This window comes from Myotis yumanensis, unplaced genomic scaffold (assembly GCF_028538775.1).
Source record: "Myotis yumanensis isolate MYYU_CA2020_CCGP unplaced genomic scaffold, mMyoYum1.0.hap1 SCAF_23, whole genome shotgun sequence".
In the NCBI taxonomy this organism is placed as follows: Eukaryota; Metazoa; Chordata; class Mammalia; order Chiroptera; family Vespertilionidae; genus Myotis; species Myotis yumanensis.
The window spans coordinates 5,694,183-5,838,361 of NW_027223774.1; the positions used below are offsets into that span (position 1 = coordinate 5,694,183).

The window sequence follows — 144,179 nt, forward strand, 5'->3', positions numbered from 1 at the left end:
GCCCAGTTTATATTCAGTTAAAGTTTCTACTCACACATGATTTTGGGGGGGGACTGTATGGTCAGCCGATGTGACTCAGAGGCTGAGCATCCACCTATGAACCAGGAGGTGGCTGTTCAATTCCTGGTCAAGGCATATGCCTGGGTTGCGGGCTCTATCACAGGTGGGAGTCATGCAAGGGGAAGGCGGTCAATATTCTCTCTCATCAGTGATGTGTCCATTCTTCTCTCTCTCTCTCTCCCCCTGAGGATAAAAATATATATATTTTAAAAAATAATTTGTGCCCTAGACTGTTTTTGCTTAGTGGATAGAGTGTCGATCCTTGGACCAAAGGTTCCGGGGTTGAATTCTGGTTAAGTACATATACCTTGGTTTCAGATTCCCTGGACCTGGTTTCTCTCTTTCTCTCCCTCTCCCTTACTCTCTGAAAAATCAATGGAAAAATATTCTAGGGTGAGGATTAACAATAACAACAAAAAAAATAATTTGTGGGGAGATAACTGTTCTTTTTTTTTAATATATTTTATTGATTTTTTACAGAGAGGAAGGGAGAGAGATAGAGAGTTAGAAACATCGATGAGAAAGAAACATCGATCAGCTGCCTCCTGCACATCCCCTACTGGGGATGTGCCCGCAACCCAGGTACATGCCCTTGACCGGAATCGAACCTGGGACCCTTCAGTCCGCAGGCTGATGCTCTATCCGCTGAGCCAAACCGGTCTCGGCCAACTGTTCTTTTTTAAAAGCTATTTTCGCTGATTTCAGAGAGGGAAGGAGGCGAGAGAGAAACATCAGAGAGAATCATACAGATAGAAACATCAATGACCTGCTGCCTCCTGCAAGCCCCACACTGGGGATCAAGCCTGCAACCTGGACCTGGAATGGAACTGTGAACTCCTGGTTCATAGGTCCGATGCTCGACCACTGACTGACCCAGACTGGGTGAGACAACTGTTTTTTGTTTTTTTGTTTTTTAAATATATTTTTTATTGATTTTTTACAGAGAGGAAGGGAGAGAGACAGAGAGTTAGAAACATCGATGAGAGAGAAACATCGATCAGCTGCCTCTTGCACATCTCCCACCGGGGATGTGCCCGCAACCCAGACACATGCCCCTGATCGGAATCGAACCTGGGATCTTTCAGTCCGCAGGCTGACGCTCCATCCACTGAGCCAAACCGGTTTCGGCAAGAGACAACTGTTTTCTACAATTTTTTATGATCGCCTTTCAATGGCTCATTCCTGTCAGTGACAAAAAAAACTCTGATTAGTAATTTTAGCACAACCAGTCACTTCCCAATTCAACATACAACTGGTTTTTATTTTTCTGGGCTGGGAAATATAGAATCATTTCAAGCAGTGCTCTCCAATATAACTCCCTGGCATAATGCAAATTATGAGATTTCTCTGAGTAGCCATATTGTTAGCTACAAAGTTTTGTTCATTGTGCTGTCCGATGAGGTCGCTACTAGTCACACATATATGGCTACTGAGCACTTGAAACGTGCTTTACGGCACCCTTGCAACAGCTTTTATTTGTTTTGTAAAGATGAAAAATTTAGTCACCAATGGGAACCAATGGAAGACCAGGAGGTGAGAGGGCAACAGAAGCTAGAGGGTCCAAGGAGGTGGGAGCACCCAGGAGAGCACTATCCTGGCGGAGGGGGATCCTTGTGTCAATGCATATATTCCAATGCATATTGGAAGATGCCAGAGCCAGCCTGGATCCTGAGATGTTGACAGTGGCAACTGACTCATCCACCAGCCTCCTAAGTGACAGCCAACTCTCCTTGCAGATTGGGGCTCAGTTTAAGCTGCTTCCCATGAATGAGCAGATCTGGGAGCTGCAGACCATCATCCGGACAAAACAGCCAGTAGAAGGGACCTCATGTTTTCTGCAAATCATTTGATCAGATTTGTTGTGGAAGAGAGATTGGATGAACTGCCCTAGAAAGAAGGCATGGCATATATGCATAATCCATGGACACAGACAATGGGGAGGTAAGGGCCTGGGGCAGTGGGCGGGGGCTGGCTGGAGGGGATCCATGGGGGGAAAATAGGACATATGTAATAATTTCAACAATAAAGAATTATTTCTTTCTTTAAAAAAATATTTTTATTGATTTCAGAGAGGAAGGGAAAAGGAGAGAGAGAAACAAACATCAATGATGAGAATCATGGTTTGGTTGCCTCCTGCACGCCCCCTACTGGGGATCAAGCCCGAAACCCAGGCATGTGTCCTTAACTGGTATCGAACCTGGGACCCTTTAGTCCCCAGGCCGATGCTCTATCCACTGAGCTAAACCAGCTAGGGCAAGAATTATTTCTTCTTTTTCTAAAAATATTTTTATTGATCTCAGAGAGGAAGGGAAGGAAATGTCAATGATGAGACTGAATTATTGATCAGCTGCCTCCTGCATGCCCCACACTGCAGATCGAGCCCACAACCCGGGCATGTACCCAGATCTGGAATTGAACCCTGACCTCCTGGTTCAGAGGTCAATCACTGAGCAACACCAGTCGGGTTTGCAAAATATTTTCATAATATTCTTATGCCAATTGCAGATCCCTCAGTACATTGAAACTGTTTCCTAATTGGTAAACTTTCTCTTACAGCCACAAATAAACCCAAATGGGAGTAAGTTTTTTGATCCTCTCTAGTTCGCATTTTGTTTAGTTTGCTTACAGTTCATGAGGGCTCCAATTACAGTGGACATACAGCATTATATTAGTTTTAGGTGTACAACATTGTGATAGGCATGAATATAATTTACAAAATGAGTTCTATTTAAATAAATTCCTGCTTCTATAAGCCACCCAGGCTATGGTATTGTCTTACCGCAATGAGAACAAACTAAGACCAGGCCCGTTTCCCGGGTGTAGACACTGACATACTCTTACACAATTAGCTGGTGTGTACAGGTGCCACTTAGAGATAAGATCACATGACTACCTGAATGCTGTCTCTGGGACACCATGACCTTCTTCTCTTTTCATCACTACTGCCTCTTCAGCTCCTGGAACAGAACCAGGTACAAAGGAAGTACTTGACAGAAACTCAGTATAAATAAATGAATAGACCCAATATAAGGCTTCTGTTTCATAGGACCCTCTGCATAACATAAACTTCTTAAAGAGTTTAGGTAGACACGCCCATTTTCAATTAACCATTCACACTGGTCTGGGGAAACTGAATTGATAAATGTATGCATATATACCACTAATCCAGTATTAGCTCTTTAGTGCTTTTCGCTCATACCAACATTTCAGATGCAATTACGTTCATGTTTTCAAAATTCACTTATTACCTCCAAATAGCTCCTTTTATTTCTTCAACTGACACAACTGACCAATTGATGTACGTGTTTGGGTTAAGATCACAGTATGCCTTCATATCAGTGCATATATGTAATAGCAGGAGACTCTCATAACTTCCCAGTTTCAGCATGTAGACAATTTCTCTCAGGATATACTTTTCAACAATAACCTGAACTAGAATTTTTTGATGAAATCTTTGCACACAGGATGACACCTATTGGTTTCCTATGACATAAAGTAACACATACCTGACTCCTATTGGTTTCCTATGACATAAAGTAACACATAATTGGTCACTGACGGTGAGACCACACTCACTGCATTCAGAAGGTTTCCGTCCTGTGTACCTCTGGCCTCAGGCTTACCCACGGTGACTACATTCCTGTTTGCTAGAGGCCCACTCATGTTTAATACTGTCTGAGGGACCACAGAAGGCCCCGGCATAGTCACCGTATTAACAAGATTTATCTCCTGCAGGACAACACTGGTCTGTGATGAGCTGGGACTCTCTGAGCGAGGAAGTATCGCCTTGACTGGGCCACCATGAGTTGCTCTTGGGTGTATTTTTTTATGTGTCACAAGGGTAGACATGTAGGCAAAAGCTTGCCCACACGTGTTGCAGGTATAGGGTCTCTCTGTCGTGTGAATTCTTTGATGTTTAATGAGACTTAACTTCCGGGAGAAGAATTTTCCACACTCGCTGCACACAAAGGGTGTCTTTCCTGTGTGAAATCTCTGATGCGCTATGAGATCGCCCTTCTGGATGAAGCCTTTCCCACATTCGTTGCATACATAAGGCTTCTCCCCCGTGTGAATTCGCCTGTGTACAGTGAGATTGCTCATCCGGATGAAGCCTTTCCCACATTCCTTGCATATACAAGGTTTCTCCCCCGTGTGAATTCGCCTGTGTACAACGAGGTCCCCGTTCCGGGTGAAGGCTTTCCCACACTCAGTGCATGTGAAGGGCTTCTCTCCTGTGTGTGTTCTCTGATGTATGTTGAGTAAGGATTTTTTGAGAAATGCTTTGCCACATTCAGAGCATTTATAAGGTTTCTCCCCTGTGTGCATGAAGTTTCTGGAGAAAGCTTTCCCGCCCTCCCTGCATTGATGTGGCTTCTCACCTCTATGAATGACCTGATGACCAGTGAGGCAAGACTTCTTCTTGAAGGCTTTCCCACAGTCACTGCATACGTGAGCCTTCTCTCTTTTCTGAGGTTTTTGAGGTTTGACGAGTTGGGACTCAGTGTTGAGGAGTTTTCGGCTTTCCTGAAATTTCATTTCAGCCTGAAATTGTTCACCGTTAGCATGGAGAAAGGATCGTCCAGCTTTAGAATACTCAGTGGGCGTCTTGATTTCATAGTTTCTCCTCCGGTTAAGTAAAGAAAAATCTGATTTCATATTTTTTCCATGTGAGTCAAACATATGTTTCTGTCCTAACAGAGAATGGTTTGTGCTCTCATGGGCGGTATTTTCACAGGTGTCACGTTGATGCCCTTGTTCTAGGCTTTCATTTTGTAAGTGTTCTGGCAGATTATCATCATGTTTACAGACTTCTAGGAAAGAACAGAACAATGAACTCATCCAACATCTTGAACTGGAAGAAAGGTAATAAAAAATTATCCTGATACATTCAGCCCAGCTGGCTTGGCTCAGTGGTTGAGCGTCGACCTATATGAACCGGGAGGTTATGGTTCGATTCCCAGTCAGGGTACATGCCCGGGTTGCAGGCTCAATCCCTAGTAGGGGGCATGCAGGAGGCAGCCAATCAGTGATTCTTTCTCATCATTGATATTTCTCTCTCTCTCTCTCTCTCTGCTTTCCTCTCTGAAATCAATAAAATTGTATCTGTTACAAATTCCATGTTCAGTGTTCTTTGGAAAACACAGTAATAAAAAGAAAGGGAAGGTAAAAGTTGAATATAAAAACAGGCTCTATGATGAAATATATATTTGTCTACTTCCTTAAGGATATGACACACATGCAGACTGTAAAATATAGGCAATTTATGGTATCAGCAGACACAGGAAAGGGCAACCTTAACCAAATTGGAGAGGGACAGACACTCCTTCCATATTCCTCACTGCTGACTACTGTGTACCAACACGGTCCTAGGTTGGGGACACACAGACACAGTCCTCACCTACAAGGGGCCTACACTGCAGTTTGATGAAGCCACTTAAGGGACAAAGACCTGCACAAAACGGCAACCGGTTGTGAAAACGGGTGGGAAGGCACAGTGGAGATCAGGGGTCCTCAAACTTTTTAAACAGGGGGCCAGTTCACTGTCCCTCAGACCGTTGGAGGGCCGGACTATAGTTTAAAAAAAAACTATGAACAAATTCCTATGCACACTGCACAGATCTTATTTTTAAAAAAATATATTTTATTGATTTTTTACAGAGAGGAAGGGAGAGGTATAGAGAGTTAGAAACATCGATGAGAGAGAAACATCAATCAGCTGCCTCCTGCACACCTCCTACTGGGGATGTGCCCGCAACCAAGGTACATGCCCTTGACAGGAATCGAACCTGGGACCTTTCAGTCGGCAGGCCGACGCTCTATCCACTGAGCCAAACCAGTTAGGGCCACATATCTTATTTTGAAGTAAAAAAACAAATCAGGAAGAAATACAATATTTGTATTTGCATGTGGCCCGCGGGCCATAGTTTGAGGACCCCTGGTGGAGATGGAGAGAGGTGGAGGAAAACAAGTTACATTTTAGAAGCCAGGGCCCTGTGGGCTCATTAGTGAGGTGGGCATGGCGGGAGTAAGGTGATAACACAACAGGGAGCTCCTAGCACCTGTGGCTTAACAACCTCCAGGAAAGAACCCCTGATTTTGCAACCCAAATCCTTCTGCACATCTCATCTCCATTAACGTAAATGAGAACTCCACTCTTCCCTGTAACCAGAAAAAAACTTCTCAGTATCACCCTTCATCTGGTACTCTCGCTCACACACAGCATCTACCTCAATGATAAATCCCACCTGTCTTCCCTATGAATAGGCCCAGAATTGGACTAGAACCCCTTCCACATGTGGAAGCAAGTCCCTCTTTCAGACTACAGCAGTAGCCTTCTGCCTGCTTTTCCTGTTCCTCCCGGCCAGCGACTGTCTGTTATTTCTGGAATGTTCCCCACAGCCCACGCTGCTCCATCCACACCAGCTCCTGAATGTTTCTCAAACACATTCCTGCCTTTTCTACTCGCTGGCCTCTCTACATGGAATCTTCTAACCCAGCAGCCTAACGTCCCTCATCTCTTGGCTCAAAAGCATCTTATCAGAGAAGAGATCCCTTCCTTAAAGAGCAGCCCGAGCCCCAGCACCTACTGCTCCGTTCTTCAGAATGAATTTTTATCTCAGCAGGTTTCACCTCATCGATATATAATTTATTTGTGTGTTTTGATTCATTTTCTTACGCCTTCTCTTAAAATGAAAGCTCTTGGTATATTTGTATGCTTTGTCTCACTGCTGTTATGCCCAGCATACACTACATTATCTAAAAATAATCTGTAGAGGATGAAACAAGGAAGCAAGAACAGGTATGGAAAACATTGGGCAGCATTTTTGAAAAAAGATAAAAAATCTATCTCTTGCTGAAACCGGTTTGGCTCAGTGGATAGAGCGTCAGCCTGCGGACTGAAGGGTCCCGGGTTCGATTCTGGTCAAGGGCATGTACCTGGGTTGCGGACACATCCCCAGTGGGAGATGTGCAGGGGGTGGCTGATCGATGTTTCTCTCTCATCGATGTTTCTAACTCTCTATCTCTCTCCCTACCTCTCTGTGAAAAATCAATAAAATATATTTTTTAAAAAATCTATCTCTTTATGAACAACATATCATATCATGCAAATAACAGGAAGAAAAAAAATTTTTTTTTTTTAGGAAGACAAAATGTTTTATTTTAAAACACTGGAAAAACATTAAAAGACAAATGTCCATTATATAACCAAGAATATTAAATAGTTGGAAACTGTAAATCTTCTAAAATGTGGTAGGCACTTTCAGAGAAATATTGCAAATTATCCTACCATATTTCTTTTCTAATACCAACAATATTTGACATGATGAAAAATACCAAGAAGACTCAACTAATTATTCAGTCAAAGGCACCATGTCAGGGTTCAATTTAGGGTTCAAAACACAAGAGTTTTGTCCAAGATGTTCCTGACACATGAAGCTTCCAGTTGAATTTCAGAAATTTTAACAAAAGTATCTTCCTTTTTTGCCTTTGAATGTTTGAGTATTGCTGTACTGTTGGCTTATATCCACTACAGACACTGGTTCTAGGCCAGCCCAAGGGTCTTCAAGCATTGAAGGTTTGAAATAACTTTCCAACTCATTAGACATTCTTTTTTCTCTACCACGCCCTGATCCAAAGGGTGTAGATGTCCTTGGAGAACCCTGGGGGTGGGCCTGCTGCCCCGGGGAGTAGCCGAATTGCTGCTGGGACCCCTCGGGGGACCTGGAGTAGGAGCCAGGGTGGCCGCCCTGGGACGGAGACCCGAACCGGCCCCCGGGGAAGCCACCGCTGTGTCGCGGAGAGTGGCTGCTCCCATAGGGCCTACACGGGGGCCCGAACGACGGGCGTGTGATGCGGGCTCCCGTACCCGTCCCGAGGGGAGGGAGGGCGAGGCCTGCCTCCGCCCGGGGTACCCCAGTAGCTGCTCCCGCTGCTCCAACCTCCTACCCCCCGGCCGGGGTAAGGAGGAGTCCAGGAAGAAAATTTTTTATCATCATTTGATGGGTATTAGAGTTAACCAGGACTGAATGTTCTCATTCTATGGTGGGGAGAAAATGAAAGTTCGAGGGAAGTGAATGCTACAATGGTAACATCTACAATAAACAAGAACAAAGTTCAAAATTAGAAAATACACAAAGGAATTCATTTGAAGTCGGCAAGAGTATTATTTAGGCTGGAATGTACCTAGTTCAATGTTCTAGTTAAATCACATTATGAACAACAGATTCCTTTAGAGAGCGCTGTGGGTAGGGAACTGATATGATGGCTGGATGGCCGGGGGGCAGGTGCACAGGAATGAAGGAGAACCTAAACTTACAGGGGTTCTCTAGGAGGGACGATAATTCTAGTTCCTTGCCGTGACTGGGAGCTCAAGGGGAGTTGCCATCAAGATGAGTAAATTCCACAGAATAGCGTCTGTGGTGGATACCATTGGGGAGGTCGCACTATGGGAGTCTTGTGAAGGGAACAAAAGCTTAGCTGACTAGAATGAAGAAAACTTTGAAGGGTTAGTGGTTCAGATGAGAAAATGGAAACCAGGATCTAGGAAGAACCTCAGAGAGAAAAAAAAGAGAAGAGAAAAAGGAAAGGAAAGCACAGTGAGTAGTTTTACTTGGGGACACAGCATCCAAGATGGGGTGGATGTTAGGAAGGCAATCAACATCAGCGGGGGCAGAAAGGAGCAGTGCTCAGAAGACAGTGAGCATTTTGTCACTGAAGGGCGGCCTTGGCCAGTGCAGTCTCATAGCAGGGGAGGTGGAAGAGTATGCAGAAGGGAAAGATTTGAGTATCCTGAAAAAAAAAAAAGAACCATGTCCGGGTGGCATGGCTCAGTGGTTGAGCGACAACCTGTGAACCAGGTCACAGTTCGATTCCTGGTCAGGGCACATGCCTGGGTTGCAGGCTCAATAGCTAGTATGGGGCGTGCAGAGAGCAGCCGATCGATGATTCTCTGTCTACAAAGTGATTCTATCTCTCTATTCCTCTCCCTTACTCTCTCTCTAAAAATAAATAAAATAAAATAAAAACCATACAACCAAAACTCAAGGTGCAGATAAAGAGGGATCAAATCCCAGAAGAGATTAAGGGGCCTATTTTTCTCTAAACTCCTACATACAGAAAGGGGTCTACCCTCTCTCACTGGGAAGGACATACACTGAGGCACTGCTCAGCTATCCTCAAATCCCTTCACCTCTGAGCCCCTTCTCTGAGCGACTAGAATGTGATTTCCACAGCCCCCTGTGCTGGTTCTCACTCACCTGAACGGGTTCCACAGTGGATTTCACCTGCCACTGTCCATGGTGCTTCTCCGTGATCCAACTTGGAAAGTAAGTCTGGTTTGCTGACCTCATAACCTGTTCATGGAGAATGACGGAAGCCTTAGACCAGCCGTGGGCAAACTATGGCCCGTTTGAAATGAATAAAACTAAAAAAAAAAAAGACCGTACCCTTTTATGTAATGATGTTTACTTTGAATTTATATTAGTTCACACAAACACTCCATCCATGCTTTTGTTCCGGCCCTCCGGTCCAGTTTAAGAACCCATTGTGGCCCTCGAGTCAAAAAGTTTGCCCACCCCTGCCTTGGACACACTGAATAGGACTTGGGGTCTGTGAAGACCATAGAATATAATACTTAAAGACTAAACAATTTTCACACTTAGACAGTAAAGGCTATTTTCTCTGGAGAAGGGAGAATATTCCTCTCTGGGGCCAGGGCGAAAACTAAGATTCACCTACGACTTCAGAAAACCAGACATGCCAGAGCTTTCAGAAGCTGAGAATGGAAAGGACACTGACTGAGGACCATCTAACTGACATGGGGGAGCTGTCCTCACCCACTGACACCAGGTGGCTGTAGGTCTCCATCATCACGTCCCTGTACAGGTCCTTCTGCTCGGGGCCCAGGAGCTGCCACTCCTCCCAGGTGAAGTCCACGGCCACATCGTGAACTGTCAGGGCTTCCTGTACCAACTCCATGCTGTGTAATGGCGTGATGTCCTTTAGATGATAGGGAAGAAATGTTAGTTTTTCTGCTCATTTTCACTTTATAGACTACACATATAGCGAGTGGGGTTTTAATATAGTATACAGTTGAATAATCGCATGCCTATGGTGGAGAAAAGTAGTTTTACAGTTGTTCCTATGGAAAATAATACAACAATTAATAAACCATACAGCAATCAACTCTGTTTCACATACAACTGTAAAGCTACTCTTGGCCCACTTTGCATCTTATAACTGAGCATTCTATCATCCATGTGTTCATCCAATTAAGTGTTTCTAAAATATGAAGAAGTTAGCCCTAACCAGTTTGGCTCAATGGATACAGCATCGGCCTGCGGACTGAAAGGTCCCAGGTTCGATTCCGGTCAAGGGCATGTACCTTCGTTGCGGGCAACATCCCCAGTGGGGGGTGTGCAGGAGGCAGCTGATCGATGTTTCTCTCTCATCAATGTTTCTGACTATCCCTCTCCCTTCCTCTCTGTAAAAAAATCAATAAAAAATATATATTTTTTTAAATAAATAAATAAATATGAAGAAGTTAAATGTTCTTGTTTCCTAGAAATACCACATTCATGTATTTGAGACACAATACAGGGTGTCCCCAAACAATGTATACACACTTTCAATAATTATTAATTCCAGTAGGCTACATCTGAAAGAAAGAAACATCAATTGAGCTATCAGTCTTAAAGTGTGTATACAATTTTTTTTCGACACCCTAGATATATGTATACTTCTCAGATGAACAATGGTGGTGTTTATAGGCCTTTAGACATCCATTCATGAAGACAGAAAATGATACAACAAACCCATAGTCACCTGAGCTTGGAGCATTTTCTTCTGTTCTCTGAAAAGAGCTGGCGCCCTATCCAGTTTGGCTCAGTGGATAGAGCAGTGGCCTGGGGACTGCAGAGTCCCGGGTTTGATTCTGTACAAGGGCACACGGCTGGGTTACGGGCTCCATCCCCAGTAGGGTGTGTGCAGTAGGCAGTTGATCAGTGATTCTCTCTCATCATTGATGTTTCTAACTCTCCTCCCTTCTTCTCTGAAATCAATAAATTTTTTTTATTTTTTTTTTAAAGAGCTGACAATGGGGAGGCTCTGACTTGGTATTTTTGGGTTTGCTTTAAATTTCTGATACCCGATTCTTCAACTTCTCCCGATTCTTCAAATTCCTCCTGTTTCATATGATTCTATTGCTTCTGATGAGTCAGAACCTGTGCATTAAGGAGAAAATTCAATGAGTGACATATTTGGTCTGGGACCCAGTGCCAACGTCCTCCTGTTCACACAATGCCCCTCATGTCCCTCCCTTCATTTGATCTCCTAAAAGTATTCACTCTTCAGGTCCATAAAGCCTATATTATAAATGTGGTGGAGGCCCTAGCTGATTTGGCTCAGTGGATAGAGCATCGGCCTGCGGACTGAAAGGTCCCAGGTTCGATTCCGGCCAAGGGCATGTACCTTGGTTGTGGGCACATCCCCAGTTTGGGGTGTGCAGGAAGCAGCTGATCGATGTTTCTAACTCTCTATCCCTCTCCCTTCCTCTCTGTAAAAAATCAATAAAATATATTTAAAAAACAAACAAACAAACAAACAAAAAAACAACAGAAGGATTGCCCTAGCCGGTTTGCTCAATGGGTAAAGCATCAGCCTGTGGACTGAAGGGTCCCAGGTTCGATTCCAGTCAAGGGCACCTGCCTGGATTGCTGGCTTGATCTCCAATAGGGGGCATGCGGGAGGCAGCCAATCAATGATTCTCTTTCGTCATTGATGTTTCTCTCTCTCTCTCCCTTTTTCTCTGAAATCAATAAAAATATATTGGAAGAAAAAAACAAAACAAAACAGGAGGACTGGAAATAGTATTCTGGGCCCCAAGGCCTTTGGTCCCAACAGCAGACATGATCTTAACAATTTAAAAAACATCAGAACTTCACTCTTACAAGCTCCTGGGGACCAGAGACACTGATCCCACATTCTTCTTTTTTAATTTGAAATGGAACTTGCTTCTAAGTGACGAAGACATGCATTTGTTTTGAAATCCTAAATTAATGAGCTTGATAAACTGTTACTGCTGGCACTGACTCTCTACTCTTAAATCCTCTAACCCCTACCCTTCCCTTCCCATTGACTTGGGACAGCCCTTGTAGACCTGCCAATCACAGTGGGCCTGCCAATCACAGTGGGAAGGGGGAGATCACAGTGCATGGGGTTCAAGCTCACATTGGGAGGAGCAAAGGGGAGCACCGTTTAAGTGAATCAGGTGTTTCCCTCTGCTCAAGACCAGTTGTTCCCCATGGCAGGAGGTGGTGACGGTGGCTTTCTTTCTTGCCCGCATAGTTTTTTTTTTTTTACAGAGAGGAAGGGAGAAGGATAGAGAGCCAGAAACATCGATGAGAGAGAAACATTGATCAGCTGCAGCTGCTTCCTGCACACCCCCTATTGGGGATGTGCCCGCAACCATGCCCTTGGCCAGAATCGAACCCGGGACCCTTGAGTCCGCAGGCCGAGGCTCTATCCCCTGAGCCAAACCGGTTAGGGCTCTTGCCCGCATTTACCTGCGCTGTTTGAAGCCTTGTGACCCATCAGGACCCAAAGGCTGCCTGCGGTCTTCGGGTTGGGAGAGCCTGGCTGGCCTGCTGAGGATGGGTTTCTCTCGTTCCTCCTGGGGCCGGCGCTGCGCAGGACCGACTTCTGGGCTGTGCGCACTCTGCCTCCCGCTGAGCTGGGGACCTGACGGGAAGGGCCGGCCAGCTGGCGGAGTGGGGGCTGCTCACCTCACCGTTGCTGGTTGGGCCTCTTGAGGATGCGGATCTGGGGGAGGGGAGCAGGGGGGGAGGGGGAGGGAGGGGACGGTGGGCAGGCTCAGGTCCGGCATCACAATGGGCACTTTGGGAGATTTGCATTTCCTGCCCGCTGTCTGCCGCCGCCTCCCAGCTGTCAGCGACCTCCTTCCCCTCCTCCCCACAATTCCCTCTTAACCAGAAACCCGGGCCAGACACTAGCGTGTGCTGACCTCCCTCGCCGACCTCAACATCACTGACCCGCCTATCAAACCCCAACCTGAACCTGACACCGCCATCTCCCTAAATGCCTCCTGCATTTCTCACAAGCGGGGTGACCTGCAGCACCCCAGAGCCTGACAGTCAGGACAAGGGCGTTCTCTCTACAGACTCTTCATCTGGGCACCGACCCGAGGGCACCCCGACCACCGACAGATGCCTCTGCTTCCCTTCAAACACCTCACCTCCCGTTCCTACGGGGCTCTCCTCGGCTACCCTCCCCCGACCCGCAGACCCAGTGATGATTCCATGCTCCGCACGTCACCTGTGAGAACCCAAACTCCTCTGTGACGCAAACACTTGCGAGAACAAAACCACACACTCACCTGAGTTTTCCCTCAAACCCACCAGGATAGCACACACTGCGGGGGTTTTCGCAAAAACGCTTCAGCTTCTGCACCATCACGGCTCCCTCTACGGCGGCCGAGGGGGATCTGCGGTGTTTGAAGAAACGCAGCAAACCCTTTTCAGGGGCATTATGTCCGCGCCCACCCCAGCGACGGCTCTCGGGGGCCGCCATGTCGGGACACCTGCTCACCGTACAGATGTTACAGCTGCAACCTCGAGGCAAGTACTAGCCAGGGAGGGCGGACAGGTGAGAAGCTACTGAAATGATCTCCTTTACGGGCACTGGGGCTCTTAAAAGACGCATTCGATTTGAGAGCTCCGTGATGCCAACACGGTGCGAGCTCAGTTGCTTTCAGCGGGCTGGGCAGAGAATCAATTCTCCACTTTACATAGAATTAAACACAAAAAACGTTTACAAAGGGTCCATGAGGACTTCAGGTGGCAGTAGAGCAGCCCAGGAGGCGCTCCTAGAAAGGGACAGCATTACACACCTGTTCAAGGGACACCCAGCGATAGCTCTAGCCAGGAAATAGTTTTTTAATAACAGAAAGAATTTCGCCCGGCTGGCGTGGCTCAGTGGTTGAGCATTAATCTATGAACCAAGAGGTCATGGGTTTGATTCCCGGTCAGGGCACATGCCCAGGTTGCGGGTTTGATCCCCAGTAGGGGGGTGTGCAGGAGGCAGCCAATCAATGACTCTCTCCCTCTCACTTCCTCTCTGTAATCAATAAAAGTAAAATTTAAAAATAACGCCCTAACCCGTTTGGCTCAGCAGATAGAGCGTCGGCCTGCGGACTCAAGGGTCCCAGGTTCGATTCCGGTCAAGGGCATGTACCTTGCTTGCGGGCACATCTCCTGTGGGGAGTGTGCAGGAGGCAGCTGATCGATGATTGATGTTTCTGGCTCTCTATCCCTCTCCCTTCCTCTCTGTAAAAAATCAATAAAATATATTAAAAAAAAATAACAAAGACTTTCAGAAGCTAGTACAGTGTGAGGCTGGACATCACCAACTGGGAAAGAGGAACTCTGGGAGAAGGTTACTAGTAAGTTGTGTGTGTGTGGTGGGGGGCGCGAATAGGCCACGAAAGTGAGGGCAGTAAAAGTCTGGAGTCAATGGCAAAGGCAAACGGGAATCCATCCCATTACGAGGTCTGCTGTGAGGGTGGTGACGGGGCTGTAATTCAGGATTTAGGGCAAAGAATGTCAGACTGAGGTGTGCACGAGGCCGCTGTTAAAATGCCCTAGTCCCCAGGTTGAGCACCACCTGGGAAGTCAAACTCCTCAAGCCAAGTAGCTAAAGCTGTTTTATCACAACGAAGGCCCAGTTTGTTCCATGAGTATGTTGTATAATAATTATTATTTTTTTGTTAACCCTCACCCAAGGATATTTTTCCGTTGATTTTTCTTAGGGAGAATGTAGGAGAGAGGGAAAGACGAAGAGAAACACTGATGTGAGAGTATGTATTTATTTCTTCAGTTAAAGCCTTCAGAGATACATAATAAATTTGGACCAGGGGATTTGTAATTACTTAAAAAAAAAAGAGAGAAAAAAACATGTTTATTCATAACACTTAATATCATTTCACACTTTCAAAATTCTATGTTTTATTTAAAAGTATAAATACTACATAGTTATGCTTTAAGTTGCTACACACTGTACAAATAAAAGTTATGTTTTTAGGTATCCAAATGCATTTGAAACTTCTCAAAAAAAATTCTCCCCATGTTTTTAAAACCCTTCTTGTCTAGTCAAACAGATAGAATACAATTTATCCTTCTCTATTATTCTTGCCAAAATGAAAAAAAAACCTTTATTTTTGCTGATTATAAGTTATACATGCTTCTAAAAAATTAAACAGTACATGAGAAAGGTTATCTGTTATCTAACCTCTAGGAAATTTAGGAATTAACAGTTTAGAGTGTATTTCTCAAAACTTTTTTGGCGGCATCTATAAGCATATGCAATTTCCCTTTAACTTCTATTAAAACATCTTTTACCACACAGAAGTTACACTTTGTGTAATATTTCTGGTTTTGCGTCACACTTAGAAAGGCCTTCCCTAACAAAAGAATACAGAAAATCCTGTCCTGACTGGTTTGGCTCAGTGGATGGAGCGTTGGCCTGCGGACTGAAGGGTCCCGGGTTCGATTCCAGTCAAGGGCATGTACCTGGGTTGCAGGCACATCCCCAGTGGGGGGTGTGCAGGAAGCAGCTGATCGATGTTTCTCTCATCGATGTTTCTAACTCTCTATCCCTCTCCCTTCCTCTCTGTAAAAAACCAATAAAATATAAAAAAAAAAAAAGAAAATCCTTCTATTAAATTTTTGCTTTTCCCCCCAGTTAATTAGAATTTTTATATTTTAAAAAAATCAATAGTCCTGGATCCCAGATCAGTACTGGAGTTTCTGGTTTAGGGGGTGTGAGATGTGCCTGGGAAATTTGCACTCATTTAAGTTTCTGAGGCAGGAAGCCTGTCAATCATTAGAAGTAGCCCTGTGCTGGACTTACTGGGGATCATTTTGTAAGTTATACACATGCCTAATCACTGCTGTACACGTGAAACTAATATAATGCTGTATGTCAACTGTAATTGGAAACTTTTAAAAAATTAAGTATTGAAGAAAAAAACTGCCCTGGAATGTTCTCTTGATACAAACATTATGATGGGTGACTCCCCTCAGTCCCTCAGTCGTGGTTCAAAATATATCCAGAAAAGCCAAACAGGGCAGGGCAAGAATACCCCTCTCCCCACCACCCATTACAACTATACATTATTATACATCACTATCTATTACTGTGCATATTCTTCCTCATAGGATTTATCACCTGCTGAGATTGCACAATCCATTTACTGTCTCCCTCCCTTCATTGTAAGGTCCATAAAAGCTGTTCCTTTGCCTGCTTTGCTCACTGATGTCACTTTAGTGGGTAATAGAGTGCCTGGCACAATGTTTGGTCCCTGAAAAATATACCTGAAGGAGTAAATTACCCCAAACCCAGCATTTGAGATTGAATCCTGAAAGAGCCACCACATGGCAGAGTGAATTTCCATTTCTTTCCCAAAAGCCAAACTGTTTATGACTTTATGACTTGGATATGTGGACCTGTCATAAATGGGACAGTTATGAGATTAAGGGAGAGTGCCCTGGAGAGCGAGAGAACCAGAGCCCCTCTCCCAAGAGAGAGGGAAAATGAAGAGAAAGCACATGTCTCAATTCAGCAGGAAACAGTAGAGCTGGAAGCTTTGAAATGGTGGCAGCTCTTAAGAATGATTGCAAAGGCTTTGCTTGACAACATCTCTTAGAGATCTCACACCCCATCTCCCACATTCTCCATTCTGAGACTAAGATTCCTGTCACCCTTTTTACTCTATTTATTCTGAACACCTTTTTCTTTCCTGCTCTGCCCAGTTTATATTCATTAAAGTTTCTACTCACACATGACTGTGGGGGACTGCCCAGCCAGCCTATGTGGCTTAGCGGTTGAGCACAGACCTATGAACCCAGTCAGGGCATATGCCTGGATTGAGGTGGGAGGCCTGCAGGGGGGCAGCCAATCAATTATTCTCTCTCATCAGTGATGTTTCCATCCTTCTCTCCCTTTCCCTGAGGATAAGATATAATTTGTAGGGAGACAACTGTTCTTTATTTTTATTTATTTCAGAGAGGAAGGGATAGGGAGAGAGAAACATCAATGATGAGTGAGAATCATACACATAGAAACATCAATGCTCTGCTGCCTCCTGCATGGCCCTACTGGGGATCAAGCCTGCAACTGAACCCGGAATCAAACTGTGACCTCCTGGTTCATAGGTTGATGCTCAACCACTGAGCCACCCAGCCTGGGTGAGACAACTGTTTTTTACAGTTCTTTACAATCACCTTCCAATAGCTCATTCCTATGACAAAAAACTGATTAGTAATTTTAGCACAACCAGTCACTTTCCAAATCAACATACAACTGGTTTTCACTTTTCTGTGCTGGGAAATATAGAATCATTTCAAGCAGTGCTCTCTAGTATAACTTTCTGGCATAATGCAAATTAGGACAGATTTCTCTGAGTAGCCATATTGTCAGCTACAAAGTTTTGTTCATTGTGCTGTCACACAGATAAGGCTACTGAGCACTTGCAATGTGGTTTAGGCAGGGTCGGTGACCAGAGGTCAGAAAGGTCCGCAACCGTTGGTTTAGGTCACCCTTGAAACAGTGTTTATTTGTTTTGTAAAGATGCAAAATTTAGTCGCCAATGGGAACCAATGGAAGATCGGGGGTGGGTGGGTGAGGGCAACCAAGGCTAGAGGCTCCAAGGAGGTGGGAGCAACCAGGAGAGCAACATACTGGCGGAGGGGCATCCTCAGGCCTGAGGCAGCGCTAGCACCAGCCTGGATCCTGAGATGTTGACAGTGGCAACTATGACTCATCCACCTTCGACCCCCTCCTAAGTGACAGCCAACTCTTCTTTCATATGGGGGGCTCAGCTTAAGCTGCTTCCCGTGAGTGAGCAGATCTAGAAGCTGCAGACCATTATCCGGACAAGACAGCCAGCAGAGGGACCTTTGTGTGTTCTGCAAATCATTTGACCAGACTTGGCGTGGAAGAGACTGGATCAGCTGCCCTATGAAGAAGGCATGGTGACCACTCCTTCAGGATACAAGGATGGAGTGAGATTTGAGAAGGGAAATTGTGGCCTCAGCATGAGCATCAATTCATATATTTAACAGCAGGGGACTCTCACAACTTCCCAGTTTCAGCATTTATACAATTTCTCTCAGGATATACTCTTCAACAATAATCTGAACTGGAATTTTCTGATCAAATCTTTGCACACAGAAAGTTTCCTATTTGTTTCCTGTGACATAAAGTAACACGTAATTGATCGCTGACGGCGAGACCACACTCACTGCATTCAGAAGGTTGCTGTCCTGTGCAAGTCCTCCTGAGGGCGCACCTCTGGCCACAGGCTGGGCCACGATGACTACACTCCTGTTTGCTAGAGGCCCACTCATGTTTAATACTGTCTGAGGGACCACAGTAGGCACCTGCATAGTCACTGTACTAATAAGGTTTATCTCCTGCAGGACAACACTGGTCTGTGATGAGCTGGGACTCTCTGAGCCAGGACATGTCGCCTTGACTGAACTACCATGTTTTCTTCTTAGGTGTTTTTTCTCATGTCTCACAAGGGTGGGCATGTAGGCAAAAGCTTGCCCACACGTGCCGCAGGAATAGGGTCTCTCTCCGGTGTGAATTCTTTGATGTTTAATGAGACCAAAGGGCCGGGAGAAGAATTTTCCACACTCGCTGCACACAAAGGGTGTCTTTCCTGTGTGAAATCTCTGATGTGCTATGAGATCGCCCTTCTGGATGAAGCCTTTTCCACATTCGTTGCATACATAAGGCTTCTCCCCCGTGTGAATTCGCCTGTGTACAGTGAGATTGCTCTTATTCACGAAGCCTTTTCCACATTCGTTGCATATACATGGTTTTGGCCCCCTGTGAATTCGCCTGTGTACAATGAGGTCTCGATTCTGGAGGAAGCCTTTTCCACAGTTACTGCATACGAAGAAGGGTTTCTCTCTTGTGTGTGTTCTCTGCTGTTCAGTGAGCATGAAGACTGTGAACGCTTTCCCGTATTCACTACACTGACGTGGCTTCTCACCTGTATGAGTGATGTGATGATCAGTGAGACAAATCCTCTTTTTGAAGGCGTTCCCACAGTCACCCATTACGTGAGCCTTCTCTCTTTTCTCAGGTTTGATGAGTTGGGACTTAGTGCTGATGAGTTTTTGGCTTTCCTGAAATTTCACTTCAGCCTGAAACTTTTCACTGTTGGCTTGGAGAAAGGATTTTCCAACTTCAGAAAGCTCAGTAGGCAAGGTGATTTCATAGTTTCTTCTCTGGTTGAGTAAAGATAAATCTGATTTCATACTTTTTTTAAATACGTTAAACAAATGGTTTTGTGGTAACAGAGCATGGTTTATGCTCTGATGGACAGTATTTTCACATGTGTTAAATTTATGCCATTGTTCTAGGCTTTCATTTTGTAAGTGTTCTGGCAGATGATCATTATGTTTCCAAATTTCTAGGAAAGAACAGAACAATGAACTCATCCAACATTTGAACTGGAAGAAAGGTAATGAAAAATTATCCTGATACATTCAGCCCAGCTGGCTTGGCTCAGTGGTTGAACTTTGACCTTTGAACCAGGAGGTTATGATTTGATTCCCAATGAGGGCTCAATCCCCAGTAGGGGGCGTGTTGGAGGCAGCCGATGAGTGATTCTCTCTCATCATTGATGTTTATATCTCTCTCTCCCTCTGCTTTCCTCTCTGAAATCAATAAAAATATATTTTGTTACAAAATTCCATGTTTAATGTTCTTTAGAAAACACAGTAATATAAAGAAAGAAAAGGTTAAAGTTGAGTGTAAAAATAGGTTCCATAATTCACCATGATGAAATACAGATTTGTCTACTTCCTAAGGTCATGATAAACATGCAGACTGTAAAATATAGGCAATTTATGGTATAAGCAGACTCACAGAAACCAAATTTGAGAGGGACAGACTCACTCCTTCCCCATTCCTCACTGCTGACTACTGTGTACCAACACGGTCCTAGGCTGGGGACACACAGACACAGTCCTCATGTACAGGGGCCTACACTACACTTTGGTGAAGCCACTTAAAGGGCAAAGAAACGTGCAAAAAACAGATACAGGTTGTGAAAACGGGTGGGAAGGCACAGTGGAGATGGAGAGAGGAGGAGGAAAACAAGTTTACATTTTAGAAGAAGCCAGGACTGGCTGTGGGTCCATTAGTGAGGTGGGCATGGCGGGAGTAAGGTGATAACACAACAGAAAGCTCCTAGCACCTCTGACTAACAACCTCCAGAACAGAGCCCAAATCCTTCTCCACATCTCATCTCCATTAATGTAAATGAGAACTCCACTCTTCCCTGTAACCAGAACACAACTTCTCAGCATCACCTTCATCTGGTACTCTCGCTCACACAGCATCCACCTCTGTGATAATCTGCATGTCCTCCCATATGACTGTGCCCAGAATTGGACTAACACCCCTTCTACACATTGAAACAAGTCCCTTTCAGACTACAGCAGTAGCCTTCTGCCTGCTTTTCCTGTTCCTCCCCTACCAACAACCATCTGTTTTCCATCCAGCAGCCAAAGTGATCTTTCCACATAAATTATATCACAACTAGAGGCCCAGTGCATGAAATTTGTAAACATATAGGGTCCCTAGACCTGGCCGGCGATCAGGGCCGATTGGGGCCTTCTGGCTGCTGGCCGGGGCCTCTCTTCCCCGGCTGCTGGCCAGGGCATTCCTTTGTTCCGCACCGCCCCCTGGTGCAGATAAAGAGGGATCAAATCCCAGAAAAGAGTAAGGGATCTATTTTTCTCTAAACTCCTACAAACAGAAAGGGGTCTCTCTCTCACTGGGAAGGACATACACTGAGGCACTGCTCACCTATCCTCAAATCCCTTCACCTCTGATCCTCTTCTCTGAGCGACTAGAATGTGATTTCCACAGCCCCCCTGTGCTGGTTCTCACTCACCTGAACGGGTCCCACAGAGGAGTTCACCTGCCACTGTCCATGGTGCTTCTCCGTGATCCAACTTGGAGAGTACGTCAGGTTTGCTGGCCTCACAACCTGTTCATGGGGAATGATGGAAGCCTTAGACACACTGAATAGGACTTGGGGTCTGTGAAGACCACAGAATATAATAAAGACAAAACCATTTTCACACTTAGACAGTAAAGGTATTCTCTCAGGAGAAGGGAGAATATTCCTCTCTGGGGCCAGACAGAACACTAAGATTCATCTACCACTTCAGAAAGCCAGACATGCCAGAGCTTTCAGAAGCTGAGAATGAAAAGGCCACTGACTGAGGACCATCTGAGTGACACACGGGAGCTGTCCTCACCCACTGACACCAGGTGGCTGTAGGTCTCCATCATCACGTCCCTGTACAGGGCCTTCTGCTCGGGGCCCAGGAGCTGCCACTCCTCCCAGGTGAAGTCCACGGCCACATCGTGAACTGTCAGGGGTTCCTGTACCAACTCCATGCTGTGTAATGGTGTGATGTCCTTTAGATGACATGGGAGAAATGTTAGTTTTTCTGCTCATTTTCACTTTCGAAGGTGCAACTATATAGCGAGTGGGATTTTAATTTCGTATACAATTCAGTGATCACATGCCTAGTAAAATGCAAGGTGGGACAAAAGTAGGTTTACAGAAATAAGACAATAATTAATAAACAATGCCAGAATTAACTCTGTATCAGGTATACACAACTATAAATCTACTTTTGCCCCATCCTGTATTTTGAAATTGAGCATTCAGTCATCCATGCTTCCATCCAGTCAGAAGTTTCTATAATGTGACCAAGCAGAATGGTTCTCGTTACACTAGAAACACCACATTCATATATTTGAAAGACAAAAGATATATATGGCCCTGACCGGTTTGGCTCAGTGGATAGAGCGTCGGACTGCGGACTGAAGGGTCCCAGATTCGATTCCAGTGAAGGGCATGTACCTTGGTTGCGGGCACATCCCCAGTAGGGAGTGTGCAGGAGGCAGCTGATGGATGTTTCTCTCTCATCGATGTTTCTAACTCTCTATCCCTCTCCCTTCCTCTCTGTAAAAAAAATCAATAAAATATATTTTAAAAAAAAGATATATATGTATGTTTATATATAGATGTACATGCATACATATACACATATATATATTTTTCAGATTAACAGAGGTGGGTGTTTATTTTGTTTTTTTAAATATATTGTGATTTTTTACAGAGAGGAAGGAAGAGGGATAGCGAGTTAGAAACATCAATGAGAGAGAGACATCGATCAGCTGCCTCCTGCACACTCCCTACTGGGGATGTGCCCGCAACCAAGGTACATGCCCTTGACTGGAATCGAACCTGAGACCCTTCAGTCCGCAGGCCAACGCTCTATCCACTGAGCCAAACCAGCTAGGCAACAGAGGTGTGTGTTTTTTGTTTTTTTAATATATTTTATTGATTTTTCACAGAGCGGAAGGGAGAGGGATAGAGATTTAGAAACATCAATGAGAGAGGAACATCGATCAACTACCTCCTGCACACTCCCTACTGGGGATGTGCCCGCAACCAAGGTATATGCCCTTGGCCGGAATCAAACGTGGGACCTTTCAGTCCACAGGCCGATGCTCTACCCACTGAGCCAAACCGGTTAGGGCAACAGAGGTGGTTTTTATAGGCCTCTAGACATCCATGAATGAAGACAAGAAAGGATAAAACAAACGCAATCACCTGAGCCTGGAGCATTTCCTTCTGTTCTCTGAAAAGAGCTGGCAAGGGCGAGGCCCTGCCTTGGTGTGTTCGGGGTCTGCTCTGTATTTCTGTAGAGAAATCCGTCTGCAGCCCGGGGTGTCACGGAAATGCTGATATCTACCCTGGAGCTTCCTCCTGCTTCACATGGTTCTATTGCTCCTGGGGAGTCAGGCCTGTGGACGGAGGAGAGAATCCCACGGGTGGTACATTTCCTCTGGGCCCGGATGCTACACTGCTCTGAGCCCTCACCTCACACAAGGCCATAGGATCGCTAGTGTCCCTTCAAATGGTGTCGGGAAGTACGTATTCTTCTGGCCAGGAGAGCCTCAGGTCCCACCTGTGTGGCGGCACTCCTTTATCCTGTGGAGGGTAAGTAGGGTGAGTGGCACAGGAGACCAGGGAGATGACATCCATCCCCACACCAGGCCTCAGCAGCAGTGAAAATCACTAACACAGAGCAGAGCATGTGGACGGAGAGGGTCTGGGCACTGTTTCCCTTCAAAGCTTGTGTGCTCAGGTGCCTCTTCAAACGTTTCTGCACACATTCCAGGTGGAAACCCAGTGCACTGGGCAAGCCCTCAGCTCTGTCTCATAAGCAAAAATGTTAATATCTTAGGAGGTTTTAAATATATAGAAAAGTTCACAAGATTGCCGAGTCAGTGTGGCTCAGGGGTTGAGTGTTGACCTAGTAGGGGCCATGCAGGAGGTGGCCTATCAGTGGTTCTCTCTCATCATTGATGTTTCTATCTCTCTCTCTCTCCTTTCCTCTCCGAAATCAATAAATATATATATATATATATATATATATATATATATATATATAGCCGAAACCGGTTTGGCTCAGTGGATAGAGCGTTGGCCTGCAGAATGAAGGGTCCCAGGTTCGATTCCGGTCAAGGGCATGTACCTTGGTTGCGGGCACATCCCCAGTGGGGGATGTGCAGGAGGCGGCTGATCGATGTTTCTCTCTCATTGATGTTTCTAACTCTCTATCTCTCTCCCGTCCTCTCTGTAAAAAATCAATAAAGTATATTAAAAAAAAAAAGAATATATATATATTTCTTTTTATTTTTTATTATTTTAAATATATATTTATGTATCTTATATAAATATATTTTTATTGACTTCAGAGAAGGCAGAGATAGAAATATCAATGATGACAGAGAATCATCATTGATGAGAGAACCACTCTGATCAGCTGCCTCCTGCACGCCCCTCAACTGGAGACCCAGCCTGCAACCCGGGCATGTGCCCTTGTCTGGAATCGAACCCGCGACCCTTCAGCCCGCAGGCGGACACTCTATCCACTGAGCCAAACTGTCTAGGGAAAGAATATATATATATATTTTAAAGTATACAAGATTGTAAATAAATTGGAAGGTGGTAAATGAAGTTGAGTACTTTAAGATCCCCGTATTGTTGGAAAAGAGTGTAAAAGTACTATGTAGTCTCTAGTGTCAGAATGAAAACTAACAGTTGTGTTAAAATACATAATTCTATGCTTATGGATGGGGAAGTATAATTTGAAAACATCACCCGAGCTCTGGCAGGGATGTTCAGTTGGTTAGAGCATCATCCCAATAAACCAGGGTTGCGGATTCAATCTCCTGTCAGGGCACATACCAGAATCAAGCAACGAATGCATAAATAAGGGGAACAACAAACTGGCCCTGGCCAGTGGAGCATCATCTCAAAAGGTGGTGGGGTCTATTCCCAATCAGGACACAAACCCAAGTGGCAGGTAAGGTCAAGTGCAGGAGGCAGCCGATCAATGTCTGTCTGTCTGTCTCTCTCTCATCAACAAACAAAAACACCAAACTGATGTCTTCTCTTTCTCTCATTCCCTTCCCCCCCTCTAAAAATCAATACATATTTTTTAAAAACCATCCCAAATAAGGCAAAAAAATAAAAATAAACAATATACAGAAAAGAGAACAATGTGTCAAGTAAAATGCATGTAGATGATTGGTTTAAACGAAGCCTAGGCCCTGGCTGGTGTGGCTCCATTGGATGAGTGTCGTCCCATGTGCCAAAGGATTGCAGGTTCGATTCCTAGTTAGGACACATGCCCGGGTTCCCGGCCTGATCCCCAGTGGTGGGCATGCAGGAGGCAGCAGATCAGTGATTCTCTTTCATCACTGATGTTTCCATCTCCATCCCCCTACCCCTTCCTCTCTCTGAAATAAATAAAAATATATTTTAAAAAATCATTTTGGCCGAAACCGGTTTGGCTCAGTGGATACAGCGTCGGCCTGCGGACTGAAGGGTCCCAGGTTCGATTCCGGTCAAGGGCATGTACCTGGGTTGCAGGCACCTCCCCAGTAGGAGATGTGCAGGAGGCAGCTGATCGATGTTTCTCTCTCATCGATATTTCTAACTCTCTATCTCTCTCCCCTCCTCTCTGTAAAAAATCAATAAAATATATTTTAAAAAAAAATCATTTTGGAGGACAATTATCAATCTCAATGGGAGAGGGACATCAATAAAACTTGAAGATACAGGAAAATTTCTCAACAAGTTATGGAAAAATATTTTAAACAGGCCACATAAAGTGCACCATAGAGCTAATTACAGTCCCTGGAGGAAATGTAAAGGGCACTCTTCTCTGAGCGACTACAAGAAACTTTGGAAAACATTTTTGCATTATCTATTTAGACTGAAGTTACACACACCCTAAGACATAGCATATTCATTCTGAGGTATTCATCTTATCTCTATATTTTCTCCCCCCGCCAAAAAAAAATAAGGGCACTTTTGCACCAGAAAACATGTCCATGAATTTTCATGGCAGCAGCATTCCTAACAATCCAGACTGCACACAATACAAGTTCAATTAACAGTAGGAAAATCTTCCATACATTCAAACTATGGCATGCTATGGGGAAAATACCACCTTGGCCCAGCTTGCAAACTAAAAATGCTTATAATGTTTCAGGTTATAAGAGAATGTGTTTTTTAAAAATATATATTTTTATTGATTTCAGAGAGGAAGGGAGAGGGAGAGAGAGAGAAACATCAATGATGAGAGAATCACCAATTGGCTGCCTCCTGCACACCCCCACGGGGTTATCAAGCCCACAACCCAGGCATGTGGCCTTGACCAGACTCAAATCCGAGACTGGTCAGTCTGCAGGCTGACACTCTATCCATTGTGCCAAACCGGCTAGGGCAGCGGTTCTCAACCTGTGGGTCGCGACCCCTTTGGGGGTGGAACGACCCTTTCACAGGGGTCGCCTAAGACCACCGGAAAACACATATATAATTACATATTGTTTTTGTGATTAATCACTATGCTTTAATTATGTTCAATTTGTAACCATGAAAATACATCCTGCATATCAGATATTTACATGACGATTCATAACAGTAGCAAAATTACAGTGATGAAGTAGCAACGAAAATAATTTTATGGTTGGGGGTCACCACAACATGAGGAACTGTATTAAAGGGTCGCAGCATTAGGAAGGTTGAGAACCACTGGGCTAGGGCGAGAATGTTTATTTAGAAAGTTACAAAGGTAGTAGAAGTGAACCAGCTCACCTGCATAAGCTCAGGAAACAAGTCAGAGGCAAAAGAAGGAGCCCTTGGAGCTTAGGAGAGAAAGGGAAAGGGAACTGGCCAGGAGGGAAGAAGAGGGGGAAGGGAAAGGCTCAGGGGCACTCCTGAACAAAGACACATTGTGTGAATTATATGTGAGAGACCTTCGGTGGCTTGCAACTCTTTAAATATTTACTGTGTAAGCATTATAGAATAAAATTGCCCAACCCTGTTACAGAGCAAAAAAAAAACCCCAACAGCCAACCAACAAAAAGCCTATCTATATATTGAGTATAAGAAGCCTAACATCTAAAAAAAATTCATGATGTATGATTGGTTGATACAGTTGAAAATAGGCACAACTAAATAATACATAAAGATTAGGCATGGGCCCTAACCAGTGTAGCTCAGTGGATAGAGCGTCGGCCTACAGACTGAAGGGTCCCAGGTTCGATTCCGGTTAAGGGCATGTACCTTGGTTGCGGGCACATCCCCAGGAGGAGGTGTGCAGGAGGCAACTGATCGATGTTTTTCTCTCATCGATGTTTCTAACTCTCTATCCCTCTCCCTTCCTCTGTAAAAAATCAATTAAAAAAAAAAAAAAAAGATTAGGCATGGCCCTAGCACTGGCCTGTGGACCGAAGGGTCCTGGGTTCGTTTCCGGTCAAGGGCAGGTACCTTGATTGCAGGCTCCTCCCTGGCCTTGGCCCTGATCGAAGCTCGTGCAGGTTACCTATGAATGTGTTTCTCTCACATCGATATTTCTCTCTGTCTTTCCCTCTCTCTAAAATCAATGGAAAAATATCCTCGGGTGAGGATAAAGAAAAAAAAAGATTAGGTATGATTAATTATATGATAAAAGTATAAAGAATAGCATTAAAGAGCTTGGTATGCAGAGCAGGTGGTAAATACCTGGGTGTGTGAGGATGCAACAGAGTTAGAATGGGGCTCACAGAACAACACTGGGGTGCTGGCAGTGTTCTGTTTCTTGACCTGGGGCAATGACTGTTTATATACATATTCTACCATATTTCGCATATGTGTAAAGTAGGTCACCTTTTGTACATACAATATACATACACGACATATTTACATATGGTTTACATATATGTGAATACACACGTGTGTAAATATTGCTTTTATACGGATTAAGTTGTAGATCTTTTAAATTAACAAATCAATGGAAGAACTCAATAATACCAAAAGCTTGTCTTTTTTACTTTAGATTTTTAAAAATATATTTTTTATTGTTTTTAGAGAGGAAGGAGACAGAAATATCAATGATGAGAGAGAATCATTGATCGGCTGCCTCCTGCACGCCCCTGACTGGGGATTGAGCCTGTAAACCTGGCATGTGCCCTTGACCGGAATTGAATCCAGGACCCTTCAATCCACAGGCTGATGCTCTATCCACTGAGCCTAACTGGCTAGGCCTCAAAAGCTTGTCTCTTAAAAAGACCAATAAAACATATGCATTTGTATTAAGATGGACCTAAAGAAAATGGGTGCAAACAAAGTATATAAGCAATTAATGGGAGACATAAATCACATTATATAGACTTTCTGTTGTTGTTAATCCTCATCAGAGGGTATTTTTCCATTGATTTTTAGAAAGAGTGGAAGGGAAGGGGAGAGACATATAGAAACATCTATGTGAGAGAGACATCAATTGGACCAGGGCCAGGGATTGAACCTGCAACCCAGGTACATGCCCTTGACCAAGATTGAAATGGAAACCCTTCAGTCTGCGGGCCCACACTCTATCCACTGAGCCAAACCCACTAGGGCAAAAGACATTTTTTTAGTCTTAAACAATACCATAAAGTTTTTAAAATATATTTTTATTGATTTCAGAGAGGAGGGGGGGAGAGAGAGAGAAACATCAATGAGAGAATTACTGATCGGTTGCTTCCTGCACAGCCCACACTGGGGATCCAGCCTGCAACCTGGGCATGTGCCCTTGACCAGGAATCGAACCCTGACCTCATGGTTCATAGGTCTATGCTTAACCACTGAGCCATGCTCACCTGGCACTACTATAAACATTTTTATGTCATTAAATTTGAAATCCTGGATGAATCATAATTTTATTGCCCTAAAATCATAGAAACTGCTAACTCCTGTCACTGTAGCAGGTGAATTTTCTGGGTAGGCAACAGGACTGATTTCCACCAGATTTCCTATTTTTGTATTGAGGAGCCAATGCTTTGAGGACAGAATCTTTAATAATAAAAGTGTAATAAAAAAAAAGGTGTAATATACTAATTAGACCAGACATGGACAAAGCCCGCAGGCTGGGGGGGGGGGGGGGCAACCACAGGGGCAATGGTGGGGCCAAGCCCCTTGCATGAATTTCGTGCATTGGGCCTCTAGTAAATTATAGACATGAGAAAGTAGGACAGAAAATTAGGGTTACATTGAGACAGTACTTTATCCAACACGGAAAAAGTAATTCAATGAATTATTTAAATCAACCACTAGCGATGGGAATTGCAACCACCACGGGGGACTAAGATGAAGCAGGAATTAATTCATACACAGGGATACAGGCTACCTTAGCAGAGGGATGCATATTAAATAAAATGGAGATGCTGTTAGCAGAGAGAGAGAGATGTTGGCGAACATTTTCTGCAAAGCATTAGCCACTGATTTTCAGCTTTGAGGACCACAGATCTCCGTCACAGGACTCAGTTCTGCGTCTGTACCTCGAAAGCCGCCCCAAACGATGAATGAATGACCCGTGGGTGAGGCTGGGCTCGTCTCTCCACTGCACTTAGCCAACCCCTGGATAATGAGCTGAAACACAGGGCTTCTAACTACTTGCCTGGGCTCTGCTGCCTTCTCTGTGGTTCACATCTAAGCCATGTTTCCCCCCACAGTAAGGGCACATCGGAGCCGGGACACACGGACAAGAATGCCCACAGCAGCGTGTCCATAACCAGCCCAACTGTGACCGACACACGTTCATCCACAGCAAGAAAACGGCCTTATACCCAGAATATAGAGGGATAGAGAGTTAGAAACATCGATGACAGAGAAACATCGATCAGCTGTGTAAAACAGGTCACCTGTTGTAAAATATCCCTCTCCCTTCCACTCTGTAAAAAATCAATAAAATACATTTTTTAAAAAACCACCTGTTTATAGTATTGTTTAAGACTAAAAAAATGTCTTTTGCCCTAGCGCAGCGGTCCCCAACCTGTGGGTCTCGACCCCTTTGGGGGTCGAACGACCCTTTCACAGGGGTCGCCTAAGACAATTGAAAACACATATATAATTACATACTGTTTTTGTGATTAATCACTATGCTTTAATTATGTTCAGTTTGTAACAACGAAAAGACATCCTGCATAGCAGATATTTACATGACGATTCATAACAGTAGCAAAATTACAGTGATGAAGTAGCAACGAAAATAATTTTATGGTTGGGGGTCACCACAACATGAGGAGCTGTATTGAAGGGTCGCGGCATTAGGAAGGTTGAGAACCGCTGCCCTAGCCACAGGTTTGGCTCAGTGGGTGGAGTGTGGGCCCGAGGACTGAAGGGTTTCCATCTCAATTCTGGTCAAGGGCACGTACCTGGGTTGCAGGCTCAATCCCTGGCCCTGGTCCAATCGATGTCTCCCTCACATAGATGTTTCTTTTTTTTCTTTTTTTTAATATCCGTTGATTTTTTTACAGAGAGGAGGGGAGAGGGATAGTTAGAAACATCGATGAGAGAGAAACATCGATCAGCTGCCTCCTGCACAACCCCCACTGGGGATGTGCCCGCAACCCAGGTACATGCCCTTGACCGGAATCGAACCCAGGACCCTTCAGTCCGCAGGCCGACGATCTATCCACTGAGCCAAACCGGTTAGGGTTCACATAGATGTTTCTTATTAAAAAAAAACCAAACAAGCCCTAACCGGTTTGGCTCAGTGGATAGAGCGTCGGCCTGCAAACTCAAGGGTCCTGGGCTCGATTCCGGTCAAGGGCATGTACCTTGGTTGCGGGCACATCCCCTGTTAGGGGGTGTGCAGGAGGCAGCTGATCGATGTTTCTCTCTCATCGATGTTTCTAACTCTCTATCCCTCTCCCTTCCTCTCTGTAAAAAATCAATAAAATATATTTAAAAACAAAAACGGAAATACAACTTTTGAAATGGCCACGACCGCACTTGTCACTGTGTCAAGCCGGGGAATGAACCTCACCCCGCCCACCAGCCCCGGGGTCCTGGGCGACCACAGCTTCCGCCTCCCGAGACTCTGATCACAGCCCCGTTTTTCATCCCTAAACCCGGACCGGAGGCACCCGCGCGGCCCCCACCTCCCGGAGCCCCGCGGGGAACCCCGCGCCGGACCCTGACGCCGCACAGAGGGACCCGCACAGGCCACGGCGGGCGGGACTCGGCCGTCCGTCTCTCCCGACCCCGAACCGCCGGGAGACCCCAAAGGGACCGGACCGCAGGCGGGAGCGACACACCTGCTTCCTCCCAAACACCTTGGCGCCCCCGCCCCCCCACGCGACCCGCCCGCCGCCGGGAATCCCGCGGGCCCGGCCGCACCCTTTCCACCCTGGGCTGCGTCACCTGTGAGAGCAAACTTCAACCGAGACAAAACTTTTTTTTTTTCTCTCTCTAAAAACTCCAAGGGGAAAAAGAGCACACGGACCTGCTAAACCTCACACTCCCGCGAACAGATTCAGATGCTGGGATCGTCGCCCAGATATGGCGCCACTACGGTGGCCCAGGAGGATCTGAAGAAACCGAGCGATTTCCGCGGTGTCCCTCCCCCACCCCTCCCCCCGGAAACAATATGTCCGCCCCCAGGTGGCGCGCCGCCGCGGGGGCCGCCATGTCGGGGGCCCGTCTGCCGTACGGAGCGCCGAGCCCTGGGTTCCGGACCAGCAGGCGCGGGTGCTGGCAGGTGAGAGGCACCCGAGAGGGTCTCCCTGCCCCGCACGTGTTCTCTGGTGGAAAATGAGTGTATTTTCTGAGATTGGAGCTTCTCAGGGGAAATACAGAGCGAATTCAATGCTGTTTGGCGGGCTGGGCAAAAGAAGTCACGCGGCCGCTGCCTTTATTTTAGTTTGTGTAAATGAAACTTAAAAAAAAAAAAAAAAATTAGCCTGAACCGGTTTGGCTCAGTGGATGGAGCGTCGGCCTGCGGACTGAAGGGTCCCGGGTTCGATTCCGCTCGAGGGCATGTGTTTTGGTTGTGGGCACATTCCCGATGGAGGGTGTGCAGGAGGCAGCTAGTCGATGTTTCTCTCCCATCGATGTTTCTAACTCTCTATCTCTCTCCCTTTCTCTCTGTAAAAAACCGATAAAATGTATTTTTTTAAAAACTTTAAAAAATTTCTGGAAAAATTTTTTTTTATTTCAGAGCAGGAGAGGGAGAGAGAGAGAGATAGAAACATCAATGAGGCCGAAACCGGTTTGGCTCAGTGGATAGAGCGTCGGCCTGCGGACTGAAGGGTCCCAGGTTTGATTCCGGTCAAGGGCATGTGCCTGGGTTGCGGGGCATCCCCAGTAGGAGGTGTGCAGGAGGCAGCTGATCGATGTTTCTCTCTCGTCGATGTTTCTAACTCTCTATCTCTCTCCCTTCCTCTCTGTAAAAATTCAATAAAATATATTTAAAAAAAAAAAAAAAAGAAACATCAATGATGAGAGAGAATTATCGATCGGCCACCTCCTGCACGCTGCCCACTGGGGACGGAGCCCGCAACCCGGGTATGTGCTCTGACTGGGAATCTAACCATGACCTCTTGCTTGGTTCATAGGTCGCTGCTCAACCACGGAGCCTCGCCAGCTGGGGTTAAAAAACAAACAAAAACAGAAACACAACTTTTGAAATGGCCAGGAGTGTGGTTGTCACTGTAGCAGCAGAGAATAAAATCCTGCACAGAGCCCAGCAGGTGTGGCCCAGTTGATTGGTGACTTATATCAGCGGTTCTCAACCTGTGGGTCGCGACCCCTTCACAGGGGTCGCCTAAGACCATCGGAAAACACATATATAATTACATATTGTTTTTGTGATTAATCACTATGCTTTAATTATGTTCAGTTTGTAACCATGAAAATACATCCTGCATATCAGATATTTACATGACGATTCATAACAATAGCAAAATTACAGTGATGAAGTAGCAACAGAAATAATTTTATGGTTGGGAGGTCACCACAACATGAGGAACTGTACTAAAGGATCGAGGCATTAGGAAGGTTGAGAACCACTGACTTATATGGTTAGATTCCCGACCAGGGCACACACCTAAATTGTGGACTGAATCCCCAGAAGGGGGCGTGCAGGAGGCAGTTGAGCGATGTCTCTCTCCTTGATGATTCTATCCTCTCTCTCTCTCTCTCTAAAATCAATAAACATATATTTTTTAAAAGTATATAATTAACATAAAAAAAGAAATCCTGCAAAGAGAAAAGATCACATATTTGGTACCTGGTCACCAACGGGAAGCTTCTGGCAGAAAATTTCTTGCAGGAAATGATTTTTAAGAAAAGTAAGCCATAGCCGGTTTGTCCCGGTGGATAGAGCATCGGCCTGTGGACTGAAAAGGGTCCCGGGTTCGATTCTGGTCAGGGGCACATGCCCGGGTTGCGGGCTCGATCCCCAGTTGGGGGCTTGCAGGGGGCAGCCAATTAATGATTCTCTCTCATCATTGATGTTTCTCTCTCTCCTTCTCCCTTCCTCTCTGAAATCAATAAAGAAATATATTTTAAAAAAAAATTGCCCTAGCCAGTTTGGCTCAGTGGACAGAGCTTTGGCCTGGGGACTGAAGGGTCCCAGGTTCGATTCCGGTCAAGGGCATGTATCTTGGTTGCGGGCACATTCCCAGTAGGGGGTGTGCAGGAGGCAGCTGGTCATGTTTCTCTCTCATGGATGTTTCTAACTCGTTATCCCTCTCCCTTCCTCTCTGTTAAAAAAAAATCAATAAAATATATTTTTAAAAAAACAAACAAAAGCCAAAACCGGTTTGGCTCAGTGGATAGAGCGTCGGCCTGCGGACTGAAAGTTCCCAGGTTCCATTCCGGTCAAGGGCATGTACCTGGGTTGTGGGCACATCCCCAGTAGGAGATGTGCAGGAGGCAGCTGATCGATGTTTCTCTCTCATCGATGTTTCTAGCTCTCTATCTCTCTCCCTTCCTCTCTGTAAAAAATCAATAAAATATATTTTAAAACAAACAAACAAACAAAAAACCTCAGGTCAGTGTCTAGACCACAGACACCCGCATGTGATGACGGCCCGCTCTGGCTCCACTTCACCGAACCGGGTATTAAATCCACAACCTGACCCGGAGGACACCACGATCCTACGACATTCCTCCTGCGTCCCTTACCAGTATGGTGACCTGCAGGACCCCTTATCCTAACCGTCCGGACAAGGGTGTTATGTCCACCGACGCCCCGGACACCCTCCACCACAGACAGACTTTGTGGTTCCCCTCAAACACTTCAAATCCCGTTTCCACGTAGGTCCCCTTAGCTAGCACCTCCCGGGCGCCGAACCCTGATTCCTCGAACCGCGGTGGTAATTCCACGCTGCACACAACACCTGCATAGGTCACCCTGTGAGGAACGAAACTTTTTTTTTTAATAAATTCTTTTTTTTAAATCATATTGTTGTTTTTTAAAAATATATTTTATTGTTTTTTTACAGAGAGGAAGGGAGAGCCAGAAACATCGATGAGAGAGAAACATCGATCAGCTGCCTCCCACTGGGGATTTGCCCGTAACCAAGGCACATGCCCTTGACCGGATCGAACCTGGGACCCATCAGGCTGATGCTCTATCCACTGAGCCAAACCCGTCAGGGCAGGAACGAAACTTTTGTGAGGAAAAAAAACTTCCGGGGGGAACAAAACCCACACCCACCTGAGTCTTGGCCCGGACCCACGAGGAGCGCACAGCCGCTGTGCGTCCGAAATGCCTCCGCAGCGTCCGCACCTTCCCGCTCGGCCTACGGTGGCCAATAGGAGACCGAGGTTTTAGAGGCGAAGTGTGCGATTTCCGGTTGCGTTGGCAATAAGTCGGCGCCCTTCTTCCGGTGGCGGCGTGGGTGCCGCCATATTCGGACACCTGCCTGCCGTACAGAGGGCGGAGCCTGCGCTTTGGGGCCAGTAGCCAAGGGATTGTGTGAAACTCCTGAAATCACTTCATTTCCGGGCAAATGAATGGAAAGTGAGTATATTTCAGAGACTGGAGTTGCGTGAGGCAGATAACGAGGGAGCTACATTGTGTTGGGCGGGCTAGGCAATGGAGTCTTATGGCCGCAGCTTTTATTTTAAACGTTGTATCATATAGTGTTTTTTTTTTAAAAAATAGTCTTGAAACGAACGGCCAGGAGCTCATGTGATAGTGTAGCAGCAGAGAATGAAATCCTGCAAAGAGAAAACATATAAAGAACTCCCAAACCTCAACAATATCAAAAACAACCATCCAAATTCTTTATGTATAAGGTTACGAAATTTCTACTAAAACAACCCAAAAACGTTATTACCCGGACTGTGGTGATGAAGGCACAATTCTAAGCTTATTAAAAGTCAGGGTGGGCCGTAACCGGTTTGGCTCAGTGGATAGAGCGTCGGCCTGCGGACTGAACGGTCCCGGGTTCGATTCCGGTCAAGGGCATGTACCTGGGTTGCAGGCACATCTCCAGTAGGGAATGTGCAGGAGGCAGCTGATCGGTGTTTCTCTCTCATTGATGTTTCTAACTCTCTATCTCTCTCCCTTCTTCTCTGTAAAAAATCAATAAAATGTTTTTTAAAAAATAGTCAGGATAGTAAACAATAGTACATAAATGTTATATACAAATTTTGGCTGTAAAGCTGTTAAAATGAATCGCAATTATATACTACAAAACGTATAGGGTATGAATTAAAAAACAAACAAACCACCAAACACCACCAAGTACAATTGCAAGACTTAAAATAACTAAAATTAAAAGTACATGGAGAATGCAGGTTTGACTGGGCACAGACCTAGGTTGCCACCCCGAATTGACTTCACATAAACGTTTTAATAAAAATTTCATAACTTAATTTTTACAATATCCTGATATACACAATCTATACTAATAAAAGCCTAGGTGGCCCTCGCCTGTGACGTCACAAGATGGCCAAGTGCACAGTGGAGGCGGGGCCTGGTGGAGGAGGCGGGTCGCAGCAGGGAGGGCAGTTGTGGGCGATCAGGCCTGCAGGGGAGGGCAGTTGGAGGACATCGGGCCAGCAGGGAAGGGCAGTTGGGGGTGATCACACCGACAGGGGAGGGTAGCTGGGGACGATTGGGCCATCAGGGGAGAAGTTAGGTGAGATAGGGCCAGCAGGGGAGAGGTTAGGAGGCGATCGGGCTGGCAGGCAGAAGAGGTTAGGGGCAATCAGGCAGGCAGGCAGGCGAGTGGTTAGGAGCCAGCGGTCCCAGATTGTGAGAGGGATGTCCGACTGCCAGTTTAGGCCCGATCGCTGTGGGATCGGGTCTAAACCAGCCATCAGCCATCCCCCCAAGGGGTCCCAGGTTGCAGAGGGTGCAGGCCAGGCAGAAAGACACCTCCCATGTATGAATTTCGTGCACCGGGCCACTAGTTATAACGCACAACAACATTCGCTAATGACTGATTCATATTAATTGTGTTGCATTCATTTCTCTTACATGCCTTGCGCACAGCCATACCATTTCTCTCCACTAATACTAGCAGTGAATAATTTAGCAGCCAATTGCCACGTCATTAGTCTTGAACTGACTTGTTTGGTGTGCACAACAGGAAATATTTTGCTTTTGGAGAACTAGAAAAATAGGTTTGGCCCTGGTCGGTTTGGCTCAGTGGATAGGTTGGCCTGCAGACTGAAGGGTCCCAGGTTCGATTCCAGTCAGGGGCATGTACCTTGGTTGCAGGCATATCCCCAGTAGGGAGTGTGCAGGAGGCAGCTGATGGATGTTTCTCTCTCATTGATGTTTCTAACTCTCTATCCCTCTCCCTTCCTCTTTGTAAAAAATCAATAAAATATATTTTTTAAAAAGAAAATTAGGTTTGCATTATGCTCATTAATTTGTGCAGTTATTCAGTGTCTGGTAAGTTAATGTTCAAGAAAAAATATTTTTATTAAAATGTTCTGTTATTTTATGTTAATGATTACTCATTTATTCCAGCCCTTTATATTCAGCATGTCTCTATCAAAATAAATGGAGATGTCTGGGACATACAAGAAAAAAGGTACCAAGAAACAATGGATAAAGAAAATAAGAATCTGCCCTGACCGGTTTGACTCAGTGGATAGAGCGTTGGCCTGTGGCTTCTGCGGACACAAGGGTCCCAGGTTCGGTTCCGGTCAGGGGCATGTACCTTGGTTGCGGGCACATCCCCAGTGGGGAGTGTGCAGGAGGCAGCTGATCGATGTTTCTCTCTCATCGATGTTTCTAACTCTCTATCCCTCTCCCTTCCTCTCTGTAAAAAATCAATAAAATATATTAAAAAAGAAAAGAATCTGGCCCTAGCGGTTTTGGCTTCGTCAATAGAGCATCATCCTGTAGACAGAAGGGTCCTGGGTTTGATTCTGGACAGGATCACTTACCTCAGTTGCAGGACCCTAGTCCAGGCTCCTGTAGGAGGCCACCAATCGATGTTTCACTCTCACATTGCTATTTCTCTCTGTCTTTCCCTCTTTTCCACTCTCTCTACAAATCAATGGAAAAATATCCTCAGGTGAGAATCAAAAAAAAAAAACCAAAACAAAAACAAAAACATATATATATATTAATTTGAATAATGAAAGAACCAGAGGAAGGGGTCATTTCCCTGAGAGTCCCAATGATATTCGGGAATCTGGGATTTAAATCCAAAATGCCTAACTCAGGGCATGGGGAATCTGATCCCTGCCCCCCCATTTCCCTCTGCACTGGCTTTGGGACTCTAAAACACCCTGCCCACCCTGATGTCATCTGGTCCACCTGAGAGACCTGTTCTAACACAAGAACCCCCATGACAGGAGACCAAGAAAATGGAGAGCTCTACCAAGCAAGGGTGTATTGCATTACCAAATGACGAGACTTGTGAACGTGATGGAGAATGTTAGTAGTGCAGATTAAAATTAAAAGTGTCCACTGCATTGTGCGGACCAGGAGAAAAGTAAATATATCATTCCAATTCGAAAAACCTTTATTCCATCAAGCCAAAAAGGCACCAGATGAAATTTCAACTTTCATCTTGGTTGTTTCACTTTCTTTTTGTTAAAACAGCCAAAACTCACAGCAGATTAGGCAGAACATATGACCAGACATTTTTTTTTCTTGGGGGCTCGTCCGGGATATGAACCCGGGACTGACCAGACATTTTAACAGAGATATAAAGGTAGCAAAAACACACCCGAGGAAGGGCTCACCATAAATCCTTAGGAGAAAGCAATAAAACAACAGTGAGGTAGCATGACAAAGTTTTAAGAGATGTTTAAATAAATTAAAAAAAAGATTGACCAAACCAACTATTCGCTAGTGTGTGGAGGAACTGAATCCCTCATACACTGCTGGAGAAATGGAAACAGGTCAATCAGTTTTGATCACAACTTGCAAATCTCTATAAGTTAAACATTCACCTACCCTGTACTGAGTTATTGACAAGGGTAAGTGAAACATAGCCACATAAAAAATTATACAGAAAAGTTTGCAGACTTTATTTCAAACCCTTATTTTAAATAGTCAAAAACAACCATATAGAATGAAGAAACTAATTATGATATATTTGAAGATAAAAATATTTCTCCATCAAAAGTTGAGCTACTACTGTGTCATTAATAAATCTCTAAAGATTTACACAATGTAAACAAAAGCAGAAAAAATACTGTCATTCCCATCATGTAAAATTTAGAAATTACAAAGGTATCTATTAAAATGGAATGTAAATCAATGGTTACTTGGAAAGCTGTGAGGGGCAGAGAGATTCAAAAAGAACATGCAGTAAATTCAGTGACACACATGGCCAATGTTGACTATAGTGATGGATTCACTTAATTCCATATGTGAAGACTCCTCAAATATTATATTTGACATTTCATTTATTAAAAATTAAAACGTTTTAAAACTGGCTAAAGGTAAAAGAAGTTTGCATATCCAACTTTTTGGGGAAAATAGATTTGACACATTGAAAGTCAGTCCACGTTCTCATGCCCCGTGAAAGAGACCTTCCTCAGTGACAGTGAACAATGAAGGACTTTCACCCACACCAACGGGAATGCTCACAGGGTCACAAGTCACATCCTGGAATGCACAGACCTTTAGATTATTTTCAATGACAATGACTGCATCCACAGAAAACATGTTTAGAGTAACACAGATTTGTGTACACGCCACCCTGCTGTCTTTTCCTCGGAACATTTCTGGATGTAGGTTTACAAGAGGCTCATTCCATCTAGCTGGCAGCAATCTTTTCCAACACCATGTAGGCCAGTATTTCTGTAGCGATCATGGCTTTCCTAATCCCTATGGTCCTCCAACTGGGTGACCATAACCCATGAAATTTTTGACATTAGGGCAAATAACCCTTTGTAAGACCTGGGCAAGAGAAACCCCTGCAAACATGGACAACAATTCATGTTCCTTCCAGAAGGATCTGAGGCTGTCACAGCTAACCACTCTTTGGAGTGATCTCCTGAAACTCTCCTAAAACTCATACCATCAGGCTTAAGATGAGGACTGGAGAGCTCAGTCTTTCCTAGGAGAAGAGGGGAGCAATGCACATCTGGCCTAAACTGCTGAGCTAATTTCTGCACCATGTCATTCTCCCACAGGCAGAGAAAGTTTGAGCTGCCCATAAAGTTGTTCACATGCTTGTAGTATCCAAATCTGTTTACAATCTACCACAGACAGTAAATAGAACACCCAAGATTAAAGACTTAGAAAGTCGCCCTGAACGGTTTGGCTCAGTGGATAGAGCGTCGGCCTGCGAACCAGAGGGTCCCAGGTTCGATTCCGGTCAAGGGCATGTGCCTTGGTTGCAGGCACATCCCCAGTGGGGGGTGTGCAGGAGGCAGCTGATCGATGTTTCTCGCTCATTGATGTTTCTAACTCTCTATCCCTCTCCCTTCCTCTCTGTAAAAAATCAATAAAATATATTTTAAAAAAAGACTTAGAAATTCCTTCACTATTTTACAACCAAATGGATAAGAGCCTGGCAGTTCTCGAATCAGTGAAAAATTGACCAAAAAATTCATCACTGTTATTTAGAAAAAGCCTACCCCTGGGAAAAACAGTTATTCTGTAAACTGCTCGCTGAACTCGCTGTTCTCTGGGGACAACACTGAGTCAGGTCCATATGGCAACTAGTCAGAGTGAGAGGAAGTAAGACCTCCTACAAGCTCAGGCTGCTCCCGATTTTCTCAAACAAATCAGAGAACAGAGCTGGCTTTCCTGAGCACATGAGGATGGTGATTGACGCAATCTGTGGATACCGTGTAGGTGGAACAGCAACAGAAATATGTAGTGACAGCTCAGCCGAGGTAGCTCAGTGGTTGAGCTTCAACCTACGAATCCACCAAGAGGTCACGATTTGAATCTGAGTCAGGGCACATGCCCCTATTTCAGGCTGGATCTCCAGGTTGGGGCATATAGGAGGCAGACAATCAATGATTCTCTTTCTTCAATGCTGTTTTCATCTATCAGTCCTGATCCCTCTCCCTTTCTCTCTGAAATAAAAAAATAATTTTTTTAAAAAAAGGTCTACAGATGTTGTCATCCGAGTGACAGGAGATAGTTGTAAAAAAAAATTATATAGCAACATGGATTTGGGAAGACACCTGTGTAAATTACAAATTGTAACATACATGCCAGGCTGGTGTGGGTCAGTGGTTGAGCAACACCATATGAACTAGGAGGACTTAGTTCGGTTTCCGCTCAGGGTATAAGCCTAGGTCACAAGCTCAATCTCCAGTATGGGCATGCAGTAGGCAGCCGATCAGTGATTCTCATAATTGATGTTTCTCTCTCTCTCTCTCCCTCACTCATCCTCTCTAAAATCAATAAAAACATTAACAGCCGAAACCGGTTTGGCTCAGTGGATAGAGCGTCGGCCTGCGGACTGAAAGGTCCCGGGTTCGATTCCGGTCAAGGGCATGTACGTTGGTTGCGGGCACATCCCCAGTGGGAGATGTGCAGGAGGCAGCTGGTCGATGTTTCTCTCTCATCGATGTTTCTAACTCTCTATCCCTCTCCCTTCCTCTCTGTAAAAAAAAATCAATAAAATATATTAAAAAATAAAAAATAAAAATAAAATAAAAAAATAAAAACATTAACAATAAGTGCAACATACATACACATGCTTTCACAAAAGTAAAATATATTGGGAATCTTCCTACCTTTGATGATTGAATGTATGAGATTCAATTCAAACAAGTGGGGCTTTGGAGTTTACTACATTATTATTAGGAGCAAACTAAAAAACTCTGCATTTCCTGAGTATGTAAGACCTTCCTCCAATGTGAATTCTTAAGTGTGGAGTAAGGTCAGAACTTTGCCTAAAAGATTTCCCATATTAACTACACACATAAAGCCTTTCTCTAGTGTGAACTCTCTGATGAGAACGAAGACCATAGGTCGCAGCAAAAGATTTTCCACATTCACTGCACTCATAAGGCTTTTCTCCAGTGTGAACTCTCCGATGACAACGAAGGGTATAGAATCTGGTAAAAGATTTCCCACATTCACGACACTCATAAGGCCTTTCTCCAGTGTGAACTTTTTGATGATAATGGAAGCCAGTGATACTGGCAAAAGACTTCCCACATTCACCACACTCATAAGGCCTTTCTCCAGTGTGAACTCTCTGATGACAACGGAGGCCACTGCGAGAGGTGTAAGATTTCCCACATTCATTGCAAACATAAGGTTTTTCACCAGTGTGAACTCTTTGATGACGATGAAGGGTAACTTTCCAAGTAAATGATTTTCCACATTCACGACACTCATAAGGTTTTTCTCCAGTGTGAACTCTCTGATGGCAACGGAGGCCACTGTGAGAGGTATAAGATTTCCCACATTCATTGCAAACGTAAGGTCTTTCACCAGTGTGAACTCTCTGATGACGATGAAGGGTAACTTTCCAAGTAAATGATTTCCCACATTCACTGCACTCATAAGGCCTTTCTCCAGTGTGAACACTCTGATGATAATGTAAGCCAGTGCTACTGGCAAAAAACTTCCCACATTCACTGCACTCATGAGGCCTTTCCCCAGTGTGAACTTTCTGATGTTGATGAAAGCGAGAGCTAGTGATAAAAGATTTCCCACATTCACTGCACTCATAAGGCTTTTCTCCTGTGTGAAATCTCTGATGACAACGCAGGCCATTGCTATCGGTAAAAGATTTCCCACATTCATTGCACACATAAGGTCTTTCACCAGTGTGAACTCTCTGATGACGACAAAGGTTAACTTTCCAAGTAAATGATTTCCGACACTCGCTGCAATCATAAGGCCTTTCTCCAGTGTGAACTCTCTGATGACGATGAAGGTGAGTGCTAGCGATAAAAGATTTCCCACATTCACTGCACTGATAAGGCCTTTCTCCTGTGTGAACTCTCTGATGATAACGGAAACCATTGCTGGTGGTAAAAGTTTTCCCACACTCACTGCACTGATAAGGCCTATCTCCAGTGTGAATTTTCTGATGACAATGAAAGCCAGTGCTACTGGTAAAGGATTTCCCACATTCACTGCACCAGAAACAGTCTTTCCCAGTATGGACACCCTTGTGCTGAAGAAATGTGTGGTTACAGCCATTGGCTTTCTTACATTCTTTTCTGGAGCAATAAGTTTTTCTCTTTGGAAACGTCACCCCACACATTGAGATGTCATTTCGCCTGTCCCTGGTCTGAGTAGCCTCTTGCTGGGGATGTCCTGACTCAGTACGGATGTCCTGCCCCACCTCTCCACAGGTGAAAAGCTTCTGAGACACATTGAAATGGCAGCCCTTTGCCAGTGAGATGCTGTTCATACTTCTTTTCAAAGGCTTCTCTCTGCAGTGCTGCTCCTGGTGCTGGTGAAATTGTGCATGGAAATGAAATTGCTTTGTACATGCCCCACACCTCAACAGTATCTGCCTGTGTTGTAATTCCTGCTGCTCAGTCAAGTGGAAAATGTTTCTCAAGACTAGTCCACAACTCTCACAGGGGTGGTGGCTCTTCTGGGAAGACAAAGCTAACTTGGGATTCTTTGCCTGTGACACTCTTACAGCAATGTTTTCTTCAAGCTGTGCCACCACATTCCCTGCTCTACAACAGCAACCTAAAAAACAAAAAAGAAAATGCAGGTGAAGTACATGGTGATCTTAGTAGGAAGAAATACCCTCATCACACTGGCCATCTGTCACAGCCAGGCATGATTCTATGGGATGATTTTTGAGACCAGTGAGTGAGACTCTGACAAAATGATTGTTATACATTACCTGACCCCTAAGGTCAGTCAATAGTGGAGATACTATGAAGGGAGGGACCTGAGGATAGGATGGGACACAAACAAGATATATAGGGTCTACTAGGTATCCCTTTACAAACAGCTTCCTGTAGGACCTTTCATACCAATGACACAAGTCTGTGTGGACTAATTTGAATGTGTTCAAACGCATAAAAACCCATTGTATTTCAGCAAATGACGGGTAAAGTTAATGTAATGAGCACATGCCAAGGCTCTCAAGACATGAACCAAAGTTGGAGTGCAGTAAAGAGGAGCCTGTGAGTGAAGCAGTTCGGATGCAAACTTTAGAGAGGTAAAGATTATTCATGAGCTGGGAATCCAAGTAGAAATAGTAACTATTAGAACTGAGTAGTTGTGTCTTAGCTGGTGTGGCTCAGTTGGTTGGGAATGGTCCTGTGCATGGAAAGTTTGCCAAATAGAAATCCGGTCAGGACATATGACCAGGCTGCAGGTGCAACAACTGTTTGGGGTGTATACAGGAAGCAACTAACCAATGTTTGTCTGTCACATCGATGTCTCTCTCTCTCTCTTTCTTCCTCTGTATCCAAAATCAATAAAAACATATTTAAAAAGGAACTGAGTAGTTGGCTTTCAATAACAAGCAAGAACAAGTAGAATGGCCCCAAACGGTTTGGCTCCGTGGATAGAGTGTTGGCCTGCGGACTGAAGGGTCCCAGGTTTGATTCTGGTCAAGCGCATGTACCTTGGTTGTGGACACATCCCCAGTAGGGGGTGTGCGGGAGGAAGCTGTTCGATGTTGCTTTCTTATCGATGTTTCTAACTCTCTATCCCTCTCTCTTCCTCTCTGAAAAAAATCAATAGATATATATTAAAAAAAAAAATGAACAAGTAGAATGGGGTAAAGAACTAGCAACAGTAACAAACCAATGTTGAACAAAATGGGTTCCTAATTATGACCTTAACAAAGCTCTGATGTCAAACCCTATCCAATAGCCCTTCACATTGGCAAGACTGTCTCTGGGTCCACTTTGCAATGGATGGAATCATTTTTGTCCTGCGATGCACAAATAATACCTCCCCTTAAATCCCAGCTCAGCAATTACATGGGATACAGATGATAGAAATCCTAAAGGAAAACCTGAAAAGATGGATGGCCAGCATTGTGGCAGAACAAGAGAACACAAAAGGAAACACTGTAAAAAAAAAAAAAAAAAGGACAAAAGAAAAAAAAAACTATGACACCAGCAATATGGCAAAATAGAAATAGAAGAATTTATCTCCCTATCAGAACAAGTAGGCCCCTATCCACAAACAAAGAAAAAACCCACTGCAAATGGAATAAGAGCTCAATAATGACAAACGGCAATGCAGAAGAGCAAAAAGGGGAGAACTGCATAAAAAGGATGATTGGGAGGATGGGTGATCAAATATATCTGAAGATAGGTCAAATATATTAACACAAGAGTCAGAGTTTACCTCATTGACACTAGTGGCCTGTTCTGTTAAAAACACTGGAAAAATTTTGTTTTGAAAAACCACAAAGCCCATAAAACATCTGTGAACTCCTCAAAATTTGCACATCAAAGGACTCTCTAGAGCAGTGGTTCTCAACCTTCCTAATGCCGCGACCCTTTAATACAGTTCCTCATGTTGTGGTGACCCCCAATTTCATTGTTACAAATGGAACATAATTAAAGCATAGTGATGAATCACAAAAACAATATGTAATTATATATGTGTTTTCCGATGGTCTTAGGCGACCCCTGTGAAAGGGTTGTTCGACCCCCAAAGGGGTTGCGACCAGCAGGTTGAGAACCGCTGCTCTAGAGCTTGTTGGCATGAATTATAAAAGAAGTCTTTGGCCACAACCTACTCCGAAAGAGAAAAAAAACAAAAATCAGTATGTCCCCAGTAGTATTTTCCACTCTCAACTGTCATAGGAAAAAACTGCTTCCAAAGCCACTGTGGACTTATATCTAAGTAAGTAAATAAATAAATAAAATAACTTGACGATGGACTTCACAAATCTGTAAAGGAGATGTGATAATCAAGTGCATGCGCTCTCACAGGTCCCCGTACAGATTCAATGCAAACTGAACTTCACCAAGACACAGCATAATGAAAGTATCAGAAAAACAAAGGCAAACAGAATTGTGAAAGCACAAAGAAGAGAAACTCACTGCACACAGGGAAACGCCCGAATAAGGGAATTAGTAGATTTCTCCAAAGACATCTTGCAGTCTAAGAGGAAATATAATGATATATCCAAAATACTTCATGAGCCCGGCTGGTGGTGCTCATTGGTTGAGTTTCGACTCAGGAATCAAGAAATCATGGTTCGATTCCCGGTCAGGGCCCATGCTAGAGCTGCCGGCTCCATCCCAAGGGGGCATGGAGGAGACAGCCAATCAATTATGTTTCTCTCTCTTTGGTGTTTCTATCGCTATATCTCTCCCTCTTCCGCTCTCTCTAAAAATCAATGAAAACATATTTTCAAAAAATATTCTATGAAAACCATTAATACTTTATCCAGAAAACCTATTCTTTAGAAAGAATAGCTTTTCAGACAAACAAAAACCTAAGGAAGTTCATTGCCACTCAACATGACTTATTAGAATTGTCAAAAGAAGTTCTTCAAGATGAAATGAAAGAACACTAAATAGAAACAAGAATACATAGCAAGCCCTGGCCGGTTTGGCTCAGTGGATGGAGTGTCGGCCTGCGGACTGAAGGGTCCTAGGTTCGATTCTGGTCAAGGGCACGTACCTTGGTTGTGGGCACGTCCCCAGTGGGGGGTATGCTGGAGGCAGCTGATTGATGTTTCTCTCTCATCGGTGTTTGTAACTCTCTATCCCTCTCCCTTCCTCTCTATAAAAATCAATAAAATATATTTTAAAAAAAGAAAAAAGAATACATAGCAAAATGTAAATCTCCCTCATAAAGTCGAGAATGGAATAAAATTCACAATATTGTAACATGCATTGGTGGAATGTATATTATGAAACTATTATAAAGGTTAAAATTGAAAACTAGTAAAAATACCGAAGTTAATAATGTATACCTTAGAAGATGAGCAATATGAAAAGATGTGAAATGTGACATCAAAAACATGTAAAGGGGTGTGTGGTGAAGAGTCAAAAGGTAGAATTTTTACAAGAAACTGAAGGTGTTGTCAGGATAAAACAGATTTTAAAGAGTATTAGTTGTTTTATGTAAGTCTCCTGGAAACCACAAGCAAAAACCTATGTAATAGATATACAAAAGAAAAAGAGTAAACAACTATACAAAATTATCAAATCACAAAGGACAATCACAAGACAGGAAGACAAAGGAAATACAAAAGAGCCAGAAACCAGAAACCATGTTGAAGTGGCAATAGTAGGTCCTAAAACAAATTCCCAAATCACAAGAGAGTGACTGAAAGAATAAAAACAAAAGAACAACAATAACCACAAACCAGAGGCAATCAATATATGCTGCCTACAAGATACACTAAAACTTTATGGACACAAATAGGCTGAAGAGAATGGGACGCAAAAAATATTCCATGCCAATGAAACCCAAAAATGGCTGGGGTAGCTAAAGTTCTATCAGACAAGACAGACTACCTCAAAAACTGTCACAAGAGACAAATTCATTACAGAATGATAAGTTAATTCATCAAGAGGATGACAATTTTAAGTCTTATGCACCAAAGAACTCAGCAACCAAGTAGAGAAAGCAAATAATATCAGAAATGAAGACAGAAAAAGAAACCCAATGTTAGTAGAGATCATTCCACTTCAATAATAGGTAAATCATCCCATCAAAAGGCAATAGGGAATAATGGAAGTTTCACCAGACTTTAGAGCAGTGATGGCGAACCTATGACACGTGTGTCAGAGGTGACACGCGAACTCATTTTTTCGGTTGATTTTTCTTTGTTAAATGGCATTTAAACATATAAAATAATTATCAAAAATATAAGTCTTTGTTTTACTATGGTTACAAATATCAAAAAATTTCTATATGTGACACGGCACCAGAGTTAAGTTAGGGTTTTTCAAAATGCTGACACGCCGAGCTCAAAAGGTTCACCATCACTATTTTAGACCAAACAGAATGAATAAATATATGTAGAACAATCCAACCTAATGCAGAACATGCATTCTCATCAAGTGCACATGAAACATTCTCTAGGAAGATCACATATTAGGTCAAAAAATAAGTCTCAAACTTTGAGAAGAAATCATGTCAAGTATCTTATGGGATCACAATGTACAAAACAAGAAATCAACTTTAGTTTCAAGAAAGAAGGAAAATCCACAAATATGTTGAACTTAAACAACACACTCCTGAACAATAAGTGGGTGAAAGAAAAAACACAAAAATGAACTCAAACCTGGTCAGTGGGACTCAGTGGTTGAGCATCAACCTATGAACCAGGAGGTCACAGTTCGAATCTCAGAGCACATGCATGGATTGTGGGCTGGATCCCCAATGTGGGGTGTGCAGAAGGCAGCCAATCAATGATTGTCTCTTATCATTGATGTTTCCATCTCTCTCTCCTCCCTTCCTCTCTGAAATCAATAAAAATATATTTTAAAAAGAACTAGAAAAATAGAGGCAAAACAAATAGAAACAATCTATCAGAGCTTATGTATAAAATGCATAAAATGCAATTCTAAGAGGATATTTTATAGGGATAAATGCCTACATTAAGAAAAAAGATCTTAAATGAACAACCTAATCTTGCACGTCAGAAAAATAGAAACAAATTAAGAAAGTAAGCCCAAAGCTAGAAGAGAAAAAAAACAATAAATATTAGAACAAACATAAATAAAATAGACAAAAGAAAAACAAACATATGAGCCTGGCTGGTATGGCTCAGGGGTTGAGTGTTGACCTATGAACCAGGTTGAACCAGGTCATAGTTCAATTCCCAGTCAGGGCACATACCTGGGTTGAGGTTCGATCCCAGGTAGGAGGAGTGCAGGAGGCAGCCGATCAATGATTCTCTCTCATCATTGATGTTTCTATCTTTCTCCCTCTCCCTTCCTCTCTCGAATGAATAAATATACTGTAAAAAAGAAAAACATATGATAACAAAGAGCTATTAGAAAATATATATATAAAATTGGCAAACCTTTAGCTAGACAAAAACAAAAGAGACAAGATTCAAATAAATTTAAAAAGAAATGAAAGAGCCCTAGCTGGTTTGGGTCAGTGGATAGAGTGTCGGTCTGGGGACTGATGGGTCCCAGGTTCGATTCCAATCAAGGGCACATGCCTGGGTTGCTGGCTCAATCCCCAGTAAGGGGCATGCAGGAGGCAGCCAATCAATGATTCTCATCATTGATGTTTCTATGTCTCTCTCCCTTTCCCTTCCTCCCTGAAATGCATAAAGGTTATTTTTAATAATAATAAAAAAGAAATGAAAGATAAGACATCCCACCTGACACTATTAACCAAAATGCATCATCAGAAATGTTGGTCGTTAATATGACCTTACATGGAGAAAAATGTCCAGATCCCACTATAAACTTCTGAAATTAAGAATCTCTAAATACATTTCAAAAAATGTTAACACTATCTGCAGACTATCAATGCAATATCTCTGCCTAAAAAAAAAAAAAATAATTCTACAGACCTTAATTAAAAATATCTTATCACAAAAAAGAAATAATTTCTCAGTAAACACCAGTAAACAGCATCTGAGCTGCTGGAAAATGGTGACACTAGACTACCTGAATGCAGGGTTGTCCAAAACAGGGAATTTGGAAAAAACACACACCAAAAAACAAAAAATCACACAATATCTGCAAAGAATAATCAAGCCCATGGAAAAAGACATGTGCTTAAATGTATGTAAAAAGAGATTAATATAGAAAATATAGAAAATATTCAAAAGGCATTAGCCAAAAAATATGGTTAAAAAACAGGCTAAGGATGTAGAGACAATTTTCCTAAAAATATGTACAAATGACCAACAGGAATATAAAAAATGCTTTTCCGGCTAATCAAGGCGGAATCCATTAGGCTCCCTGACACACTAACCAACCAAATATACTTCCCTATGAGTTCAGTGCAGCAGGTATAGGGGCTGCACGGAGAGAAGCCGGCAGTGCAAGCAAAGGACAGCAACTACCCAGAAAACTGGAAATCACCCAGTGCCCACGGTCCACCTGTGAGGACAGAGTGCACCTGGGAGATGGGGCCTGGGGAAGTGCAAAGCTAAGTCCAGGTCACTGGTGAGAGTGAGGGTCTTACCCAGGGAGGATATAAGTTCAAAGTTCTCCAGCATCACATTCAGGTACAGCTGTCTCTGACCCTCATCAAGGAGCCTCCATTCCTTCCTGGAGAAGTACAGGGCAATGTCCTCAAAGGTCACGCCAACCTGTCAGAATGGAGACAATTGAAACCAGGGCTGTCTCTTTGAGAACCTGCCATCCTACTCCTTACACACCTTTCCCGCCCTCAACCTCCTCCTTAGTGTGGACACCAGGCCCTACTGCCAGTGCAGGCTGCTCTCTCATCACAGTCCCATTACTCACTGTGATCGCCCTCAGCAAGGGCAGATGGGTTGGGAAGGGGGACAGCAGAGAAACACCATCTAAGCTCTGGGCGATGCCTGCAGGGCCCCAGCCTTCCTGCCAGGCAACACCACTGCAGTCTCCTAGATCCTGCCTCCAAGACAAAGCCAAGCGTGGGTTTATGCTTCACCTTTAAGTCCCCACACCAGGTCCCAGGGACCATCAGCTCACACTTCCTCCAGATGTGCTCACCACTGGGTAATGTTTATCCCCTTCCCATGTTCAGACCCCAGGTTCAATCCCCAGCTCTGCCCCCTTCCTGCTCCAATGCCACTGGATCGCGCTGGACTCACCCATGAACTTGGCATATGGCGTGTAGAGAGCTTGTAGTCCAGCCGGATCCAGGCCCACCCCAGGCCCCTGATGGACCCACAGCCGGGAAAGCCCGGATTGAGATTGTGACGTCCTCCCTGCAGCCTCTGCTCTTGGCGTCATTAATCACCACCCACATCCCCATGGGAACTTCAGATGCAAGTCACCCCCGTCCTCCCTGCCCGGCACCTGCTGTGTCCTCAGAAGCCACAACACTCCTCTCTCCCCTCCGCCTTCCTCACGGTCCTCCACGCGGGACTGACAGGCGCCCACACCCGGGCTGCCCTGCTCGGTGTGAGGAGGCGCTGGCGGGGTGGGGGTCTCGCACTCACCTCAGCCCCGAGCCTCAGCGTGGACGCCGCCATCGGACTTTGTGTGCGGAGCGGGGCGGGAGCAGAGGGAGCAGAGGCCGCGGCGGGAAGGGCCGTCCTTTTCCCGGCCGAGGAGCGGGTCACCTTGGTGACGACGCCGCGCTTCACTCTCGCGTGTGTGCTGTGTGCACCACGATTATCGCCCGTTCTCTGTCGGGGCATCTCCACCGGGACCCACGGATCTGGAGAATCCGACCCGTGTCCCCGTAGCTAAGTTGATCCTGGGTGGACACCGGAAGTCCCGCCCCTGCGCCCTGTCCTTCAATGTCAACGCCTTTTCTGACCTTTCATTGGCTCAGTTGGAGGAATGCCACACAACGCCTTCTGGGTAATGTAGTTCCTGGAGCTCCAGGCCGCAGGTACGCAGGGTTTTCACCCATCACTCCAGGAGAAAAGCCTGAGGTCACCTGCAGGAGGGGAGGGGCTAAAAAATCTGTCAAAAGAAAGTTGTCATCGCCCTAGCTCAGTAGTTCTCAACCTTCTGGCCCTTTAAATACAGTTCCTCATGTTGTGACCCAACCATAAAATTATTTTCGTTGCTACTTCATAACTGTAATGTTGCTACTGTTATGAATCGTAATGTAAATATCCGATATGCAGGATGGTCTGACGCGACCCCTGTGAAAGGGTCGTTCGACCGCCAAAGGGGTCGGGACCCACAGGTTGAGAACCACTGCCGGTATGCCTCAGTGGATAGAGCTTGGGTTGGATCTGGTCAAGGGCACATGCCAGGGTTGCCAGCTCGATCCCCAGTAGGGGGCGTGTAGGAGGCACCCAATCAATGATTCTCTCTCATCATTGATGTTTCTATATCTTTCCTCTCTGAAATCAATAAAAATATTTTTTTTAAATGAAAGTTGTCATCTTTTCCTGGTGAAAATATTGGAGTCCGTGTAAATGAAAACTCATTATCTGTGAGCCCAATACAGCGACTTACTCTAGTATAGTAAAGAGGTATGCCTGCAATACGGAGTCTGGAAAATTTTGTCACACAAATGACCTACTTACACCATCATATATGTATGTGACAAATACAAGAATGTAGGACAAACTTTTGAAATAAAAAGAAGAACTAAGATGCATAATATAAACTTTATTTTTTATATTTTTTAGAGAGGGATAGAAACATCGAGAGAAATGTCCACTGGCTGCCTCCCGCAAGTCCCCTACTGGGGATTGAACCCAATATCTGGTCATGTGCCTTGATCAGGAATGGAACATGGGACCTCTTGGTCCATGGGAGGACGCTCAATCCACTGAGCAACACCAGCCGGGCACCTGACTGCCTTACAGAAGGCAGAGCCTGTGGTTTGGGGCCAGTAGCCAGGGAATTGTGTGAAGCTCCTGAAATCATGTCATTTCCAGGCAAATGTATGGAAAAAGAGTATATTTCAGAGGCTGGAGCTGAGCGAGGCAAATAAGAAGGGAACTACATTGTGTTCGGTGGGCTAGGCAATGAAGTCCTATAGTCTCAGACTTTATTTTAAACTTTGTATCATATTGTTGTTATTTTTTGTTTGTTTGTTTTAAATATATTTTATTGATTTTTTACAGAGAGGAAGGGAGAGGGATAAAGAGTTAGAAACATCGATGAGAGAGAAACATCGATCAGCTGCCTCTTGCACGCCCCCTATTGGGGATGTGCCCGCAACCAAGGTACATGACCTTGACTGGAATCGAACCTGGGACCTTTCAGTCTGCAGACCGACGCTCTATCCACTGAGCCAAACTGGTTAGGGCTCATATTGTTGTTGTTTTTTTAAATAGTCTTGAAACGGGCAGAAGCTCAGGTGTCATTGTAGCCGCAGAGAATGAAATCCTGAAAAGAGAAAACATATAGAGAACTCGCAAAACTCAACAATATCAAAACAACCATCCAAATACTTCAGGTATGAGGTCACGAATTTCCTAATACCGAGATTGCGGTGACGATGGCACAACTCTAAGCTGACTAAAAGTCAGTAAGTTGGACAATAGTACGTAAATGGTACATACAAATTATGGCGATAGAACTGTTAAAATGAATTGCTATTATATACTACAAAACATATAGGGTATGAATTTAAAAAAACACATCACCAAGTACAATGGCAAAAGTTAAAAGTAGAAGTACATGGAGCTCTAGCCAGGTGGCACAGTTGGACGGAACTTCCTTCCACACAGCGAAGACTTGGGGGTTCTATTCCCCATTCAGGGCACATGCCTAGGTTTTGGGTTCAATGTGGTTGGGATGAGTATGGGAGGCAAATAGTCGGTGTTTTTCTCTTGATCAATCTGTCTTTCCCTTTTTCTCTCTAACCATATTCTCAGGTGAGGATTAAAAAAAAATTAAATGGAGATGCCTGGGACATACAAGAAAAAAGGCACCAATAAATCATGGATTAAGAATGTAAGAATTTGAATAAGGAGAAAATAATATAAGCTGAACATAACTGAAATTTGTTTTTCAAGTATACCTCATTTATTTATTTTTAATATTTTTATTGATTTTCAGAGAGAAAGGGAGAGGAAGAGAGAGAGAGTGAAATATCAATGATGAAAGAATCGTTGATTGGCTGCGTCCTGCAGGCCCCACACTGGGGATCAAGCCAGCAACTCAGGCATGTGCCCTTGACCGGAATCGAACCCTGGACCATTCAGTCCGCAGGCCGACGCTCTAGCCACTGAGCCAAGCTGGTTAGGGCTCAAGTATACCTAATTTTAATGCATACCCTTATGTTACTTGTTACTATCCTACTAACTCACCCACTTAATATTAATTACATATAAATATACATAAACATTTTATAATATGGAAATACGTTTATGAGAAAGTAAAATAAAACTAGGTTATACCTCGCCCTAACCGGTTCGGCTCAGTGGATAGAGCATCAGCCTGCGGACTCAAGGGTTCCAGGTTGGATTTTAGTCAGGGGCATGTGCCTTGGTTGCGGGTGCATCCCCAGTGGGGAGTGTGCAGGAGGCAGCTGATCGATGTTTCTGGCTCTCTATCCCTCTCCCTTCCTCTCTGTGAAAAATCAATAAAATATATTTTAAAAAATTAGGTTATACCTGATTTTTTCTAGTTTTATTGAGATTTAATTGACAGATTAGACATATTTTTAATTTGAGGAAAATTTTATTCTACACAAAAGTCACAAGGTACTATTACAAAGAGTTCACATTTACCTTCCTTTGACTTGCTGTCATGGGAACATTTTATATATCCATGGTACATTTGTCAAATTGAGAAATTAACATTGGTTTAACATTTAACCAAATTACAAATTCTACTCAGACTTCACAAATTTTTTACTAAAATTCTTTGCCCCAGAATTCAACCCAAAATACAATATTGTATTTAGACATCATGGTTCCTTGACTTTTTTTTTCTGTTTTGTGACCATTTCTCAGTGTTTTTCTCATTTGTGAACTCAATCATTCTGAGAAGTACTAATTAGGTTTTTGTATATTAACCCACCTTTTGGGTTGGTCCAAATATCCCTTATTACAGAGGTGTTATGAATTTTGGAAAAGACACCCCCGAATTGAAATCTCCTTTTCATCACACCCTTTCTACTGTTAGAAAATATCAAAATGACTTAACATTGATCTCCTGGTAAAGGTAATATTTGTCTGGTTTCTACAAGGAAAAAAAAATGAAAAATTCAGCCTTAGCTGGTTTCGCTCAGTGGATAGAGCGTCGGCCTGCAGACTGAAGGGTCCCGGGTTTGATTCTGGTCAAGGGCACGAACCTCAATTGCAGGCTCCTCCCTGGCCTGGGCCCTGGTTCGGGCTGGTGCAGGAGGCAACCAATGAATGTGTTTCTCTCACATCCATGTTTCTCTCTGTCTTTCCCTCTCCCACTTTCTATAAAAATCAATGAAAAAAATATCCTTGGGTGAAGATGAAAACAAACAAACAAAAAAACATTGAGTTAAAAGATCCCATATAAATTAGGAGGTGGGTAAATGGAAAAAGCTATTCCAAGGGGTCTGTACAGATAGAGAAGAGTATAAAAAGTACTAATTATCACAACACTTGACAAATAAAGGCTGTATGTTATTTGTAATCTCTAGTGTCAGGAATAGAAGTAATAATTCTTAGGAACATAAATAATTTTCATACTAAAGAAAGGAAAAATATAATGTGGAACCTACTCAAATCTCCCTTTATACCTTGAAAAACAGCCATACTTAAAAAATAAGTATGTCTGGGGTCCAACAAACTTTATTATTATTATTATTATTATTTTTTAAATATATTTTATTGATTTTTTACAGAGAGGAAGGGAGAGGGATAGAGAGTTAGAAACATCGATGAGCGGGAAACATCGATCAGCTGCCCCCTGCACACCCCCCACTGGGGATGTGCCCGCAACCAAGGCACATGCCCTTGACCGGAATCGAACCCGGGACCCTTGAGTCCGCAGGCCGACGCTCTATCCACTGAGCCAAACCAGTCAGGGTATATTATTATTATTTTTAAAATATATATTTTATTGATTTTTTACAGAGTGGAAGGGAGAGGGATAGAGAGTTAGAAACATCGATGAGAGAGAAACATCGATCAGCTGCCTCCTGCACACCTCCTATTAGGGATGTGCCCGCAACCTGGGTACATGCTCTTGGCCCGGTTAGGACCCAACACACTTTACTAAGATCACCTAAATCAAGAGTCAGTAGCCCTGCCCAGGCTGGTTTGGCTCAGTGGATAGAGCGTTGGCCTGCGGACTGAAGGGTCCCAGGTTTGATTCTGGTCAAGGGCATGTACCTTGGTTGCGGGCACATCCCCAGTAGGAGGGGTGCAGGAAGCAGCTGATCGATATTTCTCTCTCATTGATGTTTCTAACTCTCTATCTCTCCCCCTTCTTCTCTGTAAAAAATCAATTAAAAAAAAAAAAAGAGTCAGTAGCCCTGGTCAGTGTGGTCAGTGATGTCAGTTGGTTGGACATTGTCCCATGCACCGAAGGGTTGCCGGTTCAATTCCTTCTCACATGAATATCTCTCTCTCTCTCTCTCTCTCTCTCTCCTTCTCCCTTCTTCTCTCTCTAAATACCAATTGGAAAAAAAAATCACCTCTGTGAAAACGTATCTCTAAATAAGGTCACATTTTTTAAAAGAGTCTGTAGAAGGTCTTCTCATCAAGACAATGGAGTAGTATGTCAATTATAATTGAAAAATAATTTTAAAAAAATTTTAAAGACTCAGTAACAAATTGTCCAGGGCCCAGGTTACCTGTTTTGGTCTGTGAATAAAATTTTATGGCAACATGGCCATTTGTTGTCTCAGTCAGGCTGTTTTCATACTACAATGGCAGAGTTGAGAAACTGGTTCTAGAAACATTACCCAATGCAATGTAGCTTGAAAAAAAAAAATCAAAGATGACTTTTGAATATAAATAAAGGCAAATTATCAGTACTTGCCTAAGATGTTTGTGTACCTCTTCGTCAGGTGGCTGGTAAGAAAACTTAAATAGAAAACTTCTGTACCACCCTACAGTACACACAAGCTAAGTGTCAGTGTTAAACAGAAGAACATTGCATTAGAATAATTTAACATTCAATTGAAAACGGACAATAAAAGCGTCACTAGTTATGTAAAAATCGATTTCTAGCCCTGGCCGGTGTGCTCAGTGGTTGGGCATTGGCCGCTGCACCAGGAGGTTGCTGGTTCAATTTCCAATAAGGTCACAAGCCATTGTTTTGGGCTCAGTCCTTGGTAGGGGGTGTGCAGGAGGCAGCTGATTGATGTTGTGGTCTCACATCAGTGTTTCTTCTCTCTCTCTCTCCCTATTCCTTCCTCTCTCTTTAAAAATAAATTTAAAAATAATTCTTATAGAAATTATTCCTGCCAGGCTGGTGTACCTCAGTGACTGAGCATGGACCCATGAACTTGAAGGTCATGGTTGGATTCTGGGTCAGGGCACACGCCCCACTGCAGGATCCATCCCCAGTAGGGGGCGTGAGGAGGCAGCTAATCAATGATTCTTTCTCATCCTCAAAGTTTCTCTCTGCCCTTCTCCCTCTCTCTCTTTGAAATCAATAAAAGCATGTTTTTTAAAAAACTATAAGTATTTCTGAAAAGAAAATATTGGCAACAATATAACTTATAACAGGTCATTTTTAGTTTCTTCATTACATTTTTCATAAGAGCATTTTGTTTAAAATCAGAGAAGATAGCATTCTATATTTAAAAATTATTGTTACTGCTAGGTCATTAATGTAAGTTTGTGGCTTTAAAAGTTAGCACGTGGCTCCTTTCGTCCACAAACCCAATATAAATCTGGTACCTGATCATTATTCCCAAATTTCAAAACACTGCATATCTAAGAAAATTCAGTAAGAAATGTCATGTGTAGAAGCGTCTGTAGATGCAAGTGGCAAACCTTCCCCACATGCCACGCGCATCTATTAAAAAAAAAATGGGCCCTAACCAGTTTGGCTCAGCGAGCGGATAGAGCGTCGGCCTGCAGACTCAAGGTCCCAGGATCGATTCTGGTCAAGGGCATGTACCTGGGTTGCGGGCACATCCCCAATAGGGGGCGTGCAAGAGGCAGCTGATCGATGTTTCTCTCTCATTGAGGTTTCTAACTCTGTATCCCTCTCCCTCTCTGTAAAAAATCAATAAAACATATATTTTTTTAAAAAAAATGGTTTCCCTAAGTGGCAGCCCTGACCAACTTTAAAATCATTTTTCGTGAGAATTTCTAGCTGAAAATATTCAAGAACACCCGAATCTGCGGCAGGATTCCAAAGCTCACCCAGGACCACCCGTCGGACCCGGACCTGTGCTAGGATCCAGTAAAGGGCCCACTGAGCCTGCCAGCTCCGCCCCCAGTGGGTGAACTTGTGTGAGTTGTCTCTTGGATCCAGGACCTTCCCTTGCTTGTGGTAGAGACTTTATTTGAGCTGTGTTTTTAAATCCTCGAGGTTAAGGGTTGACAGAACACAGGCTAAAGAGAGACAGAAAAAGTGGGTGGTTGGTTTTTAACTTTGGTTTCTTATTTTTTATTTTATTTTTCATCCTCACACCAGGATATTTTTCCCATTGATTTTTATTTTTTATTTATTTATTTATTTATTTATTTATTTATTTAAATATATTTTATTGATTTTTTTACAGAGTGGAAGGAAGAGGGATAGAGAATTAGAAACATCAAAGAGAGAGAAACCTCAATCAGCTGCCTCCTGCACACCCCCTACAGGGGATGTGCCCACAACCAAGGTATATGCCCTTGATTGGAATCCAACCTGGGACCCTTCAGTCCGCAGGCCGATGCTCTATCCACTGAGCCAAACCAGTTAGGGCCCCATTGATTTTTAGAGTGGAGAGGGAGGGAGGAGAAAGAGACAGAGACAGAGATAGAGATAGAGATAGAGATAGAGATAGAGAGATAGAGATAGAAAGAGAGAGAGAGAGAGAGAGAGAGAGAGAGAGAGAGAAATAATAGATAGACATTGATTTGAGGGAGACACAGTAATTGGTTGCCTCCAAATACCTTCAAAAGTTTGCTCAGATTCTGCAGATATATTGAAAAACAAAACCAAACCACAAAACAAACTAAAATTGACATGGGAAGTTGTACCTCCAAGGCTGGGAACTCCCAGCCCCCAGCCCCCATTAATACTAAATAGAAGCCTTTACTTGCAAGTGATTTACAGAAATGGGAAGATTTAACTAGACATGGTATCACCTTTAAATGGCCAAGAGGCAGTTGTGTTTGGCTGCTACATTACATTTTTGCATGCAGAAATTCGGAAAATGCCAGCTCTAAAATTAAACTGAATGAATGGGAACTGTATCTTGATTTGGAAATTAGAAGCTTCTAAGGAGAGGGACAGATACATTCTTAAATAAATTGATAACAAACTTAAGTAATCCTGGCTATTCTCACCTATTCCAATTAATATACCTACTGGTTTCTGGGAGCAAAAGCAACAAAATTACTAAATAAGATTCCCAAGAAAACTGTGGAGAAGTCTGCCCATTTTAAGGATTACAAGAAACTAAAATGGGATTTAGAAAAAAGAAACAAAAGCAAACGGGATTACTCCCAGGATGTTTCCCCTTCTCACTGATCATTTGGGAGAAGTTCAAATTATCATAAAAAAGGAAGCCACTGAGGTCCCTGAGGATACTGGGGCTACTTTATTTGTTCTTAACCACTCCCATCTAATTGCCTTCTCCCTCAGAGTAAAGCTTCCGTACCAGTGACAGGAATATTTAACCAATGTCTGTTTTTAAGTCAAAGCCTGTTTCCTTCCAACGAGAAATCAGTGATGCCCACAAAGGCTTTTTCCAGAAGGATACTATGTATTTAGAATGAAATGAACCAGCTACTGAACCAGAAGGGGAAAATGATGACTTTAAAGGAATATCCCAAGAGGAAACTAACCTTGAGACTGACTTCATGTTTGCTAACCCTCTTTTCTTCATTCTGAACTTCCACGAGAGCCCCCAAGACATCTTGACGCCCTACTCATAATGGCCCCAAACAGTCCAGACCTGCAGAGATGCCACTAACGCTTGGATTGCTACATGAGTCTCTCTGTAGATGGGGAAACAGTCCACAGTGCCTTGAGAGTCCCTTTTTGGGGGATATACTCACCAACTGGGAGAATTTGGACCCTGAGTCCCTCAAGAAAAAGGCCAATCTTTTGTAACACAGCCTGACCCCAATATACAGTGGGCAGTGGAGAAGATTGGCCAGTTAATGACACCATAAATTTTAATATTTTCTTGCAGCTGGTGATGCAGAATTTTTGGACTGGAACCTGGATTCTTTGTCCGCCGGAGTCGAAGAATGCATCCATGGACAGAAGGTGGTATAGCAAAGGTGGAGATTTATTAAAGAGTAAGTACAGAATCCCACGTGGGGAGGGGGAAAGGGTCCCACTGAGTTCCTTTTCCCTACAGCTTATAAAGGCTGCAGATCCTGGTGCCTTGATATCCCCTCTGATTGGCCACTACTCCCTTGGGCTGGTTACTATAGTAACTCCTGGGCTCAAAGGTCAAACCTCACATGAGACAAGTGAGGTTCTCTCCCTGCCCCCACCCCACCCCCTTTCTTATTGTTTCCCTATTTCCTTTAGGCTTTCTTCCTCTCCTCTGGATGAAGGGCTTCCTTCCCTTTATTTTGTAAATGTAGACCTTTTGCTGTTCCCAGCTCCCCTACTCTATGGAAATTTACCTTCTGCTGCTCTGCAGCCCTGTACTTCTTCCATCGTCCCCTTAATTTCTAAAATTTCCTAAAACCTGTCTTTTTCACCCCCCAAAATTCCTGTTTCACCAGGACCTGTTTTACCATTCCCAAGAAAACTGGACAGAGGTTCCATATATCTAAGAGCGTTACGGTTCTCAGAGGCAAACCTAAGCTATGTGCTGTCTGCAAACTAGAAAAATATGCCCAAATGGCAAGGAACATACCAAAAGTTGGGTAAATGGATTTGTGAGGCCTTTGTTGTGGTGTGAAAGTACCAATCTTGTTTTATATATGCAATCTTTACAGGGCCGAAGATATGGCTCCAGGTCATCTAAATTCTTTTACCTTCCCCAGACCTCCCCTGTTCATCACAAGAGGCTTATAGATAATTGGCTTTATAAAACCAAAGTCCCAGGACCTTTGAAATGCAAATATTTGGTCTTCACCAAGAACTCTTGTCTGGGCCATTTTTAAAAATACAAATTTCTGAAAGGTGATTCTTATCAAAAGGGGGGGGGGGAGAACTGAAGCAAGTAATTTTAATTATTTCCACTATTGCTTTATAAATTAGTGAATATTTTTTTCTTATTTTTTTAAATTAGTGAATTTTAATTAAAGTCATTGAATATCTACATATTTTGAAATAATGTGTAATACTGAAATACTGATTACTAAACAAGTCTTAAGTTTGTCTGCTTTTGGCTTTTTTTTTTTTTAATATATTTTTATTGATTTTTTTACAGAGAGGAAGGGAGAGGGATAGAGAGTCAGAAACATCGATTAGAGAGAAACATCGATCAGCTGCCTCCTGCACACCCCCTACCGGGGATGTGCCCGCAACCAAGGTACATGCCCTTGACTGGAATCGAACCTGGGACCCTTGAGTCCGCAGGCCGACGCTCTATCCACTGAGCCAAACCAGTTAGGGCTGCTTTTGGCTTTTTAAAAAATATATATATTTTATTGATTTGATTCGAACCTTGACCGGTTCGATTCCTGTCAAGGGCATGTACCTTGGTTGTGGGTACATCCCCCGTAGGAGATGTGCAGGAGGCAGCTGATCAATGTTTCTCTCCAATCAATGTTTATAACTATCTATTCCTCTCCCTTCCTCTCTGTAAAAAAATCAATAAAATGTATTTAAAAAAGAAAGAAACGTCATGTGGAACCATATTCCCAGATATATGATATGGTGTTGGGGAAAATAAACCATATTTTGAAAATACAAAAGGAAACTGCAAAGAATAACGTGGCTTCAAAATATAATCAGGGCCCTAACCGGTTTGGCTCAGTGGATGGAGTGTCGGCCTGCAGACTGAGGGATCCCAGGTTCGATTCCAGTCAAGGGCATGTACCTTGGTTGTGGGCACATCCCCAGTAGGGGGTGTGCAGGAGGCAGCTGATCGATGTTTCTCTCTCATCAATGTTTCTAACTCTCTATCCCTCTCCCTTCCTCTCTGTTAAAAAAAAAAAAAGATTAATAAAATATATTTAAATATATATAAATAATCAGGGCTGCAGAAAACACAAAGTGAGTGCCATTGTCTCAGACAAGAGTGAGGATATAGAGGACAGAATCAAAGGAAAGTGGGTCCCCTAAATGGAAGAGAGAGGAGCACCTGCGAAAGAAACCAGGATCCTGTAGGTCTCTAGCATCACTTCCAAATAGGGCCCCAAATTCATTTGTCCCCATGCCTGCAGGGTGAATGTCAATGCCACATTCAAACATCTCTTGGAAGAGTCAAACTGAGGCATCAGATTCATCACAGTGGATGGGATCGCAGCCTGACATCCAAATTGTGGGTGCAGGTGCAGAGACCCAGCCCAAATTACCAAGGTCTCCAGAGGGTCAAACTCCGTGCTGGGATCAAAGGGGAGGCAGACAAACAGCAGCTCACTCTGAAAGCAGGCTCCCCTGGAGAAACCACTGCAGCTGAGAAATGATGGTGTTCCCCTGAACACGGGGAGGCCAAGGGTAAGTGCTCTGACATCTTAGGAAAATCATCATAATTGCAACAATGGAAAGAGCACCTTCAGCTAAGGCTCCCTGGTCCTCACAGTGTACTCGCCCCAGGCTCTGGAGCCAGAATCCCATGTTGGAATCCAGCCTCTTACATCAGACACATGTCTGCTGAGTAAACTTGCAGAGCCTACATCATTTCTCTCATCCTTGATGTTCCAAGCAATTTGAAATTATTTTCCACTTCCCAGGTGGTTGTGAGAACTGAAAAAGAAAATGCTCCAAGAGCTAATCCTGGAATCCTCTCACCAGCAAGGACTCAGCTGGTTTTTATTGATCTTCAGAGGTTAAGGTAAGTGCCAACATCACCTTCATGTCACATGCAGCCAAATGAGATTCGGGGAAGCTCTAGGAATCACCTGCAGATTTGCAGGGAAAGAACCCACACTGAGACCTCAGGGCCCACAGCACCTGCCTCCCCGCAGGTGGGTCAGAGGGTTCTCATGAGCCTCATTTTTTTCTCAAACACACCCCAAGTCAAGGCGTTTGTCAGCATTGGGGGAGTGAGGGATGTCTGTCCTGAAATGTCTCTATACTCAGAGAGCATTTGTCCTCCTCCAACAGCTCAGGGATAGAACAGTTTGCGGAGGAGAAAACTGAGGCCAGACTAGAGAAAAGTGATCGTTTCCCCTGTGAGTCACAGTGATATTCGGCAATCTGGGATTCAAATCCAAAATGCCTGACCCGGGGTATAAGGAGTCTGATCCCTGCCCCCCATTTCCCTCTGCACTGGCTTTGGGACTCTCATACACCCTGCCCACCCTGATGCCAACTGGTCCTCCTGAGAGACCTGTTCCAACCCAAGAACCCCCATGACAGGAGACCAGGAAAATACAGAAGACAACAAAGCAAGGGCTTAGTGCAGGATCAGATGACTGGAGTTCTGAAAGCGATACAAAATGTTAACAGTGCGGGTGAAAATGAAAAGCGCCCATTGCATTGTGTATAGCAGGAGAAAAGTAAAAAACATTAGGACATATCATTCCAACCAGAAAAGCCTTTATTCCATAAAGCCTAAAAAGGCACCACATGAAATCCCAATATCCATCTTGGTTGTTTCACTCTCCTTTTGTTAAACAGCCAGAACTCACAGCAGATTAGGCAGAACCCATGCCCAAACATTTTAACAGAGATACAGAGTGAGCAAGAACACACCCTAGGAAAGGCTCACTGTAAATCCTTAGAAAGAAAGCAATAAAACAACAGTGAGGTAGCATGACAAAGTTTTAAGAAGTGTCTAAATAAAAAACAACTCACCAAACCAAGTATTCTCTAATATGAGGAGGAATTGAATCCCTCATATGCTGCTGGAAAATGCACACAGGCCAATCAGTGTCAATCACTACTTGCAAATATCTCTATGTTAAACCAGTGGTTCCCAAACTTATTTGGCCTACCGCCGCCTTTCCAGAAAAAATATTACTCAGCCCCTGAAAATTAATTTTTAAAAAATTTTAATAGCAGTTACTCATCGCCCCCAAATGCACCTGTGGCCATCACCGCCCCCCCTGGATCGCTGCAGCGCCCACCGGGGGGCGGTAGAGCTCACTTTGGGAATCACTGTGTTAAACCTTCACCTGCCTGACAACTCAAAACTATGTACGAGTTATTGACAAGGATAAATGAAACATATCCCCATAAAGAGTTATCTGATCCTGCACTAAGCCCTTGATTTGTGGTCTTCTGCATTTTCCTGGTCTCCTGTCATGGGGGTTCTTGGGCTGGAACAGGTCTCTCAGGAGGACCAGTTGGCATCAGGGTGGGCAGGGTGTTTTAGAGTCTCAAAAATGTTTGTAGCAGTTTAAATAAAGTAAAAAATTAGAAATAAGCATAGGAAATGAATAAAGCACGCTAAATTCAAAGATAAAAACATTTCTCCCCGCAAAAGGTGAGCTACTAATATAGCATTAATAAATCTCTAAACATTTATGCAATGTAAAGAGCAGAAAAATATACCCAGATTCCCATAATCTAAAGTTCAGAAATTGCAGTTATCTATTAAGATGGAATGTAAATTAGTGGTTCCTTGAAAAGCTACGAAGGGCAGAGAGATTCAAAAAGAACACGCAGTGAATGCATATGTGGACTCCTCAATTATTAATAAAACCATTTTAAAATTGGTTCAAGATAAAAGAAATGTGCACATCCCTTTTTTGTGTGTGGAAAAAACAGATTTGAAAACGTGATATTCAATCCCTGTTCTCATGCCCAGTTAAAGAGGCTTGCCTCAGTGACAGCAAACAGAGCAAACAATGAAGGGCTTTCACCCAAACCAACAGGAATGTTCCCTGATTCACAAGTCACATCCTGGCCTAGAGATACCCCTTTTTTACAAATAGATTTTTGATTCCAGAGAGGAAGGGAGAGGGAGAATAGAAACATCAATGGTGAGAATCACTAATCAATTGCCTCCTGCACGGCTCCTACTAGGGATCGAGCCCACAACCTGAGCATGTGCCCTGAGCAGGAATCGAACCTAGGACCCTCAGTCCACAGGCCGATGCTCTATCTCAGTGATTCCCAAAGTGGGCACTACCACCCCCTGGTGGGCGCTGCAGCGATCCAGGGGGGCGGTGATGGCCACAGGTGCATTTGTTTTAACTTTTTTTCTATTACCTTTCTATTCTGAGTTCAATAAATAGTTTCATAATTTCAAACTTCAATGTTTCTAATTTACACCTTTCTTTATTATATTTTACGAAAAAGGTAGAAACATTAATACATATATCTTTCTGTTTAATTGCTATTAAAATTTTTAAAAAAATTAATTTCCAGGGGGCGCTGAGTAATATTTTTTCTGGAAAGGGGGCGGTAGGCCAAATAAGTTTGGGAACCACTGCTCTATCTACTGAGCCAAACCGGCCAGGGCACCCTTTTTCTTTATCATTCTTTTTTCGTTTTTAAATATATTTTATTGATTTTTTTACAGAGAGAAAGGGAGGATAGAGAGGAACTTCAATGAGAGAGAAACATCCATCAGCTGCTTCCTACACACTCACAACAAAGGTACATGCCCTTGACCTGAATCGAACCTGGGACCTTTCAGTCCTCAGGCTGACGCTCTATCCACTGAGCCAAACCGGTTAGGGCAGCGGTTCTCAACCTGTGGGTCGCGATCCCTTTGGGAGTCGAACGACCCTTTCACAGGGGTCACCTAAGACCATTGGAAGACACATATAACTACATAATGTTTTTGTGATTAATCACTATGCTTTAATTATGTTCAATTTGTAACAATGAAACTGGGGGTCACCACAACATGAGGAACTGTATTGAAGGGTTGTGGCATTAGGAAAGTTGAGAACCACTGGGTTAGGGCTTTATCATTCTTTTTGTGCCAAGGCACCAATGGCGCTGACTTGAACATCTGAGATGCCACAGAAGATACTAGTAAACATGTGAAGATCCTCAGATCTGTGTACATGCCACCCTGCAGTGTTTTCCTCAGAACAGTTCTGAATGCACATTTCTAAGAGGATCATTATATCTAGCTGGCAGCAATCTTTTCCAACACCACGTAGGCCAGTGGTTCTGTAGCAATCATGGCTCCCCTGATCCCTATGGTCCTCCAACCAGTGATAGGCATTAGGGCGAAGAACCGTTTGTAAGACCTGGACAAGAGATCTCCCCCCAAAAAATAGAAAATAATTCATGTTCCTTCCGGAAGGATCTGAGGTTGGCACAGCTAGCCACTCTTTGGAGTGATCTCCTGAAACTCTCCTAAAACTCATAGCATCAGGCTTAATATGAGGGCTGGGAAAATAGGACAGTAATGAAAATCTGGCCTAAACTGTTGAGCTAATTTCTGCACCCTGTATTCCTCCCATAGGCAGAGAAAGTTTGAGATACCCATTAAATCGTTCGCCTCCTTTCGTGGGGAACCTGGCGCTAAACCATTTGTAGACGACCTGCTTCTGGGTCGGGGTTTCGTACGTAGTAGAGCAGCTTTTTTAAAAAAAAATAAATAAATAAAAGAAAAATAAATAAATTGTTCACCTCCTGATGCTGGTAGAACCCAAATCTGCTTATAAACTCCCAGACAGTAAATAGAACACCTAAGTTAAAGAAGACTCAGAAAGTCCTTCAATATTTTACAAACCAAAGGGACAAGAGCTTGGCAGTTCTTGCATCCGTGACTTAGCCACTCAAAAAAAATCTGTCACTGTTACCTAGAAAAAGCCTGTTCCTGGGAAAGGTAGTTGTTCTATAAGCTGCCCGCTGAACTCAGGTGGTGTTCTCTGGGGACCGCAAGTCAGGTCCATATGGCAACTAGTCAGAGTGAAAGGAGATAAGACCTCGTACAAGCTCAGGCTGTTCCCCATTTTCTCAAACCAGAGAACAGAGTTAGCTTTCTTGAGTACATGAGGATGGTGACCTATGCAATCTGTGAAAGCCATATAGGTGGATCAGGTGAAATAGCTTCATCAACCAGAATATGTAATGAGATATACGGTGTGGCTCAGCGGGTGAGATTGGACCTATAAAACAGGTCATGATTCCATTTCGGGTCAGGACACATGCCCAGGTTGTAGGCTCAATCTCTAGTTGGGGATGTGCAGGGTACAGTCAATCAATGATTCTCTCTCATCACTGATGCTCTGATCTCTCTTTCCCTCTCCCTTTCTCTCTGAAATCATTAAAAATATATTTAAAAAAAAGAAAAATATAAATATGTTTAAAGAAAAAAAGGATTGACAGTTGTTGTCAACCTGGTGATAGGACATAGGTGTAGAAGAAAAAAAAAAATGTAGTGACATAGATCTGGAAGACATCTGTGTAAATAAATTTTAACATATATGTGTGACTCAGTGGGATCCCATTCAAAGTACATGCCGAGACTGCACGTTCAACCCCCAGTAGAGGATGTGCAGGAGCAAGCTTATTGATGATTATGTGTTGTCATCAATGTTTCCATTTCTTTCTCCCTCAACCTTCCTCTCTAAAATTAATAAAAACTTTAACAAATAAGTGCAAAATACACACACATGATTTTCACAGCACTCAAATTTATTGGGAATCTCCCTACTCTTGATGTTGCAGTGTATGAGATTCAGTTCAGACAAATAGGGCTTTATGGAGTTTCTTATAGTATTATTAGGGGTGAACAACAACAACAAAAAATCTACATTTCCTGCATATCCAAGACCTTCCTCCAATGTGAACTCTTATGTGGGGAGTAGGGTTAGAATTTTGGGTAAAAGATTTCCCATATTAACTACACTCTAGTTAATGGGGGGCAGGCCTTTCTCTAGTGTGAATTTTCTGATGACAACTAAGGCAATACTTGGTGGTAAAAGACTTCCCACACTCACTGCACACATAAGGCTTTTCTCCAGTGTGAACTCTCAGATGACGACGGAAGCTACTACCACTGATAAAAGATTTTCCACATTCACTGCACTCATAAGGCCTTACTCCAGTGTGAATTTTCTGATGACGACGGACAGCACTACTACTGGTAAAAGATTTTCCACATTCATTGCACTCAAAAGGCCTTTCTCCAGTGTGAACTCCCATCTGATGGTAACGGAGGCTACTTCCACAGGTAAAGGATTTTCCACATTCACTGCACACATGAGGCTTTTCCCCAGTGTGAATTCTCTCATGCCGATGAAGGACATTTCTCCGAGTAAACGATTTCCCACATTCACTGCACTTATAAGGCTTTTCTCCAGTGTGAATTCTCTGATGACAATGAAAGGCATATTTCTGAATAAATGATTTCCCACATTCCCTGCACTCATAAGCCCAGTCTCCAGTGTGAATTCTCTGATGATAATGAAGCTGATAGATACTGTTAAAAGATTTCTCACATTCATTGCACTTATGCCTTTCTCCAATGTGCACTCTCTGATGATAGTGGAAGCCACTACTACTGACAAAAGATTGCCCACATTCATTGCACTCATAAGGCCTTTCTCCTGTGTGAAATCCCATCTGATGGTAACGGAGGGTTTTTTCATAGGCAAAAGCTTTCCCACATTCACCACACTTATAAGGCCTTTCTCCAGTGTGAACTCTCTGATGAGAACGAAGATAATAAATACTCTTAAAAGATTTCTCACATTCATTGCACTCATAAGGCCTTTCTCCAGTATGAACTTGCTGATGGCGACGAAGGGTATAGTTCTGAATAAAAGATCGTCCACATTCATTGCACTCATAAGGCCTTTCTCTAGTGTGAACTCTCTGGTGGCGATGAAGGTAAAAGATCCTGGTAAAAGATTTTCCACATTCAATACATTGATAAGGCCTTTCACCTTTGTGACATCCCTGATGAGAAAGGAGGCCAGTACTACTGGTAAAAGATTTCCCACATTCACTGTGCTCATAAAGCTTCTTTTCTGCATGAAATCTCTGATGGTAACAAAAAGTAGAAAACCGGGCAAAATATTTTCCACATTCACGGCAACAAAAATACATTTTGCCAGTAGGGACACCCTTGTCCCAAACACACGTGTAGTTATAGCCAATGGTTTTCTTACATTCTTTTGTAGTAAAATAATTATTTTTCCCTTGATTTGTCACCCCACACATCGAGATACCACTTGGCTTGTCAATGATCTGAGTGGCCTTTTGCTGGAAATGGCCTGCAGTGCTAAGAATGTCCTGCTCCACCTCTCCACAGGTAAAAAGCTTCTGAGACACACTGAAATTGCACCCCTTTTCAAGTGAGACCCTGTTTACCCCTCTTATCAAAGGCTTCTCTCTCAAGTGCTGCTGCTGGTGCTGGTGAAACTGTGCACTGAAATAAAATTGTTTTGCACATGCCCCACACCTCAACAGTATCTGCCTGTGTTGTAATGCCTGCTGATGAGTCAAGTGGAAAATGTTTCTCAAAATTAGTCCACAACTCTCACAGGGGTGGCTCTTCTGGGAAGACAAAGCTAACTTGGGATTCATTGCCTGTGACACTCTTACAGCAATGTTCTCTTCAAGCTGTGCCTCCACATTCTCTGCTCCACAGCAGCAACCTAAATAAAAGGAAATGCAGGTGAAGTACATGATGACTTTGGAAGGAAAAAAATACCCTCATCTCAACTGTCTGTCACAGCCAGGCATGATTGCATGGGATGCTGTTTAAGACCAGTGAGTTAGGCTCTGAGGAAATGGCTGTTGTACATTACTTGACTCCTAAGGTCACTCAATGGTGGAGATCTTATCAAGGGAGGGGCAGGAACACATGATGGGACACAAATAAGAGAGGCAGGGCCCACTAGTTGTTCCTTTACAAACAGTTTCCTGTAGGACCATTCCAACTGATCACGCAGTCTGTGTAGAACAATGTGAATGTGCTCGAACATATTAAAACCCATTGCATTCCAGCACATGATATGTATGGTTAATAGAATATGTGACACACCGAAGCTCTAAGGGCATGGACCGAGGTTGGACTGCAGTAAAGAAGAACCTGTATGGAGAGCAGCTGAGGTACAAAGTGTAGAGAGGGTAAGATTACCCATAAGCTAGAAACCTAAGTGATTGTAACAGTTATAATTGAGTAGTTTAGCTATAGATCGTGTGGCTCAGTTGGTTGAGCATCATCCTTCCCATGGAAAGGTTGCCAGATAGAATTCCTGTCTAGGCACCTGCCCAGGTTCCAGGTTCAACTGTCATTTGGGCTGCAAACAGGAGGCAAACAATCAATACTTCTTTCTCCTCTCTGTCTCTCTCTCTCTCTCTCTTTCTCTCTCCCGCCACTGCCCCCCCCCCAACCTTCCTCTGTGTCTAAAATAAAAATTTTTTTTTTTAAAAAGAACTGAGTAGTTTGTAAAGTGTCAATAATAAACAAGCAAAAGTAGAATGGGGTACAGAACTGGCAATGGTAGCAAAACAATATTGAACAAAAGAAGTTCTTATAACCTTAATAAAGCTCTCGTGGCAAACTCTTTGCAACTACCTTTCACCAAGGCAAGACGGCCACTGGGTCCACCCTGCCATGGATGTAGTCCACTTCCTCCTTTAATGCACAACTGATTCTTCCCCTTAAATCCCAGTTGGGCAATTCCATTGGATACAGATGACAGATATCCTAAAAAAAAAATCTGAAGCCGAAACCGGTTTGGCTCAGTGGATAGAGCGTCGGCCTGCGGACTGAAAGGTCCCAGGTTGGATTCTGGTCAAGGGCATATACCTGGGTTGCGGGCACATCCCCAGTGGGAGATGTGCAGGAAGCAGCTGATCGATGTTTCTCTCCCATCGATATTTCTAACTATCTATCTCTCTCCCTTCCTCTCTGTAAAAAAATCAATAAAATATATTTTTAAAAAAAAATCTGAAAAGATGCATGGCCAGTATTGTGGTAGAACAAGAGAGCACAGAAGAAAGCACAGAGAAAAAAAACACAGCAAAGCAGAATAAAAAATAAAAAAAAAACTATGCGAGTGACACCAGCAATATAGCAAAGTAGGAGATAGAATTTATCTCCCTGCCAGAATAAGTAGACAGGTATCAGCAAACAAACAAATTAACACCCACCAGAGATGGGAATAAGAGCTTAATAAAGACAAAGAGCAATGAAAAAGAGCACAAAAGGAGAGAACTGCATAGAAAGAATGACTGGGAAGATGGGTAATCAAATATATTTGAAGATAGTTAGGGTTAAAAACCACAGCCAGAGTAACAATACTCAATGAGTGGAATGTTCTGTGAAATACACTGCAAAGTTTTGTTTTGAAAAACTGCAAAAGCCCATATAACATCTGTGAACTCTGCACAATTTACACATCAAAGGAAGATTTAGTGTTTGTTGGCATGAATTATCAAAGAAATACTTTTGGCCACAACCTACCATAGAATAGAAACAGAAATCAGTATGTCCCCAGAAATATTTTTCACCTCCAATTGTCAATGAAAAAAATGGCTACCAAAGTCATTATGGACTCATACATTATCTATACACTATACTAATAAAAGGGTAATATGCTAATTAGACCGGACATCCTTCCGGGTATCTTTCTGGAAAAAGCCACAGTGGTGGGGGCCAAGGCAGAGGTGGTTAGGGGCGACCAGGCTGGCAGGGGTGGGCAGTAGGGGTGACCAGGCTGACAGAGGAGGGCAGTTAGGGGCAACCAGACAGGCAGATAGGTGAGTGGTTAGGAGCCAGCGGTCCCAGATTATGAGAGGGATGTCAGACAGTCGAACATCCCCTGAGGGGTCTAGGAATGAAGACAGTGTAGGCTGGGCTGAGGAACATCCCCTCCAACCTCCCATGCACAATTTTCATGCACTGGGCCTATAGATTATTATTATGACCTCAACTCATAGAGCATCAAGAAGGCAAGATTGCCAAAACCGGTTTAGCTCAGTGGATAGAGCGTTGGCCTGCGGACTGAAAGGTCCCGGGTTTGATTCCGGTCAAGGGCATGTACCTGGGTTGCGGGCACATCCCCAGTGGGAAATGTGCAGGAGGCAGCTGATCGATGTTTCTCTCTCATCGATGTTTCTAACTATCTCTCCCCCTTCCTCTCTGTAAAAAATCAATAAAATATATATTAAAAAAAGAAATAAAAAAAAAAGAAGGCAAGACTTTTGAATCTTTTCTCAAGATCAAAATAACACCCCTACCAGGCAATACCCTTTATCACTCATGCAGATAAATCTATTTCTCAAGGCCACAATTGGTCCATAAAGGTGAAAGGATTAAAGGAGTAACTAACTGCTTTATGAAATGTGAAGACACTTAATACAATAAAAGAAATATCAAAGGGAAGAGAAAATGGCAATGGAGTAAGTGGAAGGCACACTGACAAGTTCCCAAGACCAAGCTGGTAAGACAACTAAAATGCAGAACAACCATCCTGAAAAATCAACTGAGCACTAGCTGGAAAGAACCCTGGTAACACAGAACGGGAAGTGGGGATTGCATACAGACTGGTAGGCAGTGCGGAAGCACAAAAGGGATGGCTGGGTTCCCACAGACAACAGTTGAATTTTGGAAGGATATTTTGGCTGTGGGGTGTTCCCACTAAGAACTCTGGTGTCTGAACCCCAAGCTGAGATTCCAAGCCCAGAGCACGAGAACTGAGGGGGGTGCCTGCAAAACATATGGCTATGAAAAGCGGCAGGGCTGCAGTCTGCCAGAGAGACGGCTGGAAATACAGGCACCCTCTTAAATGTGCAAAATTTCGAGTGCAGCCAGTCACCATGGGCTCTGAAAGACGGAGGGCAGAGTGGACTGGAACTGTGTGAGGAGAGTCCAGGACTGGGGTCTCTGGGGTTGGAGCTCTGATGGCAGCCACCCTAGTATCCTGTGCTAAGTCATTTTCTCATGATGTGAAGGACATCTTTCTGCTGTGGACGTTTGGGGGGGGGGGGGGGGGGCAACTGTCACACCCTGTTGGAACACCTCTCACTCCACCCTGCAGTCAACAGCCTGAGGGTAATTAAGGCTGACAACAATCAGACTGCCGGCTGAGGTGGGTCCTGGAGGGTTTGCGTCTTTGCCTGATCTCCTTCTGGGCCAGGGATAGGAAAAGCAGACCTGGTGCATATCTTGGTCCTTTCCAAAGGAAGCTGCCACAGTAGAGGGACCCCCAAACTGCGGATTGCTGATAGCTCCAAACCGGGTACACAGTTCCAATCACAAGCAGTGTCTGACATTGTCTCTGCCACTCTAGAGATCAGAAGTGTAGCAGATCTACCCAAAGGTAAACAGGCAGCCAAAATGGGGAAACAAAAACGCAACACCCCCAAGAAAGAACAAGAGAATTCTCCTGAAGAACTATCATTCAAAATAGATGGTGAATAAAGAAGTTTCCATACAAAAAAAAAAAAGGCTGCCCTGACAGGTTTAGCTCAATGGATAGTGTCGATGTGCAGACTGAAGAGTACCGGGTTCGATTCCAGTCAAGAGCACATGCCCAGGTTGCGGGCTGGATCCTGAGTAGGGGGCGATCAGGATGCAGCCAATCAATGATCCTCTTTCATCATTGATGTTTCTAGCTCTCTCTTCCTTTCCCTTCCTCTCTGAAATAAATAAAAACATATATTTTTAAAAAATATTTAACCCTACCACTTGAAGAACGAGAAAGAGAGGAACAAGAAAAGCCCAAAGTAGAAGGAAGGAAATAATAAAGATTAGAGGAGATGTGCTCACTTCGGCAGCACATATACTAAATTTGGAAAGATACAGAGAAGATTAGCATGGCCCCTAAGAAGAAAAAAAAATTAGAGGAGAAATAAATCACTTAGAGGCTAAAAAAAACAATACAAAAAATATCAATGAAACCAGTATCTCGTTCTTTGAAAGGATAAACAAAATTGATGAATCATTAGCCAATCTCTTCAAGAAACAAAGAGAAAGGACCCAAATAAATAAAATAAGAAACAAAAGCAGCGAAATAACAACTGATACCACAGAAATAGAAAGGATTTTAAGAAAATACTATAAACAAATATTGATATATAACAACAAGCTGGACAATGAGGATGAAATGGACAAATTCCTAGAAAAATACAATCTCCTAAAACTGAATCAGGAAGAAGCAGAAAACCTGACTGAAATATAAGCAGTAAGAAGAAAAACTCCCCCAAAACAAAACCCTGGGTCTGGACAGCTTCACAGGGTAGTTTTACCAAACATTCAAAGAACTAACATCTCTACTCCTCAAACTATTCCAAAAAAGTCCAAGAAGGAACACTTCCAAGCTCTTTTTATGAGGCCAGCATTATCTTAATTCTAAAACCAAATAGAGACACTACAAAGAAAGAGAATTACAGGCCAATATCCTTGATGAACACACATGTTAAAATTCTCAACAAAATATTAGCAAATCGGATCTAGAAATATATTAAAAAGATCATACACTATAATCAAGTGGGATTCATTCCAGGGATGCCAGGCTGGTATAATAGTCACAAATCAATAAACATGCCACATCACATAAACAAACTGAAAGACACAAATCACATGATCATATCAATAGTGTTCCAATTAGCTATAGGAACATATGCACAGGTGACCCAGTTCGTTTCATTTGGATATACCAATACAAACGTCAAAGGGTACTTACTATTAATTAATATGGCCGAGCTTAACCAAAAACTAAGGAGAGAGAGACACAGGAGATAAACAACGCAAGAAATCACACAGGTTTATTTACCAGACAGCTGATGGGTTTCAGTCCTTGGCAGGCCACCCGGAGACACTCGCTGACAGAGGAGACACACGGAGGTCATCAAAATACGCCGGCAAGGAGCTCGGTCTCTTGACTCGAAGAGAGCCCTCTTAACAGTCTGGGCTCAAGGCAGAGCAAGAATGGCAGTTTGGCAGTTTGGCAGTTCCAGGGGGGAGGAGAACGGTTGTCTGTGGAGGACAGACAAACCTCTGAACCGCAGCAGATTTGCTCTCCTTAAGTCCTTGAAGCTGGGCGTCTTCAGTGTCTCATATCGGGTGCCATACACGGGTGCCGCCCTGTTATCTAGGTATACACTCAGGCGGGAAAGTTGTGACCATGTTCACAGCTTATCAGTCATACATACATCTTATTTTTGGAGTTGTTTACAAGTTTTGGTCTAAGAATAAAATGAGGTCTACTTATGCTAACTTATGCTAATACAAAACGGAGTCTACTTTATGCTAACTTATGCTAATACAAAATGGAGTTTACTTTATGCTAACTAAACTTATTACTATAACAGGCTTCTTCAGTGTCTCATATCAGTGTGCTCCGGTGGCCTTCTGGGCTTATCAGGATACTCACGCAGGGGGTTACAAGGTACTTATCAGGAATTAACATGCTGGGAGTTGTTGGTCAGGAGTTACAAGTTATTTGTCAGGAGTTAGCTTGCAGGGCGTTACAAGTTACTTATCAGGGTATCACACACACACACACACACACACACACAAGTTAAGTTTCACTTCTAAGTAAAGTTTAAAATTCACTCTAATAAAGAAATGAAATTTGATTATACTATCTTATACTCACTAAACTTATTACTGTAACAAATAGATGAAGAAAAAGCATTCTATGAAATGCAACACCCATTTGTGGTAACAACTCACAGCAAATTGGAAATAGAGGGGGCATATCTCTAAAGGCCCTATATGACACTCAACATCATGCTCAATGGGCAAAAATTAAAACCATTTCCCCTATGATAAGAACAGAAACCAGACAGGGATGCCCGCTTTCACCACTATTATTCAACATACTACTGAAAGTCCTAACCACAGCAATCAGACAAGAAGAAGAAATAAAAGGCATCCAAACTGGAAAGGAGGAAGTAAAACTCCCATTATTTGCAAATGGCATGATATTATACAAAGAAAAACCGAAAGACTTCACCAATAAACTACTAGATTCAATAAATGAATTGGGCAAAATCAACAGGATACAAAATCACCACCCAGAAGTCAATTGCTTTTTCATACATCAAAAAAGAATTCTCAAAAAGAGAAACTAAATAAACAATTCCATTTACCATTGCAAAAAAAAAAAAGTTAAGATACTTAGGAATAAACTTAACCAAGGAGACAAAAGACCTGTACTCAGAAATCTACAGGACGTCGAAAAAAGAGATAGAAGAAGATATAAACAAGTGAAACAATATACCGTGTTTATGGACTGGCAGAATCAACACCATTAAAATGTCCATACTGCTCAAGGCAATCTACAGATTCAATGAAATCCCTATTAAAATACCAAAGGCATATTTCACAGAACCAGAACAAATTTATATGGAATCAAAAAGGCCCTGAATAGCCCTAACCAGTTTGGATCAGTGGATAAGAGCGTCAGTCTGCGGACTGAAAGGTCCCAGGTTCGATTCCGGTCAGGGCATGTACCTTGGTTGCGGGCACATCCCCAGTAGGAGGTGTGCAGGAGGCAGTTGATCGATGCTTCTCTCTCATGGATGTTTCTAACTCTCTATCCCTCTCCCTTTCTCTCTGTAAAAAATCAATAAAATATACATATATTTTTAAAAAGGCCATGAATAGCTGGAGGAGGAAAAACATGGTCGGAGAGATCACAATACCTGAGAAGTTTTACTATAAAGCCACATACTCAAAACAACCTGGTGCTGGCACAAGAACAGGTATATAGTTCAACGGAACAGAACAGAGACCCCAAAAACGAACCCAAGCCATTACACTCAATTAATAATTGACAAAGAAGGCAAGAACAACCAGTGGAGTCAAGACAGTCTCTTCAATAAGTGATGCTGGGATAACTGGACAGATACATGCAAAAAAAAGAAAAAAAAGAAACTAGCCCACCAACTTACACCATACCTAAGAATAATCTCAAAATGGATAAAAGACTTAAATGTAAGTCATGAAATCATAAAAATCCCAGAAGAAACCATAGGCAGCAAAATCTCGGACATCTCTCGTACCAATATGTTTACGGTTACATCTCCCAGGGCAAAGGAAACTAAGGAGAAAAGAAACAAATGGGACTGCATCAAAATAAAAGCTTCTGCACAGCAAAAGAAACCATTGTGAGAAAATGAAAAGGCAGCCCACTGAAAGGGAGAACATTTTTGGCAATGATACATCTGATAAAGGGTTAAGATCCAAAACATAGAAAGAACTGCTACACTTAACAAAAGAAAGACAAATAGTCCAATTAAAAACGGGCAAAGGACCTAAATAGACACTTCTCCCAAGTGGACTTCTCCCAAGTGGCTAAGAGACATGAAAGAATGCTTGAAGTTACGAATCATCAGAGAGATGCACATTAAAACGACACCTGTCAGAATGGCTACCATGACAAAAATCAACAAATGAAAAGTGCTGGCAGGATGTGGAGAAAAGGGAACCCCGGTACACTGCTGGTGCAAATGCAGACTGGTGAAGCCATTAAGGAACAGTATGGAGTCTCCTCAGAAAATTAAACATGGAACTGCCATGTGACCCAGTGATCCCACTTCGAGGAATATATGCTAAGAAACCCAAAACACCAATCAGAAAAAATGTATGCACTCCTACCTCATAGCAGCACAATTTATATTAGGTGCGATCTGGTACTAGCCCAAGTGCCAATCGGTTGTTGAGTGAATAAAAAAAAGCCATGGTATGTGTACACATGGGATACTATGCAGCAGTACAAAAAGAAGGACCTCTTGCCCTTTGAGACAGCATGGAGGGACCTGGAGAATATTATCCTAAGGGAAATAAGCCAGTCAGAGAAAGACAAGTACCACATGATCTTACTCATATGTGGAATCTAATAAACAAAATAAACTGATTAACAAAATAGATCCAGAGACATGTAAGCATGGGACACACCGTGGAGTCTCGGAGGGAAGGTGCTGGTGTGTAGGTGGGTGAGAGGAGAAAAACCAAAGAACTTGTATGCATAACCCATGGACACAGACAATAGGGTGGTGTAGGCCTAGGGGAGGACTAGCAGGGGTCAATAGGGGAGTAAAGGGGACATATGTAATATTTTCAACAATTGATAAAATAAAAGCCTAACAACCGTTACAGCGGAACAACCAGAACGACTGATGGTTATGATGGCAACTGACCACCAGGTGACAGATGATCAACACAGGAGCTGCCCCCTGGTGGTTAGTGTGCTGCCACAGGGGAGCGCTGCTCAGCCAGAAGCCGGCCTCACAGCTGGCGAGCACAGCAGCGGTGGTGGGCGCTTCTCTCCCGCCTCTGCGGCATTGCTAAGGAGCAGCGAGCCAAGCGATAAGGAGCAGTGAGCAGGCAGGTGGTAAGGAGCAAGGGGTCCTACAGTGCCAGAGGACACAGGCCAGGCTGAGCCGCACCCCTCCAAGTGCATGAATTTCGTGCGCTGGTCCTCTAGCCTATATATATAGAAACCTAAGCGACCAAAACACAAAGGACTATTTGAACAGTCGCTATGATGCGCACTGACCACTCAACACAGGAGCTAACCCCTGGTGATCAGTGTGCTCCCATGGTGGGAGCAATGCTCAGCTGACTGACAGGCACCAGATGCCAGGCTCATGCCTGGTGCCACTGCGGTGGCCCAACCCTCTCCGCCTCTGTGGCAGTGTGCTACCGAGCAGCAGACAGTGGGGCTGGGGTGAGCGGGAGGGGCACAAAACCCGGCTGAGACACAAAATTTTCTTTTTGAGTGACAAAAAGAAAATATCGGCCATAGCCAGTTTGGCTCAGTAGAGAGAGCAGTGATGGCGAACCTATGACACGTGTGTCAGAGGTGACACGCGAACTCATTTTTTTGGTTGATTTTTCTTTGTTAAATGGCATTTAAATATATAAGATAAATATCGAAAATATAAATCTTTCTTTTTCTATGGTTGCAAATATCAATAAATTTCTATATGTGACACAGCACCAGAGTTAAGTTAGGGTTTTCAAAATGCTGACACGCTGAGCTCAAAAGGTTCGCCATCACTGAGATAGAGCGTCAGCCTGAAGAATGAAGGGTCCTGGGTTTGATTCTGATCAAGGGCACATGTCTGGGTGGCAGGCTTGATCCCTATTAGGGAGAGTGCAGGGGGCAGCCAATCAATGATTCTCTCTCATCACTGATGTTTCTATCTCCCTCTCCCTCTCCTTTCTTCTGTGAAGTCCATAAAAATATATTAAATTAAAAAAACACAAAAAAATACAAAAGAAAAATATAGGTAGACAGAAATCATTTTCATTTCTGAGAATGACACAAATGCTGGAGATGATAAATTACAAGGAATTAATTGAAAACATAAAATGAACAGTATCAAAATCAGACGCGAAAAAATACGTGATGTCAAAGACACATCATTTGAAATCATTCAGGTGGAAAGAGGAAAAATAAGTTTAAAGAATACAACAATGTGAACTAAGTAACACCATCAAGAGAGCCATTATCTGCATTATGGGAATCCTGTGAAACACAGGCGGGTGGGAAGAGGCAGAGGAAAAACAGGAAGGGAAAAAGAAAAAGGCATAAAAAATTTATTTTAAAAAATAAGTTGCTCTAGTTAGTTTTTCTCAGTGGACAGTGTCAGCCAGTGGACTGAAGGTCCCGGGTTCAATTCCAGTCTGGAGCACGCCTGGGTTGTGGGCTGGATTCCCAGTAGGGGACGTGCTGGAGGCATGTGATGATTGATTCTCTCCCATCATTGATATTTCTCTCTCTCTCTCTCTCCTCTCCCTTCCTCTCTGAAATCAAGAAAAATATAAAACAGTAACAACAAAAGACACAGGCTAAGGATGTAGAAAAATATCCCCAAAAATATGCACAAATGACCAACAGGAATATGAAAAATACTTTTCCTCGCTAATCAAGGTGGAATCCATTAGGCTCCCTGCCACAGAACCAACCATATTGTTCCCTCTGAGTTCAGTGCAGCAGGTATTGGGGCTGCACAGAGAGAAGCCGGCAGTGCAAGCAAAGGATAGCAACTACCCAGAAAACTGGATATCACCCAATGCCCACGGTCCACCTGTGAGGACAGAGTGCACCTGGGAGATGGGGCCTGGGGAAATGCAAAGCCAAGTCCAGGTCATTTGTGAGAGTGAGGGTCTTACCCAGGGAGGATATAAGTTCAAAGTTCTCCAGCATCACATTCAGGTACAGCTGTCTCTGACCCTCATCAAGGAGGCTCCATTCCTCCCTGGAGAAGTACAGGGCAATGTCCTCAAAGGTCACCCCAACCTGTTAGAATTGAGACAATTGAAACCAGACCTGCCTTTCTGAGAACCAGTAATCCTACTCCTTACACACCTTCCCCGCCCTCAACCTCCTCCAGGGCACCCGGTTAGTGTGGACACCAGGCCCTAATGCCAGTGCAGGCTGCTCTCTCATCACAGTCCCATTACTCACTGCGATGACCCTCAGCAGAGCACCTCAGTTGGGAAGGGGGACAGCACAGAAACACTATCTAAGCTCTGGGCCATGCCTGCAGGACCCAAGCCTTCCTGCCAATCAACACCACTGCAGTCTCCCAGATCATGCCTCCAGGACAGAGCCAAACCTGAGCTTATGCCTCACCCTTAAGTCCCCACAGCAGGTCCCGGGACCATCAGCTCACACTTCCTCCAGATGTGCACACCGCTGGGTAATGTTTATCCCCTTCCCATGTTCAGACCCCAGGTTCACTCGCTCAGCTCTGCCCCCTTCCTGCTCCAATGCCACTGGATCTCGCTGGACTCACCCATGAACTTGGCATATGGCGTGTAGAGAGCTTGTCTTCCAGCCGGATCCCGGACCACCCCAGGCCCCAGATGGACCCAACAGCCGGGAAAACCCGGATTGAGATTGTGACGTCCTCCCTGCAGCCTCTGATCTTGGCGTCATTAATCACCACCCACATCCCCATGGGAACTTCAGATACTAGTCAGCCCCGTCCTCTCTGCCCTGCACCTGCTGTGTCCTCAGAAGCCACAACACTCCTCTCTCCCCTCCGCCTTCCTCACGGTCCTCCACGCGGGACTGAGCTGCAGGACGGGACAGGCTCCCGCCCCCGGGCTGCCCTGTTCGGTGTGAGGAGGCGGTGAGGTCCCGGGGACTCGCACTCACCTCAGCCCAGCGAATCAGCGCGGACGCCGCCATTGCACTCAGTGGAGGAAGCCGGGCGCGAGAAGAGGCCGCCGCGGAAAGGGCGGTCCTGGTCCGGGCCCTGGAGCGGGTCACCCGCGTTACCACGTCCATCTTCACACCCGCGCGTGTGCTGTGTGCACCACAACTCCCACAGCTTTTCCCCCGGGGCATCTCCACTAGCGCCTAGCGATCTGGAATCTCGGATGAGATAGCGGCAGTTACCTGACTCCAGACAAAATGCCCGCCTTGCAGACACCGGAAGTCCCGCCTCTCCTAGCTTCGCCGGAAACGCATTTTCTGACCTTTCATTGGTTGCCGCGCGGTATTTCACATTTGGTCTTTGCATAGTGTGGGTCAGTCCAAGACCAGGTAGAGGGTTTTCGCACCTCCCTCCAGGAGAAAATACCCAGATCCGCCTCTGGAGGGGCTAAGAGATGTCTCATCCTCACGAAAGAGTCATCTTGAAAATGGCTAAAGGAAGTTGTCATCTTTTCCTGGTGAAGGGACTTGAGTCCGTGCAAATGAAAACACATGATCTCTGAGCCCAATACAGCGACTCATAATAAAGAGGTATGAATGCATTAGAGTGTAGAACATTTTATACAAAAATGACCTACTTACACCATCATATATGAATGGGAAAAATATAATACAGGAATGTAGGACAGACTTTTGAAATAAAAAAAACCCACTAAGACGCATAATATAAACTTTTTACTTTATTTATTTTTAAATATATTTTATTGATTTTTTACAGAGAGAAAGGGAGGGAGTGAGAGAGCCAGAAACATTGATGAGAGAGAAACATTGATCAGCTGCCTCTTGCACATCTCCTACTGGGGATGTGCCCTTAACCCAGGTACATGCCCTTGACCGGAATCGAACCTGGGACCCTTCAGTCTGCAGGCCGACGCTCTATCCACTGAGCCAAACCGGTTTCGGCTTTACTTTATTTTTTGTAGACAGATAGGGACAGATACAGACACTATGAGAAAGACACATCCACTGCAGCTGAGATGATGGCGTTCCCCTGAATACGGGGAGAATACATCTTAGAAAAATCATCATAATTGCAACAATGGAAAGAGCACCTTCAGCTGAGCCTCCCTGGTCCTCACAGTGTACTCGCCCCAGGTTCTGGAGCCAGAATCCCATGTTGGAATCCAGCCTCTTATACCAGACACATGTCTGCTGAGTAAACTTGCAGAACCTCCGTCATTTCTCTCATCCTTGATGTTGCCAGCAATTTGAAATTAGTTTCCACTTCCCAGGTGGTTGTGAGAACTGAAAAAGAAAATGCTCCAAGAGCTAATCCTGGAATCCTCTCACCAGCAAAGACTCAGTTGGTTTTTATTGATCTTCAGAGGTTAAGGTAAGTGCCAACATCACCTTCATGTCACATGCAGCCAAATGAGATTCAGGGAAGCTCTAGCAATCACCTGCAGATTTGCAGGTAAAGAACCCACACTGAGCCAAAGCCTGTTTGGCTCAGTGGATAGAGCATCGGCCTGAGGACTGAAGGGTCTGGGGTACGATTCCGGTCAAGGGCATGTACCTGGGTTGCAGGCACATCCCTAATGGGAGATGTGCAGGAGGCAGCTGATCGATATTTCTCTCCCATCGATGTTTCTAACTATCTACTCTCTCCCTTCCTCTCTGTAAAAAAATCAATAAAATATATTAGAAAAAAAAAAAAAAAGAACCCACACTGAGACCTCAGGGCCCATAGCACCTGCCTCCCTGCAGGTGGGTCAGAGGATTCTCATGAGCCTCATTTTTTTCTCAAACACACCCCAAGTCAAGGTGTTTGTCAGCATCGGGGGAGTGAGGGATGTCTGGCCCGAAATGTCTCTATACTCAGAGAGCATTTGTCCTCCTCCAACAGCTCAGGGATAGAGACGTACCTCATAGGCAGTTTGCGGAGGAGAAAACTGAGCCCAGACTAGAGGAAGGGACGTTTCCCCTATGAGTCGCAGTGATATTCGGCAATCTGGGATTCAAATCCAAAATGCCTGACCCGGGGTAGAAGGAGTCTGATCCCTGCCCCCCCCATTTCCCTCTGCACTGGCTTGGGGACTCTAATACACTCTGCCCACCCTGATGCCAACTGGTCCTCCTGAGAGACCTGTTCCAGCCCAAGAACCCCCATGACAGGAGACCAGGAAAATGCAGAAGACGACAAAGCAAGGGCTTAGTGCAGGATCAGATGACTGGTGTTCTGAAAGTGATACAAAATGTTAACAGTGCGGGTGAAAATGAAAAGTGTCCATTGCATTGTGTATAGCAGGAGAAAAGTAAAAAACATTAGGACATATCATTCCAACCAGAAAAGCCTTTATTCCATAAAGCCCAAAAAGGCACCACATGAATCCCAATATCCATCTTGGTTGTTTTACTCTCCTTTTGTTAAACAGCCAGAACTCACAGCAGATTAGGCAGAACCCATGCCCAAACATTTTAACAGAGATACAGAGTGAGCAAGAACACACCCGAGGAAAGGCTCACTGTAAATCCTTAGGACAGTGGTTGGCTTAGTCAACAGAGCCAAATATCAACAGTACGTTTGAAATTTCTTTTGAGAGCCAAATTTCTTAAACTTAAACTATATAGGCAGGTACATTGTTATTAACTTAATTAGGGTACTCCTAAGGCTTAGGAAGAGCCACACTCAAGGGGCCAAAGAGCTGCATGTGACTCGCGAGCCGCAGTTTGCCAACCACGACCTTAGGAGAAAGCAAAGAACAGTGAGGTAGCATGACAAAGTTTTAAAAAGTGTCTAAATAAAAAACGATTGACCAAACCAAGTATTCTCTAATATGAAGAGGAATTGAATCCCTCATACGCTGCTGGAAAATGCACACAGGCCAATTGCCGGAAGCCAATTCCAGCATGTCATAATTGCAAGAGTTTCGAGAGGTTGATGGAACTTGGGGACTCCCCAAGGGCTGAGTCACATATGTTGTCACCTGTTGGGAATGGCTGAGGGCATTTCCCCAACCTGAAAAGGGATGATTGTGGCTGCCAGACAGCTCAGGGCATCTTAATCTACATGTTATTGCCTCCTACTGGCCAAACACCTGAACAACCATAGGCAAATTCCCCCAAGTTCACAATGCTTGTGTATATGGAAACCCTACCCTTTGAAGTGTATATCTCTGCCTCCCATTAGGACAAATTGTGTTAAAAAGAGAGGGGTTGTTGTGGACCACCGTTCGCGAAAGATTAAGACCACCGACTCCAATTAGGTCTTAAGCAGCAAGCAAGGATTTATTGAAAACTGGCCAGTGACTGCCGTAGGCGGTTTTTCCTACATCAGCCCTGAACCTGGTTCCAGGTCAGCCTTTTATACACAGAAACTATCAAACGGTTGGCTAAACATACACAAAGTTACCTGGGACACAGCCAGGGCTACATTAATCAATACTGCCCGTTACCAAGGTATTATTAATCAGCGTTACCAAGGTATTATTAATCAACTTTGCCCCGTTGCTCCAACTACCAATAAACTTGCCCCATACCCTAGACTACCCTCGACCACAGTTGGTTCCATTTCCCCAGTAACTGCCAACATACCTGAGAGGGACATTCAGAAGTTAAGAGGAAGCATTGTGCTAGCCTTGGAAACTGGAGTGTGACCTTCTTCCTTATTCTATGTTAGCCAGTTGCCTTTATTTTATTTTATAAGGGGGGCTTAACTGTAACAGGGTCCTGAGATGAGGAGAACTTAGTTTCTTTAGCTAGGCTACTCTGACCCCCAAATGCCTTTCAAAATTATGCTTCGTCCCTGGACTCTTTATTAAGTTACACCAGCCCTTCTCCAGATTGCTGAACCCTTTTAGATGCTGGAACATGAACCCCGGCAGCCAATCAGTGTCAATCACTACTTGCACATATCTATAAGTTAAACGTTCACCTATCCAACAATTCAAAACTATTGACAAGGGTAAATGAAACATATCCTCATAAAGAGTTCTACAAAAATTGTTTGTAGCAGTTTAAATACAGTCAGAAATTAGAAAAAAGCATAGCAAATGAATAAAGCATGCTAAATTCGAAGACAAAAACATTTCTCAACAAAAAAGGTGAGCTACAGATATATCATTAATAAATCTCTAAACATTTATGCAAGGTAAAGAGCAAAATAAAAAAAAAAACACCTCAGATTTCCATCATATAAAGTTCAGAAATTGCAGTTATCTATTAAGATGGAATGTAAATTAGTGGTTCTGTGAAATGCTATTAAGGGCAGAGAGATTCAAAAATGACTTATTGTCATTTACCCTCGTTAATGCATATGTGGGTTCCTCAAATTTTGTACTTGACATGTCATGCTGAAAACCAAGATCAACAATAATTAATATAAATGCGAGAAGTCCAGTCAGAAGGCTGAATTTGCACTTTGATATTCACAGGGTGAATATTTGCATTTTATTACCTACTGCTGACTCAATGGCTTAAAGCAAACTCCCCCAACCTGATAATCTTACTGTTTACTAAACATTACCACTGGTATGTCTGTTTGCATTCCTAAAATGCAATTGTGTATTCTAGTAACTAAAAGCAGACAGGAATGGCTTGACTACTACAACTAAGCTTTCCCCTGGCTTCTCTCATAATTCCAAATTCAGATTTCTTGTCGTGTTTTAATTTGCATGTCAGCTCTTTCTCCAAGCTTTTGAACCCTAAAGCCACGCTGCCTGTGGCTTTTCACAATGTCAGTTATTAATGAAACCATTTTAAAATTGGTTCAAGGTAAAATAAATTTGCATGTCCCATTTTTTTTGGAAAACAGATTTGACAAGTTGATACTCAATCCCTATTCTCATGCCCCATGAGAGAGAGGCTTGCCTCAGTGACAGCAAACAGCAAACAATGAAGAGCTTTCACCCAAACCAATAGGAATGCTCCCTGGTTCACAGGTCACATCCTGACTTAGAGATACCCCCTTTTTTACAAATAGATTTTTATTAATTCCGGAGAGGAAGGGAGAGAATAGAAACATCAATGATGAGAATCACTGATCAATTGCCTCCTACACTGCCCCTACTGGGGACTGACCCCACAACCTGGTCATAAGCCCTTACTAGGAATCGAACCTAGGACCCTTCAGTCCGCAAGCCAATGCTCTATCCACTGAGCCAAGCCAGCCAGGGCACCCCTTTTCTTTATCATTCTTTTTGTGCCAAGGCACCAATGGCTCTGACGTGAAATTCTCAGAGGCCACAGAAAATACTCATAAACATGTGTGGAGATTCTCAGATCTGTGTACATGCCACCCTGCAGTGTTTTCCTCAGAACAGTTCTGAATGCACATTTATAAGAGGCTCATTCCATCTCGATGGCAGCAATCTCTTCTAACACCATGTAGGCCAGTGGTTCTGTAGCAATCATGGCTCCCCTGATCCCTATGGTCCTCCAACCAGTGATAATCACCCATGGAATTATAGGCATTAGGGCGAACAATCCTTGTAAGACCTGGGCAAGAGATCTCCCCCACAAAAATGGAAAATAATTCATGTTTTTTTCCATATGGAACTGAGGTTGGCACAGCTAGCCACTCTTTGGAGTGATCTCCTGAAACTCTCCTAAAACTCATAGCATCAGGCTTAATATGAGAGCTGGGAAAATAGTGCAGCAATGAAAAGCTGGCCTAAACTGCTCATTTCTGCACCATGTCATTCTCCCATAGGCAGAGGAAGTTTGAGATGCCCATAAAATTGGTTCACCTCCTGATGCTTATAGAACCCAAATCGGCTTATAAACTCCCAGACAGTAAATAGAACACCTGAATTAAAGAAGACTTCGAAAGTCCTTCACTATTTTACAAACCAAAGGGACAAGAGCCTGGCAGTTCTTGATTCCGTGACTTAGCCAGTCAAAAACATCTATCACTGTTACCTAGAAAAAGCCTGTCCCTGGGAGAGGTAGTTATTCTATAAGCTACTCGCTGAACACTGATGATGTTCTCTGGGGACAACACTGAGTCAGGTCCATATGGCAACTAGTCAGAGTGAGAGGAAGTAAGACCTCGTACAAGCGCAGGCTACTCCCAAATTTCTCAAACAAAACAGAGAACAGAGTTAGCTTTCCTGAGCACATGAGGATGGCGACCCATGCAATCTGTGAAAGCCATCTAGGTGGACCAGGTGAAATAGCTTCATCAACCAAAATAGTAGTGAGACACATGGTGTGGCTCAGGGGGTGAGACTGGACCTATAAAACAGGTCATGGTTCCATTTCCGGTCAGGACACATGCCCAGGTTGTAGGCTCAATCCCCAGTTGGGGATGTGCAGGAGATAGCGAATCAATGATTTTCACTCAGCATTGATGTTTCTCTCACTTTCCCTCTCCCTTTCTCTCTGAAATATATATATAATTTTTTTTAAAAAGTCCTATAAAAGGGTAATATGCAATTGGACCAAATGGTGGATCCACCCACCGGTCACCATCAGGGGGCACTCACCGCAGGAGCTGCACCCAACCTGTAGGCCCTGATGGCTTGATCAGGGTCTGCCAGCCAACCTCTCAGTTCCCCCCCTCCTGCCCGCCCCCCCGCAGGCTCCATTTGCCTGATGGTGAACAGGAAGGTGAGGGGTGAGGCAGGCTGCTGGCAGCCAGGGAAGATGGCCCTAATCTCAAGCTAGGCCTAGGAACCATACACGCACATGAATTTCGTGCACTGGGAGTCTACTAATAATATATTTAAGGGAAAAAAAATATTGACAGCCCTACTTGATTTGGCTCAGTGGATAGAGCATCAGTCTGCAGACTGAAGGGTCCTGGGTTCGATTCCAGTCAAGGGCACATGACCAGGTTGCAGGATCGATCACCAGCAGAGGGCGTGCTGAAGGCAGCCAATTAATGATTCTCATCATTGATGTTTCTAATGTTTCCATCTCTCCCTCTCCCTTCCTCTCTGAAATCAGTAATATATTAAAAAAACTGACAGAGGTTGTGAACCTGGTGATAGGACACAGGTGTAGAAGAAAAAAAAATGATGCAGGGACATAGAACTGGCAAGACACCTGTGTAAATAACAAATTATAACATACACATGTGGCTCAGTGGGTTCCCATTCAAGGTACACGTCCCGGTTGCATGGTCAACCCCAAGTAAAGGATGCGCAGGATGGAGCTGACTATGTGTCATCACAGATGTTTCTGTTTCTCTCTCCATCACCCTTCCTCTCTGAAATTAATAAAAAGTTTAAAAAATGAGTGCAAAATACACACACATGATTTTCACAGCACTCAAATTTATTGGGAATCTCCCTACTCTTGATGTTGCAGTGTATGAGATTCAGTTCAGACAAATAGAGCTTCATGGAGTTTCTTATAGTATTGTTATGGGTGAACAAAATAATCTACATTTCCTACATATCCAAGACCTTCCTCCAATGTGAACTCTTATGTGGGGAGTAGGGTTAGAATTTTGGGTAAAAGATTTCCCATATTAACTACACTCATCAGGCCTTTCTCTAGTGTGAATTTTCTGATGACAACCAAGGCAATACTTGGTGGTAAATGACTTCCCACACTCACTGCACACATAAGGCTTTTCTCCAGTGTGAACTCTCAGATGACGACGGAAGCTACTACCACTGATAAAAGATTTTCCACATTCATTGCACTCATAAGGCCTTACTCCAGTGTGAATTTTCTGATGACGACGGAAGGCACTACTACTGGTAAAAGATTTCTCACATTCATTGCACTCAAAAGGCCTTTCTCCAGTGTGAACTCCCATCTGATGGTAACGAAGGCTACTTCCACAGGTAAAAGATTTTCCGCATTCACTGCACACATGAGGCTTTTCCCCAGTGTGAATTCTCTTATGACGATTAAGGACATTATTCCGAGTAAATGATTTCCCACATTCACTGCACTCATAAGGCCTTTCTCCAGTGTGAATTCTTTGATGACATTGGAAGCCATGTTTCTGAATAAATGATTTCCCACATTCACTGCACTCATAAAGCCTTTCTCCAGTATGAACTCTCTGATGATAACGAAGATGATAGATACTGTTAAAAGATTTCTCACATTCATTGCATTTATGCCTTTCTCCAGCGTGCAATTTCTGATGATAACGGAAGCCACTACTACTGACAAAAGATTGCCCACATTCATTGCACTCATAAGGCCTTTCTCCAGTGTGAACTCTCATCTGATGGTAACGGAGGCCACTTTTACAGGTAAAAGATTTTTCGCATTCACTGCACTCATAAGGCATTTTCCCAGTGTGAACTATCTGATGATCACGAAGAAAACACATCCTGGTAAAAGATTTTCCACATTCAATACATTGATAAGGCCTTTCACCTTTGTGACATCTCTGATGAGAAAGGAGGCCAGTAATACTGGTAAAAGAATCCCCAAATTCACTGTGCTCATAAAGCTTTTCTTCTGCATGAGATCTCTGATGGTAACAAAAAGTAGAAAATTGGGCAAAATATTTTCCACATTCATGGCAACAGAAATATGCTTTGCCAGCAGGGACACTGTTTTCCCAAATACACGTGTAGTTATAGTCAATGGCTTTCTTACTTTCTTTTGTAGTAAAATAATTATTTTTCCCTTGATATGTCACCCCACACATTGAGATACCATTTGGCTTGTCACTGATCTGAGTATCCTTTTGCTGGAAATGGCCTGCAGTGCTAAGAATGTCCTGCTCCACCTCTCCACAGGTAAAAAGGTTCTGAAACACATTGAAATTGCAGCTGTTTTCAAGTGAGACACTGTTCACCCCTCTTATCAAAGGTTTCTCTCTCAAGTGCTGCTGCTGGTGCTGGTGAAACTGTGCACTGAAATAAAATTGTTTTGCACATGCCCCACACCTCAACAGTATCTGCCTGTGTTGTAATGCCTGCTGATGAGTCAAGTGGAAAATGTTTCTCAAAACTAGTCCACAACTCTCACAGGGGTGGCTTTTCTGGGAAGACAAAGCTAACTTGGGATTCATTGCCTGTGACACTCTTACAGAAATGTTCTCTTCAAAAGGTGCCTCCACATTCTCTGCTCCACAGCAGCAACCTAAATAAAAGGAAATGCAGGTGAAGTACATGATGACTTTGGATGGAAGAAATACCCTCATCTCAACTGTCTATCTGTCACAACCAGGCATGATTGCATGGGATGCTTTTTAAGACCAGTGAGTTAGACTCTGAGGAAATGGCTGTTATACATTACTTGACTCCTAAGGTCACTCAATGGTGGAGATCTTACCAAGGGAGGGGCAGGAACACATGATGGGACACAAATAAGAGAGGCAGGGCTCCCAAGTTGTTCCTTTACAAACAGCTTCCTATAGGACCATTCCAACTGTTGATGCAGCCTGTATAGAACAATATGAATGTGCTTGAACATATTAAAACCCAATGCATTCCAGCACATGATGTGTATAGTTAATATAATATGTGACACACCAAGGCTGTAAAGGGATGGATCAAGGTTGGAGTGCAGTAAAGAGGAACCTGTATGGGAAGCAGTTGAGGTACATAGTTTAGACAGGTAAAGATTATCCATAAGCTGGAAACCTAAGTGGAAATTATAGCGGTTAGAATGGAGTACTTTAGCCATAGATAGTGTGGCAACGTGGATTGGGCATCATCCTACCCACTGAAAAGATGCCAGATGGAATTCCTGTGAAGGCACATGCCTACGTTCCAGGTTCAACTGTCATTTGGGCTGCATACAGGAGGTAACCAATCAATGTTTCTCTCTCATCACTCTTCTCTCTCTCTCTCTCCCCCTGTGTCTAAAATAAAGAAAAACCTTTTAAAAAATAGAACTGAACAGTTTGCAAAGGGTAAATAATAAACAAGCAGAAGTAGAATGGGGTACAGAACTGGCAATGGTAACAAAACAATGTTGAACAAATTAAGTTCTTATTTATAATCTTAATAAAGCTCTTGTGTCAAACTCTACCCAACAGCCCTTCACCAAGGAAAGACGGCCTCTGGGTCCACTCTGCCGTGGATGTAGTCATGTTTCTCTTATAATGCAAAAATGATTCTTCCCCTTAAATCCCAGTTGAGCAATTACATTGGATACAGATGACAGAAATCCTCAAAGAAAAACTAAAAAGATGCATGGCCAGTATTGTGGTAGAACAAGAGAGTGTGGATGAAACAATAGAGAAAAAAACCAAACCGAAGCAGAATAAAAAATAAAAATAAAATAAAAAACTATGTGAGTGACACCAGCAATATAGCAAAATAGGAGATAGAAGAATTTATTTTCCTGCCAGAATAAGTAGACAGATATCGACAAATAAACAAATAAATACCCACCAGAGATGGGAATAAGAGCCCAATAAAGACAAAGAGCAATGCAAAAGACTGAAAAAGGAGAGAACTGCATAGAAAGGATGACTGGGAAGATGGGTAATCAAAAAGATTTGAAGACAGCTAGGGGTAAAAACCACAGCCAGAGTAACCATACTAACATGAGTGGATTGTTTTGTGAAATACACTGAAAAGTTTTGTTTTGGAAAACTGCAAAAGCCCATATAACATCTGTGTATTCCCCACAATTTACACATCAAAGGACCATTTAGTGTTTGTTGGCATGAATTATCAAAGAAATACTTTGGGCCACAACCTACCATAGAATAGAAACAGAAATCCATATGTCCCCAGCAATATTTTTCACCCTCAATTGTCAATGAAAAAAATGGCTACCAAAGTCATTATGGACTCATACATTATCTATACTCTATACTAATAAAAGGGTAATATGCTAATTAGACCGGACATCTTCTGGACATCCTTCCGGGTATCTTTCTGGAAAAAGCCACAATGGTGGGGGCCGAGGCAGAGGCGGTTAGGGGCGACCAGGCTGGCAGGGGTGGGCAGTAGGGGTGACCAGGCTGACAGAGGAGGGCAGTTAGGGGCAACCAGACAGGCAGATAGATGAGTGGTTAGGAGCCAGCGGTCCCAGATTACAAGAGGGATGTCAGACAGTTGAACATCCCTAAGGGGTCCAGGAATGAAGACGGTGTAGGCTGGGCTGAGGAACATCCCCTCCAACCCCTCATGCACAATTTTCATGCACTGGGCCTATAGATTATTATTATGACCGCAACTCATAGAGCATCAAGAAGGCAAGACTTTTGAATCTTTTCTCAAGATCAAAACAACACCCCTCCCAGCCAACAGCCTTTATCACTCATGTAGATAAATCTAATTATCATTACATAATTGGTCCATAAAGGTGAAAGGATTAAAGGAGTAACTGCTTCATGATATGTGAAGACACTTAATCTATACTAATAATAGCCAAATATGTAAATTGATGGTCCCTCCACAACAACCACAGCCAATCAGGAGTGAGCATGCAAATTAACCGGACAAAGATTGCAGGCCCGTGGGCAGTGCGCACGTGCATAGGTGCCAAGCAGCTGGGGGCGGGATGGGCCACAGTCCTCCCCAGAACCCCATCTGCTCCAAGCCTGTAGCTAGCACATGCCGGCGCTGAGTGCCCGGGGTCCCGGGGACACTACTAGAGTGTCTGGTCTTCTCTGCTCGGCCTGGGAGCAGCTGGAGTTCCCAGTCATTTTGATTTTTGCAGTCCCTGGATTGGAATCAGAAACCAAGAGCGCGGGGAGCACCAGGAATTCTGGGAATCGTAGTTCTGGTGGCAGACGTGCTATGGGATCTCCTAGACACTAGAGCAAAGTGAGCCAGGAGCAAGTTACTGTTGCGGGTGGGGGATGGAGGAAAAGCAAAGGTTAGAATCATAAGTAATGTCAGAGTTTTGAGGAAAAATTAAAAGGAAGATATCCTGCAACTTCTAGGAAATCTCCACCAATGGAGCAAAAAAAAAAAAAAAAAAAGACCTCTATTATTCTGTGAGAACCAAACTAAACTGGGTTGGGGTCTCAGACAATTCGCTCATATGATTACAAAGACAGACAGAAACTCCTGGATTGGAGAGGGCACCCATGAGGGCTCCCAGACTGGAGAGGGTGCAGGTCCGGGTGAGGGACCCACCCCCCTTGCATGAATTTCGTGCACCAGGCCCCTAGTACAGTAATAAAAGAAATAAAAGAGGAGAAAAAATGGCAATGGAATAAGTGGAAGGCACACTGACAAGCTCTCAAGACCAAGCTGGTAAGACAACTAACACATTGTATGCGGGAAACGTATTTATACGTTTTACGTTGACTGTAAGTAGTAGAGCCACCTGTTACTACCCGCAAACAATGTGCTAAAATGCCGGACAACCATCCTGAAAAATCAGCTGAGCACTAGCTGGAGAGAACCCTGGTAACACAGAACGGGAAGTGGGGATTGCATACAGACTGGTAGGCAGTACTGAAGCACAAAAGGGATGGCTGGGTTCCCACAGACAACAGTTGAATTTTGGAAGGATATTTTGGCTGTGGGTGTTCCCACTAAGAACTCTGGTGTCTGAACCCCAAGCTGAGATCCCGAGCCCAGAGTACGAGAACTGAGAGGGGTGCCTGCAAAACATATGGCTATGAAAAGCGGCAGGGCTGCAGTCTGGCAATGAGACAGCTGGAAACACAGGCACCCTCTTAAATGCACAAAATTTCGAGTGCAGCCAGTCACCACGGGCTCTGGCAGACGGAGGGCAGAGTGGACTGGAACTGTGTGAGGAGAGTCCAGGACTAGGGTCTCTGGGGTTGGAGCTCTGAGGGCAGCCACCCTAGTATCCTGTGCTAAGTCATTTCCTTATGATATGCAGGACATCTTTCTGCTGTGGACCTTTGCCATCCAGGCAGTTTTTGCCTGGGGGAGGCCAACTGTCACACCCTGTTGGAACACCTCTCACTCCACCCTGCGGTCAATAGCCTGAGGGTAATCAAGGCTGAGAACAATCGGACTGCCGGCTGAGGTGGGTCCTGGAGGCTTTGAGTCTTTGCCTGATCTCCTTGTGGGCCAGGGATAGGAAAAGCAGACCTGGTGCACATCTTGGTCCTTTCCAAAGGAACCTGCCACAGTAGAGGGATCCAAAAGCTACGGATTGCTGATAGCTCATAACTGGGTATACAGTTCCAATCACAAGGAGTGTCTGACATTGTCCTACACTAGAGATCAGAAGTGTAGCAGATCTACCCAAATGCAAACAGGCAGCCAAAATGGGGAAACAAAAACATAACCCCCAAAGAAAGAACAAGAGAATTCTACCGGAGAACTATCATTCAAAATAGATGGTGAAATCAAGAAATTTCCAGACAAAAAAAAAGCGGCCCTGACAGGTTTAACTCAGTGGATAGAGTGTCGGCTTGCGGACTGAAGGGTACTGGGTTCGATTTCAGTCAAGAGCACTTGCCCGGGTTGCGGGCTGGATCCCGAGTCGGGAGCGATCAAGAGGCAGCCAATCAATGATCCTCTCTCATCATTGATGTTTCTCTCTCTCTCTTCCTGTCCCTTCCTCTCTGAAATCAATAAAAATATATTTTTTAAAAAAACATTTAACCCTACAACTTGAAGAACTAGAAAGAGAGGAACAAGAAAAGCCCAAAGTAGAAGGAAGGAAATAATAAAGATTAGAGGAGAAATAAATCATTTGGAGTCTAAAAAAACAATACCAAAAAATATCAATGAAACCAATATCTGGTACTTTGAAAATATAAACAAAATTGATGAACCATTAGCCAACCTCTTGAAGAAACAAAGAGACAGGAGCCAAACAAAATCAGAAACAAAAGCGGTCAAGTAACAACCAATACCACAGAAATACAAAGGATTTTAAGAAAATATTATGGCCCAAGCTGGTTTGGTTCTGTGGATAGAGCGTTGGCCTGCGGAATGAAAGGTCCTAGGTTCAATTCCAGTCAAGGGCATGTACTTTGGTTGCAGGTACATCACCAGTAGGATGTGTGTAGGAAGCAGATGATAGATGTTTCTCTTTTATCAATGTTTCTAACTCTCTATCCCTCTCCCTTCCTCTCTGTAAGAAATCAATGCAATATATTAAAAAAAAGAGAGAATACTATGAACAACTATTGGTATATACCAGTGATGGCGAACCTTTTGAGTTCAGTGTCAGCATTTTGAAAAACCCTAACTTAACTCTGGTGCCATGTCACATATAGAAATTTTTTGATATTTGTAACCATAGTAAAGCAAAGATTTATATTTTTGATACTTATTTTATATATTTAAATGCCATTTAACAAAGAAAAATCAACAACAAAAAAATGAGTTAGCGTGTCACCTCTGACACGCGTGTCATAGGTTCGCCATCACTGGTATATACCAACAAGCTGGACAATGAGGATGAAATGGACAAATTCCTAGAAAAATAGAATCTCCCAAAACCTAATCAGGAAGAAGCAGAAAACCTGAATGAAATAAAAGCAGTAATAAGAAAAACTCCCCCAAAACAAAACCCTGGGTCTGGACAGCTTTACAGTTGAGTTTTACCAAACATTCAAAGAAGTAACATCTATACTCCTCAGACTATTCCAAAAAAATGCAAGAAGGAACACTTCCAAGCTCTTTTTATGAGGCCAGCATTATCCTAATTCTAAAACCAGATAGAGACACTACAAAGAAAGAGAATTACAGGTCAATATCCTTAATGAACACAGATGTTAAAATTCTCAACAAAATATTAGCAAATCGGATCTAGAAATATATTAAAAAGATCATACATTATAATCAAGTGGGATTCATTTCAGGGATGCCAGGCTGGAATCCCTGGAATGAATAGTCACAAATCAATAAACGTGATATATCACATAAACAAATTGAAATACACAATTACATGAGCATATCAATACATGAAGAAAAAGCATTCTTTGAAATCCAAAACCCATTTGTGATAACAACTCACAGCAAACTGGGAATAGAGGGAGCATATCTCAGTATGAAAAAGGCCATATATGACAGTCAATATCATATTCAATGGGCAAAAATTAAAACCATTTCCTCTACGATAAGAACAGGAACCAGACGGGGATGCCCGCTTTCACCACTATTATTCAACATACTAGTGGAAGTCCTAATAACAGCGATCAGACAAGAAGAAGAAATAAAAGGCATCAAAATTGGAAAAGAGGAAGTAAAACTCTCATTATTTTCAGATGGCATGATATTATACAGAGAAAAACCAAAAGACTTCACCAATAGCCCTAACTGGTTTGGCTCAGTTGATAGAGTATTGGCCTGCAGACGGAAAGGCCCCAGGTCTGATTCTGGTCAAGGGCATGTACCTTGGTTGGGGGCACATCCCCAGTAGTGGGTGTGCAGGAGGCAGCTGATTGATGTTTCTCTCTCATCAATGTTTCTAATTCTCTATCCTTTTCCCTTCCTCTCTGTAAAAAATCAATAAAATATATATTTTAAAAAAACACTTCATCAATAAACTACTAGACTTAATAAATGAATTGGGCAAAATCAACAGGATATAAAATCAACACTCAGAAGTCAATTGCTTTTTCATAAACCAAAAATAAATTCTCAGAAAGAAAAACTAAATAAGCAATCCCATTTACCATTGCAAAAAAAAAAAATTAAGATACTTAGGAATAAACGTAACCAAGGAGACAAAATACCTGTATTCAGAAAACTACAGGATGTTGAAAATAGAGGTAGAAGAAGATATAAACAAGTGGAAGAATATATTGTATTTATGGACTGGTAGAATCAACATCATTAAAATGTCCATAGTGCTCAGGCAATCTACAGATTCAATGCAATCCCTATTAAAATACCAAAGTCATATTTCACAGAGCCAGAACAAATTTATATGGAACCAAAAAGACCCTGAATAGCTACAGCAAGAAAAACATCGGAGAGATCACAATATATGACAAGTTTTACTACAAAGCCACATACTCAAAACAGCCTGGTGCTGGCAGAAGAACAGGAATATAGATCAACAGAACAGAACAGAGACCCCAAAAACAGACCCAAGCCATTACGCTCAATTAATAATTGACAAAGAACATCCAATGGAGTCAAGACAGCCTCTTCAATAAGTGATGCTGTGATAATTGGACAGATACATGCAAAAAAAAAAAAAAGAAAAGAAACAAGCGCACCAACTTACACCATACACAAGAATAACCTCAAAATGGATAAAAGACTTAAATGTAAGTCATGAAACCATAAAATCCCAGAAGAAACCATAGGCAGCAAAATCTCGGACATCTCTCGTACCAATATGTTTACGGTTACATCTTCCAGGGCAAAGGAAACTAAGGAGAAAAGAAACAAATGGGACTGCATCAAAAGAAAAGGTTCTGCACAGCAAAAGAAACCATTGTGAGAAAATGAAAAGGTAGCCCACTGAAAGGGAGAACATTTTTGGCAATGATACATCTGATAAAGGGTTAATATTCAAAACAGAAAGAACTGCTACACTGAAGACAAATAGTCCAATTAAAAATGGGCAAAGGCCCTGGCTGGTTTGGCTCAGTGGATGGAGCATCGACCTGAGGACCAAAGGGTCCCAGGTTCGATTCCGGTCAAGGGCATGTACCTTGGTTGCAGACTCCTTCCTGGCCTGGGCCCTGCAGGAGGCAACTAATAGATGTGTTTCTCTCACATCGTTGCTTCTCTCTGTCTTTCCCTCTCTCTTCCATTCTCTCTAAAAATGAATGAAAAATATCCTCGGGTGAGGATTAATAAAAACAAACAAAAAAATAAATAAGTAAAGGTGATTAAATGTTAAAAAAAAAAAATGGGCAAAGGACCTAAATAGACACTTCTCCCAAGTGGACTTCTCCCAAGTGGCTAAGAGACATGAAAAAAATGCTTGAAGTTACGAATCATCAGAGAGATGCACATAAAATGACACCTGTCAGAATGGCTATCACGAAAAAATCAACAAATGAAAAGTGCTGACAGGATGTGGAGAAAAGGGAACCCCGGTACACTGCTGGTGCAAATGCAGACTGGTGAAGCCATGATGGAACTGTATGTAGTTTCCTCAAAAAATTAAACATGGAACTGCCATTTGACCCAGCAATCCCACTTCGAGAAATCCAAAACACCAATCAGAAAAAATGTATGCACTCCTACCTCATAGCAGCACAATTTATATTAGGTGCGATCTGGTACTAGCCCAAGTGCCAATCAGTCATTGAATGGATTAAAAAGCCAAGGTACGTGTACACCATGAAATAATATGCAGCAGTAGAAAAAGAAGGACCTCTTGCCCTTTGAGACAGCATGGAGGGACCTGGAGAATATTATCCTAAGCAAAATAAGCCAGTCAGAGAAAGACAAATATCACATGATCTTACTCATATGTGGAATCTAATAAACAAACAAAAAAAACTGATTAACAAGGTAGATCCAGAGAGATGGAAGCATGGGACAGACCGTGCAATCTGAGAGAGAACGTGCTGGGGTGTAGGTGGGTGGTAAGACAAAAACCAAATAACTTGTATGCATATATGCATAACCCATGGACACAGACAATAGGGTGGTGTAGGCCTAGGGGAAGGCATGTGGTAGGGCTAGCAGGGGTGAATAGGGGGTAACGGGGACATATGTAATACCTTCAACAATCTATATAGTAAAAGCCTAAGAACTGTTATGGCGGGTCAACCAGAACAAACAATCGCTATGGTGCTCACTGGCCACCAGGGGGCAGATGGTCAACGAAGGAACTGCCCCCTGGTGGTCAGTGCGCTCCCACAGGGGGAGCGCTGCTCAGCCAGAAGCCGGGCTCACAGCTGTAGAGCACAGCAGCGCTCGCGGGAGGCCCTCTCCTGCCTCTGCAGCACTGCTAAGGAACAACAGTCCAAGCGGTAAGGGGCTACAAGCAGGCAGGCAGTAAGGATCAAGGGGGTCCTAGACTGTGAGAGGTCACAGGCCAGGCTGAAGCCCCTGCGACCCCAGGGCACAATTATCGTGCACCAGGCGTCTAGTCTATATAATAGTATATAAAAGCCTAAATGACCAAATGACCGAATGACCATTTGACCAGTCGCTTTGATATGCACTGACCACGAGGGGTCAGCCTGCAGCAGCTAACCCCTGGTGGTCAATGTGCTCTCACAGCAGGAGCCTTGTTCAGCTGACTGATGGGCGCCATATGCAGGACTAACGCCTGGTGAGTGCCGCTGCGGTGGCACAAGACTCTCCAGCCTCTGTGGCAGTGTGCTACTGAGCAGCGGCGACATGCAGAGTGGGGCTGGGATGAGTGGGAGCGGCATAACACCCAGCAGAGGCTCGGGCTCCTCCGTGGCCACCTGTAGCTTCGTGCACTATATCCCTCGGGGGATGTCAGACCCTTCGGGGAATAGGGTGGCAGTCTGGATTGCGAGTGGGCCTAGGCCAGGGTGAGGGACCCCACTGTGTACGCATCCATTCACCAGGCCTCTAGTAAAGGTATAATTAAAAAAACACATACTGCTGAAACCGGTTTGGCTCAGTGGATAGAGCGTCGGCCTGCGGACTGAAAGGTCCAGGTTCGATTCCGCTCAAGGGCATGTACCTGGGTTGCGGGCACATCCCCAGTAGGAGATGTGCAGGAGGCAGCTGATCGATGTTTCTCTCTCATCGATGTTTCTAACTCTCTATCTCTCTCCCTTCCTCTCTGTAAAAAATCAATAAAATATATTTTAAAAAAAATACATACTGAAAACAAAACCACCACCAAGAAAACATGATAATTTTCCAGTAATCAATAGAAAACAAATGCTATCTACATACAACCTGATAAGGAACCCAAACTACTTTTACTTTTAAAAACATCTCTGAGCTACAAGAAAACACAAATGGAACCAACATAATGACAAAATCAACCCAGTAACAAAAGGAAATTATCAGCCCTTGCTGGTTTGGTTCAGTGGATAGAGTGTCAGCCTGCAGACTGAAGGGTCCTGGGTTCGATTCTGATCAAGGGCACATGTCCAGGTTGCGGGCTTGATCCCTAGCAGGGAGTGTGCAGGGGGCAGCCAATCAATGATTCTCTCTCATCATTGATGTTTCTATTTCCCCCTCCCTCTCCCTTCTTCCCTTAAGTCAATAAAAATATATTAAATTAAAAAAACACCAAAAAAGTACAAAAGGAAGATATAGGTAGATAGAAATCATAAAAAAGAATGAAACAAATGCTGGAGATGATAAATTACAAGGAATGAATTGAAAACATAAAATGAAGAATATCAAAATCAGACACGAAAGAATACGTGATGTAAGACACATCATTTGAAATCATTCAGGTGTAAAGAAAGAGGAAAAATAAATTTAAAGAATACAGCAGCCCCAGCTGGTCTGGCTCAGTAGACAGAGCGTCAGCCTGCAGACTGAAGGGTTTCAGGTTCAATTCAAGCCAAAGGCACATGCCCGAGGTGTGGGCTTGACCCCCCAGTAGGGGGCAGACGATCAATGATTCTCTCGCATCATTGATGTTTCTATCTCTCTCTCCCTCTCCCTTCCTCTTAAATCAATAAAGAAGTATATTTTTTTTAAAAAAAACATTAAAAAAAAAGAATACAGCAATGTGAACTAAGTAACACCATCAAGAGACCTATTATCTGCATTATGGGAATCCTGTGAAACACAGGCAGGTGGGAAGAGACAGAGGAAAACCAGGACGGGAAAAAGAAAAAGGCATAAAAAGTTTATTTAAAAAAATAAAATAAGCTGCCCTAACTGGTTTTGCTCAGTGGACAGTGTCGGCCTGTAGACTGAAGGGTCCCGGGTTCAATTCTAGTCTGTAGCACAAACCTGGGTTATGGGCTGGATTCCCAGTAGGGGACATGCTGGAGGCATGTGATGAATGATTGTCTCCCCATCATTGATATTTCTCTCTCTCTCCTCCCTTCCTCTCTAAAATCAAGAAAAACATAAAACAGTAACAACAAAAAACACAGGGTAAGGATGTAGAAAAATTATACCCAGAAATATGTACAAATGACCAACAGGAATATGAAAAATACTTTTCCTCGCTAATCAAGGTGGAATCCATTAGGCTCCCTGACAAACTACCAACCACATATTCTTCCCTATGAGTTCAGTGCAGCAGGTATAGGGGCTGCACGGAAAGAAGCCGGCAGTGCAAGCAAAGGACAGCAACTACCCAGAAAAGTGGAAATCACCCAGTGCCCACGGTCTACATGTGAGGACAGAGTGCACCTGGGAAAAGAGGCCTGGGGAAGTGCAAAGCCAAGTCCAGGTCATTTGTGAGAGCGAGGGTCTTACCCAGGGAGGATATAAGTTCAAAGTTCTCCAGCATCACATTCAGGTACAGCTGTCTCTGACCCTCATCAAGGAGGCTCCATTCCTCCCTGGAGAAGTACAGGGCAATGTCCTCAAAGGTCACCCCAACCTGTTAGAATTGAGACAATTGAAACCAGAGCTGTCTCTCTGAGAACCTGCCATCCTACTCCTTACACACGTTCCCCACCCTCAACCTCCTCCAGGGCACCCGGTTAGTGTGGACACCAGGCCCTAATGCCAGTGCAGGCTGCTCTCTCATCACAGTCCCATTAGTCACTGTGATTGCCCTTAGCAAGGGCAGATGGGTTGGGAAGGGGGACAGCACAGAAACACCATCTAAGCTCTGGGTGATGCCTGCAGGACCCCAGCCTTCCTGCCAAGCAACACCACTGCAGTCTCCTAGATCCTGCCTCCAAGACAAAGACAGACCTGAGCTTCTGCTTCACTCAAAGTCCCACACCAGGTCTCGGGGACCATCAGCTCACACTTCCTCCAGATGTGCACACCGCTGGGTAATGTTGATCCCCTTCCCATCTTCAGACCCAGATTCCTTCCCTCAGCTCTGCCCCCTTCCTGCCCCAATGCCATGGATCTCACTGGACTCACCCATGAACTTGGCATGCTATCCGAGAGAGCTTGTATTTCAGCCAGAACCAGGTCAACCCAGTCCACTGATGGATCCCAGAGCCCAGAAAGCCCGGATCGAGATTGTGACGTCCTCCCCGTCTGCCTCTGATCTTTACTTCAATACTCACCACCCACATCCCCATGGGAACCTCAGATACTAGTCAGTCCTGTCCTCTCTGCCCTGCACCTGCTGTGTCCTCAGAAGCCACAACACTCCTCTCTCCCCTCCACCTTCCTCACGGTCCTCCACGCGGGACTGAGCTGCAGGACGGGATAGGCTCCCACTCCCGGGCTGCCCTGTTCGGTGTGAGGAGGCGTGAAGGCCCGGGGACTCGCACTCACCTCAGCCCAGCGCCTTAGCGCGGACGCCGCCATTGCACTCAGTGGAGGAAGCGGGGCGGGAGCGGTGGGAGAAGAGGCCGCCGCGGGAAGGGCGGTCCCTGTCCCGGCCATGGAGAGGGTCACGCCCGTTACCACGTCCATCTTCACACCTGCACATGTGCTGTGTGCACCACAACTCCCACGGCTTTTCCCTCGGGGCATCTCCACTAGAAACTAGCGATCTGGAATCTCCGATAAAGTAGTGGCGGTAATCTGAGTCCAGACAAAATGCCTCCCTTGCGGACACCAGAAGTCCCGCCTCTAGTACTTCACCGGAAGCGCATTTTCTGACCCTTCATTGGTTGCCCCGTGGTATTTCAGATTTCTCTTTTGCATAATGTAGTCCATGGTTTACCCACCTCACCACCAGGGAAAAAAACCGAGATAGGCCTCTGGAGAGGCTTCCCATCCTAATGAAAGAGTCATCTTGAAAATGGCTAAAGGAAGTTATCTTTTCCTGGTGAAGGGACTTGAGTACGTGCAAATGAAAACACATGATCCTTGAGCCCAATACAGGGACTCATAATAAAGAGGTATGAATGCATTAGAGTCTAGAACATTTTATCCCAAAATGACCTACTTAAACCATCAAATATGAATGGGAAAAATATAACATAGGAATGTAGGACAGACTTTTGAAATTTAAAAAAACTAAGATTCATAATATAAACTTTATTTTTTTGATAGATGGGGAGAGATACAGACACCATGAAAGAGACACATCCTTTGGCTGTCCCCTGCACGCCCCCTATTGGGGATTGAGCCCACAATCTGGGGATGTGCCCTGACCAGGAATGGAACTCCAGGATCTGTTGATCCATGGGAGGACTCTCAATCCACTTAGAAACACACCTGCCAGGGCATAATATAAACTTTAAATGGAACTCTATTGTTTTGTTTTAATTTGAACACCAACTAAGATAAATAAATTTTTAAAAAGTGGAAAAATTGACTTTTGTTATTGGTGGTTTTCTTCATGAGAAAATGCTATTGTAATTGTCATAGTGAAAAAAAGTTTGTCCTTTATAGACATATCTAACATGTCAGGTGTGATGATGTTTTAGACATTTCAATGTGATGAGATTATGAACATATTTATAAACAATATTTAGAGTAAATAAAGTCTATATTCATAATTAAAGTTGAGCCATGTATAACTCAGAAACTTAAAAAAAATCACACAAAATATAAAAAGTAGGTATGGGTATGCATCTGTGCAATAAATATTAAAATCAATAATTCTTGCTGGCTGGCGTGTTTCAGTGTTTGAGCATCAACCTATGAACCAGGTCAGAGTTCGATTCTGGTCATGTTACATGCCCGGGTTGTGGGCTAGATACCCAGTGTGCAGGAGGCAGCTGATCAATGATTCTGTCTCATCATTGATGTTTCTATGTCTCTCCCTCTTCCTTTCTCTCTGAAGTCAATGAAAATATATTAAGAAAACAAAACAAAAAACCCTAAATAATCTAACAGAAGAGTTTAAAATCTTTTTTAAACTTGCCATAAATTATAGAAGTCAGTTCGAAATAAAAATAATCTCCAGCATCCTGAAACTGAAACAATGGTCAGAGTCTGACACTCCTGGTGAACGGCTGGCATGGGAACACTGGACAGCACTTTCTTGTCCATGAAACATCTTCCCAATATACTCAAATCCCCTTGCTCCCCTCCTTTATGTTATTTATTTATAAATAAATATATATATTTTAATTGATTTGAGAGAGTAAGGGAGAGATAGAAACATCAATGCTGAGAGAATCACTGATCTTCCGCCTCCTGCACACTCCCCTCTTGGGATCAAGCCCATAACCAGGGCATGTGCCCCCAACTGGAATCGAACCCGGAACCCTTCTATCCACAGGCTAACACTCTACCTGCTAAGCCAAATCAGTCAGGGCTCCCCTCCTTTAAATGTGTGCTCTTAAAATCCTCAGGAGCCACGTGCTTGTCATTCCTGAGTGCTGCTCAATTTATACAGGGTGGAAAAAGTAGGTTTACAGTTGTGAGTATGCAAAACACAGTTTATTATTGTATGATTACTTATTCTTGTAATATTGTATTAGAACTGTAAACCTACATTTGCCCACCTCTGTGTTTTCACATCACCTGTCACCTAAGAATTTACTATAACATAGAATATTTTCTCTTGAGTGACTGGCTACCCTTTTAATAAAGCCTTTGATGAAGCCTGGGAGGGAACCTATTCCTTTATTCACTGCTGTGTAACACAGCCTCTGAAGCAGTGACATTATTAATAAAAAGACTGTTGAGTCCTAGCCGGTTTGGCTCAGTGGATAGAGAGTCAGCACAGATTTGATTCCGGTCAAGGGCACATGCCTGGGTTGCGGACTCCATCCCCAATGTGGGGTGTGCAGGAGGCAGTTGATCGATGATTCTCTCTCATTGTTGATGTTTCTATCTCTCTCCCCCTTACTCTCTCAAATCAATAAAAATATATTTAAAAAAAACCTGTTGAAACCATGAAACTTGCTGCTATGGCTATTTTTCCACAATTTTAAATTGTTCTGCTCACACCTTACTCTATCTTTCTCACCTCACCAGTATTTCCCCAAGTTGGCATGAACTGAAAAACACACACACACACACACACACACACACTTTGCTGTAAGAAGAATTTCAGTGTAGCCAAGTTTTCACGAGAGCCAAAGCTTAGGTTAATTTTCTCATCTCTTAACAATCAGGCCCTTGCCGGTTTGGCTCAGTGGATAGAGTGTCAGCCTGTGGACTGAAGGGTCCTAGGTTCAATTCCAGTCAATGGCACATACCTGGGTTGCAGGCTCCTCCCCGCCCCAGGCCATGGTCAAGGCATGTGGAGCAGGCAACTAATCAATGTGTTTCTCTCACATTGACATCTCTCTCTCTCTTAAAATCAATAAAAACACATTTTTAAAAAATGCCTATTTTTAAAAATATATTTTATTGATTTTTTACAGAGATAAAGGGAGAGGAATAGAGAGTCAGAAACATCGATGAGAGAGAAACATCAATTTAGCTGCCTCCTGCACACTCCCTACTAGGGATGTGCCTGCAACCAAGGTATATATGCCCTTGATCGGAATCGAACCTGGGACCCTTCAGTCTGCAGGCCTACGCTCTATCCACTGAGCCAAACCAGCTAGGGCGAAAATGCCTATTTTTTTAACAAGGGTTTTTTTTCCCTCTCACCCTGTCCAGTGTGGCTCAGATTTTAGTGCATTGGCCCACCCAATGAAGGGTCTTGTGTTTGAATCTGGTCAAGTGCACATACCTGAATTGCAGGTTCAATTCCTGTCCTGGTTTGGGAAATGCAGGAGGCAACCAATTGCTGTGTCTCTCTCACAAGGATGTTTTCCTCTCTCCCTTCCCCTCCCTTCCCCTCTAAAAATCAATGGAAAAAATATTCTCGGGTGAGGATTAACAACAAATAAAGGTATGTTTTGCTCTCCCTCTCTCTCCTTTCCTCTCTACAACTGAATAAAAAATACATATATATTTTTTTAAATATTTCATTTTATAAACCACTTGATGCTACTTATAAACTTGATGAAACACATCTAAATGTGCTGTCTTTATAAAATTAATATATTGCTTAATTTTCTAAAAATGTGCTTTTATTGAACTTTAGATTAAGCAGGATAGGGCTAGAGAGAGAAACATCGATGATTGATCAGCTGCCTCCTGTACTATCCCTACTGTAGTTTCAGCCCAAAATGTGGGCATGTGCCCTGACTGGGATTTGAACCAGTGACCTCTTGGTTCATGGGTTGACACTCAACAACTGTACCACACCAGCCAAGCTCAGTTTCATTTTCAAGTACTTCAAATATTCTGAAATAACACAAAGTATGAAGTAAAGAAATTTCAAAGTTAATTACAGCATGAAATAAGCATAGACCACTCCTGTATTGTATATATTAAAATGTAATCCATGATGAGAGAAACTGCCAGTTTAAAACTTACAAAATCAGCCCTGACCGGTTTGGCTCAGTGGATAGAGCGTCAGCCTGTGGACTCAAGGGTCCCAGGTTCGATTCCAGTCAAGGGCATGTACCTTGGTTGCGGGCACATCCCCAGTAGGGAGTGTGCAGGAGGCAGGTGATCAATGTTTCTCTCTCATTGGTGTTTCTAACTCTCTATCCCTCTCCCTTCCTCTCTGTAAAAAATCAATAAAATATATTTTTAAAAAAACCAACTTACAAAATCATTGGCAAAGCAACTAGAAATATGGCTGAAGGTATCCTGTCTCCAATTGTTTGTGAGGTATATTAACTCTTTAGACTTGTGACAATGCTTTTTCCTTCAAGGCTTCTTTCCTTGATTAAGTTACCTGAAGTTTTGCTAAAGACCACCGAATTGAATGTGTTTGTCAGTTATTTCTGCATGGATTCCCTGGCAAATGACAAGGCAACATGAATTACTGCAAACCATGCTATATTCACTTCCCAAGCAGTGACTAGCTGTAGTGTCAACTGATTTCTAATAATGTCTTATATTCCTGCCCTGACCGGTTTGGCTCAGTGGATAGAGCATCGGCCTACGGACTGGGGGTGTCCCAGGTTCGATTCCGGTCGGGGGCATGTGCCTTGGTTGCGGGCACATCCCAGTGGGGGGTGTGCAGGAGGCAGCTGATTGATGTTTCTAACTCTCTATCCTTTTCCCTTCCTCTCTGTAAAAAATCAACAAAATATATATTTTTTTTAAAATGTCTTACAAAAAAAAAAAAAAAATGTCTTACTTTCCAGAAGACATTTTCCCACAATTAAACATATTCACTCATGCCCTAACCAGTTTGGCTCAGTGGATAGAGCATCAGCCTGCGGACTCAAGGGTCCCAGGTTCGATTCCGATCAAGGGCATGTACCTTGGTTCCGGGCACATCCCCAATAGGGAGGGTGCAGGAGGCAGTTGATCGATGTTTCTCTCTCATCGATGTTTCTAACTCTATTCTTCTCCCTTCCTCTCTGTAAAAAACCAATAAAATATATTTTAAAAATAATTCACTCATTCATGATCTCTAATGATCATGTATGAGATGTTCTTCTTCCAACTAAAGTGTTTTTCAGTCTGTCACATTCATTGGATTTACCTCAGAAAACACTCTTTAGACATATACTGTCCTAAAATATTTTCATCAATGCTGATTGTATCTGAGGCTTATAAATTTTTTCATCAATATAAAATAAGAGGTAACTGGTCAATAAATACAGCACTACATTCTTTGTATTGAGCTATTGTTCTTTGCATACTATTATCTTTTTTTTTCTTCTTCTTCTACACATTCTATTGATTTTTTACAGAGAGGAAGGGAGAGAGACAGAGAGTCAGAAACATCGATGAGAGAGAAACATCGATCAGCCGCCTCCTGCACATCCCCCACTGGGGATGTGCCCACAACCCAGGCACATGCCCTTGACCGGAATCGAACCCGGGACCTTTCAGTCCGCAGGCCGACACTCTATCCACTGAGCCAAACCGATTTCGGCTGCATACTATTATCTTGAGGGCCTACAGGTTTTCCACAAAGCAACTACCTGTAAATTCTCTTATGTTTAACTAGTGGCCCAGTGCACGGAATTTGTGCAGAGCGCAGGGGGAGTCCCTCAGCCCAGCCTGCACCCTCTCCAATCGGACATCCCTCTCACAATCTGGGACCACTGGCTCCTAACCGCTCACCTGCCTGCCTGCATGATCAACCCCAACGGCCCTCCCCTGCAGCTTAATCCCACCCCCAACTGATCTCCCCTGGCGGCCTGATCTCACCCCCATCTGCCTCTGCCTGCCAGATCACCCCTAACTGCCCTCCCTTGCCGGCCTGATCTCTCCCCAAATGCATTCTCCTGCCAGCCTGATCTCTCCCCCAATAGCCCTCCCCTACCGGCCTGATTTCGCCCCTAACTACTCTCCCCTGCCTACCTGATCGTGCTCCCAATTTCCCTCCCGTCACCCTGGTTGCCCCCAACAGCCCTCCCCTGCCAGACTGATCTCACCCCCAACTGCTCTCCCCTACTGGTCTGATCACCTCTAACTACCCTCCCTGCCAGCCTGATCTCACCCCCAACTGCCCTCCCCTGCCAGCCTGAGCTCGCATCAAACTGCCCTCCCCTGTTGGCCTGATCGCCCCTAACGGCCACTATCTCAGCCCCCACCACCATGGCTTTGTCCAGAAGGAAGTCGGATGTCCAGAAGATGGCCAGTTGACCCAGTCTAATTAGCATATTTCCCTTTTAGTAGTATAGATAGATTATATAGGATAGGATTGCTTAAATGGTGAGGGGGAAGCCTTTTTCATCAGGAGATGCTCTTGGCAAACAAAAATACATAATCCCTACATCGGGACTGATAGCCAGCCATATGCACTATACTACCAAACCGGTCATTAAAAAATTGAACTGCTTTCTTATACCTTACACCAAACAGCTGTTGCCCTTAAAACCCCTCCTCAGCCCCCACCTTAGGTTCTGCCTTTGCAGTTCACCCAGATGAGGTTCTGACTGGTTGGTTTCTATGCCAGTCAGCATCAAAAGCTCTGCTTCCTAGGCAGCCATTGGCTCCTCTCACACTTCATTCAAATTTGGTTCTGATTGGTTAGTTTCTATACCAGTCAGCGTCAAAAGCTCCACCTCCTAGGCAGCCATTGGCTCCTCACACTTCACCCAGATTTGGTTCTGATTGGTCGGTTTCTATGCCAGTCAGCGTCTCCAGGCCTATCAATGGAACTGATCAGAGAGGCAGGGCTGATCAGCAGCCCCAGCAGAGGCCAAGAGAAAGAGGCCAGCTGCTGGCCAGGCCCGGAGCGAAAGAGAGGTGGAAGTGCTGATCAAAAGCTGCCATGGAGGCTACGGATAAGACCCTGCCTCTCTCTTTCCAGGCCTCTCTTCGGGCCTGATCTGCAGCCCCCTCAGCAGTCACTTCTGTATCAGGGCATCCACAATAGTGGCAGTCAGTGCTGGGTCGCTGTTGCTGGGTAACCACAGCAACCCAGCACTGACTTCCCGTTGGTCGAACCTTCGGTCGTGATGTGATGACCCTGACTCTTTATATATAAAGATAAGGACAAGTTGGGAAAAGCTTTACCACAATCGCTGCATTCCTAGGGTCTCTCTCCTGTATGTTTTCTTTGATGAACATTGAAACTTGACTTCATAGTGAAGGCTTTCCCATCTTTATTGCATTCATAGTGTTTTTCTTCTGTGTTCATTCTGATGGGTAATGAGATTATTTTTGCACAATGAGAATTTCCCACGTTCAGAACATGAAAAGTCTTTCCTTAGTGAAATCTCTGATGTTGCACGAGGCATATCTTTTTCCTAAAGCCTTCACCGCATCCATTGCATTTGTATGGCTTCTCTGTGGTATGAATTTGTTGATGTATACTTAGAGTATTCTTCATGGTGAAGTCCTTTCATGGCATATAGTTTATCTGCATATGAATTTGCAGAGGTGCAATGAGCGTGCTTTTTCCAGCTTAGCCTTTGACACATTTATTGAATATTTAAGGTTTCTCTTACATATAAGTGCACCAATGTACACTGAGATCACTCTTCATGGTGAAGCCATTTCCACATACACTACATACATAAGGCTTCTCTCCTGTAGGTTTACTGTTGTCAGATGGCAGGGCTCTTTAAGATGAAGCCTTTCCCACATTCACTACAACATATGAGGTTTCCCTTCTGTATGAATCTGCTGATGTACAATCAGCTTGTTTTTCACTGCAAAGCCTTTTCCACATTCACTGCACACATAGGGTTTCTCTCCCGTGTGAATGCGCCGATGTACACTGAGTTTGTACTTCTGAGTAAAGCCTTTCCCACATTCTTTACACATATATGGTTTCTCAGAAGTATGAGTTTGCTCATGGACAGTGAGACCCCCCTTCATGCTGAAGCCTTTTCCACATACATTGCATACATAGGGTTTCTCTCCTGTATGTGCTCGTTGGTGTCTGATGAGAGGGCACATCCAGGGAAAGCATTTCCCACACTCATTACATACATAAGGTTTATCTCCAGTATGAATTCGCTGATGTACAATGAGGCAGTGCTTCATTGAGAAGCCTTTCCCACATTCACTACACACATACAGTTTCTCTAAAGTATGAGTTCTTTGATGTACAGTGAGATCAGTCTTCATGGTGAAGCCTTTTTCACATACAATACATACATAGGGCTTCTCTCCTGTATGTGCTCGCTGATGTCTGATGAGAGTGTTCTTCCAGGTGAAGTCTTTCCCACACTCATTACATATGTAGGGTTTCTCTCCAGTATGAGTTCGCTGATGTAGGATGAGGCCACGCTTCACTGAAAAGCCTTTTCCATATTCTGTGCATGTATAAGGTTTCTCTCCTGTATGAGTTTTCTGATGGGTAGTAAGACTAAACTTAGTAGAGAAGGTCTTCCCACATAGACTGCATCCATGGGGTTTCTCTCCTGTATGAGTGTTTTGATGTTTAGTGAGACAAAACTTTGTAGAGAAGGTCTTTCCACATATATTGCATCCATGGGGTTTCTCTCCTGTATGAATTTTTTGATGGATAGTGAGACTAAACCTCGTAGAGAAGTTCTTGCCACATAAACTGCACCCATGGGGTTTCTCTCCTGTATGACTTCGCTGATGATAAATGAGCCGAGACTTTTTGATGAATGCTTTACCACATTCACTGCACATATAAGTTTTCTGTCCCATGTGAGTTTTCTGATGTATACTGAACTGTGATGGCGTGAGGAAGGTTTTGTCACATTTAGTGCATTCATACTGTTTCAGTTCATTATGAATTCTTGGATGGGCAGTGAGGCTGGACTTTCTAGAGAAGGCTTTACTACATGGACTGCATCCATTAGGTTTTTCTCTAGAATGAACTCTCTGATGATCAGTGAGCAGAGACATTTTCATGAAGGCTTTCCCACATTCAGGGCATATGTGGACTTTCTCAATGTGGTGAGTTCTCTGTTCCTGAATGGCCTGCGACTTATTATTGATGGGTTTGGTGTTGACAGGCAATATAATTTCAGTGTAAAATTGTTCATGGTTAGCATGCAGAATGGGTGTGTCCTCTCCTTTCAACTCAACAAAGTTCTTTATGTTACAGTTTCTGTTTTGGTTTTCAAAACTTAACTTTGATATTGGAAGTTTTTCATGCATCTCAAACATATTGTGATTTTGCTTTAATAGGAAATTACCTTTGCTCTGATTAACAATATCTCCAAACATACTATTTTCACAGCATGTTTCCAGACTCTGAATGCTTCGACTTTGCAAGGGATACTGCAGAGAATCACCAACTGTACCTTCTACTAGGACAGAAGAGAAAAGTGAATCATTCTGTAATCTCTCATAAACTTAGTTTGAAATAAAACATTACAAAATGCCTTCCTGTGGAGTAATTATTTACTGACAAGCCTATGTGTTGTAGAATAAGAAATAAATTTGGTCTATGTTCACAGTACTTGACAATAAGCTTGTTAAACTGTATAATTTCCTAAGTGATAGTATCTTTTGCTAAACATTAAAAAAAAACACAAACCGTTTTATAACAGTGAGTTTATACTAATAATACTACAAAGCTTCAGGATGGATCTAGTCACCAGAAAGACCAATTGATTAGTAAATTGGACTTTCAGCTCTACCCACTGACCTCTAAGAAAGGATGGAGGACCTAAAAATTAAAGCTCTATTAAAACCATTTTTTTTTCCCCCAGCCGGAGTGGCTCAGTTGGTTGAACATTGTCCTGTGCATGGCTCAATTCCTAGCCAGGACACATATCTGGGTTGTGGGTTTGATTCCTGGTCATGGAGCAAACAGAAGGCAACCAATCTCTCCTTCTCTCTCACTCTCCTATCCCCCTTCCTTTCTTCTCTCTAGGCATGTCCTTAAGGTTTCCTAGACCCCAAGGTGGTGTTTTCCTTTGTTTTTTCTTTTTACTTATTCCCCCCTCCCCTGTCCACAGTATTTCTTAATGGTTCATTTACAAAAGAAACTATTCCTTAGATCAAATACCCATCTTTCATAGTTCAGGAACATGAGACAGTGACAGACTTCCATGGAATTCAACACAAAGAAATTATTTGCATTCCAAGATCACTTTGCACTTTGAAAGATATCTGTCTTCCTCACCCACTCAAAATCTTTCACAGAATCATAATTTCTGCAGAAATCTATGTATGCCACCTTTCTTGGTTTAGCCTCAGCAAATTGACAGAAAGCTGCAACCCCCAGTGATACAATGATGGCTCCAACAATATGATATCGCAGACCTTTGGTTAAAAGGCCACATATCTAGGTTTTGTCAAAGCACTGGAAGACATGGTAGTTATATTCTCCTAGGGAGGCACAGGAAGGAAGGATAGTGGACTGATTCCTCCCATAGAGCCCAAGATGGAAATTTAAGAAGTGGAGGGAATCAGGATATAGGGTGGGGCAAAAATAGGTTTATATATGGAAAATGATACAAGAATTAATAAATAATAATACAATAATTAATAAATTATCAAGACCCCAACTAATGGTCTGGCTGGAACATACTGTGTTATGCTCCTACAAAAAGAGGATGGGTACCTTGCATTAAAGTGTTAACTCAGCGGGCCTGGGTCACACCATCGCTACACATTCCAAAGAAAGGACTGGCCCTGACTGATTAGAAGATAAACCTCCGATTCCCTGGAGAATCCCTGCCTGGTAGAAGTGTTTTTATAACTGAGGTCTTAGATCATACCAGAGAGTTTATGTGAACAATGAAATTTATGGCCCAGGACTGTTTTTTGTGTGCCTGAGACTTAGGAAAACACTGTAACCTTTTGACTTTAGGAGCTAGAGACACCAGCTGAATCTGCTTCCCTGGTAGGCAATCCTTCGCATGTGTCCCCAACATCATTGCTGGGAGAATTGAGAAATTTTTTAAGACAATAAACATTTATTATCTGTCTCCATCAGTCAGAAGTCCAACCATAGACTCATTGGGTCCTTTTCTCAAGATCTCAAGACTACATGAATATGTCAGTCAGATTTGGGATCTTATTTGGCACTGGGCCCCTTCCCAAGTTCACTGGTGGTGAGCAGAATTTAGTTCCTGTGGTTGTGGGACTGAGGCTGTCACCTCCCAGAGACAGCATGCTGTGTCCTGAAAGGTGACCCTCTCCACAACATGGCAGTTTGCTTTAAGGTTAATAGGAGGGCACCTCTGCTATTTCTGCTTCTTGTCTCTTAACTTTAGAAACATGATTAGTTCCAACAATGTAGCATGTTTCATGTGATTCCTGAATTTTTTTATATAACTTTTATCTTTAGTAACTTTAATCTGTATTGTTTTCCTGTCACAAATTGCAACCATATGTATAACAGTACACTTCCCTCCATGATAATGTCTCCCTTCTACATCACAGGCAAAGTGATCCAGTTCCTCACATTCCAGATCCAGTTCTTTGAATTTCCCATTGTTTCACATTTTAAAAGGTACAAGAAGCTGGCTCAGATCCCTCATTTGTGTGCTCAAAGGCAGCTTATCAAAGAGCCATTCCCACCCCTAAAAGCACAGTTCCAGGATAAACACCCAGTGTTCCACTGGCTATATTAATTTTCCATATAGCAATTTTTACCCTAGGGTATGTTTATTATTTATTATATAGAACTTCTATGGAGAACAAAAATAATGATGTCTATTTATTTAAATTTTTTTTGTACTGCTGTTAGCTTTGAAAATATTAGGCTATCAAAATACAAGTTTTTTAAAAAAATACAACAATTACCTCAATTATAGGAGGCAATCACAGGTATGGAAAACATTAAAGAGTGTTTAGGAAGAGGACAGAAACTCTCTAAGCAAGATGATAGCGTATCTCAGAGATCACTGAAAGAGAAACTGTAATTTCATATGACAGGAAACTTGGTTACCTAGGCCAAGTGTCATCAAAATATGATGGGAAAATAATCAATTTTATTTTTATATCCTAGCAATATACAATTGGAAAATGCAAACAAGAAAATAATTACATTCATTATATCATAAAAAGGAATATCTCACTTAGAAAGAAATTTAAGGAAAGTGTAAAATGTTTATTTTGAAGCTTATAAAATGTTGTGGGGAAAAAAATTAAAGACCAAATTAGATATAAAAGCACCCAATGAGAGAAACAGCGATCAGACTATCAATCCCCAGAGGGAAAGTAGGGGAGGGTGGGGGTAAGGGGAAGAGATCAACCAAAGGACTTGTATGCATGCATATAAGCCAAGCCAATGGACACAGACAACAGGAGGATGAGAGCATGAGTGGGGGTGGGGGAGGTTGGGGGATAATGGAGGGATGAGGACACATTGTAATACCCTAACCAATAAAGAAATTAAAAAAAAAAAAAAAAGAAGAAGAAAGAAAAGAAAAGCACCCAATGATTCTGGACTAGGATGTATGTCATGGTTAAGATGGAATCCCTACCCAACTGAGATACAGATTCAGTGTAATCCCTATCAAAAACCAAGCTAGGTTTTTTTTCTCCCCAGAAATTCATAATCTGATTCTAAAATCCAATGGGGAAATTAAAGGATCCAAAAGTCAAAACTATCTTGAAAGAGAAGAACAGAACTGAAGGATTCACCCTTTCTAATTTAGAAATGAAATACAAAGCTATAGGAATTAAGGCCACAATGAACATATATGTACATATAAAATTTTCCAAAGTTCATTGTGGTGATGGTTGCATTACTATATGAATATATTAAAAACCAATTAACTATATCATTTAAATGGGTAAGTTGTATAATATGTGAATTAAGTCTAAGTAAAAGCATTAAAAATATGATGTGTAAACAAAAGCCACTGGAAAATAAATGCACTAATAACATCTAAGAATGAAGAAAAATCTGAATTAGGAAAACTAGGAAGAACGTGATTTGAAGCCGAAATAACTTACAACCTAGTTTTGGCTGGAACTGTACATGTAGCATGTGAAAAAAATCTTTTCTCATTCATTAAGTAAGACAGTAGAGACATTTAAGAAGAGAGCTCAGCATGTAGGGATGCCAGGCTGAATAGCATTTAAAACATCTAGTGCAGAAAGAGAAACTATAACTTAAAAAGATGATTCCTGCTCTCACACACAAAATGAGAAGTCAGAGGCCAGCTGCCATGATGATGAGTAAAATACATCAGAAGAAAGTGTACATTAGACCAGCGGTCACCAACCTTTCAGATCTCACGGACCACTGGTTAGCGACGGCTGCATTAGACAATATTGAGGGAGAAGTCAATTTGGGAGTCCATTTCACAGAACAGAAAGAGGGAAATATTCATGGGAATAGAGAAAACGTTAAAGAGTGATGAGAAGTGAGTATGAAGAACCTTGGAGGGAGACGAGCAAAGAATGACATAATGCAGTTTATCATGGGGGCACAGCATCCAAGGTGGGTTGGATGCTAAGGAGGGAAATCACTATTTTCTAACGGTACGAAGGCCCAGTAGCAAGAAAGAAGCGATGAATTCAAAGTTCTGACTTTCCAGAAAGGTCTGGAAAGTGGAATTTTATAGCAAGAGAAGTGATAACACAGGTAGAGACACTGTAACGGTGGACAAAGAAGATCTGAGAATCTTATGAAGAAGAAAACTCTGCAAATACAAACAAGATGTAGCCCTGAAGGGTCCTGGGTTCGATTCAGTCAAGTGCACATGCCCAGGTTGTGGGCTTGATCCCCTGTAGGGAGTGTGCAGGAGGCAGCCGATCAATGATTCTCTCTCATCACTGATGTTTCTATCTCTCTCTCCCTCTTCCTTCCCCTCCGAAATAAATGTTTTAAAAAACACACAAACAAACAAGATGTAAATAAAATGAACAGGAGTCAGAGCTCGGGAGAGACAAAAGGGGTATGATTTCCCCTAAACATCTACAAAGAAAAAGCATTCTCATACATGGAGGGGTGGTTTGAGTTTCCTCATTCACTGTCACAGCTCTGATGCTGCCTGACTAGAATATGACTTCCCGGCCACCCGCCTTGCTGGCTCTCACCCCCTCACCTGGAGAGACTAGACAGTGGAGTCCATGCTGTACTGTCCACGGTTCTTCCTCTCGTTCCAACTTGAAGAGCGCGTCTGGTTTGCTGACGTGATACCCTGCTCATGAAAAACAAAAGAAGACTTAGACATACTAAATTGAGTTGGGGGTCTGCCAAGGGAGAACGCTATGTTGCAGAGAATGACCAGGTTTCACATCTGTAACACAAAGACTTTTCTCTCAGGAGAGGAGACATTATACCCTCTTGTCTGGCACAAGAAAAGGATCTGAGATTCTATCATTTCAGAGAACTGTAGTCAGTCTAAAGCAGCGGTTCTCAACCTGTGGGTCGCGACCCCTTTGGGGGTCAAACGACCCTTTCACAGGGGTCGCCTAAGACCATCAGAAAACACATATATAATTGCATATTGTTTTTGTGATTAATCACTATGCTTTAATTATGTTCAATTTGTAACAATGAAATTGGAGGTCACCACAACATAAGGAACTGTATTAAAGGGTCGCGGCATTAGGAAGGTTGAGAACCACTGTTCTACTAAAGAGTTAAGCAGCTAAGGGGAAAAAATCCACTATCAGGGCGCCTTTTGAGTGACACATGGGAACTGTCCTCACCCACTGACACCAGGTGGCTGTAGGTCTCCATCATCACGTCCCTGTATAGGTCCTTCTGCTCGGGGTCCAGAAGCTGCCACTCCTCCCAGGTGAAGTCCACGGCCACATCGTGAAATGTCAGGGATTCCTGTAGCAACTCCATGCTGTGTAATGGAGTGATGTCCTTTAGATGATATGTGTCAAGGTAACACACATTCAAACCTGTAGAGAATTTTTGTGAGTTTATTAGAGCCAAACTGATGACTATTGCCGGAAAGCAAACTCTAAACAGATTGAGAAAATGCTCTAGAAAATGGCACTTCTGCACTTTAATTTATACATTATAATCAAACTAGAGGCCCGGTGCATGAAATTCATGCACTTGGGGTGGGGGGGAGGGTGTCCCTCAGCCCGGATTGCAAGAGGGTACAGGCCAGGCAGAGGGACCCCACTGGTGCACAATTGGGGCCAGGGAGGGATGCAGGAGGCTGGCCAGCTTGGGAGGGACCACAGGAGGGCTCCAGGGCATGTCCGGCCTGTCTCGCTCAGTCCCAATCAGCTGGACCCCAGCAGCAAGCTACGTTACAGGTCAGAGCATCTGCTGCCTGGTGGTCAGTGAACGTCAGCAACTGGTCGACCAGTCAACTGTCTGCCCCATGGTGGTCAGTGCATGTCATAGCGAGCAGTTGAGTGGCTTTAGCATATCATTAGCATATTACGCTTTAATTGGTTAAATGGCCAACCAGACAACTGGACACATAGCATATTAGGCTTTTTTTTTTTTTTTTTTTTTAATATATTTTATTGATTTTTTTACAGAGAGGAAGGGAGAGAGATAGAGAGTTAGAAACATCGATGAGAGAGAAACATCGACCAGGTGCCTCCTGCACATCTCCCACTGGGGATGTGCCCACAACCCAGGTACATGCCCTTGACCGGAATCGAACCTGGGACCTTTCAGTCCGCAGGCCGACGCTCTATCCACTGAGCCAAACCAGTTTCAGTGTATTAGGCTTTTTTTTATATAGGAAGGAAAGATATAAGTGGGTTACATGAAATCCACTGGTAATAGATTAGGGAGGTGAGAAAAAGCAGGGGGGGTGTACCTCTAGGGTTGGATAAAAAGTGAAATGACAAACTCATACTTATTTACATAAGTGGGTATGGAATAATTAACAGTCAACAATTAAATCAATCAACAATGAGGGGATGTGTGGTCTTTGCTCTGGTGTGATATCTGTGCTTTGAGGGACATAGAAAAATGATATTACTTTGACATTCCAAAGATATGCTATTATAGATGCAAAATGATAATAACAGGCTCAGTTAAGGGAAAGACTGACTTTTGTCAGGGAAGATTCTAGCCTAGGACATGACTACCGCCATGAACTGCTTTTAGTTGAAGAGTTTTAATTTCAGACCATCCTTGTGGTTACTTTAGGTCTCTGATTTTGTAAGGACTCCAAGAAGGCCTCCCCTGAGTTTGACAGGTTTAGTATGTGGCCCATTTTCATCCACATATGAAAGAACTATTAGTCTTTCTGCTCATTTTCACTTTATAGGCTGCATCTATGGAGCTAATGGGGTTTTACTTCCATATACACTTGAATAATTACATGCCTAGTAAAAACAAACTGGAGCAAAATTAAGTTTTCTGTTGTTCATATGGAAAATAATACAATAATTAATAGATAATAATACAAGAATAAACTGTTTGGCATACTCAGAACTGTTAACCTACTTTTCCCCCACTGTTTTGTAATTGTGCATTCAGTCACTCATGCATTCATCCAATTAGAAATACCTATAATGTTAAGAAGTTCAGCCCAGCCGGCATGGCTCAGTGGTTGAGCTTCGACCTATGAGCCAAGAGGTCAGGGTTCAATTCCCGGTCAGGGCACATGCCCGGGTTGTGGGCTTGATCCCCAGTGTGGGGCGTGCAGGAGGCAGCCGATCCATGACCCTCTCTCATCACTGATGTGTCTCTCTCTCCCTCTCTGAAATCAATAAAAATATAAATAAGTAAATAAATACATTTGGAAAGAAAAAAAAAGTTCAATGTTCTTGTCCAGCTCACATACACACAAGCCATCCAGATGAATGGAGGTGGGTTGTTTTGTTTTTTTTTAATTCTCACCAATAGATATTTTTCCATTGATTTTTAGAGAGAGGGTGCACTAGCCTTTTGCACCCTCTCTCTAAAAATCAATGGAAAAATATCTATTGGTGAGGATAGAGAGAGGGAAAGACAGGGAAATATCAATGTGAGAGAAACATATCAATTGGGTGCTTCCTGCATGAGTCCCGACTAGGTCCCCGGTCTGGGAGGAGCGTGCAACCAATGTACACGCTCTTGACCTGGAATGGAATCTGGGGCCCTTCGGTCTGCAGGCTGATGCTCTATCCACTGTGCCAAACTGGGTAGGGAGGGGAGGTGGGTTTTTTTATAGGCCTCAATAAATCCATTAATGAAGAAAGGCAAAGATAAAAAAAATTCAGTCACCTGGAGCCTTTTTTGTCCTCTGAAAAGAGCTAGCAATGGGGAGGCTCTGTCTTGGTATGTTTTGACTCTCCTCTAAATTTCTGTTCAGAAATCTTCAAAAAAATAAAAGTAAAAATTAAGAAATCTGTCTTCAGTCAATTGTAACCCGGAAATGTTGATACCCAACCATGCAACTTCCTTATGCTTCACCTGTTCTATTGTGACTAATCCTATTTGATAAAAGCCCAGCAACCGAATGGCTGAACAACCAGAATGACTGGTCGACCAGTCGCTATGATGCGCACTGACCACCAGGAGGCAGATGCTCAATGCAGGAGCTGCCCCCTGGTGGTCAGTGCACTACCATAGTGGGAGCATCACTTGGCTGACAGGGATGATAGGTGCTCCCACAGTGGGCAGATCCCCGCAGGCCGTGCCCCCCACCAGTGCACAAATCCCATGCACCAGGTCTCTAGTATTGATTTAAGAAAGGTCCAAACATGTAGATAATTTTAATGATTTCAATTGGGCCAAAGTGAGGACAGTTGCTGGGAAGCAAAAGAATAATGAATTGAGAAAATGCTCTGAGACTGTAAGTTTTGCACCTTATTTTATACATTAAAATCAAAGAAGACATAAGAGAGTTACATGAAATCCATTGATGATAGATTAGGGAGGTGGAAGAAAGCAAACTGGGGAAAGCAAATCTTGGGGAAATCTTTTTTGGATAAAAAGTAAAATGAATAGACACATAGTTGTTTTAAATAGGTGTGTATAGAATTGTACACAAACAACACAGTAACAGTAACAATGAGGGTTTCTGTGATCTGCTCTGGTGGGAGACTGTGCCCTGAAGGATCTGGAAAAAAGGAAATTACCCTGACATTTCAAAGGTGTTATTCTAGATGCAAAAAGACAATGGACAGGCTCAGTTAAGGTAAAGATTGACCTGTGTTAAGGAAGATACTGGTGTACGATGACTACTAGCCATGACTGGCTTTTGGTTAGAAAGTTTTAATTTCATACCATCCTATCTGGTTACTAAGGCCCCCCATGCAGGCCTCCCCTGAGCTTTTCAAGTTTAGTATGCGGCCCCTTTTCGCCCACACTGTGAGGAGGAAAATATTCAATGACTGGTACATTTTCTCTGAGACCTCATGCTACTGTGTTCCTAATCACAATGCCCACACTATTGTTGGTGTCTCTTTATTTGGTCTCCCGCAAGTATTTATTCTTCAGGACAATAAAGCTTTAGGTTCTAAATGTGGTAAACGTATTCCTTTATTCCAGGGAGCTTAAGTGGAATGATTAAAAAAAAAAAAAAAAAAAAGATGAGGGAAATGACATTGTAAGGGCAAAATAATTTTTCCTTCTCTTCTAGGTTCGTTGGCTGGTCTAATAGTTAAATTGATATGACATATTAACAGGGGGAAATAATAAAAAAAAGTATAATAACATGTAAACCTTTTGTATACATGGAAGTGACCCACATACATTTCCTGAAAGAGAGAGATTAACATTTCCCAATGTGCAGACCAAAGTGTCACACAAAGACCCAGTTCTGTCTTTGCAGGGCAAAAGGTGCCACAGAGGGTATGTGGCAAACGGGCGTTGCTGCTTTGGTAACTGGGTCTGCAGTTAGTGAACTAGTGAATTACTAGTTAGAAAACAGGATTGGCCTGGCCGGTTTGGCTCAGTGGATAGAGCATTGGCCTGCAGACTGAAGGGTCCCCGTTTGATTCGCGCCAAGGGCACATGTCCGGAGTTGTGGGCTTGATCCCCAGTGGGGGGGCGTGCAGGAGGCAGCCGATCAATGATTCTCTCTCATCATTGATGTTTCTATCTCTCTCTTTCCCTCTCCCTTCCTCTCTGAGATCAATCAAGAAATATATCTTTAAAAAAACAAGTCCGCCGAACCGGTTTGGCTCAGTGGATAGAGCGTCGGCCTGCGGACTCAAGGGTCCCAGGTTCTATTCGGGTCAAGGGCACGTACCTTAGTTGCGGGCACATCCCCAGTGGGTGGTGTGCAGGAGGCAGCTGATCGATCGATGTTTCTAACTCTCTATCCCTCTCCCTTCCTCTCTGTAAAAAATCAACAAAAGCCGAAACCGGTTTGGCTCAGTGGATAGAGCGTCGGCCTGCGGAATGAAAGGTCCCAGGTTCGATTCCGGTCAAGGGCATGTACCTGGGTTGCGGGCACATCCCCAGTAGGAGGTGTGCAGGAGGCAGCTGATTGATGTTTCTCTCTCATCGATGTTTCTAACTCTCTATCTCTCTCCCTTTCTCTCTGTAAAAAATCAATAAAATATATTTTTTTTAAAAAATCAACAAAATATATTAAAAAAAAAAAGACACATGCCTAGGTTGCTGGCTCCATCCGCGGTAAGGAGCATGCAGGAGGCAGCCGATCAATGATTCTCCCTCATCATTGATGCTTCTATCTTTCTCTCCCTCTTCCTTCCTCTCTGAAATCAATATAGATTTTTTTTTTAAATATATTTTATTGACTTTTTACAGAGAGGAAGGGAGAGGGATAGAGAGTTAAAGTCATCGATGAGAGAGAAACACAGATCAGCTGCCTCCTGCACGCCCCCTACTGGGGATGTGCCCGCAACCAAGGTACATGCCCTTGACCGGACTCGAACCCGGGGCCCTTTAGTCCGCAGGCCGACGCTCTATCCACTGAGCCAAACCGGTCAGGGCAATATAGATATTTTTTTAAAAAGAAAGAAACAACAAACAAAAACCAGCAGCCCCGGTCCTAACCTTAAAAAAACACCAGGGGTCCTGCGCGTCCAAAACTTCTCCCTCCTGAGCCTCTCGGGATCCCAGACGCGGATCACATCGCCTCACGCATCCGGAACCGGGCCAGATGCTCCCATGCAGGGACCAGCGCCGGCTCCGATACCGAGCCGGGCATTAAATCCCCAACCCGAACCCGACACCGCGACCATCCTAAACGCCTCCGGATTCCTCACAAGTGGGGTCCTGCAGGGAACCCCCGGCAGGACACGGAGTTAACCTCCACAGACGATTCACCGGGGCACCGACCCCCCGGGACACCCCGACCACCGACACCCGCCTCTGGCGTCCAATCCCGTGGCCATCTGGCTCCCCTCAGCTGCCTCCGCCCGCGCTCTTCTCCCTCCCCCTCCGACCCCGGCGACAATTCCATTCTCCGCACACCACGCCCACACGCCACCCTGTGAGAAACAAAACTTCGACAAAAACGAAAACATTTCCAGGCACAAAACCACACACTCACCTGAAGGTTCCCCCCCCGGCCCCACCGGGGCCGCGCCAACGTTTTTTGTTTCCGCGAACGGCTTCGACTGCGGCACTGGTCCCGCTCCGGCTACGGCGGCCTACAAAGGAGGCGTCGGAAGGAACGCAGACAACCACTTCCGGTTTCCGTTGGCAATATGGCCGCGCTCGCATACCCAACTGGGGGCCGCCATGTTGGAATTCCTGACTGCCGCTCTGGGGGCCGCCATGTTGGGACTCCTGACTGCCGTACAGAAGGCAGCGCCGCGCTGTGGGACCGGGAGCGATTGATGGCGGGAAAATGGAAAGGTACTGAAAGGACCCCGTTTTCTGGCACTTCCACTCTGGTGAGAAACGGGTCCGTTTCCAGAGCTTCGCGATGCAAACACGGTGCGACCTGAGTTGCCCTCAGAGGGCTGCGCCGGGGAGCGTATGCTCCACTAGAAACACGATTCCAAAGGAACAATTAGGAGATCAGATGTCACTGTCGCAGCGGAAGAGGCACTGCTAGCGAAGCATGGTGGTCCCTCCTCTAGAAAACTGCTGTTTGAATTACTGTTATTTTTTTAAAATATATTTTATTGGATTTTTAAAAATATATTTTATTGATTTTTTACGGAGAGGAAGGGAGAGGGACTGAGAGTCAGAAACATCAATCAGCTGCCTCCTGCACACCTCCTACTGGGGATGTGCAGCAACCAAGGTACATGCCCTTGACCGGAATTGAACCCAGGACCCTTCAGTCCGCAGGCCGATGCTTTATCCACTGAGCCAAACCGGTTAGGGCTACTCTGTTATTTTTAGATAGTCTCTTCGTCTATAGCTGTTTTTATAGCTTGAATAATAGAAAAGATAAACTGAACTGTCTGACCTTGCAAGCTAGTCATCTAAAGGGGCTGATACACTCATACTGATAATAATTCCCATCTTCATGCCAAGTGTTTGTTCATCCAAGGTTACAGGTGTCTGTATAGATATGATACGTACTCAAAGTTACAAGTTGTCTGTATAGATATGACAGGTGTTTGTTAGATACGATATATACTCAAGGTTACAAGCTGTCTGCCAAAATAACTTGCACAAAGAACTAGAAGGATATAAAATAGAAATACTCCCTCCTGTTGTTCGTTCAGAATTTGACAGAGGTCATCTGCTCTGAACCTGCACGCAATCAAGATGACTCCGAACGAATGGGCTGATTAAGGTGTCTTGTCCAGCTCGCTGATTTACGATACAACACTAGAAAGGAACAATGGAAGATAACACATCTGGTAAACAGATACCCACGGACAGCTCTGGCCAGAATATAATTGGTCAGAGTGGTTTTGTGTGTGTGTGTGTGTGTGTGTGTGTGTGTGTGTGTGTGTGTTGTTTGTTTGTTTTTAAGAACAAAAACATTTTCAGAAACTCATACAGTGTGAGGCTGGCCATTCCCAACTAGGAGAAAAGAACTGCTGGGATGAGTATAACTTGTCATTGTGGGTAGGAACTCAGAAAAAAAGCCACTAGCGTGAGGCCAGTAAAAGTCTGGAATCGATGGCAAGGACGCAACCCGAATCCATCCCATTATAAGGCGATGGAGCTGTAATCCAGGACTTAGGGTTTGCAAGAATGTCAAAGGAAAAAAAAAAAAAAGAATGTCAAAGGGAGGTGTGCAGTCCAGAGGGTTGAGCAACCTGGAGGTCTTAGGTTAGATTCCCAGCCAGGGCACATGCCCGGGGTAGGGCTTGCAGGAGGCAGCCAATCAATCAATGTTTCTCACAGATGTTTCTATGTCTCTCTCCCTTTCCCTTCCTCTCTTTGAAATCTATCTATCTATCTATCTATCTATCTATATATATATATTTAAATATATTTTATTGATTTTTTACAGAGAGGGATAGAGAGTTATAAACATCGACAAGAGAAACATCAATGAGCTGCCTCCTGCACACCCCCTACTGGGGATGTGCCCACAACCAAGGTACACGCCCTTGACCGGAATCGAACCTGGGACCCTTCAGTCCGCAGGCCGACGCTCTATCCACTGAGCCAAACAGGTCAGGACAATGAAAAAAATATTTTTAAAAAATGAGTTATGCATCAGGCCTTTGTTAAAAAGGCATAATCCTGGACCCCAGTTCAGTACTGGGGTTTCTGGTTTAGGGGGTGTGGGATCTGACTAGGGAATTTCCATTCATTTACTTTTCTGAAGCAGGAAGCCTAGTGTAGAAAATCATTAGAAACAGCCCTGTATTGGACTTTCCTGGTGATCATTTTGTACGTTATATACATGGCTAATCACTAATTTGTATACTTAAAATTAGTATAATGCTGTATGTCAACTGTAAATGAAAAAAAATTATTTTTAACATATATTTACTTATTTCAGAGAGGAAGGGAGAGGGAGGTAGAAACATCAATGATGACAGAGAATCATTGATTGATTGCCTCCTGCACGCCCCCCACTGGGGACCAAGCCCCCAACCCTGGCTATGCCCTGACTGGGAATCAAACCATGACCTCCTGGTTCATAGTTTGATGCTCAACCACTGAGCCAACGTTGGAACCTCAACCCAACCACCAGCCCAGGGTCCTGGGTGTCCAAAGCTCCAGTCTCATGAGACCCTTAGGACCACAGACACTGATCACACCCCCGATTATTCCCAAACCTGGACCAGGTGCCCTCATGTGATGACCACCCATGGCCCATCATCATTAAGCCCCATATTGAATCCTGACCCAGAACCCGACACTGCAATCATCCTAAATGGCACCTCCATCCATTAAAAACAGAGTCGCCCTCAAAGACCATGATAGTAGGGACACGGTCATTGATCTCTACAGACCCCGAATCACCTGATGACCCCAAATGTACCCCAACCACAGACAGGTGTATCACCTTCTTGCTTGCAAACACCTTGGTGCTCCTTTCACCTGACCCCCCATGATAATTCCATAGGCCAGGTACACCCCTTCCACCCTGTGATGTCATGTACCCTGTTAGAGACAAACCTCATAGGAGACAAAAATTTTTCTAGAATTTTCAAAAAATGAGAACACATTGTTTAATGTGGTAAAATACACATAAATTTTTACCCTTTTAAAAAATATATTTTTATTGATTTCAGAGAGGAAGGGAGAGGGAAAAGAGATCGAAACATCAGTGATGAGAGAGAATCATTGTCTGGCCACCTGCTGCATGTCCCCCACCAGGGATCCAGCCCACCATCTGGGCATGTGCCCTGACTGGGAATTGAACTGTGACCTCCAGGCTCATATGTTGACGCTCAACCACTGAACCACATCAACCAGACAATAAAAATATTTTTTTAAAAAAAAGAGTATCCAAATATAAGCCAAACATAATTAAATTTTGTTTCATGAATACCCCACTTTTAAAAAAGTTTAGCCTAAAAAAAAAAAAGTTTAGCCTGCCATGAAATAAATAAATATGTATATAGAACATAGAGAAAAAATATATATAGTGTGTGTATATGTGTATACATATGTATATATATGCCATGTTTACGTATATAAACATTTTATATGGAAATGTTAAAAAATTAAAATAAAATTAGATCATACCTGCTTTTCCTCCCAGTATGATTGAAATATAATTTACATAGATTAGAACTACTTTTGTTTATTTATTTTTTTAAAATATATTTTTTTATTGATTTCCGAGAGGGAGAGATGGAGCCCACAACCTGGGCATATGCCCTTGACCAGAATTGAACCTAGTATCATGCAGTTTATAGGCTGACGCTCTATGCATTGAGCGAAACCGGCTAGCCGCTAGACCTACTTTTAATAAACTTTTTACTTCGGGAAGATTTTATATTTATACAAAAGTCAAAAGGTACTACTACAAAGAGTTCACATATACCTTCATTCAAATTCCTGCTATCTGAACATCTTATATAACCATGATATATTTATGAAATTGAGAAATTAACATTGGTATAATACGCAACCAAACTATAGATCCTACTCAGATTTGACAAGTTTTTCTTCTACCATTTTTTTCTTGTCCCAAGATTCAACCACAAATACAATAGTTTTCAGACATCATGTTTCCTACATTTTCTCTGTTCTGTGACCATTTCTTGGTTATTTTTCTTTTTTATATCCTCAATTTTTTTTGAGGAGTACTAATCAGGTATTTTGTATACTAACCAATCTTTAAGTTGGAATGAAAGAATTGCAAAAGTTAATTACATAATGAAATAGGCATAGAACACTTTTATGTTGTGTATATTAAAATTTGATCCAGCCGAAACAGTGGATAGAGCGTCAAACTGCGGACTGAGAGGTCCCGGGTTCGATTCCGGTCAAGGGCATGTACCTGGGTTGCGGGCATATCCCCGGTGGGGGATGTGCAAGAGGCAGCTGATTGATGTTTCTCACTCATCGATGTTTCTAACTCTCTCTATCTCTCTCCCTTCCTCTCTGTGAAAAATCAATAAAATATATTTTTTTTTAAAAAATTAAAAAAATAAAATAAAATTTGATCCATAGAGTAACTGCCACTATTTAAAGCTTAACTCAATGGCAAGGCAACTAGAAATATGGTGAAGGTATCCTGTCCCCAACTGCCTGTGAGGTGTACTATCTGCTAAGACTTGTGACACAATGCTTTTTCATTCCAGCCTTCTTTCCTTCATCACATTACCTAAGCTTTTGCTAAAGACCACTAAATTGAATGTGTTCATGTGATATTTCAGCAAGGATTTGCTGGCAAATGATGAGGTAACATAAATTACTGTAAATGATGCCATATGCATTGCAAGACAAAACTGTTTTCTAGTGTGAACTGACATCTACTGGAGTTTTACTTTTGGACAGATGCTTTCCCATAATTAGAAATATTTATTAATTCATAATCTCTGATGATTACATATGATAGGGTTTACTTATCACAAAAGGATTTCCCAATTTGTTACATTCATGGGATTTGTCTCAATAAACACTCTTTAGATATATAATGTCCTAAAATATTTTCACCAAGGCTGATTGTATCTGAGTTATTTTGTAATTTTTTATCAAGAGATAATGACATAATTGATCAGTAAACACAGTACCAGGTTCTTTGCATTAAGTCATTTTCTTTGCATACTATCTTCTTGAGGGCCTAGAACTCAAAAAAGTATTTCCCCAAAGCAACTATCTGTAAATTCTCTTGTTTAACAAGGATTGACAGGTGGGCAAAATCTTTCCCATAATTGCTGCACCCATTTGACTTCTCTCCTCATCGAGTCCTGAATTTGTCATGAAGGCTTCCCTACATTCATTACATTCACAGGGTTTCTCTTCATGGTGAAGCCTTTTCCACTTACACTACAAAGGGTTTCTCTCCTGTATGTTTTCGCTGATGTCTGATTAGATTAAACTTCTCTGTGAAGCCCTTCCCACATTCACTACATATATAAGGTTTCTCTCCTGTATGAATCCGTTGATGTGCAATCAGCTTGCTTTTTGCTGGGAAGCCTTTTCCACATACACTGCACAAGTAGGGTTTCTCTCCCGTGTGAATTCCCTGATGTACAATAAGACGACTCTTCACGGCGAAGCCTTTCCCGCATTCACTGCACATATACGGTTTCTCTGAAGTGTGACTTAGCTGATGCACAGTGAGATTAGTCTTCATGGTAAAGCCTTTTCCACATTCACTACAAACAAACGGTTTCTCTGTTGTATGTGTTCGCAGGTGTCTGATGAGATGACTGTGCGCTTTGAAACCTTTTCCACATTCACTGCATACGTAAGGTCTCTCTCCCGTATGGGTTCGTTGATGTAAAATGAGCTGCATCTTTCCTGGGAAGCCTTTTCCACATTCACTGCATACATAGGGCTTCTCTCCTGTGTGAGTTCGCTGATGTACAATCAGATAACTCTTCCCAGTGAAGCCTTTCCCACATTGATTGCAGATAAACGGTTTCTCTAAAGTATGAGTTCGCTGATGAACAGTGAGATTGCTCTTTATGGCGAAGCCTTTTCCACATACGCTACACACATACTGCTTCTCCCCTGTATGTGTTCGCTGATGTTTGATGAGAAGACTCTTCCTGGTGAAGCCCTTTCCACACTCATTACATATGTAGGGTTTCTCTCCTGTATGAGTTCGCTGATGTGTGGTAAGACTATTCATCAAGGTGAAGCCTTTCCCACATTCATTGCATATAAATGGTTTCTCTCCAGTATGAGTTCGACGATGTGCAATAAGACGACACTTGACAATGAAGCCTTTTCCACATTCATTGCATATATAAGGTTTCTCTCCTGTATGAGTTTTCTGATGTTTAGTGAGATAAGACTTTGTAGAAAAGGACTTCCCACATAGACTGCATCCATGGGGTTTCTCCCCTGTATGAGTTTGCAGATGATAAATGAGCTGCCAGTTTTTTATGAACACTTTCCCACATTCACTACAGGTATATGGTTTCTCCCCCAGGTGAGTTTTCTGATGTATACTGAACTGTGATTTCTTGAGGAAGGTTTTGTCACATTCAGTGCATTCATATTGTTTCAGTCTTGTATGAATTTTCTGATGTTTAGTGAGCTTGGATTTTCTGGCGAAGGCTTTCCCACACAGACTGCACCCATAAGGTTTCTCCCTAGTATGAACTCTCTGGTGATCAGTGAGCTGAGACCTCTTCATGAAGGCGTTCCCACATTCAGTGCACACATGGGGTTTCTCTATGTTCTGACTTCTCTGCTGCTTATTAACAGGTGAATCATGATTGATGTTTTTCATACTGACAGGAAATTTCATTTCAGTTTGTCCGTTGTTAGCATGTAGAATGCATGTCCCATTGCCATTCAACTCAACAGAGTTAGTTGAGTGACAGCTTCTGTTTTGGTTTTCAAAATGTAAATTAGATTTTAAAGGTTTTTCACGGATGTCAAACATACCATGATTTTGCTTTAATAGGAAATGACCTTCACTCTGATGAAAAATATTTGCAAACATATTATATTCACAGCATAGTCCTAGATTCTTCTGAAGGCTTCGACTTTGCAAGTGACAATTCAGAGGATCAGCAACTTTCTTGAATTCTGGGAAAGAAGAGAACAGTAAATCATTCTGTAATCTCTCATAATCTTTGTTTGAAATAAAACTGTTCTTGCCTGGCCGGTGTGAATCAGTGGTTGAGCGTTGACCTATGAACCAGGAGGTCATGGTTTGTTTCTGGTCAGGGCACATGCCCTGGTTGCCGGCTCGATCCCCAGGGGGGGCAGCCAGCAGGCAGCCAATCAGTGATTCTCTCTCATCATTGATGTTTTTAATCTATCTCTCCCTCTCCCTTCCTTTCAGAAATCAATAAAAGAATTTATTTATTTATTTATTTATTTATTTTTTATATATTTTATTGATTTTTTACAGAGAGGAAGGGAGAGGGACAGAGAGTTAGAAACATCAATGAGAGAGAAACCTTGATCAGCTGCCTTCTGCACACCCCCCACTGGGGATGTGCCCGCAACCAAGGTACATGCCCCTAACCGGAACCGAACCCGGGACCCTTCAAGTCCGCAGGCCGACGCTCTATCCACTAAGCCAAACCTGTTAGGGAAATAAAAGTATTTTTTTTAAATAAGAAATAAAACTGTTCTTACAAAATGTCTTCACGTGCAGTAACTATTTATTTTAAAAATATATTTATTGATTTTTTTTAACATTTTGTTTTAAATCTTCCCCTGAGGATATATATTATTATTATTGATTTGAGAGAGAGAGGGGAAGGAGAGAAAGAAACATTGATATGAGAAACATCTATAAGTTGCCTCTCATACATGCCCTGACCAGGGATAGAACCTGCAACCAAGGCATGTGCCCTGACCAGGAATTGAACACACAACATTTTGGTGTAAGGACGACAGTCCAACCAAGTGAGCCTCCTGGCCAGGACTATTGACTTTTTTCTTTTAGAGAGGAAAGGAGAGTGAAGGTGAGAGCAAGAGCAAAAGTGAGAGGGAGAGGGAGAGAGTGAGAGAGAGAGAAAGAGAGAGAGAGAGATATTTATCGGTTGTCTCCTGTACACACCCTGACCAGGGACTAAACCTGCAAATTAGGTATGTGCCCTGACCGAGAATAGAACCAGTGACCCTTGGGTGTAGGGGACAACACTCAAACCAACTGAGCCACAGCGCCCATTGCTGAAGTAACTATTTAGTGTCAATTCTATGTCTTGTAGAATAAGAGATATATTTTGTCTTTGTCTACAGTTCTTGACACTGAGCTTGCCAAACCTTTGTAATTTTTATAAAAATTTATTTATATTTTAAAAAAATTACTTATCCTAACTTCATACCAAACACTAATATCAAGTCTCTCTTTTAATTCTACAAAACACTTAACTGGAATCCGGAACTCAAATCAAACCCTGGACCAAAACATAATCATTGTACAAACACTACTATTCAAAGAAACTAAAATATTTCTCCAAATCATAACCACGACTGAAAGCAAAATATAACATCAATTCTAATGTTCCCACAAATAATAACCCTAAACAAATTCTAACACCAATGGACATAAGACACTGGGGGGTAGGGGAGGCCAGGGGATTGTCAAGGGCGGGGGAAAAAAGGAGACATATCTAATACCCTTTGTAATACTTTAAGCATTAAAACAATTTAAAAAAAAAGATGGAAATACTACCCAGTTCAAATACAGATTCAATGTAATCCCTACCAAAATCCTAGTTGTTTCTTCTTTTGCAGAGATTCACAAGCTGATTCTAAAATTCAAATGAAAATTCAACCATCCAAAAATCAAAATTATTTTGAAAGAGAACAAAGTTGGGTAGTTAACTCTTTCCAATTTCAAAACTTATTAAGAACTACAGGAATCACCGAAACCGGTTTGGCTCAGTGGATAGAGCGTCGGCCTGCGGACTGAAAGGTCTCAGGTTCAATTCCAGTCAAGGGCATGTACCTGGGTTGCGGGCACATCCCCAGTAGGAGATGTGCAGGAGGCAGCTGGTCGATGTTTCTCTCTCATCAATGTTTCTGACTCTCTATCTCTCTCCCTTCCTCTCTGTAAAAAATCAATAAAATATATTTTAAAAAATAAAAAAGAAAAAAGAACTACAGGAATCAAGGCCTCGATAGGAACGTGTAAATAGCTCTGGGTGGTGTGGCTTAGTTAGTTGGAGTGTGTCCCATGCACTGAAGGGTCACTAGTTTGATTCCAGGTCAGGGAACTTGCCTAGGTTGACGGTTTAGTAACTGGTGAGGGCAAGTTCAGGAGAAAACTGATAGATGTTTCTTTCTCTCTCTCTCTTTCTCTCTCTCTCTCTCTCTCTCCCCCCCTCTCCAGTAATGGCCAGTATTGCGCAGTGGTTGGAGCATTGGCCCATTCACCAAAAGACTGCGGTTTGATTCCAGGTCAAGGGCATGTACCTGGATTGCAGGTTTGATCCCCAGTACCACCAACTAATCAATGTGTTAAGTACAGGAGGCAACTAATCAATGTGTTTCTCTCACATCGATGTTTCTCTCTCTCTCTCTCTCTTCCTCTCCCTCCTTCCCTTCTACTCTCTTTAAAAAAAAAAAAATCAATGGAAAAAGTATCCTTTGGTGAGGATTAACAAAAAACAAAACCAAAAGCACTTATTACAAATATATTGAATGAATATATTAAAAAACATTTCTGTAAGTATAAAATGTTCTAAAATTGATTGTGATGATGGTTCCACCACAACTATATCAAATATACCACAAACCAGTGAATTATATAATTTAAGTGAATTGTATGGTATGTGAATTAAATCTAAGTAAAACCATTAAAACTATGATGTGGTTTTTTTGTTGTTGTTGCTGTTTTTTTAAACAATTGTAGCCCTGACCAAACTGCTCAGTTAGTTGTAGCATCATCCCAATATATGAAGGTTGCACATCCCTGGTCAGGGCAACATAGAAGAATCAACCAATAAATGCATGAATAGGTGGAATGACAAATCTATCTATCTATCTATCTATCTACCTACCTACCTATCTCTCCCCCACCTCATTCTAAGATCAATAATAATAAAACAATTAAAATGAGTAAATAAATCAATATATGCAGGGATAACATCTTAGAATGGACAAAAATCTGAATTGGGAAAACTAGGAAGTAAGTCAATTGAAGCAGACGTAAGTTATGACGTCATTTGGTCTCATACTCATGTAATATGTTAAGATCTTTTCTTGTTCATCAAATGAAGCAGTAGAGATCTTTTTTTTTTTTTTTTTTGATTTTTTACAGAGAGGAAGGGAGAAGGATAGAGAGTTAGAAACATCGATGAGAGAGAAACATGGATCAGCTGCCTCCTGCACACCCCGCACTGGGGATGTGCCCACAACCAAGGTACATGCCCTTGACCGGAATCGAACCCGGGACCCTTCAGTCCGCAGGCGGACGCTCTATCCACTGAGCCAAACCGGTCAGGGCAGTAGAGATCTTTAAGAAGGGAGAGCTCAGCATGTAGGGAACATCCCAGGTGATGCCAGGATGGACAGAATTCAAAATATCTAATTCGGAAAGAGGAACTAATAGTAAAAAAAAAAAAAAAATAGAGGGAAGGTGATTCCTGCTCTCACACACAAAATGGGAAATCAGAGGCCAGCTGCTATGACGATGAGTAAAACACATTGGAAGAAAGTGTACCTTAGACGATATTGAAGGAGAAGTCAATTTGGGAGCCCATTTCACAGAACAGAAATAGGTCAACTCATGGGAACAGAGGAGACGTTTAAAATGAGAACTGAATATTAAGAACTTTGGGAGGATGGGGGAAAAACAACATAAATGCACCATGAAAAGCAGGTTATTATTCATTTTAATATATTCATTTTAATATATTTGTAATAAGTGCTTTTGGTTTTGTTTTTTGTTGATCCTCACCGGAGGATACTTTTTCCATTGATTTTTTTTTTTTTTTTTTTTTTTTTTTCTTTTTTAACAAAGAGTAGAAGGGACACAGTATCCAAAGTGGAGGTTATGGAGGGAAATCACTCTTGCCAACCAGGGCATGAAGGCCCAGTAGGAAGAAAAAAAGCGATGAATTCAAAGTTCTGTCTTTCCAAAGAGACCTGGAAAGTAGAATTCCATAGCCACAGAAGTGGTAACACAGACAGAGGCACTGTGACCATGGACAAAGGGGAAAAAAAAACCTGAAAATCTTAGGACAAGGGAAACTGTGCGAACAAAATCAAGATGTAGATAAAATAAGCAAGGCAGAGCTCAGAAAAGAAAACCAGGGCATGCTATCCTCGAAGCTTCTACAAAAGGGTTCCCATACGTGGAGGGGTAGGTTTTTTGAGTTTCCTCATTCACTGTCACAGCTCTGGCAACTTCGCTGACCGGAATGTGACTTCCCGGCCGCCCCCCTGGCTGGTTCTCCCCCGCTCACCTGGAGAGACTGGGCAGTGGCGTCCACGCTGTACTGTCCACGGTTCTTCCCCTCGTTCCAGCTTGGAGAGCGCGTCTGGTTTGCTGGCTTGATACCCTGCTTGTGAACAAGGACAGAGACTTAGACATATTATCTTGGGCTGGGCTCTGTCAAGAAGGGAGAATGAGCCCTGGCTGGTTTGGCTCAGTGGATGGAGCATCCGCCTGCGGATTGAAAGGTCCCGGGTTCGATTCCAGTCAAAGGGCACATGCCTGGGTTGAGGGCTCGATGCCCGGGGGGAGGGCTTGCAGGAGGCAGCCAATGGATGAGTCTCTCTTATGATTGTTTCCATCTCTCTCTCCCTTCCCATCTGAAATCAGTGGGGAAAAAAATATATATATATATATATTTTTTTATATATATATTTTTTTATATATATATTTTTATATATATATATTTTTTTTATTATTGGTTTTTTACAGAGAGGAAGGGAGAGGGATAGAGAGCCAGAAACATCGATGAGAGAGAAACATCGATCAGCTGCCTCCCACTGGGGATGTGCCCGCAACCGAGGTACATGCCCTTGACCGGAATCAAACCTGGGACCCTTCAGTCCGCAGGCCGACGCTCTAGCCACTGAGCCAAACTGTTTAGGGCCAGTGAAAATATATTAAAAAAAAAAAAAAAAATGGAGAATGAACAGGTTCACATCTAACACAATGACTTTTATATCGGGAGAGGGGACATTATACTCTCTTGTCTGGGGCAAGAGAAAGATGTGAGGCTGTACCATGTCCATATCTGTATTTATTCTGAACAGTTAAGCAGCTTATCAATAAAAAGCCACTGACTGGCAACCATCCGACAGACCCGGGGGAGCTGTCCTCACCCAGTGACACCAGGTGGCTGTAGGTCTCCAACATCACGTCCCTGTACAGGTCCTTCTGCTCGGGGTCCAGGAGCTGCCACTCCTCCCAGGTGAAGTCCACGGCCACATCGTGAAATGTCAGGGATTCCCGTAGCAACTCCATGCTGTGTGACGGCGTGACGTCCTGTACATGACCTGGGAGAAATGTTAGTTTTTCTGCTCATTTTCACCTTACAGACTGTACCTATATAGCGAGTGGAGTTTTATTTTAATATACAGTTGAAGAACCACATGGCTAGTAAAATACTATTTGTAACTGTACATCCATGCATTCTCCCAATTAGATGTTTCTATAATGTGAAAGTTAAATGTGCTTGGTAACCTAGAAACACATTTCATATATTCAAATTCATATATTTGAAAGAGAGAAAAAATATATATGTGTGTGTATGTGTGTGTGTGTGTGTACTTTTCAGATGAACGGAGGTGGTTTTATAGGCCTCTTCAAATCCACTACAGAAGAAAGTAAAGGAAAAAAACAAATCCAGTCACCTGAGCCTGGAGCATTTTATTCTGTTCTCTGAATAGAGCTGGCAACAGGGAGGCTCTGTCTTGGTGTCTTGGGGGTCTGCTCTATGTTTCTGTACAGAAATCCGTCTGTAGTCAGGGGTGTCACGGAAATGCTGATACTAACCCTGAAGCCTCCTCCTGCTTCACATGATTCAATTGCTCCTGGTGCCGTCACAGATACGTCCAAACTTATAAAGAATTTTTATGAGTTTATTTGAGCCAAAGCGACGACAAGTGCCTGGAAGCAAAATAACAACGGATTAAGAAAAGGCTTTAGAGAATGGCAGTTTTACACCTAATTTATACATGAGAATCAAAGAAACACAAGAAGGTTACATGAAATCCATGGGTGACACATTAGGGGTGAGGGGAAAAAGCAAAGCAGAGAAATCTCTGGGATTGGATTAAAAGTAACGGGAACAGACACCTACCTCTGCATAGGTGGAAACAGGATAATTAACACTTAGGAATTAACATGACAGCAATAACATTGAGGGACTCTGCGGTCTCTCGCTCTGGTGGGAGATTGTGCCATGAGGAATCTGGGAGAAAAAAAAAGAAATTACCCCAACATTTCAAAGTCATGTCATCCCGGATGTAAGAAGACAATCGACAGGCTTGGTTAAGTTAGAGAATGACCTTTTTTTAAAATATATATTCTTTAGCCGAAACCGGTTTGGCTCAGTGGATAGAGCGTTGGCCTGCGGACTCAAGGGTCCCGGGTTCGATTCCGGTCAAGGGCATGTACCTGGGTTGCAGGCATATCCCCAGTGGGGGTTGTGCAGGAGGCAGCTGATCGATGTTTCTCTCTCATCGATGTTTCTAACTCTCTATCTCTCTCCCTTCCTCTCTGTAAAAAATCAATAAAATATATATTAAAAAAAATATATATATATATATATATTCTTTAGAATTAATTTTAGAGAGGAAGGGAGAAGGAGAGGGACAGAGACATCAATGATGAGAAAAAATCATTGATTGGCCGCCTTCTGCACGCCTCCTACTGGGGATCGAGCCAGCAATCTGGGTATGTGCCCCTGACCGACAGGAATCAAACCCAGAACCCTCAGTCTGCAGACTGATGCTCTACCCACTGAGCCAAACAGACCAGGGCTAAAGAATGACCTTTAGTGAAGAAACCAGTCTAGGACATGACTACTGCCTAGACTCGCGTTTAAGTTAGAAGGAATTCATTTCCTACCATCCAATGTGTTGTTTTGGCCTCTGAGTTTGTAAGGCTCACCATGCAGGCCCCTCTGAGTTTGCTAGGTTTGGTATGTGGTCCCCTTTAGGTCCCCCCGGGGAGTTACAACCTGTGGTGAGTTGAGGAGAAAAGTCAATGAGCGGTAGATTTCCTCTGGGACCTGTTGCTAAGGTGCTCCTGCTGACAATGCCCACAGTATCGCTGGTACCCCTTTTTTGGTTTCCTGGAAATATTTACTCTTCAGGCCAATAAATCCTTAGGTTCTAAATGTGGTGAAGGTGTTCCCTAATTCTCTGGAGTGATTGTGAAAAAAAGATGAGGGAAATGACACTATAGGGGTAGAATAATTTTTCTCCTTCTTTTCTAGGCTCTTCACAGCGGTTCTCAACCTGTGGGTCGCGACCACCGGAAAACACATATAGCATATCAGATATTTACAGTACAATTCATAACAGTAGCAAAATTACAGTTATGAAGAAGCAACGAAAATAATTTAATGGTTGGGGGTCACCACAACATGAGGAACTGTATTAAAGGGTCGTGGCATTAGGAAGGTTGAGAACCACTGGATAATTAAATTGATATAACCCAGATGAACAGAGGAAAAAAAAAAAATCAAAAAGGTTAACAACAGCCCTAGTGGGTTTAGCTCAGTGGATAGAGCGTCGGCCTGTGGACTGAAAGGTCCCAGGTTCGATTCCCGTCAAGGGCACATGCCCAGGTTGCAGGCTTGATCCCCAGTAGGGGGCATCCAGGAAGCTGCTGATCAATGATTCTCTCTCATCATTGATGTTTCTATCTCTCTCTCCCTCTCCCTTCCGCTCTGAAATCAATAAAAACATATTTAAAAATAAAAAGGTTAACAACATGTATCCCTCCTGCATACACACAAGGGACCTAGTAAAATGAAGTCACTGTCCAAAGTGGAGGATGCCATCATCTGCAATGCCACCTTCACCTAAAGATACTGGGGTTGCAGAGTCGGTTAGCAGAGGTTACCAGGAAAAGCACAGTAAACAAGGGTAAGGTTGCTATGCAGCTCGAAGTCCCCTCTCCTCCGTTGATAGTTCAGACAGGTTTGGCAGAGTGAGGGAGACACCTTACGGATGACATTGCCTTTACAAATGTAATGTCCTTCACAAGGAGTAACATAATAGGTTTTCTCCCCTCAAGATTCAGTTTCCTCAAATTAACCAGCCTAAAGTTACCAATATCCCAAAGAGGCATATTTTAGGGTGGCAAACTGTCCCCTTCTTACTCAAGAAATGATGTATTGAAAAGACAAAATTAGCCCTAGATGGTTTGGCTCAGTGGATAGAGCCTTGGCCTGTGGCCTGAAGGGTCCCAGGTTCAATTCCTGTCAAGGGCACACAACGGGGTTGTGGGCTGGATCCCCAATAGGGGGCGTGCAGGAGGCAGCCAATCAGTGATTCTCTCTTATCGTTGCTGTTTCTCTCTCCCTCTCCCTTCCTCTCTGAAATCAATAAAAATATCTTTAAAAAAAAAAATCCATGAGCAAGGCCAACTTTTTTTAAAAAAGGATAAAATTATCTCAGAAACAACCAACAGATTTTCGCACATATAGTTGGCTAGAAGTGCATAATGTACTTAAGCTCATTTCAGAGTAATTCAGTCACTAGCTGTGGGAACTGGAACCACCACAATTGACGAAGATGGACCCAAACTTACTAATACACTGGCATATGCTCACCTTGGCAAATAAGCAACAGCGTCCACTGCTATCGATATATATATATCCTATCTAACAATAGAGAAACATGGTAATTAGCCGTACCTCCGCTACCCCTTCCCATGGGCTAATCCGGGCGATATGCAAATTAACTGCCAACCAATATGGTGGCCGGCAGCCAGGCAGCTTGAAGCTAACAGGAGGCTTGCTTGCTTCAGTGACGGAGGAAGCCAACGTTCCCCGCCTGCGGCTGCCGGCCTCTGAGCTTGCAGTTTGAAACACTGTTACAAATATAGAAGCTAAACAAAACCCCAGTAACCTGCTTTCAGCCAGCCGGGATCTCAGAGCTGGAGTTGAAACAGTGTTTCGATTATAGAACCCAAACAAACCAGATACCTGCTTTCAGCAGCCGAGGCCTCAAAGCTGGAGCCAAGCCTCAGAGCTAAAGCTGGCCCAGAATAAAAAAAAAAGAAAAAAAGGACAGGTTGGGAGCTTCAGTCACCCGCCAGCCTTAAAACAGCCCTCAGCCCCTCACCCAGACTGGCCAGGCATCCCAATGGGGACCCCCATCATGAAGGGGGTGTGACCAGATGCAAACAGCCATCATCCCCTCATCCAGGCTGGCCAGGTACCCAAGCGAGACCCCCACCCTGATCCAGGACACCCTTCAGGGCAAACCAGCTGGCCCCCACCTGTGCACCAGGCCTCTATCCTATATAGTAAAAGGGTAATATGTCTCCCAGCACCGGGATCAGCGGAGCCGCGAGGCCTCCCGGCACTGGGATCAGCGTGACAGGGGGCAGCGACCAAACCCCCTGCTAGCCCTGTGGTTCTGTGTGTGACAGGGTGCGGCGCTCCAACCCCCCTCTCCCCCCCGCGCCCCCACAGGCCCTGCTCTGTGTGTGACGGGGTAGAGCCATAACCTCCCCATTGGCCCAGCCCTGAGTGTGACAGTGGCGGCGCCCCAACCCCCTGATCGGCCCTGCTCTGTGGGTGACAGGGGGGAGCTCCCCAACCCCCTGATGGGCCCTGCTCTGTGCATGAAAGGGGGTGGTGCCGCAACCTCCCCATCGACCCTGCCTTGAGTGTGACAGAGGTGGTGCCCCAACCCCCCAATCGGCCCTACCCTGAGCGTGATTGAGGGTGGCATCGCAACCTCCCGATCTGCTCTGCTCTGTGCATGACAGGGGGCAGAGCCCCAACTCCCCAATCAGCCCTGCTCTGAGCCCGACCAGAGGGGCACCTAGGGATTGGGCCTGCCCTCTGCCACCCGGGAGCAGGCCTAAGCCAGCAGGTCGTTATCTCCGGAGGGGTCCCAGACTGCAAGAGGGCACAGGCCGGGCTGAGGGACCCCCCTCCACCCGCCCCCCGAGTGCACAAATTTTTGTGCACCGGGCCTCTAGTGTGTGTATATATATATATATATATGTGTATATATATATATATATATACACATATATATATATTTAAATATATTTTTATTGATTTCAGAGAGAAAGGGATAGGGAAAAAGAGATAGAAACATCAACAATGAGAGAGAATCAGTGATTGGCTGCCTCCTGCACGTCCCCTACCGGGGATCGAGCCCACAACCTGGGCAGGTGCCCTTGACCAGAATCGACCCCAGGACCCTTCAGTCCACTGAGCCAAACCGGCTAGGGCTGCTATGGATATATATTAAGAGGTGAGAGCAGAAGTTGACAAACTTTTTCTTAAAGAGGCAAAGGGACATGTTCCCATTTGCAGACCTAAATGTCTGTGTCACAAACTCAATTCTGCCTTTGCAGCGCGAAAGGTGCCACAGAGGATGCATGACACATGGGTGCTGCTGGTTTAGTCCCTGGGTCTCTAGTCAGTCAACGAGTGGACTGAAGGTTAAAAAACAGAAGGAGACCTGACCAGTTTGGCTCAGTGGATAGAGCGTCAGCCTGCAGACTGAAAGGTCCCAGGTTCGATTCCGGTCAAGGGTATGTACCTTGGTTGCGGGCACATCTCCAGTAGGGGGTGTGCAGGAGGCAGCTGATCGATGTTTCTCTCTCATCGATGTTTCGAATTCTCTATCTCTCTCCCTTCCTCTCTGTAAAAAATCAATAAAATATATTTTTTAAAAAACCCAAAACACATGCAATACCTGATAATATAGTCAGGGGCACTGATCTCTTAAAAAACAAGACAAAAACACACACACACACAGAAGGAGCCCTAACCGGTTTGGCTTAGTGCATAGAAATGCAGGCCTGCGGACTGAAGGGTCTGGGGTTCGATTCCGGCCAAGGGCATGTACCTTGGTTGGGGGCACATCCCCAGTGGGGGGTGTGCAGGAGGCAGCTAATCGATGTTTCTAACTCTCTATCCCTCTCCCTTCTTCTCTGTAAAAAAAAAAAAATCAATAAAATATATATATATATATTTTTAAATATATTTTATTGATTTTTTTACAGAGAGGAAGGGAGAGAGATAGAGAGTCAGAAACATCGATGAGAGAGAAACATCGATCAGCCGCCTCCTGCACACCACCTACTGGGGATGTGCCCGCAACCCAGGCACATGCCCTTGACCGGAATCGAACCCGGGACCCTTCAGTCCGCAGGCCGACGCTCTATCCACTGAGCCAAACCGGTTTCGGCAATAAAATATATATATTTTTTAAAAAAACAAAAAAACACCAGGGATCCCGCTCGTGCAAAACTTCCCCCTCGCCAGCCTCTCGGGACCGCGGACTCTGCTCACACTTCCTTCTTCATCGGAAACGCAGGCCAGACACGCCCAGGCGTGGGCGCCCGCGCCGGCCCAACATCACTGACCCGCGCGTTAAATCCCCAACCTGAACCTGACTCCACGACCATCTTCAGTGCCTCCTGCACTTCTCACCAGCGGGGTGACCCGCCGCACCCCAGAGCCTGACAGTCCGGACAAGGGCGTCACCGCTACCGACTCTTCACCCTGGACACCGGCCCCGCGGGCAGCCCGACCCCCGACAGACGCCTCTGCTTCCCTTCAAACACCTCACCTCCCGATCCCACACGGGTCCCCTCGGCTGTCCTCCCGCCGCTCCTACCCTCCCCTCCGACCCCGTGAGGATTCCATGCCCCATACACCACCGCGCCCGCACGTCACCTGTGAGAAACCGAACTTTTGCTGTGACAAAAAAAAAACAAAACACACAACAAAACTTTTGGGGACAAAACCACCCACTGACTGACCTGAATTTTTGCCCAGCCCGACGAGTGGAATGCAAACACGGTATTTCCGCGAACGGCTTCAACTCTTGCCTGGGTCCCGCCCCGTCTACGGTGGCCCAGGAGGATCTCGGGCTTTTGAGGAGCCGTTTGGCGGGGACATGTCTGCGCCCACGTCGCGGCGCCGCCATGGGGGCCGCCATTGGTGACACCTGGTTGCCGTACAGGAGGCAGAGCCGGCGTTAAGGCGCTTAGGCCGTATGGGTTGCTAAAAGCATCTCGTTTTCCAGCACTTCGCTCATATCCAAAATAAAAAATTAAAATAAAATAAAATAAAATAAAATAAAATAAAATAAAATAAAATAAAATAAAATAAAATAAAATAAAATAAAATAAAATAAAATAAAATAATAAAATAAAATAAAATAAAATAAAATAATAAAATAAAATAAAATAAAATAAAATAAAATAAAATAAATAAAATAAAATAAATAAAATAAAATAAAAAATAAAATAAATTAAATTAAATGAATAAAATAAAATAAAATAATTAAATTAAATTAAATTAAAATAAAATAAAATAAATAAAATAAAAAATAAAATAAAAAATAAAATAAAAAATAAAATAAAATAATAAAATAAAATATAAAATAAAATAAAATAAAATAAAATAAATACAATTAAATAATAAAATAAAATGGTTAAATTTCAGAGCTTCGCGGTGCAAACACCGTGCAACCTCAGTTGCTTTCAGAGGGCTGGGCAGAAAAGTCCGATAGCTGCGGAGTGTATTATTCTCCCCTTTATATGTAAGTTTATATACCTGACAAACCACGTTTCCAAAGGAGCAACTAGGGGGGGCAGGGGTCAGTACGCAGCGGAGGAGGCCCTGCTAGAAAAGGTCAATTCAATGCAGCGGTTCTCAACCTGTGGGTCGCGACCCCTTTGGGGGTCGAACGGCCCTTTCACAGGGGTCGCCTAAGACCATCGGAAAACACATTTATAATTACATATTGTTTTTGTGATTCATCACTATGCTTTCATTATGTTCAATTTGTAACAATGAAATTGGGGGGGGGTCACCACAACATGAGGAACTGTATTAAAGGGTCGCGGCGTTAGGAAGGTTGAGAACCACTGATTTAATGTGTTTGGTAAACGGACACCCACATATACCTCTGGCTGGGAAATAGTTGGCTTGAGGCATGTATTTTTTTGTTTGTTTTTTTAATAGCTAGACATTACTGAGCACTTTTAAAATATATATATATTTCTTTTTAAAAAAATACATATTTTATTGATTTCTTATAGAGAGGAAGGGAGAGAGATAGAGGGTTAGAAACATCGATGAGAGAGAAACATCGATCAGCTGCCTCCTGCACACCTCCTACTAGGGATGTGCCCACAACCCAGGTACACGCCCTTGACCAGAATCGAACCTGGGACCCTTCAGTCCGCAGGCCGACGCTCTATCCACTGAGCCAAACCGGTTTCGGCAGAAAATATATATATTTCTTTATTGATTTCAGAGAGGAAGGGAGGAGAGACAGAAACATCAATGATGAGAGAGAATCATCGATTGCCTGCCTCCTGCACACCCCCCACTGGGGATCAAGCCCACAACCCAGGCATGTGCCCTTGGCCAGAATCGAACCCGGGACCCTTCAGTCCGCAGGCTGACGCTCTATCCACTGAGCCCAGCTGGCCAGGGCTTTTTTTTTTTTTTTTTTTTTTTTAAGAACACAAATTTCTCACAAACTAATACAATGTGAGGCTGGCCGTTACCCAGAGGAGAGAATGTCTGGGAGGAGCCTAAGTTGTCAATGAGGGTGGGGACTTTGAAAAAAGGCCACTAAAGTGAAGGCAGGAAAAGTGTGGAATCAATGACATGGGCTTATCCTGAATCCATCCCATGAGGAGCTCTACTGCAAGGGTGGTGATGGAGCTGTAAACAGGATTTAGGGTTTCACAGAATGGCAGACTGAGGTGTGCATCAGGCCGCCGTCAAACCCATAGTCCTGGATCCCCGATCAGTACTGGAGTTTCTCTGGTTTAGGGGGTGTGGGATGTGACCTGGGAATTTGCATTCATTTAAGTGTCTGAGGCAGGCAGCCTGTCCATCAGGAGAAACAGCCCTGTGCTGGACATACCTCGGGGTCATTTTGTAAGTTATATACAAGCCTTATCGCCGTGTTGTGCATCTGAAAATATCATGCTGTATGTCCATTGTAATTAACAAACTTTTTAAAAATTAAATATTAAAAAGGGGAAAAAAACAGCCCTGGCATGTTCTTATTTTTTTTAACACATTTTATTGATTTTTTTTTTTTTTTTTTTACAGAGAGGAAGGGAGAGGGATAGAGAGTTAGAAACATCGATGAGAGAGAAACATCCAGCAGCTGGCTCCTGCACACCGCCTACTGGGGATGTGCCCGCAACCAAGGTATATACCCTTGACCGGAATCGAACCTGGGACCCTTCAGTCCGCAGGCCGATGCTCTATCCACTGAGCCAAACCGGTCAGGGTGCTGGCATGTTCTTTTGATACAAATATTAGGATGGGTGACACCACTTGGTATCTAAGTATTGGTTCAAATTATATTGAGAAAAGGCTTAAAGGGCAATAAAGGAAGACCCCCTTCCTACCATCACCAATTACAACCTATACGTTATTCAAAAGTCATAGCTTTTTCTTTTTCTTTTTTTTAACTCCTCACCCAAGGACGTGCCAGTCTCAGAGAGAGACAGAAATACTGATGAGTTGCCTCCTGCAGCAGCCATTCAGCTCCTGGTGTGGGAGCAGACCCGCAACCCAGGACAAATGCCAGGGATTCCTGTAACAACTCCATGCCGTTCAATGGTGTGATGTCTTTCACATGATATGATAGAAACGTTAGTTCAGCTACTCATTTTTACATCATAGTCAGCATCTCTATAGCAAGTGAGGTTTTATGTTGCTATATATTTAAACAATCACATGCCCAGTAAAATACTATTTTATAGCCAAAACCGGTTTTGCTCAGTGGATAGAGCATCGGCCTGCGGACTCAAGGGTCCCAGGTTCAATTCCGGTCAAGGTCATGTACGTTGGTTGCGGGCACATCCCCAGTAGGAGATGTGCAGGAGGCAGCTGATCGATGTTTCTCTCTCATCGATGTTTCTAACTCTCTATCCCTCTCCCTTCCTCTCTGTAAAAAAATCAATAAAATATATATTTTTTTAAAAAATACTATTTTATAACTGTGCATTGAGTCATGCATGTGTTCATTCACTTAAAAGTTTCTATAATGTCAAGTAGTTAAGCCCTGACCGGTTTGGCTCAGTGGATAGAGCAGTGGCCTGCGGACTGAAAAGTCCCAGGTCGATTCTGGTCAAGGGCATGTACCTTGTTTGCTGGCACATCCCCAGTAGGAGGTGTGTAGGAGGCAGCTGATCGATGTTTCTCTCTCATTGATGTTTCTAACTCTCTATCCCTCTCCCTTCCTCTCTGTAAAAAAATCAGTAAAATGTACTTTTTTATTTATTTTACATTTTATTTTTTTAATTAAATCTTTATTGTTCAGATTATTACATTTATTCCTCTTTTCCCCCCCATAACTCCCCTCCACCCAGTTCCTACCCCACCCTCCTCCCTCACTCCCCACCCACTGTCCTCATCCATAGGTGCAGGATTTTTGTCCAGTCTCTTCCCGCATCCCCCACAAAATATACTGTTTTTTTAAAAAAGAAGTTAAAATGTTTTTGTTAACCTAAAAAAACCACATTCATATATTTGGTAGGTATGTTTCAATAGTGGGTATAAGCCTAAAAAGGTAGCGTAAGCCCAGCCAGCGTGGCTCAGTGGTTGAGCATCAACCTCAATTCCTGGTCAGGGCACGTGCCGGGGTTGTGGGCTCCATCCCCAGCGTGGGGCGTGCAGGAGGCAGCCGACCAACGATTGTTATCATTTATGTTTCTCTCTCTCTGGAATCCAAAACCTTGATCTCACGTCCAGACGCCCACTTTGGACAACTTCAGACATGCCATCATGGCAGCCATCCTGGCGCTCAATGTAAAATTGGTACAGAATCATTATTCCCAGGGCCATGGCATGCTCCTAGAATTGTGGAACAGACCACATCTC

At 43.5% G+C, this 144,179-nt stretch overlaps 5 protein-coding genes, 1 non-coding gene and 2 pseudogenes across 14 annotated transcripts; 1 reads left to right on the forward strand and 7 right to left on the reverse strand.

Annotated features, from left to right (window-relative positions):
- Positions 1–903: 903 nt before the first annotated feature.
- Positions 904–13,540, reverse strand: LOC138999443 (zinc finger protein 350-like). 7 transcript variants are annotated; one of them, XM_070401542.1, is made up of 8 exons: positions 13,454–13,540; positions 12,624–12,879; positions 10,885–11,282; positions 9,897–10,059; positions 9,318–9,413; positions 4,440–4,871; positions 2,954–3,017; positions 904–1,242 (listed from the first exon to the last, which is right to left on the reverse strand). In XM_070401542.1, exons 3-8 carry the CDS (start codon positions 10,897–10,899, stop codon positions 1,206–1,208), a joined length of 807 nt encoding a protein of 268 aa, XP_070257643.1. In that variant the 5' UTR covers positions 10,900–11,282; positions 12,624–12,879; positions 13,454–13,540; the 3' UTR covers positions 904–1,205. The 7 variants fall into 7 exon arrangements, with proteins under 7 accessions (XP_070257643.1, XP_070257644.1, XP_070257642.1 ...); XM_070401543.1 differs by lacking the exon at positions 904–1,242 and having other exon boundaries at positions 1,790–3,487; XM_070401539.1 differs by lacking the exon at positions 904–1,242 and having other exon boundaries at positions 1,792–3,487; positions 3,567–4,871.
- LOC139000177 (M-phase-specific PLK1-interacting protein pseudogene) lies at positions 7,299–8,031 on the reverse strand (annotated as a pseudogene).
- Positions 13,541–14,952: 1,412 nt separating the features above from the next.
- On the reverse strand, positions 14,953–22,863 carry LOC138999444 (zinc finger protein 350-like). Its single transcript, XM_070401545.1, has 4 exons — positions 22,790–22,863; positions 21,420–21,582; positions 21,050–21,145; positions 14,953–19,558 (listed from the first exon to the last, which is right to left on the reverse strand). The coding sequence occupies exons 1-4, from the start codon at positions 22,802–22,804 to the stop codon at positions 18,315–18,317; spliced, it is 1,518 nt and encodes a 505-aa protein (XP_070257646.1). The 5' UTR covers positions 22,805–22,863; the 3' UTR covers positions 14,953–18,314.
- A 14,415-nt stretch (positions 22,864–37,278) lies between these two features.
- On the reverse strand, positions 37,279–49,075 carry LOC138999893 (zinc finger protein 345-like). Its single transcript, XM_070402110.1, has 2 exons — positions 49,011–49,075; positions 37,279–42,611 (listed from the first exon to the last, which is right to left on the reverse strand). The coding sequence occupies exons 1-2, from the start codon at positions 49,042–49,044 to the stop codon at positions 40,861–40,863; spliced, it is 1,785 nt and encodes a 594-aa protein (XP_070258211.1). The 5' UTR covers positions 49,045–49,075; the 3' UTR covers positions 37,279–40,860.
- Positions 49,076–51,651: 2,576 nt separating this feature from the next.
- Positions 51,652–79,908, reverse strand: LOC138999890 (zinc finger protein 211-like). 2 transcript variants are annotated; one of them, XM_070402107.1, is made up of 3 exons: positions 79,669–79,908; positions 78,678–78,804; positions 51,652–51,835 (listed from the first exon to the last, which is right to left on the reverse strand). In XM_070402107.1, exons 1-3 carry the CDS (start codon positions 79,858–79,860, stop codon positions 51,810–51,812), a joined length of 345 nt encoding a protein of 114 aa, XP_070258208.1. In that variant the 5' UTR covers positions 79,861–79,908; the 3' UTR covers positions 51,652–51,809. The 2 variants fall into 2 exon arrangements, with proteins under 2 accessions (XP_070258208.1, XP_070258207.1); XM_070402106.1 differs by lacking the exon at positions 51,652–51,835 and adding an exon at positions 66,150–68,193.
- On the forward strand, positions 72,310–72,412 carry LOC139000418 (U6 spliceosomal RNA). Its single transcript, XR_011469594.1, has one exon. It is a non-coding gene; the product is annotated as a U6 spliceosomal RNA (small nuclear RNA).
- A 2,141-nt stretch (positions 79,909–82,049) lies between the features above and the next one.
- On the reverse strand, positions 82,050–121,278 carry LOC138999891 (KRAB domain-containing protein 4-like). 2 transcript variants are annotated; one of them, XM_070402109.1, is made up of 5 exons: positions 121,190–121,278; positions 115,464–115,664; positions 114,854–114,949; positions 99,828–99,954; positions 88,699–88,725 (listed from the first exon to the last, which is right to left on the reverse strand). In XM_070402109.1, the coding sequence occupies exons 2-4, from the start codon at positions 115,603–115,605 to the stop codon at positions 99,938–99,940; spliced, it is 255 nt and encodes an 84-aa protein (XP_070258210.1). In that variant the 5' UTR covers positions 115,606–115,664; positions 121,190–121,278; the 3' UTR covers positions 88,699–88,725; positions 99,828–99,937. The 2 variants fall into 2 exon arrangements, with proteins under 2 accessions (XP_070258209.1, XP_070258210.1); XM_070402108.1 differs by lacking the exon at positions 99,828–99,954 and having other exon boundaries at positions 82,050–88,725.
- A 2,995-nt stretch (positions 121,279–124,273) lies between these two features.
- On the reverse strand, positions 124,274–140,150 carry LOC138999889 (zinc finger protein 615-like; annotated as a pseudogene).
- Positions 140,151–144,179: the final 4,029 nt, after the last annotated feature.

Bases quoted from the DNA above. Each gene is read 5' to 3' on its own strand.
- LOC138999443 (XM_070401538.1), bottom strand. The intron at 9,414-9,896 runs GTGAGGACAGCT...CTCCATGAACAG, and splicing joins CAGCCACCTGGTGTCAGTGG to GTTATGAGGTCAGCAAACCA. The intron at 4,872-9,317 runs GTGAGTGAGAAC...GTTCTTTCCTAG, and splicing joins CCACTGTGGAACCCGTTCAG to AAGTCTGTAAACATGATGAT.
- LOC138999444 (XM_070401545.1), bottom strand. The intron at 21,146-21,419 runs GTGAGGACAGCT...CCCCATGAACAG, and splicing joins CAGCCACCTGGTGTCAGTGG to GTTGTGAGGCCAGCAAACCT. The intron at 19,559-21,049 runs GTGAGTGAGAAC...GTTCTTTCCTAG, and splicing joins CCTCTGTGGGACCCGTTCAG to AAATTTGGAAACATAATGAT.
- LOC138999893 (XM_070402110.1), bottom strand. From the start codon at position 49,044: ATGCTGGAGAACTTTGAACTTATATCCTCCCTGG. The intron at 42,612-49,010 runs GTAAGACCCTCA...TTTGTTTTTTAG, and splicing joins TGAACTTATATCCTCCCTGG to GTTGCTGTTGTAGAGCAGGG.
- LOC138999890 (XM_070402106.1), bottom strand. From the start codon at position 79,860: ATGCCCCGGGGGAAAAGCTGTGGGAGTTGTGGTGCACACAGCACACGC. The intron at 78,805-79,668 runs GTGAGTGCGAGT...CAATTCTAACAG, and splicing joins CGCTGATTCGCTGGGCTGAG to GTTGGGGTGACCTTTGAGGA. The intron at 68,194-78,677 runs GTAAGACCCTCA...CCTTTTATTTAG, and splicing joins TGAACTTATATCCTCCCTGG to GTTGCTGCTGTGGAGCAGAG.
- LOC138999891 (XM_070402108.1), bottom strand. From the start codon at position 115,605: ATGGAGTTGCTACAGGAATCCCTGACATTTCACGATGTGGCCGTGGAC. The intron at 114,950-115,463 runs GTGAGGACAGTT...TTTCATGAGCAG, and splicing joins CAGCCACCTGGTGTCAGTGG to GGTATCACGTCAGCAAACCA. The intron at 88,726-114,853 runs GTGAGGGGGTGA...CCTTTTATTTAG, and splicing joins CCACTGTCTAGTCTCTCCAG to GTTGCTGCTGTGGAGCAGAG.